This window comes from Oncorhynchus gorbuscha, linkage group LG11 (genome assembly GCF_021184085.1).
Source record: "Oncorhynchus gorbuscha isolate QuinsamMale2020 ecotype Even-year linkage group LG11, OgorEven_v1.0, whole genome shotgun sequence".
NCBI classification, from domain to species: domain Eukaryota; kingdom Metazoa; phylum Chordata; class Actinopteri; order Salmoniformes; family Salmonidae; genus Oncorhynchus; species Oncorhynchus gorbuscha.
Window position 1 is genome coordinate 53,049,896 of NC_060183.1, and position 144,179 is coordinate 53,194,074.

Sequence of the window (144,179 nt, forward strand, 5' to 3'; positions counted from 1 at the left end):
TCTGCCTGCCTTGACCTCGAGCCTGCCTTCCACTCTGTACCTCCTGGATTCTGAACTGGTTTTGACCTTTTGTCTGTCCATGACCATTCTCTTGCCTACCCCTTTTTGGATCAATAAACATCTAAGACTCCAACCATCTGCCTCCTGTCTCTGCATCTGGCCATGACAGACTGGCCATGACAGACCCAGCAGACTTGGACTAGCTCCACCACGCTGTCTCCCTGCAGGGAGCCACTATTGGCAGGCATGAGGAGCTACTACAGGGCCTGTTGGAAGGGCTTAATTCCCTGACGGAACGCCACGACCAAGGGTTTAAGGGTACCATGGAGCTAATTAAGGAGTTAACTCATAGGCTGTCTGCCATCCCTGAGAATCCCCAATCTCCCTTTCCTTTTAGTGGTGAGTTGGTACAGCCTACACCGGTTCCCCAAGAACCCTGCTTACCTCCTCCGGAGAGACATTCTGGGAATTTTGGTACCTGTCAGGGTTTTCTTTCTCAGTGCTCTCTTATTTTTGAGTTACAGCTATCTTCATTCCCTTCGGACCGATTGAAGATTGCATATATTATTACGCTAATGTCGGGAAGGGTGCTCTCCTGGGCCATGGCTGTTTGGGAGCAATAATCCACCCTTTGTCGTCATCTGGAGGAATTCATGGCAGAGGTGAGAAAGGTATTCGATTCTCCGGTATCCGGAAAGGAGGTTGCCAGTAAGCTTCTTGAATTACGTCAAAACTCCCATAGTGTGGCAGACTACATGGTTGATTTTCGTATGTTGGCCGCCAAGAGTGCCTGGAACCCGGAGTCTCTTTCGATACCTTTCTTCACAAACTATCTGAGGTGGTTAAAGATGAGTTAGCTGCTCGGGAATTACCGGTGGACCTCGACTCCCTCATCGCTCTCACCATTAGAATTGATGGATGTCTAAGGGAACGCTGGAGTGAGAAGAAGTCTGGCCTCGGGGACACTCGTTCATTCGCTAGGGCTGGCTCACCTTCGAAGGAATCCAGAAGTTTCCAAAGGCAGTTTTTCTGAGAGGATCCGACGACACCTGAGTCCCCTCGTGAATCATCATCGACGGGTGAGTTGGATACTCCTGAGTCAATGCAACTGGGAAGAGCTTGGGTATCGGATAGGGAACGCTCACGAAGGTTGAGTTCTAACTGTTGTCTGTACTGTGGTGAGGCAGACATTATATAGCTAACTGCCCTATTAGTAAACCTCTGTATCTGGTCGGTACAAGTACTCTGGTTAGCCAGACTGGGAATTCCTTAATTCCCATCACCCACACACCTTTATTTGTGCTTTTGCTGTGAGGAGACCAATCTAAGTCTCTCTGAGTGCTCATTAACTCTGGGGCTGATTAATGTTTTATGGATGCTACCATGGTTTCTGAATTGGGTACTCCCACTCAACCTCTCTCTGTCCCCATGAATGCAAGGGCACTGGATGGTCGTTCTATTGGAAGAGTCACCCATAGCACTGTGCCCGTTCATATTTGGGTATCAAGAAACCATAGTGAGACTATACAGCTCCTCCTCATCGATTTACCCTATGTTCCTGTGGTTTTGGGATTTTCTTGGCTCCAGAAACAATCCAATTATTGACTGGACCACGGGCTCCATCCAGGGTTGGAGTCTGTTTCGTTATTCTCATTGCCTTAAAACGGCACACAGTTGTCCTTGAGATGTTCCCCTCAGGACCTGAGCAAAGCCAGTACCATGACCTCCTGGAGGCACGGCCTACTTCTTTTCCTCTGCACCGTCCTTATGATTGTGCCATTGATCTTATCCCAGGCACCACACCACCTCGTTGTCGTCTATATTCTCTCTCCGGCCCAGAGACCAAGGCCATGGAGGAGTATGTTGAGGAATCTCTGGCTACTGGAGGCATCCGTCCGTCTGCATCTCCTGCCAGTGCATGGTTTTTCTTTGTGGAGAAGAAGTACAAGACCCTGCGTCCGTGCATTGACTACAGGGGTCTAAATGATATAAAGATCAAGAATCCTTATCCCCTACCACTCCTCGGCCTTCGAACATCTCCAGGGAGCCACCAATTTTTTCCAAAATGGACCTTCGGAATGCCTACCACTTGGTTTGGATACGCAAACGAGATGAGTGGAAAACAGCCTTTAATACAGCCAGTGGACATTATGAGTACCAGGTCATGCCGTTTGGACTCACCAACGCCCCCGCTGTTTTTCAGGCTCTGGTAAACAATGTGCTCCGGGACATGCAAAACCGTTTCGTGGTCATTTACCTGGTCAACATCCAGTTTTTTTCCCAGTCTGCCCAAGATCACATTCTTCATGTCAGAAAAGTCCTTCAGTGTCTCCTGGAGAACCAATTGTTTGTGAAGGACGAGAAATGTGAATTTCACCTCTCAACAATCTCCTTTCTGGGATATGTCATCGCGGATGGGATTGTCCAAATGGATCAGGATAATATGAAAGCGGTGGTGGGGTGGCCTCAGCCTACGTCCAGGGTGCAGTTGCAACATATCCTGGAGTTCGCTCATTTCTACCGCCGTTTCATTCGGGACGATAGCCCTCTGGCGGCCCCCTCCCAAACTCACCTCTCCCAAAGTTCCGTTCACATGGTCTCCAGCGGTTGATAAAACCTTCGTGGTCCTGAAACATTGGTTCACCACAGCACCCATCTTTGTCCATCCGGATCCATCTCGTCAATTTGTGGTAGAGGTTGATGCTTCTGATGTTGAAGTGGGGGCCATCCTGTCCCAGTGATCTGCACAGGACCAGAAGCTCCATCCTTGTGCCTTCCTGTCTCATCGTCTCAGTCCGGCAGAGAGGAACTATGACGTTGACAACAGAACTCCTGGCTGTCAAGTTGGCACTGGAGGAGTGGAGGCATTCGCTAGAAGTCGCAAAACAGCCCTTCGTGGTCTGGACCGACCATAAAACTTTGGAATATCTCCGTTCCACCAAGCGCCTTAACTCCAGGCAGGCCCGGTGGGCTTTGTTTTTCACCAGATTCAACTTCACCATTTCCTACCACCCAGGATCCAAAAACGTGAAGCCGGATGCCCTCTCCCGCATATACAGTTCCTCTGCCACACCCTCTGTCTCCGAAACCATTCTCCTACCTCACGCCTTGCTGCTTCAGTGGATTGGGTCATTGAAACCTTGGTTCGCAAGGCCCAACGTTCCCAGCTTGAATCTGAAGGGGGCCCAGCTAAACGGTTATTTGTTCCTAACTCAGTCCGGGTCCTGGAATGGGCTCATTCCTCAAGGCTGACCTGTCATCCAGGTTCCCGTCGTACCTAGCCTTCATCCGACAACGTTTCTGGTGGACCACAATGGTTCCTGATGTATCTGCCTTCGTCACCGCATGCACAGAGTGTGTGCTCAGAACAAGACTCCACGGCAAGCTCCTTCTGGCCTCCTTCAGCCACTACCTGGTCCCATATTTCTCTGGACTTTGACACTGGGCTCCCTCTGTCTGATGACAACACTGTCATTCTGACGGTAGTGGATCAATTCTCTAAGGTCACTCACTTCATCCCTCTCCCCAAACTACCCTCTGCCAAGGAGACGGCCTAGCTTATGGTGCAGCATGTCTTCCTGATCCATGGACATGGTCCCGACCGGGGGCCTTAGTTCTGGAAGGCATTCCGGATTTCATCTCCAATCCAACGGCCAGGCAGAGCGAGCCAACCAGGACCTAGAAACCACCCTGAGATGCCTGGTCTCAACCAACCTCACTACCTGGTCTGGATGGAGTAAGGCCGGAACACTCTTCCCTGTTCGGTCACAGGACTCTCTCCTTTTGAGTGCTTTTTGGGGTATCAACCTCCACTCTTCCCGGAACAGGAGTAGGAGGTCAGCGTACCCTCGGCCCAGATGTTTGTCCGCCGCTGTCGACGTACCTGGAGAAGAGCTCGGGCGGCAATTCTCAAGACCAACTCCAGGTATCGTCGACAAGCGGACCGTCATCGGACCCCAGCTCCCCGCTACCCTATTGGGCAGAGGGTGTGGCTTTCCACTCGGGACCTGCCCCTTCGGGTGGAGTCCCGCAAACTGTCCCCCTGTTTCATTGGTCCTTTTCCCATCATTAGAGTCCTTAGTTCCACTGCTGTCTGTCTTGTGTTAACCCGTACCCTCCGTATTCATCCTACCTTCCATGCGTCTAGGATTAAGCCCGTGTCTCACAGTCCTTTGTCTTCTGTTTGTAGGCCCCTCCCTCCCCCAGGGTCATTGATGGCCAGTCAGCATATACGGTGAGACGCCTCCTGAGTGTTCGACCACGGGGCAGGGGTTTCCAGTACCTGGTTGACTGGGAGGGTTATGGCCCGGAGGAGAGGTGCTGGGTCCCTGCTAAAGACATCCTGGACCCGGCCCTCATTGTTGATTTTCACTGTCGACACTCCGGTCAGCCAAGTATGCGCCCGGGTAGGAAGCCAGGTGGCGCCTCTAGGGGGGTACTGTCACACCCTGATCTGTTTCACCTGTCCTTGTGACTGTCTCCACCCCCTTCAGGTGTCGTTTTTTTCTTCTTCCCCCGTGTATTTATCCCTGTGTTTCCTGTCTCTCTGTGCCAGTTCGTCTTGTATGTCCAAGTCAACCAGCATGTTTTCCCCGTGCTCATGCCTTTTCTATTCCCTTTTTGACCCTTGCCTGTTTCGGGACTCTGTACTCGCCTGCCTGCCTTGACCTCGAGCTTGCCTGCCACTCTGTACCTCCTGGACTCTGAACTAGTTTTGACCTTTTGCCTGTCCACGACCATTCTCTTGCATACCCCTTTTTGGTTCAATACACATCTAAGACTCCAACCATCTGCCTCCTGTCTCTGCATCTGGGTCTGGCCTTGTGCCCTGATAGTTAGACATTTTATTTAACAACAGAATCATCAAAATGGTTGGAGACCCAGTAAGCTACTGTAGCTAGCTAAGTCATGCCAGTCTACAGTAATCACACATTGAACTGAATGAAGTAACGCACTTGTGAAGAAGGCACGACAACACCTATTTTCAGGAGACTGAAAAGATTTGTCATGGGTTCTCAAAGTTTTACAGCTGCACCATTGAGAGCATCCTGGCTGGTTGCATCACCGGCCTTGGATGGCAACTGCTCGGCATCCGACCGCAAGGCGCTACAGAGGGAAGTGCGTACAGCCCAGTACATTACTGGGGCCAAGCTTCCTACCATCCAGGACCTCAGAGGAAGGACATAAAAATAGCCAAAGACTCCAACCACACTTTTCATAGACTGTTTTCCCTGCTATCACACAGCAAGTGGTACCGGAGCGCCAAGTCTAAGTCCAAAAGGCTCATTAAAAGCTTCTACCCCCAAGCCATAAGATTGCTGAACAGCTAAACAAATGGCTACCTGGACTATTGGCATTGACATCCCCCCCGTTTTTTTATGCTGCTGCTACTGTTTATTATCTATGCATAGTCACTTTACCTCTACCTACATGTATATATTACCTTGAATAACCTGTACCCCCACACATTGACTCGGTACCAGCACCCCCTGTGTATAGCCTCACTATAGTTATTTTATTGCGTAACTTTTTAAAAACTTTAGTTTATTTAGTAAATATAAAACCATTTTTGCATTGTTGGTTAAGGGCTTGTAAGTAAGCATTTCACGGTAAGGTGTTATATTTGGCGAGAAATATTTGTGAGAAATACCATTTTATGTTATTTGAGACTGAAAGGATTTGTCATGGGCCCTCAGATCCTCAAAGTTATTCAACTGCACCATGACTGGCTGCATCACCGCTTGGTATGGCAACTGCTTGGCATTCGACGCTACAAGGCGCTACAGAGGGTAGTGCGTACGGCCCAGTATATCACTGGGGCTGAGCTCCGTGCCATCCAGGACCTCTATACCAGGTGGTGTCAGAGGAAGGCCCAACATTCATCAAAGACTCCAGCCACCCAGAGCCACTTTCACCACATACGCTGCTGCCACTGTCTATTATCTATCATATTTCCTAGTCACTTTACCCCTACCTACTGTATATGTACAGTTCATAGTTACCTTAATTACCTCGTACCACTGCACATCGACTCGGTACTAGTACTCCCTGTATTTAGCCATGTTTTTCCACTCCCTATAGACAGCACCTTCAGAAAGTATTCATACCCCATATTTCACATATTGTTGTGTTACAACCTGAAATCAAAATGAATTCAATTTATATTTTTCTCCCCCATCTACACACAATACTACAGATTTGTTTTTTTAAACAACTGTCGTCTTGGTAAGCAGCGTCGGTGTAGATTTGGCCTTGTGTTTTAGGTTATTGTCTTGCTGAAAGGTGAATTCATCTCCCAGTGTCTGGTGGAAAGCAGACTGAATCAAGTTTTCCTCTAGTGTTCTGCCTGTGCTTAGCTCCATTCCGTTAATTTTTTATCCTTAAACTCCCCTAGTCCTTAACGATTACAAGCATACTCATAACATGATGCAGCCACCACTATGCTTGAATATATGGAGATATGTTTGTGGCAAATCCAATAAAACATAACACTTTGTATTAGGACAAAAAGTGAATTGCTTGGCCAAGTCCTTTGTAATATTACTTTAGTGCCTTGTTGCAAACAGGATGCATGTTTTGGAATATTTTTATTCTGTGCAAACTTCCTTATTTTCACTCTATCGATTAGGTTAGTATTATGGAGTGATTACAATGTTGTTGATTTACCCTCAGTTTTCTCCTATTACAGCCATTAAACTCTAAATGTTTTAACATCACTATTGGCCTCATGGTAAAATCACTGAGCGGTTTCCTTCCTCTCTGGCAACCCTCCCCTAACCCGGACAATGCTGGGCCAATGTGCACCACCCTATGGGACTCCCGATAACTGCCGGTTGTGGCACAGCCAGGGAATGAACCAGTGTCTGTAGTGACGCTTCTAGCGCGGCTATGCTGTGCCTTAAACGGCTGCGCCACTCGGGAGGCCAGGACTTCTGTATCTTTGTAGTGACTGACTCTATTGATACACCATCAAAAGTGTAATTAATAACGTCACTATGCTCAAAGGGTTATTCAATGTTTGCTTTTAATTTTTTTTTATCCATCTATCAATAGTTGCATTTCTTTGTGAGACGTTGGAAAACCTCCTTGGTCTTTGTGGTTGAACCTGTGTTTGAAATTCACTGCTCAACTAAGGGACCTTACAGATAATTGTATGTGTGCAGTACAGAGATGAGGTAGTCATCTCGTGCTTTTACTCCTGAACTTATTTAGGCTTGCCATAACGACGTGGTTGAATACTTATTGACTCAAGACATTCCAGCTTTTCATTTTTAATTAATTTGTTTAAAAAAATGCAAACTTGTTACGAACCTTGCCGAAGATGGTGCCTCTTCCTGTTCGGGCGGTGGTCGTCGTCGCCGGCCTATTAGCTACCATCGATTCCCTTTCCGTTTGTTTTGGGTTATTGGGTAATTGGGTACACCTGTTTTGTATTAGGGTTTGTTTATAGGGTGTCACGTCTAATCAAGGTGGGTGGAATCAGGCGCAGAGAGCAAATAGCGATAATAAGTTTATTCTCCGGTGAACAAAATAAACAAGGTCAACCCAAATACAAACAGGGTAAAATGATCAAAAACAGGATAACAGACTAACCGGAGAATAATAAACACAAAAACACCGACAGACGAAACGAATGACAAAATAAACAATCCCGCACAAAACAAGGGCGGGACAACCTACATTATATACAGACACTAATTAACTAAACAACACACAGGTGAAAACAATCAGACAAAACCAACAGATACACGAAAAGAGATCGGTAGAGGCTAGTAGGATGGTAACGACAACTGCCGAGCACCGCCTGAACGGGCAGGAGAGCCAACCTCGGCGGAAGTCGTGACAGTACCCTCCCCCCCCCCCCCCCGACGTGCGGCTCCCACAGCGCGCCGCCACCGTCCTCGAGGACGACCCGGAGGACGAGGTGCTGGGCGACCCAGGTGGAGGCGGTGGAATTCTATCAGGAGAGAAGGGTCCAAAATGTCCCTCACTGGTACCCAGCATCTCTCCTCTGGGCCATACCCCTCCCAGTCCACGAGGTACTGTAGGCCCCCCACCCGGCGTCTAGAATCCAGAATGCCTCAAACTGTATACGCCGGGGGGCCCATCGATGTCCAGAGAGGGCAAAGGGACCTCAGACACCTCACCTTCTTGCAGGGGACCAGCCACCACCGGCCTGAGGAGAGACACATGAAACGAGGGGTTAATACGGTAATACCTAGGAAGTTGTAACCTATAACACACCTCGTTTATTCTCCTCAGGACTTTGAACGGCCCCACACACTGCGGCCCCAGCTTCCGACAGGGCAGGCAGAGGGGCAGGTTTCGGGTCGAGAGCCAGACCCTGTCCCCCGGTGCAAACACGGGGGTCTCACTGCAGTGCTGGTCAGCGCTCCTCTTCTGCCGTTCTCCCGCTAACTGTAATGAGTCCTGAACGGCTTTCCAGGTGTCCTTGGAGCGCTGTACCCATTCCTCCACCGCAGGAGCCTCGGTCTGACTCTGATGCCATGGAGCCAGGACCGGCTGGTAACCTAACACACACTCAAAAGGAGACAAGTTAGTAGAGGAGTGGCGTAAGGAGTTCTGGGCTAGTTCGGCCCATGGAACATACCTTGCCCACTCACCAGGCCGGTCCCGACAATAGGACCGCAGAAACCTGCCCACATCCTGGTTAACGCGCTCCACCTGCCCATTACTCTCGGGGTGAAAACCTGAGGTTAAGCTAACCGAGACCCCCAGTCTCTCCATAAACGCCCTCCACACTCTGGCCGTGAATTGGGGACCCCGATCAGAAACGATGTCCTCAGCCACCCCATAGTGCCGGAAGACATGGGTAAACAAAGCCTCAGCAGTCTGCAGGGCCGTAGGAAGACTGGGCAACGGAATAAGACGACAGGACTTAGAAAACCGATCCACAACGACCAGGATCGTAGTACTTCCCTGGGACGGGGGAAGGTCGGTAAGAAAATCAACCGATAAATGTGTCCACGGCCGTTGTGGAACGGGGAGGGGTTGTAATTTCCCTCTAGGTAGGTGCAGAGGAGCCTTGCTCTGAGCACACACACAGGAGGAGACATAAAATCTCACATCTTTAGCCAGTGTGGGCCACCAGTATCTCCCTCTCAGACTCTGCACTGTCCTCTTGATACCAGGATGACCCGAGGAGGGAAGAGTATGAGCCCACCTAATCAGCTTGTCCCGGACCACCCTCTGCACGTACTTGGTCCCTACTGGACAGTTAGGAGGAGCCGGCTCTGACCGTGAGGCCCTCTCTATCTCAGCATCTACCTCCCATACCACCGGTGCCACGAGACATGACGGGTGGAATGATGGGAGTTGGCTCTGCTGACCGTTCCTCGGTATCATAGAGGCGAGACAGTGCGTCAGCTTTGGTGTTTTGGGAGCCTGGCCGATATGTGAGGGTAAACTGGAACCTAGTAAAAAACATGGCCCATCGAGCCTGACGTGGATTTAGTCTCTTAGCTGCCCGGATGTACTCGAGATTACCATGGTCAGTCCAGATGAGAAAAGGGTATTTAGCCCCCTCAAGCCAATGTCTCCACACCTTCAGAGCCTTGACTACAGCTAACAACTCCTGGTCCCCCACATCATAGTTTCGCTCCGCTGGGCTGAGCTTGCTCGAAAAGAAAGCACAAGGGCGGAGTTTGGATGGCACGCCCGAGCGTTGGGACAGCACGGCTCCAACCCCAGCCTCGGACGCATCCACCTCCACTATGAACGCTAAAGAGGGGTCCGGATGCGCCAACACGGGCGCATTGGTGAACAGCTCCTTCAGACGACTGAAAGCTCTGCCCGCCTCTGCTGACCAGCGCAAGTGCACCTGTCCTCCCTTCAGCAGTGAGGTGATGGGAGCAGCCACCTGACCAAAACCCCAATTGGCAAACCCTAAAAACCACTGCACTTCTTTCACCGTGGTCGGAGTCGGCCAATTACGCACGGCTGTAACGCGATCATCCTCCATCACCACCCCGGAGGTGGAAATACGATACCCCAGGAAGGAAACGGACTGTTTGAAAAACTCACATTTCTCCGCCTTGCAATACAGGTCATGCTCCAGTAGTCGCCCAAGTACCTTACGCACCAGAGACACATGCTCCGCACATGTGGCAGAATAGATCAAGATGTCATCGATGTACACTACCACTCCCTGCCCGAGCAGGTCTCGGAGAATCTCATCTACGAAAGATTGGAAAACAGCTGGAGCATTCTTCAACCCGTATGGCATGACGCAGTACTCATAATGACCAGAAGTAGTACTAAATGCGGTTTTCCACTCATCTCCTCCCCGGATACGTACCAGATTATACGTGCTCCTCAGGTCCAGTTTTGTGAAGAATCGCGCCCCGTGAAATGATTCCATTGCCGTAGCGATGAGAGGTAGTGGGTAACTAAACCCCACTGTAATGGAATTTAGACCTCTATAATCAATACACGGATGCAGATGATGGAGGACCCTCTCTTCCATCGATGGGAGAGGAGACGCTGCTGCTCCTGCTGATTCCATGGTGTTGCGGGATTCTGTCACGTCTAATCAAGGTGGGTGGAATCAGGCTCAGAGAGCAAATAGCGATAATAAGTTTATTCTCCGGTGAACAAAATAAACACGGTCAACCCATCGAGCGGGCGTTGAGGGTTGAACCTGTGCCTACACAGTGTCCAACTGGTAGAAGTTACGTACCGCTTGGTGTCCGTGATAAGTTGATTCGGTGGGCCCACACACTACCGTCTGCGGGTCATCCGGGGATTGATAGGACAGTGCGGGGTCTTAGGGGGAAATACTGCTGGCCCACCTTAGAGCCCCACATCCCTAGCTATGTCTCTTCCTGTTCGGTATGCGCCCAGAGTAAGGCTCCTAGGCACCTTCCTAGAGGGAAGTTACAGCCCCTCCCGGTTCCACAACAGCCATGGTCCCATCTCTCGGTAGATTTCCTTACTGATCTTCCCCCATCTCGGGAACACTACCGTTCTGGTCGTTGTGGATTGGTTCTCTAAGTCCTGCCGTCTCCTCCCATTGCCTGGTCTCCCTACGGCCCTACAGACTGCAGAGGCTCTATTTACCCACGTCTTCCGGCACTATGGGGTTCCAGAGGATATCGTCTCCGATCGGGGTCCCCAGTTCATGTCTCGGGTTTGGAAGGCGTTTATGGAGCGTCTGGGGATCTCGGTCAGCCTTACCTCTGGTTATCACCCGAAAGTAATGGGCAGGTGGAGAGAGTAAACCAGGAAGTGGGCAGGTTTCTGAGGTCGTATTGCCAGGACCGGCCAGGAGAATGGGCGAGGTACGTCCCGTGGGCAGAGTTAGCCCAGAACTCTCTTCGGCATTCGTCCACGAATATGTCGCCATTCGAATGCGTACTGGGCTACCAGCTACTCCTCTACTAACTTGTCTCCTTTTGAGTGTGTGTTAGGTTACCAGCCGGTCCTGGCTCCAGTGGCATCAGAGTCAGACCGAGGCTCCAGCGGTGGAGGAGTGGGTACAGCGCTCTAGAGAGACCTGGCAGGCAGTCCAGGATTCTCTCAGGCAGGCCAGTGAACGGCAGAAGAGAGACGCTGACCGCCACCGCAGCGAGGCCCCGGTGTTCGCACCAGGGGACAGGGTCTGGCTCTCGACCCAAAACCTGCCCCTCCGCCTGCCCTGCCGGAAGCTGGGGCCGCAGTGTGTGGGGACATTTAAAGTCCTGAGGAGGATAAACGAGGTGTGTTATAGATTACAACTTCCCTCTTATTATCGTATTAACCCCTCGTTTCATGTGTCTCCCCTCAGGCCGGTGGTAGCTGGTCCCCTACAAGACAGTGAGGTACCGGAGGTCCCTCCACCCCCTCTGGACATCGAGGGGTCCCCGGCGTACACAGTACGAGCTATTCTGGACTCGAGACGCCGGGTGAGGGGCCTGCAGTACCTCGTGGACTGGGAGGGGTACGGTCCGGAGGAGAGGTGCTGGGTACCGGGGAGGGACATTTTAGATCCTTCCCTCTTGAGGGATTTCCATCGCCTCCACCCGGATCGCCCTGCGCCTCGTCCTCCGGGTCGTCCTCGAGGCCGGGGTCGGCACGCTGCGGGAGCCGCGCGTCAGTGGGGGGGGTACTGTCACGAACCTTGCCGAAGATGGTGCCTCTTCCTGTTCGGGCGGCGTTCGGCGGTCGTCGTCGCCGGCCTATTAGCTACCATCGATTCCCTTTCCGTTTGTTTTGGGTTATTGGGTAATTGGGTACACCTGTTTTGTATTAGGGTTTGTTTGTAGGGTATGTAAGGGCACTAGGCCCACTGGGTATTTGTGCGGGCTTGCTTGTGTTACTCTGTGTTTGATGGTGTGAGTTATTAGTGTATTTAATCTCCGGACTATTTTGTCCTGTTGTTTGGACTGGCAACTTATATACGCCCTGTGTGTTGGCGTGACTGTTTTGTTGCGCTGGGGAATAAATTTGAAAGAAAGACTGAACCCTGCTCTCTGCGCCTGATTCCACCCACCACTCCTAGTTGATAGTAACAAAACTATTCCACTTTGGCACACTTTGTGTGTAGGACCAACAAATCTCAATTGAATCCATTTTAAATTCAGGCTGTAACACAACAAAATGTGGAGAAAGGGTTGTGAATACTTTCTGAAGGCACTGTATAGCCATGTGATTTTTATTTGTTATTTTTATTTGCTATTCACTTTGTATTTATTCCTATATATATATATATATATATGTGTGTATCTTATCTTTAACTCTGCATTGGAAAAGGACACCTAAGTAAACATTTCACTGTTAGTCTACAGCTGTTGTCTACGAAGCATGTGACAATTTTTATTTTTATTTATTCCACGTTGTTTCAATGTCATAACAACATTGAATCAACAAAGTGTATGCCCAGTGGGGAATTTTGCTATTTTAGAGCAAATTTCTTGTAATTTAATTTTACCAATATCTTATCTTATTTTTTGGTTTGGGTGATCGAACCTATCATGTCCCCCATTGGCCTTGGCTTTGTCCCAATAGCTTTTTATTTTCCATACTGTTGTGTGACTAAAAGTGATACACCTGAGCAGGGGTATTCCTATCTTACCCTATAATCGAGGTGGGGAGTACTGCTGGTGCTGTTCTACCTGATAATGAATTGCACCTTCCTGGTGTCCCAGGTCTAAATCAGACCTTGATTAGAGGGAAGGAATAAGAATAATAAAAGAAGCAGTGAAGCCGCTTCGAGGTCTAGATTATAATTTGAGGGACCTAGAGTAACTACTAATAATTTGGAGAAACCTTTTCTATTTGTTTCCTGAGTTTTCTGAACACTGTATTGGACTACCATGCCAATTGCTCTATTCATGTTGATATCAGTTCAACAAGGACTGGTACATGTTGAAGTGGCCAGTTTCAAGAAGAACAATAACGACAAACAGGGAATATAAAACAAGAAGACTGGAATATATGTTGAAGTAAGGAGTTTTATTAGAAGGCAGACTTCAAAGTATTGCATTTGAAAGAAATCAATTTACTCGTGAACTACACAATGTCAACCTCAACTAAAACTGGCGGTGGAAGGAAAAAACATATTTGGAATGGAGATTTGTTTGTTCTTTATGCAACATCAAAAGTAGCATCTTGTGTTTCCTCGTGTATATATTATTGATGCTTGAGTCAGAAGGCGCATATACATTTTAATCATTATCTTTTCAAATATAAAGCGGTCACAGAGTTCCACCCCCATTAAAACCAACCCCATTCTCCTGTCCCATTTTGGCCAGGTTCCAGCTTAATGGAACTCAATCTCTCAGACATCGACAAATGTCAAAAGTCACTTCCCACTGGGGACAAGCATCAATTTAACGTCTATTCCAAATTGGTTCAATGTCATTTCATTGAAATGATGTGGAAACAACGTTGATTCAAGCAGTGTATGCCCTGTGGGTTGTCATAAAGGCCTAGATTTGTCAAGTAAGCTAAGTTACCCCAAAGTGCTGCTCTAGGATCAATTTAAATGATCCTCATCCTGACCGTGACATTTAGAAGTAAAAAACACAGCAGGTCCTAGATCAATCAGGTTCTCAGTCAAATCTAGAGTAGCTAAGAGAGGTGCACAGAGAACATGCAGTTGCCTAGGCAACCCTGAGGGCCAGAGTTGGCACTGCCACAGGCCTCCGTTCTGGAGTAGGTAGCTCACATGGACCAATAGCAAAGCTGGAAGCAACAAGGCAGGAATTAGCAGGAGCCCAGCTATTGATGACACATCTCCCATAGTGCAGGTGGGTCTTCCCTGTTCTGATTGTCAGCGCTCTAAGAACATGGCTTTAAAGGTTGCTCCCAGAGACTTAAGACTGTCCTCCAACCTTCACTCTTACATTTTGAAATAATTTTTTACTTTATTATTTCTAAAGTGCTGGCATTATGTTCAAAGACAAACAAACAAACTTAGTGCAGTTATTTTCCGAGTCGGTCTATAGGTTCACATGCACATCCATTACAGTAGTCAGTTTTACGATACCTCAAGCCTTACTGTAGTTATTACAATTTCTGTAAGCTGGGTGGGTTTATGCAAACGGTCAATAGGAGGTTTTGTATCGGTAGACAAAATGCACTCAAATAGGATCTTTTTCTTTGTCCTAGGCTCAGAGCTGACTACAGCAAAGAGCCTGATATACCTTTGAAATTAATTGCATGGTGTGTCTAGATCATGGACTCAGTTACGTAGGACTAATTTAATGGGCGTCTCAATGTTTCAGCATGCATTATATTACAGTCATTGAACAAAGACCTGTTGTTATTTCGGCACTGATCCTAAGAAGAAACACACAGGGATTTCATGACGGATTTCGTCATATCGGCAATCCATACGAAAGGACCTGTAGTTAGTGTAGAACCTCTCCTTCCATGACCACCACACTAGAGGAATGAGCACTGTATAAGTGGGTTCTGTAGGAATTGGGTAACCAAATGGCACACAGAGCAGTTGGTACGGGGAACACTTAACAGCTCAGTGTAGGCTACTGTGTGTAGACCTTCCATAGCGCGTTGCCAAATTGGTGGACCTCAGCACCCACTCGCTACAATCCCACAATCTTTCCTGCTCATTGTGTTCATACAGTTTTGTTGGACAAGTTGGACTAAAATGCTGTTTCAGATTAGGCCTCTATTTGAAGAAATAGCTACACTAAGTAAACATTGTAAACTAGAACATTATATTACATACATATGGGACAGCATTCTTTTCAGCAACCACAAACAGAGCTCACTCTCTTTAGGTTAGCCACAACATTCTCTGAGTTTCACTCAGTTTTCTAGCGCAGCATAATTTCATTTATAACTTCGACCCCATTTTTTGTTGTGTGGCTTGGAAAGATTTAGGTACAACAGATGCAGTAAGGCAGGCTGGAAGTGAATCAGATATAAACGGGTTGAAGCATTAAACAAAGACAATGTATAAAAACAAGGGTTCATATGGGTAAAGTTTGTACTACTGTAGCCTACTCCATGGCTCATTTAAAGCCTTTCCAGTCTGTGATCATTCAGGGTGATAACTGTTGAGTGTGTGATATATATTTCAGATTGATCAAGTCTACATGTTATTCAGGTGGTTTTGAAATAACAAATAACATCAATAACTAAATATTCTGCTCCTCAGGCAGTATAGATCACTACTGACAAGAAGTGGAGTAAACTTAGTCATTATTTGATCAAGTAGCATGAAACTAACAAAGGTTTCTAATCTACTGTGTATGTGATAATATGCCACTATTCTAGCCTGTCAGAATTGCTAGACCTATAGAAGCATGCCCATGCAAAACGTCACAGTATAGTGTTTCTCGTGTTGACACATACTGTGCTGCAATTCAAGAAGGCAAATGGATTGGAGCGTCCAGAATACGGAGCGATTTCAGTGTCAACAGAAATTGAGTGTGAATTCCATACTTTTGTATTTGTATTAGGATATTTTAATTTAATATTTTTGAATTTGTAATGCACAAATGTAATCATTGAATTCATAAATTGAACTTGTATTTCAAGATTTGAAACTAAATTGAATGAATATTGCATTCCGTTTTAAATTCTATTTCAATTGAATTGAATATTAGAATTCAACATTTATACATTCAGTTTCAATATGGTAGATATTGCATTAATTGTATGTGTATCAATTTGACAAAGTAGCATTTCAAGGGTATCAAAGTTTCATATATTCAAATGATCAGATCCATTCAGATTTAGTTTTCAAATTCCTTTTTTCACATTTTAGTTTACTTTTGTTTAACTAGGCAAGTCAGTTAAGAACACATTCTTATTTTCAATGACGGCCCGAGGAACAGTGAGTTTACTGCCTTGTTCAGGGGCAGAAGTTCTCTAAATTCAGATTCAAAACCAGAGACAACATTCTGGTACTTTCCCAGTCAGGAAAGGTAGAGGAGAACAGATAGAATCAAACACTCCCTGTGGTAAACGGAAGCTTCTAGAGCCAATGTGACATGTTGAATTGATTTTCTTTCTATGAATTTGGCTCTAGCGTTTGAATAATTTTTGGTTATAAGCTATTATGACCCGGTTCCTAAAAGCTAAGACAGTCTGGAACATGGACGTGCCTTCTGTTCACCTCTATAATGATCACAGGCTGCGCAGGACACGTAAGAAGGGAGTGTCACAAAAAACACAATTTGGCCCCCATAAGAATGTATAGTTTAATAGCCCCGGTCATAGCCCTTCGAAGGATAGCCTTTCCGCTCCCTATTTAATATTTCTCTTGTGAGTGAAAAGGTTTGAAACAGATCTCCTGCATGTCACAAGACTGTGTTAGCCCATTTAGCTAAAGCCTAGAAATTTGAATAGATTTTGATTTGATTATAGGTAAAAATTCAAGAAGTTCATGTAAAGGACGACCGAGATTTGCTGGCTGCTGGCTGCTGGCTTATTAAAAGGAAAACTCCACCCAAAATATTGATTTTTTTCTTAAAGTCCACTGTTGATACAATCCCAAAATGTTTTGCATGTCAGCAGTCAGGTTTACAAGATATAGGATTTTCAAAAAGCAAAGTGTCACGTCATATGTCTTTTGCGTCATATGATGCATTTTGCATCATCATGATGATGATGTGGCAAGTGACACTTTACTTCTTGAAAGTCCAATATCTTGAAAGAAAAGTTAACAGCTGACATGCAAAATATTTTGCGACTGTATTATTGAAAAAAATACCAAAATATCATTTTTAGGTGGATTTTTCCTTTAACGTTACTGCTTCCCAATGATTCAGCTCATACTGAGACTCGGACTCATGAAAAGAGCGTGTTTGGTGGTTCATGCTCATTTGATGAGCCACCTTGCCTGAGACCTAAAGATGTGTTAGTTTGACATGTCTGAGTTTGTGTTAGACGTGTTAGTTTCAAGTCTCTGGCAAGGATAGTCATTACAAGAGTAACGTGATTTACTGGGTTGACTGTGTTAGCCTGCTGAGCTAAAGCCTAGACATTGGTTCTGTGACTAGGAAGGGTCTCTTCAAGGAGGAGGTCAAAGGGTGGTGAAGCGTAAGACAGGTGGTTCGGTGACCACGCTCGCATAATGAGTAACTTGTCTGAGACCTAAAAAATTGCATTGTCTGGCGCACAGGAGCCCTGGGTTAGAACCCCATCAGTCAAACAAACACGTCTTCAGGTCTCAGGCAAGGTTGCTCATCACATGCATGGATCACCAAACCAACTCTGCTGCACTCTCATTAAATGGGGTGGACAGATCCTTCTGCTTCTGTTTGCCACAGAATGTTTTGTTCAGTAGGCCTGATTTCGAACCCAGTTAGCTATATTGGTGCCGTGATCTCTGAGTATGAGGTCAAAGGGGGGTGAAATGTAACTGAGATGGTTTGAAGAACCACGCTCTTTTGATGAGTAACCTTGCTGAACACATTAAGACTTGTGTTAGCTTCCTGAACTCATCCCTTTGAGCTTCAGCTTAGAGGGCTAACACAGTCTTGTGACATGCAAGAGACCTGGTTCTAACCCAGTCAGTCACAAGAACAATAAGAAATAGGGAGTGGAAAGGCTATCCTTAGAATAGCTATGACAGGGCTATTCTACTATATTCTTATGGGGACCAAATAGCATTTTTTGTGTGACACTCGCTTTTAACGTGTCCTGTGCACCTGTGATTCATCATAGACGGGAACAGAAGGCATGTCCATGTTCCAGAGAGTCTTAGCTTCCTGGAATGGGGTTATAATAGCTTATAGCCAAAACAGCTGAGACAAATTCATAGGAAGAAAATTGGCTTTAGAAACCGCCAGAAGCTTTGGTTTACCACAGAGAGCATCTGTTCTCCTCTACCTCTCATGGCTGGCAAAGTACAAGGATGTTGTCTGTAGTTTTGAATCTACATTTAGAGAATTTAATTTGAAAACTAAATCTGAATTCATCTGAGAAATTGAATATATGAAACTTTGATGAATTTGAAATTATAGTTTGTAAACTTCATAAACAGACAATGAATGCAATATCTACCATATTGAAACTGAATGAATTGAAATATAATTTTAAAACTGAATGCAATATTCATTCAATCCAGTTTCAAATCATGAAATACATGTTCAATTCATGCATTTGTGCATTACAAATTCAAAAATATTAAATTCAAATGTAATATCCTAATACGAATAAAAAATTATGGAATTCAAATACAATTTCTGTTGAAACTGAAATCGCTCCATACCAGAGTCTTAATATTTGTATTATTTGCTTACAGGAGCACACAGTAAAGGGCTACTTTTCTAAGCCCCCTCCAACATTCCAACATTCTAACCTCGCCTGCCAATGTATTCTGGGAAAACAAAGCCTATTTATTGTCAGCACTTATTTTACCTTAGCATTCAGAGCTGTACATAAAAAAACAATACCTGGCTCTCCATTCTGTCATCATGACTCTAATAAAGCTAGTTTAATTATTTGTCGAAGTCCCAAAACAAACAGATTAAGCACAATACACTCTTCCCCTGCAGTCTCGATTAAGGCACTGATCCCCGCACCTTCTTCAGAACAGGACACGTATCAACATTTCCCATCACAGGGAAACTCCCTACCTGATGACAGTATTGCACTGGAAAGCATTTCACTTCCCCTTAGAGCCAGTAGTGGTTGCACATGCAAATCGACAAAAGGAGAAAGCAGTTATTACTTATATTACAGGCTTGGTATTCAGACCGTCTATCTGTCCTATCTTATTAATGAGTTGCAACAAGCAGGTTTAATTATAGATGAGATAAAGAACAAGGAACATAATTGGTTTCTTGTTGGGGATGTAGATAGAATAAGTGAACAACCTATCAATAGGCCAACAAACATGGCAAGTTTGACTGTATATTTGGGTATTCACCGACATCGGCAGACATCTTCACCATCCTTCTTTATTGAAATCACACAGCAGCTCCAGTGCCCTTAAGACGGAACGTCGGTCACCTTTCTTTCAAATAATTGTTAATGTTATTCCATTCTCCGGCCCACTTTATATGAGCAGATGCAACACTGTACAAGCTGCTAGAAAATAATTGTATCTTGTGGCACCAAGATCCTGTACTTTAATGTACAGTACTGTTCCTATGCTCTACCAGGGCTAGAAACCAGCTGACATTCACCCACAGTCTCAAACAACCAGTCACTCATCTCCCTTCCATGCAGGTCACATTTCTCCAAAAATACTCTTGTAAACGTATTTGTTTTCTCATTTCCTAGCTAGTGCAATTATACATCTGGGCTCCTAATTACAGAAACAGGATCATACCCAAAAGAACCATACGACAGGATCATATATATATATATATATTAAACACAACACAACTGGCCCAATCTTGAAAATGGCACATATAATAAAGCATTGGAAAGAGGAAATGTGATCTTGTTTGTTCTCTCTTGTTTCATTGTTATGTTATCCCAGGCATGCCAGCGTTTTGAAAGTTGGCCCAGTGTAAAGCTGTAGTCGAATGACATTGGGGACAAAAATAGATTTGTTTCTGAAACCAGATCAATCTTGTTTTTTTTTAGTAAATATAGATGTTTCCAGAACAATAATATCTAACAAACATGATGTGCTTTCCCATCATGCAATTATAAAACAACAAAAAAAGGCTGTCCATTCAAATGACTGTTTTGGGAGTTGATTAAACCTCATGTTTTTAACCAGGTGTTAGATTAAGTACACATTCATAAACTATAACATACATACCGCGTGGGTGTCTGATAGGCCTATCAATATGTTACCCCAAGCAACCCTTCCATTTAGACTCCCTACTTGTGGCAAAAATGAACAGCTAGAACAGAAAAAGTGCGACAAAACTAGTAAAAAAGTGCAACATTTTGTCTCCCTAACTGTCGTCGTCAGCATGACCGCCCGTCCAAGTCCACTAACCTCAAACCTTCCAAGATAAGGGGACAAATGTCAGTTACTTCTTTAGAACAGTCATATCTCAGCAGCTCCATAAGTTTACCATCAATCCCTCCCTATAACCTCTTCAAATAAGCCAGAAGAAATTTCTCATATTAGTTTCATTCAATAATTTACAACAACAAAAATGGTTGGAGGATGAAAGGAAGCTGTAGGCTGGGTGCTGCAGTCGGTGTCAATCCTTTCTTCTCAGCAAGTCTCTAGCATGCCTCCACCCCAGGCCACTAATCTGGGTCAAACGTAGGCCAAACGTAGGCCAAACGCATGACTCCGAAGAGAAACACATACCAGTCTCTCCTCCTTGGAGTATTAATGATCTATCTTCAGGCAACTGCTGATTGTTTTCTGTATGCAGATTCATAAATGGCTCTGTTGTTGTTGTTGATTCTCTGTACTCATTTTGCATGCAAGCGTTGTGTTAGTGCATGTTTGTGTCTCTGGCATTGTGATACTGTGTGTTTTTTTTGTAAAGGTATGCTAAATGATGCAAACACTGTTAAGCCGGTTGGTCAGTGTCTCAGATGCATCAGAGGTTAAAATCACAAGGTGTGTGGGAACAGTGTGTGTATATACGTGAGCCTATCCGCCAAAAGACACAGGCATTGCATTGACTGGCTAATAGAAGAAATCATCTTGTATAAGGATGATCCATAGACAAAAAAGCCCTTCATATTTCCAGATCAAGTGTTCAATCAGTTAGAAAACCACAACCCTTAAGCAGCAGGGTAAGAGGTTAAAAGTGTCTCTTCTCTTTCACAAAATCACATGCTTGGTTTTTCCCCCACATGCAATTGTTCAACTGATTTGTTGCTCTGTATGTTGAGATGAGATCATGTGATATCTTCCAAGAATTTGTGTGGCACTTAAAGAAGGAACATGGTCATTTGTGTTAAATACACTGATCCATGTTGTTCCTGTAGAGAACTGTATGTTCAGTCTCTCACACAGCCAGTGCAGTGTGTGCTGCTTCAGCGTTACTGAGGTTATTTTCAGAACCCATTCTGCTTTCCTTTGAAAAGCGCAATACAGGTTAAACAATAATGTATGAATTATTATTATATCTGTAACCCAAGTATGCCTGATAGTTTAGGTCAACTGTGTACCCTAGGATTACTATGTTTATGTTTTAACCATTTATTTAAGCGGATCACAATGGAGATATGTTTTCAAACTTTTTTTGTGTCAAACTTAATGATTTTAAATGCATTATACACATGTGTGGTTGTTTTGTGTTTTAAATGATCATATACATATATCTATCTATTCCAAGAAGAGGGCTATCATTTTACAGTCTTATCTGATCTATTCATAGATGAAACTGTTATGTAGCAAGTTCTACTACTCTGCGGGAATGATAACACAACAGTGTTACTTTGTTCAGTTTTCTACAATTGGGTCTTGAAGATGAACCAGAAGACAAAAAATAATCTGGAGAAATAGTAAAGTAATGTTTTTCCATTTTTAAATGAGAGATTTCTTATATTCGCTGAGTCATTTAGCTTGTTCCCCAGCAATGCCTGTGTCTGTTCAGCATAAAAAATCTTGTACTTCTTGTACTCCCTGTCCTGCTAAAAAATACACTGCAGTGTGTGTGTTTTTATGTGTGTGTTTGTTCATTGCACAGTACTGTAAGTTCTGCAAGCGTGGCTTCTCGTGCTGAGAGGTTCCCTTTGGAGAGCCTGGAGGAGGACAAGAGATGGAGGAGAAAAGAAATAGCAAGCGATAGACAAAGTGTGGCGGTGGATGGATCGGAGACAGTAGTCAGGGGATATTCACTGCCCGTTCACTATCAGGCCGTCTCAAAACTCCTCCCCTTCCTGTCCCGGGGCCATGTTACTCCGCTCTCCAGCCTCGCCTCCCGGGATCATCGTTCCCTCCACACCATCCAAACCCATCTCCTCTTCCTCCTCCTGCTGCTCATCCCCCCCTGCTTGGGAACCAACGATCTCCGCATCCACGTCCTCCCCTACAGCCACCCCCGATCCCGGGCTGCCCATGTCCAACAGGGCGTGAGTCCTGAGTGGGTCCTTGAGTTCCGGGTACAGCCTCTGGTCCAGGGAAAGGCTAGAGGGGGTCAGGGATTTGAAGTCGGTTTCGAAGGGGAGCACCACCCCGGGTCCGGCGGCTCCCAGGGCCAGGCCCAGGCCCACACCAGCGGCCACCCCCACACCGGCCCGGTAGACCTCCATGCCATCGGGTAGCATGGACTTGATCTTGGGCAGCCAGCGTTTGCGGACGCGCCGCGCGTTGGTGCACATGTCAGCGGCGATCACGTTCATCTCACTCTCCTTGAAGTTGGGCGCAAAGTTCTGACAGTAGACTAGAGAGAGGGGGGGGGGGTTGAAAGACATTCAGCTTTGTAAATCAGTAGCCATTTTGCCTGTGGATCAGTCAACAGTACCAGTCAAAAGTTTGTACACACCTCCTCATTCAAGGGTTTTTCTTTATTTTTAATACTTTAGAATACTTTTTAATACTTTAGAATAATAGTGGACATCAAAACTATGAAATAACACATGGAAATGATGTAGTAACCAAAAACTTTTAAACAAATCCAAATTTATGCTATAATTTAGATTCTTCAAAGAAGCCACCCTTTGCCTTGATTACAGCTTTGCACACTCTTGATATTCTCTCAGCCGGCTTCATGAGGAATGCTTTTCCAAAAGTCTTGAAGGAGTTCCCACATATGCTGAGCACTTCACTCTGCGGTCCAACTAATCCCAAACCTTCTGAATTGGGTTGAGGTTGGGTGATTGTGGAGGCCAGGTCATCTGATGCAGCAGTCCATCACTCTCCTTGGTCAAATAGCCCTTACACAGCCTGGAGGTGTGTTTTGGGTCATTGTCCTGTTGAAAAACAAATTATAGTCTCACTAAATGCAAACCAGATGGGATGGCGTATTGCTGCAGAATGCTGTGGTAGACAGTGTCACCAGCAAAAGACACAGACAGTGTCACCAGCAAAAGACCCCACACCATCACATCTCCTCCTCCATGCTTCATGATGGGAACCACACATGCGGAGATCATCCGTTCACTTACTCTGCATCTCACAAAGACATGGCGGTTGGAACTAAAAATTTCACACTTGGACTTATCAGACCGAAAGACAGATTGCCACCTTTCTAATGTCCATTGCTCGTGTTTCTTGGCCCAAGCAAGTCTCATCTTCTATTGGTGTCCTTTAGTAGTGGTTTCTTTGCAGCAATTCGACCATGAAGGCTTGATTCACACAGTCTCCTCTGAACAGTTGATGTTGAGATGTGTCAAGGTGCAGTTAACTCTAATGAACTTATCCTCTGCAGCAGAGGTAACTCTAGGTCTTCCTTTCCTGTGTAGGTCCTCATGAAAGCCAGTTTCATCACAGTGCTTGATGGTTTTTGTGACTGCACTTGAAGAAACTTTCAAAGTTCTTGAAATGTCCTAAACGCATTAAGAAGGAAAGAAATTCCACAAATGAACTTTTAACAAGGCACACTTGTTAATTGAATTGCATTCCAGGTGACTATCTCATGAAACTGGTTGAGAGAATGCCAAGAGTGTGCAAAGATGTCATCAAGGCAAAGGATGGCTACTTTGAAGAATCTAAATTATAGCATGACTACATGATTCCATGTGTTATTTCATAGTTTTGATGTCTTCACTATTATTCTAGAATTATATATATTTTTTTAAACCTTCAATGAGCAGTTGTGCCCAATTTTTTGACTGGAACTGTATATGCATAGTTGATCGTTGTTTAAAAAAAATATAAAACAAATATTACACTTAAACAAGTGATGTTAAAATGTACTTGAACTTCCATGAATTCACACCTCTTCAGTCATAATCTCACAAATCATCTACAATAGTTTGACTCTTAAACAATAATCATTCAACAGAGGCTGCCATCCCCATGAACCATTATCCTCCATATTTCACAATGTAAGATCAACATTTGACCAGCGCCAGACTCACGTTTGACAGCATTGAGCACACGGCTGTCCAGAGGTTTCCTACTGGGGTCACTGGTAGAGGAACGGATGCCAGTTCCACAGCTGTTAGCCAGGGTGTTCCTGCAGAAACACAGAGCCAACACCAGAGGGCAGCGGTAACACCAAACCCATAGGATTACATGTCTCAACACGACTGACTGTGCTGCACTCCAAACCATAGATTTATGCTGACTTGAGAATATACATTCACACATATATATTACACTTAGAAAGCAAGGAATGTAAATGTAAGTTGGATATGTGGAAGGATTTTGAGTATGAATATGACCCCACATGAAACAGATCATTATAAATCTATACTGACAAGGTTAACATCTTCTGAATCTGAGTCACACCTAAAACATGTAAATAATGTCATTATTAACCAATACCTTTAGACTAGCTTTGACTTACCTGTCGAAGAACGTGGCGAGCAGGCGACGCAGTAGGACTTTGTGTTTGATGCCAGCACACAGGTGACAGTTCATCAGCTGGCCCCGTGTCATAAACACAGATGTACCTTGGGTGGTATGATAGAGAGCTCCCTGAGTGAAATAGGTTTCCCTATCACTAATCCATTACCCTGTGTTTCTATCACTAATCCATTACCCTGTTTCTATCACTACTCCATTACACTGTGTTTCTATCGCTACTCCATTAACCTGTGTTTCTATCACTACTCCATTACCCTGTGTTTCTATCACTACTCCATTACCCTGTGTATCTTTCACTACTCCATTACCCTGTGTTTCTATCACTAATCCATTATCCTGTGTTTCTGTCACTACTCCATTACCCTGTGTTTCTATCACTACTCCATTACCCTGTGTTTCTTTCACTACTCCATTACCCTGTTTCTATCACTACTCCATTACACTGTGTTTCTATCGCTACTCCATTACCCTGTGTTTCTGTCACTACTCCATTGCCCTGTGTTTCTGTCACTACTCCATTACCCTGTGTTTCTATCACTAATCCATTACCCTGTTTCTATCACTACTCCATTACACTGTGTTTCTATCGCTACTCCATTACCCTGTGTTTCTATCACTACTCCATTATCCTGTGTTTCTATCACTACTCCATTACCCTGTGTATCTTTCACTACTCCATTACCCTGTGTTTCTATCACTAATCCATTATCCTGTGTTTCTGTCACTACTCCATTACCCTGTGTTTCTTTCACTACTCCATTACCCTGTGTTTCTATCACTACTCCATTACCCTGTGTTTCTTTCACTACTCCATTACCCTGTTTCTATCACTACTCCATTACACTGTGTTTCTATATCGCTACTCCATTACCCTGTGTTTTCTATCACTACTCCATTACCCTGTGTTTCTACCACTAATCCATTACCCTGTTTCTATCACTACTCCATTACACTGTGTTTCTATCACTACTCCATTACACTGTGTTTCTATCACTACTCCATTATCCTGTGTTTCTGTCACTACTCCATTACCCTGTGTTTCTATCACTAATCCATTACCCTGTTTCTATCAATACTCCATTACACTGTGTTTCTATCATTACTCCATTACCCTGTGTTTCTATCACTACTCCATTACCCTGTGTTTCTTTCACTACTCCATTACCCTGTGTTTCTATCACTAATCCATTACCCTGTTTCTATCACTACTCCATTACACTGTGTTTTTATTGTTACTCCATTACCCTGTGTTTCTATCACTACTCCATTACCCTGTGTTTCTTTCACTACTCCATTACCCTGTTTCTATCACTACTCCATTACACTGTGTTTCTATCGCTACTCCATTACCCTGTGTTTTCTATCACTACTCCATTACCCTGTTTCTATCACTACTCCATTACACTGTGTTTCTATCGCTACTCCATTACCCTGTGTTTCTGTCACTACTCCATTGCCCTGTGTTTCTGTCACTACTACATTATCCTGTGTTTCTATCACTAATCCATTACCCTGTTTCTATCACTACTCCATTACCCGGTGTTTCTGTCACTACTCCATTACCCTGTGTCTATCACTACTCCATTACACTGTGTTTCTATCACTACTCCATTATCCTGTGTTTCTGTCACTACTCCATTACCCTGTGTTTCTTTCACTACTCCATTACCCTGTGTTTCTATCACTAATCCATTACCCTGTTTCTATCACTACTCCATTACACTGTGTTTCTATCGTTACTCCATTACCCTGTGTTTCTATCACTACTCCATTACCCTGTGTTTCTTTCACTACTCCATTACCCTGTTTCTATCACTACTCCATTACACTGTGTTTCTATCGCTACTCCATTACCCTGTGTTTTCTATCACTACTCCATTACCATGTGTTTCTATCACTACTCCATTAACCTGTGTTTCTATCACTACTCCATTATCATGTGTTTCTGTCATTACTCCATTACCCTGTGTTTCTTTCACTACTCCATTATCCTGTGTTTCTATCACTAATCCATTACCCTGTTTCTATCACTACTCCATTACACTGTGTTTCTATCGTTACTCCATTACCCTGTGTTTCTATCACTACTCCATTACCCTGTGTTTCTTTCATTACTCCATTACCCTGTGTTTCTATCACTAATCCATTACCATTTCTATCACTACTCCATTACACTGTATTTCTATCGCTACTCCATTACCCTGTGTTTCTATCACTACTCCATTGCCCTGTGTTTCTATCACTACTTTACAACCCAACTCTGCCAGCCTCTCATTTCTTTCATTCAACATTTATGCTGTAAAAGTACTCTATCACCCTGACAGTGCTATTTCACTCCATCACTTATTTTGTATCCCTTTATTCCCATCACTTATGGGACAACTCTTATGAATACAATTTCCAAAGTATTTATAACAAATGGCAAATCAACTTGAACTTGAACATTTCATACAGCATTTGATCTAATCTCAACCTGACTAGGTATCCCCCTTTCCATTCCTTTTACCTCAACCCTTTTACCAAAGACCAACAGAGACCTTGCACTATTCATCAATCTCCCCTGCAGCATACCTCCCACCAGCTCCAGTTTCTCCCCCGGGTCTCCTTCGGTGTAGAGCTTGGGGTGGCAGCGGTATCCGATCTGGCTGATGAGGCTGGCGGGCAGGGCCACCAGGTCCCTACGGACCAGCACACAGGAGCGGTTCTCCAGGGACAGGGGCATGGCTGCCATCTCTGGCTTGTCCTGGACTGGAGAGGGATAGGTGAGGAGAGGGGGAGGGTTAACTCTGTAGTGTAGGAATTCATAGGGAAGAGTTATGGATAGAACTATAAACCCTTTCTATAGAGAGGGAGGCGTTCACCCTACGTGAAATACAGAGAGACAGAATGACAAAGAGAATGAGAGTCACACACATAGACACACTACTATCTAGTCATGAGGGTGTTTAATCAATTCTAAGTTCCAGATAAGCAATGTGCTGTATCATCACCTTGAGGGACACAGGAGAGAGAGTTACTGGTTTCAAACTTTGGATTCCCTCCCAAAAACATCCCATTAACCTCAAGATACTGTACAGACAAACACTTACACCAGACACGTCCACACACACCAGATGTGCTCTCTCACACACACACACACACACACACACACACACACACACACACACACACACACACACACACACACACACACACACACACACACACACACACACACACACACACACACACACACACACACACACACACACACCCGTTTCTTCTTCTATCCTTGTGGGGACCAAACAATTGATTCCAGTTCAAAATCCTATTTTCCCTTAACCCTAACCCCAAGCCTAATTCTAACCCTAACCCTAATTGTAACTCGAATCCTAAACCTAAGCCTAAAATAGCAATTTTCCTTGTGGGGGCCAGCAAAATGTCACCACCTGCTAAATGACTTAAATGTAAATGTAAATGGTCTCCACAAGGATAGTAAAAACACACATGCTCATGCACGCACGCACGCACGCAACGCACGCACGCACGCACGCACGAAATGCACACACACACACACACACACACACACACACACACACACACACACACACACACACACACACACACACACACACACACACACACACACACACACACACACACACACACACACACACACACACACACACACACACACACACACACACACACCACTCTCAAATATCCCACAATGTCACCCTGGGGTGCTCTGACTGATTGCAGATAGAATGCTGAAACTCTAGACTTTGACAAACCTGTCCAATAACAATGCCTTGAGCAGCAAAAAATATGAAGCACCGCAGTAGGGAGAGTGAAGTGTGTGTGTGCATTAGAGTTGTGATAAAGGAGCTGTTGTTGGTCACGATGTACAGTAAAATGTATAACTTCATACAGCTTTCCCAAATGCCTATATAAAGTCCCATAAGCAGTGGCAACCTGTCATTCAGTGCCTGTTTTGAGCCCCACAGCAACAACATTTTTCCATTAATACGTGTCACATATCAGTTTGCAATCAATGTAAAAGAAAAGTCAAATACATTTCATTGAGTTAATAAACCCTCCATATAAACATGGTCTATTTTATGCTTTCTTGAGTAAGGCAGCTCCAAAATGCAGGGGTTTCAGCCTAGCTCAGTGCTTTCTGTGGTGGTGAGGCAGCCAGCGGAAAATATGGAGCGTAGGGGTTGGTAATGTTCTCTAGTTGTGCCGTGATTGGCTCAGTGTTCTGTCACTCATGGTGACACTGTTTCACTGCCAAATCTAAGGGTAGTCCCTTGGGTGCTGCCATAGAGTTACATTAGAAGTGCCCATCCAAGAAGGCTCAAGATCATTGGCCACAGATAAAATCAAGTTATATCTACAGTAGCTTTGTTGGGACTGATCATGTCAACATCATACTTTGATATTCTTAGCTAGCAGTCATCATCATGAATCAAGTCAAATCTACTGGTAAATATTTTTTAATCCTTGTCTTATGAAGATAAATAATGGAAAGAAATTCTAGATAAAACAATGCTCTTCGGCCTTTGGACATAAACATTACACAACCAGTTCTAAATCGCAAATTCAACTATGAGTGGTTTGGAAGGAATCAGTGGCTAACTGTAAGCATTGCAAAGCAATCACTGGTCTGCAATTCAGTGGAGTGGATGTGTGGTACCAATTCTGGGTTTAAGGGTCTCTTTTTTCCAAGCTTAAAATGATAAATATTCAACATTAGCCATACCCTCAATCCAGCACGATTTCTGCCTCTCTCAAAAGAACTGTTTACTCGGAACTGGGAAATCAGACCTAAGTGAGTTCAAGACAACTGGGAACTCGGGGAAAAAACGAGCTCCGACTGGGAAAATAAGTTTGGAATGGTCATCCAACTCGGAATTGTAAGTCGGGAACTCAGGCCTCTTTCTAGAGCTACGACCTGAAGATCACTGACATCATCATGATTATATCACCCCCCCAGAGTTCCCAGTTGTCCTGAAAGCACCATAAATCCAGAGAATGCCAGACTTTGATGACAAAGTTTGATGACAAAATTAGTCCAACGAAGGACCGCCGCACCACCTTCCTGTTCCAAGTAAGCACAGCACAATAAGGTAAGTCCAGAAATGTCTTGTATGCTGCTGCATAAGTGATGTAATATGCCAGGGAGATATGTACACTGTAGATAAGAAAGTAATACCAAGTGTATGTAGTGTAGTAAGCTGTCAGTAGTCCATGTGCCTCACCCTAATAATTTGGTCTATTTTCCCCTCTTAATTTTGCCTACTGTTCTGATTTGGTGGTGCACATGTAGCCTGTAACCTGTTTTAGAGAAATATAATCATTGATTTTTGTAAGAGCTTTCATTGTCTGCTTATATGTCCCCTATATTTATTCTATGGTTCTGACTTGGTGTAAAGGGAGAACACTGTAAGAACGGCCCATGTTCTGAATTCTGTCGCTGTACATTCAAAAGTGCAGAACAAATACTGTAGTTATATTGACTATGTTCGTCCTAACTCGCTCATTAATGTATTAATCGAAATTACAGATTGCATCTTATCTGCTTGTTGTCCCCTTATGACATAGTTTGTACATCTCAATTGTCAGTAGAAACCATATTTGTTTAAGCAAGTCAGCCATATCAGCTATGCTTTTTTTTTAAAGGCAGTAAATGTGGTTGAACTGTTTCACCGCCAGACAAGGCTCAGCTGATAGCCAGGTGAAACAGTGGTAAGGTGTTGGGACTGCTGTTGGGACTCTGGGCCTAGCAGTTTGTGGGTACCGTTTGTCACCGTTATAGTGCAATTAATCTATTGTTTAGTGTTGTGTAGTGGTTTTGCTGGCATGCATCCCCCAACATTGCTTTGGGTTTTCCCCACCAAGATTTACATACTAAAATCACCACTGACTATAAACATGACATGACGCAATGCTAATGTTAAGCAGGCCTAAATTGTCTATATCATTTATGACATGCTATGAGATCCATTATATGAAACCCATTTTATGAAGTCACATGTGACATTATTTATGACACATCCATTCATGATTTTGTAAGAACAATGTATAGGACAGCCTACTAAACTGGCACGCTTGGATATCAAATGTGTTACCTGATACAAGAGTACTAACCTGATCCATTCTCCAGCTCAACATTTAGTAATACGTTTCTTAAATATTGCCCCCTAAAACCATTTTTCTACATGGCTGTTTTTGTCTGTATAATATGCAACATATTCTTTGATTATTACATTTCAAAATGAAAGGAATATTGCTTCATTTGACTCATGAAGTGAGATATTGCAAGAGAACCTTTGCTTTGACATCAAAGGATATTCTCATGCTAAGAGGTTATCAGAGAATTGGGCAGCACTTTATGTGACACAGTCCTGGAATGTATTTTCTAGAAAACTACAATTGCTAGCATGTAGTTCTAAGGTAAATACCAGGTAAAAGATATACAGTAACAGCATTATCCAGCAACAGTTGATACTTACTTCCATATGGGTTGGCTGAGCGCCCATAGATCTGACTGTAGGCCTCTTCCGTGATCCCGTCGTACGGTTCTTCTTCAAACTCCTCATCCTCGTTCTGGTAGGAGGTAGGGCTGTCTGTGGTGGGCAGGCTGGAGGCCCCAGGACTGGACCTCTCTCCCCCGGCCACTGGGTAGGGCTGCATCCCCGGGAAGATGGTGGTCCCGACCGAACCTGTGTAAAACAATGAGCTTCCCCTGGAGAGCCGTCCCCCCAGGTCAGATGAAGAGGACCCTCTCTTATGATGACCCAGGCTGGGCAACCCCAGTGGGGTCGGATCGCATCCCTCCAGTTTGATCTTCCGTGTGGGCAGCACCAGGGAGGGGGACCAGCCCTGCGGCCCCAGGATGGAGGTCCCTGCCCCAGCCAGGGTGTTGTTGCTGGGACTCTGTGGCTCTGAGCCTGATTGCTGCTCCTCCATAGCAGCCGTTTGGGAGTCGCAGTGGGGCGAGTTGGCCTTGAACATCAGGTCCATGCCCCTCTCCACAATATGCTGGATCTGAAGATACCCGGCGGTGTACATCACCACCAGCTGCTCGCTGGCTGCCATGGTCAGCTTGCCCGTGTAGCAGAAGGATAATATAAGCTGGAAGCAGGCGGGAGTCACCGATGAGGGCAGCTCGAACTGGCTCTTGGATGAGCCACTGAACAGGTCTCTGAAGTAGAGGCTGCTGGCGGCTAGTACAGCCCGGTGGGCCTTAAAGGGCTGGCCTTTAACCAGGATGGAGACATCACAATACTGGCCCAGCAGGCGCTGCTCGTTGAGGGAGCCCAGCACGGTGCTGCCGAAGCTGGGGATCTCCACGTGGAGCAGCTGGGACATGGTGGTGGAGGAAGAGGAGGAGGAGGAAGAGGGGCTTTAAAGAGTCACCACAGACAAGATCAGTGAGAGGGACATCTGTAGAAGGAAAGGGATGGATTAGACAAATTGGAAAAGTTGAGAAGAAATGAGGATACAGTTCAGTGTGTTAGAGACAGACAGCAAAAAGAGAGGTGAAAGACAAGTGAAAGAGATGTGTGACAGAGAGGCTAGAGTGGACTGGGGTGAGAGAAAGAAAGAGTGAAGTGTGAGAGAGTTCAGAAAAAGAAAGGTGAGAGAAGAGTGTGTGAACAAAGGGAGAGAGAAAAGAGGGTGGGAAATAGACAGAAAGAGAAAAAGGAAGAGGAAACTATTTAAACACATGAACATCAATTCCTTTGAATGAGGGAATTGTAAAACGCCAATTTTGGTTAAGATGGCTTGATTTCACAGAACTATAAAAAGCTGAAATTTTTAAAATAATATTTTAAAAAATCACATTTTCTGTAAAGTATGAAATAATTAAATGATGTCATCATTTTGGCAGACCTCACTGAAAACTGCAGAAATGTGGTATAAAAACATGAATGAATAATGTTCCGTTAATATGCAAAGTAAGAATTCAAAGTAGTAGAATTCAGTGATAAAAGGAAGTCAATATAACCAGTGTAATTATATAATTGACACATATTATTCACACTCGTAAGTGTGATCCCTTCACTTTGACTATATAAACTAAACTGTAGCCAGCAAGGAAACACATGCATTATCCCTGGAAACACATCACTTCGGAGACACAAATATATTTAACTTTGATAGCTCCCTTTACAATAACAACCAGTTACAGGTTGACAAGCTCCCCAGATGTATTTGCATATGCTCCTTCATTCCATGAACCTTATCTTTGTGTTTTGCTTCCCCACTCACTCGCCAGTTTCATTATTGAGCAATGCTGCAGAAAGGTTTCCAGGAATACAAACTGAAAAGTGTCAACCCCTCTCCCTCCTCCATAGACACACACACATCCCCTTCTCCCGCCTCCACAGACACACACACATCCCTCTCTTCTCCTCTTTCTCGCACACACATGGATGTACACACACAGACACCACACACACACGCACGCACACACACGCTCACGCGCGCACGCACGCACGCACGCACACACACACACACACACACACACACACACACACACACACACACACACACACACACACACACACACACACACACACACACACACACACACACACACACACACACACACACACACACACACACACACACACACACACACATCCCTCTCTTCTCTTCTCCTCTTTCTCGCACACATATGGATGGACACACACAGACACCACACGCACACACGCACACACACATCCCATCCATCGCAGACAGCTCTGACCTGTACAACCCAATCCTCAGGAAAGGAGAGTGGACACACCATGAAGCTTTCACGCGCCAACACCAGAAAAGAAAGCAGGCGAGAAAAAAGCACTCTGTTGCTCTCACTTATTCTCAAAGCCTCACTCTCTGACTCTATCTTGCTCTCTGTCTCACTTAGAGCTCGGAGCTTTTCTCCCTCCCTCTGTTTTCATTCCCTCTCGCAAAGCTTTTCTCCGTACCTCCGTTTTCTCTCCCTGTCTAAGCTTTTCTCCCTCGCTCTTTTCTCTCTCACTCTCCTTTTACTCTCCCTCTCCCTCACCTTCTCCCTCTCCCAGGGCTGAATTCAACAAGTGCTGCTGCAGCTGGAGAGAGCGCATCAATGATGAAAGGAGTGGGAGGCTCTCTGTGTGCAATCAATGCAGCATCTATACGTATGTCACAGGGAGAGGGAGGGATGGAGCGAAAAAAACAGGGTAGAGTTACAGACAAACAGAGACGGAGACTGGGGGGGTGGGGGGGAGTTGAGACAGAGGGAACGTCGCTAAGAAAGGCAATAGCGTTGTAGAAACTTCAGCTCCTATCTGAACCTAAGCAACGGCCAATAAATAGAAAATGTCATAAAAATAGCAAGTTAATAAAATAAGAGTTGAATGAGAAAAACGTAAGGAGAGAAAAGGAGTTAATTATACTGTCTAAAATGTGCAGTTGAAAGTAGCCCTGTCATTCACCCTGAAATCTCCAGTTTGATGCAAGAACATATTGAGATTGTGACTCATACTTAAACAGCTCATACCACTACCACTACTGATTCTGAATGCCGGAAAAGATTAAACTTGCTAGCGTTTGTGCAAGTATCACATTGGGAGTGTCTGTTAAAACGCTGTGACTGTCTCTTGGGGGATTTTAAACATGAGTGAGTGAGTTCTCCAAGTGAGATGTCACTGGGTTCACTATGTTAGCTTGTTCAGGTAGACAGCTCCCTCTGTTGTCTGGTTGCATTTTTGGACAGGCACTGAGCAGGTCTCCCGGACTGCTGTTTGTCGGTGGATTAGAGCGGGAAAAAGGACCCCAGACGTCATTGAGTGTGACAGAGGAAAGCCCAGGGAAACGTTAGACAGCAGCTTACTGTACAGAGAGTGTCTCTGCTAAGGACTGTGAAGGAAGCTGTGAACATAAAACAACCATGACACAGATTGACACACGTAAGAGAGAGAGAGACAGAGAGGGAGAGATGAACGGGAACAACTGAGTGAGAGGGATAGAGAGAGGGAAAGAGGGAGTGTCTAGTGTGTGGGCAACATGATGTGTGTATGTGTGTGTGTGCCAATCCTTTTTTCACTCTTAACATTTGGCATATTAAGAAAACTTGTAGATTCACTGGTAATTTACTCACTGCTTAGCAATGTAAACAACACCAGCTAGAATATACACTGTAGGCGCAATGATGGCACAAATACATGAAATTACAGATAATCGGAAATTAGATAAAAGTATCTTGTTATTCTTGTCATGTGGTATTTTCCCTCCCTCCCTCCCTCCCTCCCTCCCTCCCTCCCTCCCTCCCTCCCTCCCTCCCTCCCTCCCTCCCTCCCTCCCTCCCTCCCTCCCTCCCTCCCTCCCTCCAGCCAGACAACAACCCAGCCTGCCAAATGTAATGCAAATAGAGATATCCAAACTGGGAAACTTCTCACTTCACATCCCCACAGGGAAAGACATCACCCCCTTTCTCTTCCCATCTTCCTCTCTTCATATCATGGCACTTTCCCTCTGAGCTGCTGTCTTTCTGCCAATTAATGCACACAGGGCTGCAATGCAGTGAGTCCCACGCGCGCCACAGCACAGAGAGAAGTGAAGCATGCTGGGTATAGAGTCTACAGACATGCATGTACGTGCCAGCCTGGGCAGAGAGGGGGAGGGGGATCCAGAAATATGTTGAGTCAGGCAGACGGGAGGACACAGCACTGCGCACAGCACATCAGCTCTGAAACAGCCCACTAAATTTAGACTTTGTACATCTCTGATAACAAACATAAAGAAATGAACTCCATCAACCGGCTGTCTATTTCTGGCTAATCTTGGTTGAATCAACCGGCTGTCTATGTCTGGCTAATCTTGGATAAATCAACCGGCTGTCTATGTCTGGCTAATCTTGGTTAAATCAACCGGCTGTCCATTTCTGGCTAATCTTGGTTAAATCAACCGGCTGTCCATTGCTGGCTAATCTTGGTTAAATCAACCGGCTGTCGATTTCTGGCTAATCTTGGTTAAATCAACCGGCTGTCAATTTCTGGCTAATCTTGGTTAAATCAACCGGCTGTCGATGTCTGGCTAATCTTGGTTAAATCAACTGGCTGTCAATTTCTGGCTAATCTTGGTTAAATCAACCAGCTGTCTATGTCTGGCTAATCTTGGTTAAATCAACCGACTGTCGATTTCTGGCTAATCTTGGTTAAATGAACCGGCTGTCTATGTCTGGCTAATCTTGGTTAAATCAACCGGCTGTCAATTTCTGGCTAATCTTGGTTAAATCAACCGGCTGTCTATGTCTGGCTAATCTTGGTTAAATCAACCTGCTGTCTATTTCTGGCTAATCTTGGTTAAATCAACTGGCTATCAATTTCTGGCTAATCTTGGTTAAATCAACCGGCTGCCTATTTCTGTCTAATCTTGGTTAAATCAACCGGCTGTCAATTTCTGGCTAATCTTGGTTAAATCAACCGGCTGTCTATGTCTGGCTAATCTTGGTTAAATCAACCGGCTGTCTATTTCTGGCTAATCTTGGTTAAATCAACTGGCTATCAATTTCTGGCTAATCTTGGTTAAATCAACCGGCTATCTATTTCTGGCTAATCTTGGTTAAATCAACCGGCTGTTTATGTCTGGCTAATCTTGGTTAAATCAACCGGCTGTCTATGTCTGGCTAATATTGGTTAAATCAACCAGCTGTCAGTCTGGCTAATCTTGGTTAACCCAGAACTAAAATCTCATGTAATTTAGTCAGATTTATGTCTACGTGGTCTGTCCACGAGAGATTAATGTTTGGCTGTCGTGTGCTCTGTGTGTATCTGTTTGTGTCTCTGAAGTTGAGAGAGGGAGCGGGATAGAGCGAAATATATATATATATTTGAATATATATATATATATTTGAGAGAGAGAGAGAGAAACAAATAGAGTGCCCTGTGTCAGAGTGTGTGTGTGTTTGTGTGTGTTTGTGTGTGTGTGTGTGTTTGTGTGTGTGTCCATGCCCGCACGCTGCTGTATGTCAAAGCCTCATTGACAGCGCCCTCTCTTGTTTTTACTAGGTGTGTTTTTATAATCATGTCTTTATGTGGCACTGTGAGTTATGAGTGTGTAGGTGTAGTTTATGGAACGGGAGATTTGAATGCTGTTACTGCTCCTACCAACTGTATTGGAATGTGTTAGTCAGGGCTGCACTCTGGTTGCTGGTGCTGATTATTTGTAATAGCAGGCTGGAGTATTTGAATATGCAATGCAGGCTTATAGACCAGATGGTATAGGTCAACCCTACTCCCTACTCTCCACACACAACACTGAAATTATACAATTTTAGAGAATATGCACAAAGGAGTACAATATAACACAAGACATGTTTTAAAGCACAGCAGCACTTTTTAATGTTTGTAATGGGAGCTATTGTTTAAACCTGTGATGATTCTATGTCCCTTTGATGAGTCCATTCAAATTCTTTGCAATATTAAACTGAGGCAATATATGCTAAAAGCTTTCCAGTGTAAAGTCTATAGCCACTGCTATAACGGTGAGGCTATACAATCTCAATATGAACAATCCATCTCTATAAATATTCAGATACTGCAGTTGTTCTCATGTCTAAAGTGTAACAGACAACAGATTCTATCCACGTTGTTGAGACGGCCGACTCCCTGGCAACAGTTCTACCAATCGGGACGTACTGACGGAGCGTCTGCCACGGCTCTCGTTGATGCATTGAGAGAAGAGAGAGATTGAGGAGAGGGTGAGAGAAGAGAGAAGAGAGATGTCTGACTGCTTATAGCTGCTTATAACGCAACATCAGGCTTTGCTTGACCTCGCCTGGGATAAGTTGTCTATACAAAGTCAATGTCAGATAATTTTTGTTTGTCGTTGGAATCGGCTGAATCACCGGCTTATATAATATGGATATAGTGTTTTTTGTTGGTGATATGATATTGTCTAGATTTTCTTTCTAATCTGAAGCAGTGCACTTAGACTAAAACTTTGGGTGGAAGGTTTTGTCTAACATTGGATGGAAACAGCCAAGTTCCAAGTTTTTAAGCTGTCTCCAAGCTCTCGTTGTCATCACAATGGGAACACATACAGCACAACATACAGTGTAAACATATAGTGCATAATACATATTTATCATACAACGCATCATCCACATATTTATTACCTATTCTGGTGCATATGCTTATTGCAGTAATTCCCTCAACCTAAACACTAACATTTCAACCACCCTCCACTTGAGTCCCTCTACACAGGTTTCTGACAGTGTACTCCTGTAGTGGTACCTGTCTCTATCCCTCAGTAGCAGAGATGAGGGGGTAGACTCAGAAGAGGGACTGCCAGTGAGTTCTAGGCAGGCAGACTGGTGTTAAACTAATGGACTCCAAGTGGGCGTAGGAGGTAAACAAACAAACAGTCACAGCAGCTGCATCAGCCCCACTGACAATGACAGCAGGACATCAGGGCTTTTAGAAATACAGCATGAGAAAGAGGGAGAGAGAGAGAGAGAGAGAGAGAGAGAGAGAGAGCGAGGCACAGTGAGGAATGTAAAAGATAGAGATATAAACTGTAGTAGGCTATACGCATATTGAAATTGGAAAGTGAGCGAGAGAGTGAGAAAAATGTATTATACAATAAACACATACAAATTCCAATTGGCTACACTTAAACTATTTAACACCATCCTCAGCTCTGGCATCTTCCCCAATATTTGGAGCCAAGGACTGATCACCCCAATCCAAAAATGGAGACAAATTTGATCCCAATAACTACTGTGGGATCTGCTTCAACAGCAACCTCAAGTAAATCCTCTGCATTATCATTAACAGCAGAGTCCTATATTTCCTCAGTGACAACAACATCCTGAGCAAATGACAAATGGGATTTTTACCAAATTACCATATGACAAACCACGTATTCACCCCGTACACCATACCTGACAAACAAACAAACCAAACCAACAACTATTCTCATGCTTTGTTGATTTCAAAAAAGCTTTTGACTCAATTTGGCATGAGGGTCTGCTATATTAATTGATGGAAAGTGGAGTTGGGGGCAAAACATACGACATTATAAAATCCATGTACACAAACAACAAGGGTTTCTGTTCAAATGTTTTTAAAAACACACACATATTTCATTCCTCAGGGGTGAGACAGGGATGCAGCTTGAGCCCCACCCTTTTCAACATATACATCAATGAATTGGCGAGGGCACTAGAACAGTCTGGTGCATCTGTCCACAACCAAGGATGGTATACAGCAGCACCTAGCTTTTCTGCACAGATTCTGTTAGACCTGGGCCCTGACAGTGAATCTCATTAAGACAAAAACAACTGTGTTCCAAAGAAAGGTCTATTTGCCAGGACCACAAATACAAATTCCATCTAGATACCGTTGCCCTAGAGCACACAAAAAACGATACCTACCTCTGCCTAAACATCAGCACCGCAGGTAACTTTCACAGCTGTGAACTGAGTGACAAGGTCAGAAGGGCCTTCTACGCCATCAAAAGAAACATACATTTAAACATCTCATTTAGGATCTGGCTAAAAAAATACTTGAATCAGTTATAGAACCCATTGCCCTCTACGGTTCTGAGGTCTGGGGTCCACTCACCAACTAAGAATTCACAAAATGGAACAAACATCAAATTAAGACTCTGCATGCAGAATTCTGCAAAAACACCCTCCATGTACAACGTAAAACACCAAATAATGCATGCAGAGCAGAATTAGGATGATACCCACAAATAATCAAAATGCAGAAAATAGCTGTTACATGCTACAACCTCCCAAAAGGAAGTGATTCCCAAACCTTCAATAAAAAAGCCAATCACCTACAGAGAGATTAACCCACAGAAAAGTCGGCACAGCAATCTGGTCCTGGAGCTCTGTTCACAAACACAAACAGGACAGCAACACAATTAGACCCAACCAAATCATGAGAAAACAGAAAAAATATTACTTGACACATAGGAAAGAAATAACCAAAAAACAAATCAAACTGGAATCCTATTTGGCCCTTAACAGAGACTAACCAGTGGCAGAGTATCTGACCACTCTTGACTGACCTAAATTTAAGGAAAGCTTTGACTATGTGCAGACTCAGTGAGCATAACCTTGCTATTGAATGAGGCTGCCGTAGGCAGACCTGGCTCTCGAGAGAAGACAGGCTGTTTGCCCACTGCCCACAAAATGAGGTGGAAACTGAGCTGCACCTCCTAACCTCCTGCCAAATGTATGAGCATATTAAAGACAAACAGACCCACATACTATTTGAAAACCAATCCAATTCTGATAAAACTCCCATATCTATTAGGTGAAATACAACAGTGTGCCATCACAGCAGCAAGATGTGTGACCTATTGCCACAAGGGCAACCAGTGAAGCACAAACACCATTGTAAATACAAACTATATTTATCTGTCTATTTATTTTCCTTTTTGTACTTCAACTATTTGCACATTTTCACAACACTGTACATAGCCAGTAATATAACATTTGAAATGTCTCTATTCTTTTGAATATTTTACTGTTGTGTATAATGTTTACAGTTAATTTCTGATTAATCTATTTATTTCACTTTTGTTAATTATCTATTCCACTTGCTTTGGCAATGTAAACATGTTCCCATGCCAATAAATTCCTTTGAATAAAGCCCTTTTAGCGAGAGAGACCGAGAGAGAGAAAGAAAAGGCATTAGTGTGGGCTATGCCACTGCTTATAACTAACTATAAGTTAAGTATAACTACAAGAAATCTGAGACATGTCAAATAAATTATATCCCGCTATGCATTTTGTTTGCTAACTTGCTAGCTAAGTGGTTAGATGTCAAGATCAAGCTTCTTGGTTACAGCACAGACATTATATCCCCTTCCGGTAATACTGTATACCTCGGTATGAAATGGTATGACGGTATGAAAATCTGGATACCTCCCAACCCTAGTGTGTGTGCATGTGTGTGCATGTGTGTGTTGTGTGTGTGTGTGTAGAGTCACTGTGATGTAAGTGTGCACTTAATACTTGTGTGTGTGTTAGAGAAAGATGCAAGTCAGCATTTCACGATACCGTTTTGACCCTGTATTCTGTATATGTGACCAATAAACTACCATCTAGAAGGCGGAGACAGTAGAGATGCATCAAAGCTGGTACCGAGAGACTGAAAAACAGCTTCTATCTCCAGGCCATCAGACTGTTAAATAATCACTACTAGCTGTCCTCCTGTACCCTGCCCTGAACTTAGTCACTGTTACTAGCTGGCTACCACTGGTACTCTACCAAACCTTAGAGACTGCTGTCCTATGTACATAGTAATTGAACATTGGTCACTTTAATAATATTTACATACTGTTTTATTCACTTTATATGTACAGTGGGGAGAACAAGTATTTGATACACTGCCGATTTTGCAAGTTTTTCTACTTACAACGCATGTAGAGGTCTGTAATTTTGATCTCGCGATACATGGCCCCATCCAACCTCCCCTCAATATGGTGCAGTCGTCCTGTCCCCTTTGCAGAAAAGCATCCTCAAAGAATGATGTTTCCACCTCCATGCTTCATGGTTGGGATGGTGTTCTTGGGGTTGTACTCATCCTTCTTCTTCCTCCAAACACGGCGAGTGGAGTTTAGACCAAAAAGCTCTATTTTTGTCTCATCAGACCACATGACCCATTCCTCCTCTGGATCATCCAGATGGTCATTGGCAAACTTTAGACAGGCCTGGACATGCGCTGGCTTGAGCAGGGGGACCTTGCGTGCCTTGCAGGATTTTAATCCATGACGGCGTAGTGTGTTACTAATGGTTTTCTCTGTCTGCCTGATTTATATAGAAAGCCACGGCCACGTGACTCACTGTCTGTTGTAGTGATCAATTTTCATGAATGGGGTGGTGTACCTAATAAAATGACCACTGAGTGCATATATATATATATATATATATATATATATATATATATATATATATATATTATTGCTGATCGCAATTGTAAATGGAACTTGTTCTCAACTTGCCTACCTGGGCCTCCCGGGTGGCGCAGTGGTTAAGTACAGCACCAGCTGTGCCATCAGAGGTCTGTGGGGCGACGCACAATTGGCCTAGCATCGTCCGGGTTAGGGAGGGCTTGGTCGGTAGGGATGTCCTTGTCTCATCGCGCACCAGTGACTCCTGTGGCGGGCCGGGCGCAGTGAGTGCTAACCAAGGTTGCCAGGTGCACGGTGTACCCTCCGACACATTGGTGCGGCTGGCTTCTGGGTTGGATGCGCGCAGTAGGGCTGGTTGGGTTGTGTATCGGAGGACGCATGACTTTCAACCTTCGTCTCTCCCGAGCCCGTACGAGAGTTGTAGCGATGAGACAAGATAGTAGCTACTACAACAATTGGATACCACGAAACTGGGGAGAAAAAAAAGGGGTACATTTAAAAAAAAAATTTTTTAAACTTGCCTACCTGGTTAAATAAAGGTGAAATAAAAAATAAAAAATTGCGGAATATCCGTGTTCTAGCTTGATTTAAATTTAAAGGCAAAGTTCACGCGTTCGAGGAGACTGCATTCATGGTAAACGCTGCATACAGTATGTCGGCTCAATTGTAAATGACCATTAAAATGTAATGAGGAACGTCTGCGATATGGATTGAATCCAGCCCTTAGTGATCATAAAACTGCTGTAACAATATGATGTAGCAACAGTATCCCCTAATAGCAATCTAGCCAGGGACACAAAGTTTGCTGTAAGCATTGGATCAATCACAGCAATCAAAGGAGTAGTGCTGTAACATGGCTCCCTTCACTGCTTGCTCTCCTGGCTCGTCCTCTAGACATATTCCATGCAAATGTGTCATTGTCATTTACATGCATACTGCCAATGGTGTGACCTTGTGATTCAGGACAGCAGGGTCATCAACAGACTCAGGCAGGCAGAATGTCACTGTCTCATACAGGGACGTAGTTTCCGCTCAGTCTGAGGTAATGTGAGGTGTGTGTATGCATGTGTGTGTGTGTGTGCGTGAGTGTGTGTATGTGTGTGAGAGAGGTGGTGAGAAAGTGTAGCATGTGCATGAGAGTGAGTGTGTGTGAGTTTGAAAGAGAGGGGGGGAGAGTGTTGGCTTGTGTGTGTAATATATGACACACAGAGAGCGACAAGGGTAGACGTGTGTGTGTGTGTGTGTGTGTGTGTGTGTGTGTGTGTGTGTGTGTGTGTGTGTGTGTGTGTGTGTGTGTGTGTGTGTGTGTGTGTGTGTGTGTGTGTGTGTGTGTGTGTGTGTGTGTGTGTGTGTGTGTGTGTGTGTGTGTGTGTGTGTGTGTGTGTGTGTGTGTGTGTGTGTGTGGAGGACAGAGCTCGGTACACTATCCTCTGCAGTGTTCCTGTGCCATTGAGTCACCTGTTTTTAAGAGCGGACCTCCCTGTTTCTATATGAGTCAGCAGAAGAGAGGGGAGAGAGAAAGGGAAAGAGTGGGAAACGAGATTTGAAACACAGAGCTACAGTACATGTTATGTGCAGGGAAAGTGAGTGAGCCAGAGAAAGAGAGAGAGAGAGAGAGAGAGAGAGAGAGAGAGAGAGAGAGAGAGAGAGAGAGAGAGAGAGAGAGAGAGAGAGAGAGAGAGAGAGGGAGGGAGGGAGGCACAGTGAGGAATGTGAAAGTCAGAAACTGTAGTAGGCTATATGCATATCAAGATTTGAAAATAAAAGAGTTTAAAAAATGCTAGTCAGTGAATTATAACTGACATCAGAGTGGGGCAACATGGCTGCTGAAAGGAGGACATCATTCAGCATCACCGGTCACTGTCAGTGCACTCCAGTCACACCAAAACTTGCACAACACCCTCAGTATACTTCTGAACTGGGGCACAGAGAAATGGTTACAGGGAAACGACTATATTGAATTCCACATCCAGCTAGGTTTATCAAATAACCTACAGAACTTCCATGATAAGGACTTGACATGCTTCTGCTGTACTTTGCTGTGGGTCCGTCCATCTAAAAATTGTTTTATTGCTTCCACTAGCTTTCCACGGACACACACATACACACACAGGCACGCCGCTTTCCACGAGCACATAGATCGATATGTAGGCACTATTGCATATTTTCCAGAACATGTATGGCTATTATACATTTCAGAGGAGCCAGCAAGAATAACGCACTGTACGTGTGCTCTGGGTCATTAGACACCATTAGACATGCACCTGTCTGGGGAGTGGACATGACTGTTTATTTCTGTACTAGTGCTATAGCCTAATATTGACTGTTGCTCTGGTTACGCCTATTGGAACTTTTCCAGAACATGTGTGTTCATTTCTGAGGAGTTAGCAGGATGACATTGTCTTTTTATTTTTGTACCATTGCCACGGCCTAATGTTTACGGTTGCTATGGTTACGTCTGTGTCCTACATTCATGCACCCGTCTTAGGCGAGAACATGGCTCTGTTTCCATGCCCTTAATATGAAACCAAACTAAAATTAGTGCAAGGAAAAAAGGATAACGGTGGCCAAATGCCAGAGGGGATGAATCATAAAGAGGAGTTACTATGTGTGTGACGTAAGGATTTAACCTGTATAAAGAGTGTGCGCCAAGACTGGAAAGGGAGTTGTTTTAATGAAACAGCTCAGCTTTTATTATATTGTAATAAAAATCTATTTGAACTCACATGCTCCGGTATTTGAGAAATATTATTGACTGAATATTTCCACGACAGCACACAAGCGCATGCACACACACACAGAATTTCACGTCAGCGGACTACCAGACTTGGCTCGGTACTGTAGCAGTTACACCCCTCCATACTCCACATATACGTGTACTCAAATTACATGTCCCCTTAAATAACCTGTATTACTGGACACCCCTGGCCAGTCCAATCATAGGAGCTGTCTTTTCCTATAGACTTGGAGAAGGTTGCCTAAACACTATGCAAATAAACAGCATAGACAAACAATGAGCTGGACATGTTTTTACATTAGATTTCCTTATATTTACATGGGATCGACCTCGAGTGAGCTTAGTTAAGTTGAGGAGGGAGATTCACAGGTTTTGCGTAATTTGGCCAGATGCTTGATGCTTATGCTGTCTGTCCAAGAGAGATTAGTCTCCATGTTACATGGTAGGATTCATATTAAGATTTTTGATTGTGGCAGCACTTTTAAATCTCTCAAAAGGTGTAGAATCACTGTTGTAACTAAAAAATAATGTAGCAATAGCATATTATAGTAATAAATACACTGAACAAAAATATAAACACGCAACAATTTTGAAGATTGACTTCCTTCAATGAACTCAGTACAGTCAAATTAAATAAATGAATTAGGCCCTAATCTATGGATTTCACATGACTGGGAATACAGATATACATCTGTTGGTCACAGATGCTTTCAAATAAAAGGTAGGGCATGGATCAGAAAACCAGTCAGTATCTGGTGTGACCACCATTTGCCTCATGCAGCACGACACATCTCCTTCTCATAGAGTTGATTAGGCTGTTGATTGTGGCCTGTGGAATGTTGTCCCACTCCTCTTCAATGGCTGTGTGAAGTTGCAGGATATTGGCGGGAACTGGAACTTGATGTTGTACACGTCGATCCAGAGTATCCAAAACATGCTCAATGGGTCTGGTGAGTATGCAGGCCATGGAAGAACTGGGACATTTTCAGCTTCCAGGAATTGTACAGTGTACAGATCCTTGCAACATGGGGCCGTGCATTATCATGCTGAAATGTGAGGTGATGGCAGTGAATGAATGGCACAACAATGGGCCTCGGGATCTTGTCACGTTATCTCTGTGCATTCAAATTGCCATCGATAAAATGCAATTGTGTTTGTTGTCCGTAGCTTATGCCTGCCTATACCATAACCCCACCACCACCATGGGGCACTCTACTCACAATGTTGACATTAGCAAACCGTTTACCCACACAATGCCATACACGCTGTCTGCCATCTGCCCTGTACAGTTGAAACCGGGATTCATCCGTGAAGAGCACACTTCACCAGCATGCCAGTGGCCATCGAAGGTGTATATTTGCACACTGAAGTCTGTTACGACGCGAACTGCAGTCAGGTCAAAGGTGAGGATGACAAGCACGCAGATGAGCTTCACTGAGATGGTTTCTGACAGTTTGTGCAGAAATTAGTCGGTTGCTCAAACCTACAGTTTCATCAGCTGTCTGGGTGGCTGGGATCTCAGACGATCCCGCAGGTGAAGAAGCCGGATGTGGAGGTCCTAGGCTGGCTTGGATACATGTGGTCTGCGATTGTGAGGCCGGTTGGACTTAATTCTCTAAAATGACTTTGGTAGAGAAATTAACATTCAATTCTCTGGCAACTGCTCAGGTGGTCATTCCTGCAGTCAACATTCCAATTGCGCCCTCTCACAAAATTTGAGACATCTGTGGCATTGTGTTGTGTGACAAAACAACACATTTTAGAGTGGCCTTTTATTGTCTCCAGCACAAGGTGCACCTGTGTAATGATCATGCTGTTAAATCAGCTTTTTGATATGCCATCCCTGTCAGGTGGATGGATTATGTAAGCAAAGGAGAGACGCTCACTAACAGGGATGTAAACAAAATTGTGCACCAAATTTTAGCAAAACAAGTTTTTTGTGCATCTGGAAAATTATATTTTATTTCAGCTCATGAAACATGGGATCAACACTTTACATGTTGCGTTTATATTTTTGTTCAGTGTATACTACTTCTAAAGTGTTACTGCACATTTAATGTATATTTCTATAACATGTTTCCTATCCTAATGACGCTACTCACAAACTGTAAAAAGCCAACCAATTGCTTAATCAGTGTTATTCTGTGAGTTGACCGGACTTATGAATTTGAACTAATGTGTTCAAGTTTGTTTACTCAACAAACTCTGCTCGAAGTGAGCTGAATTTGAACAAGCTTGTTGAGTAATATTGTTGAGTATTACAAATTAATTCTGAAAACCACACCATCCATATCATATTTCCCAGCATGCTATATTACAGGTTGATTTTCAGAAGTGTATATTTCAATACTTGTGTTTTTGCATGTATATTCATTAGTTGATTAATCCTATGCTACACAAACAAAAATAATCAGCATTTCCCGAAACTAATCCAGCACAGTTAACAGTCAAGACATCATTTTTAAAAATCCAGCAACACAATGACCATGACAGGATCATTCGGGGCATCAGATAATGCTATGCTAATTTGCAGTGGTATAAGGGGGCTATGTAGCAGAGACTGTGGCTGACTCAGATTCCAGGCTTTTCCACTGCCCTGCACTGGCAGTCCACCAAGCTCTCTGGCACAGATTGAACATACAGAGTACATACAGGGCAGGACTCCAGAGAGAGGGTTACTGGTGCTAACTCCTGCTGAGGTCTGACTTCTCACAGAGGTTTGATTGAGGTTAAGCATTCGCTCTTCAGAGAAATGCGTTTGTTACAATGTCATAATAATATCATGACTGTGAGGGTCCAACTGCAAAAATAACTTCTACATATAAAGGCTTTATACACTGTATCATACTTGAAGTCTTTATAAGAATGACATAGATGCTTCACAAATCATCTATAAGGTTATATCATACTTTACAAAGTGTATGACGGGTGACATAACAGCTCCCTATGTCGGGTGCATTGCCTAATGTGACATAACCCACTATATCAATTTCCTCCAGGGCTCAAAACTGCGACCAAAACACTCGCATTTGCGACCCTTTGACTTGGCAGTGCGACACTAATTTGTTGATGATCGCGAGGGTGTCAGTAAACAAAAATATAGCTGGTCACGTCATGGATATGGTTTTGTTCCACCTGCAGAGCGGAGCACGCCATTTGCGGTGAATAGTCCTACATCAAGTAGCCTATATAGGCCTAGGCTTGGAAAGGATTTGTAGGACATTGCATTTAATGAAAGATTAATCAATTACCCTACATGGCTATCTAGCAACATGATCATATTTAGAGTTAGCAATCTAGTGTTTTGAGTTCCCACTTCCTCAGGTGGTGAATAATATAGCCTAGTGCCCTAGGTCAAAATGCAAAGATATACAGAGTAAGCATACACGACTCCAACGCATTTACAAACTGCCAGTGAGAAAAAGAGTTACCTTTGAACCCTGTGTAAATCTATCCAAATCAATGTAAGAACAAAAGGGCATTCTGTATAGAATGCAGGTACATTATGGGACCCAGGTCAGGCCATTATCGTTGCGCAGTGGCGAATAATTGGTGCGACCAAATCATGTACTGGGGCTATCAACTGAAAAAGTTAGTCTAGAGCTCTGTTAAGATGCAATTGCTGATATTACATGTGAGATTACACATGACATTATGTGCCCTATAAACTTGGTGCTTACCTCGTGCTCTGGCCTGGAGCAGGGCAGGTGTAACAGTCATGTGAGGCCTACAGTGTGCTTTATGCTAAACTAAGGCTATAACAGCTAACAGTAAACTGGACAAGTAAAATAAAGGCCTAGACCAGGGATCCCCAATTACATTCAGCCGTGGGCCGATACTCCTTGAGCGAATGGTCGGGGGGCCGATTACTCCTTGAGCGAATGGTCGGGGGCCGGAATATAGTTCTAAATCATTTGTACACTAAAAAATGACTGCAAGAATCCCAAACAGATAATAGTTTTTGACAAAAACAGAATAATTTCAAACCTTGATTACATTGGGATACGATCACATATGCCTCTCTATTTATGCGTGGAAATACTTGGGAACAGATTGGGACATCCCTACCCTAACCCCTACCCTAACCATAACCATAACCCTTACTTAACCTTAACCCTTACCTTAACCATTTTAAATGTCAACTTCAATGGGGGTAAGGATATCCCATGGATTCCAGATAGCAAGGACCATACAGCCATTGGCCTAGACATGTCACGACTGAGAGCGCAAGAGCAAAGAATCAGTGGCAATAGCGAGCAGTAGTTTCCCCATGCTAGTAACGTTAGATAGCTTGTGCTGTAGTAGAGTGACAATGGCGAAGGCGGCTGCAGCAGTTGTTAGATATCACCTGAAAGGTGGACGTTGTTGCTCATTTGTTAGCGTCACCCTTTTCTAGATACATTTTCAAACTTAGTTAAATGATCCTCATCTGGTGAGTGGCACTGTTTTTTTATTGCAGCTAACTTGCTAACAAACCATCTCTTTGAAAATAATGACAGTGAAACATTGTTGCATTTAAACTTTAGCTCACCAGTTAGTGTGAGGAACGTGATAAAATATGTTTGCAATGGGAAGTAATAGCTGGTTTATTCATTTCATTTTCAAAATGAAATTGTTATCTTTTTGCATTGTTATGATTGCATGGGTCTACTGGAGTGAATGGGCTGCTTATTCTTTAACATTATGTGATGCTGTGTGTGACTGCTGTCGCCTGTCTGTCAGCCGTGTCTATGGCCAAAACTGGCTCTTCTTCAGCGCCATGGAGTGGACAGGTATTATGATCGCTGTCCTTTCAGCCCCATGAACCTGACACCTTTGATGTGTCACTTGTTGTCGCTATTGGTGACAGTGTGACTGTGGTGTTAGGCTACCATAGGTTGTTTAAAAAGTGTGTTTTCTGTTTTGCTGGTCGCATTATTTTATGCTGTGCGTCAAATGTTTTGTTGGTGCCAGTTCTGTCTCTGTGTGATTCATTCATAATGTATTCAAAAAGCATTGCTCTTCCTTCATGGGGAATATAGGATGGTCCATCTACAGTAGATAAAATGTTGGGCGCATAAACTGATGTTATGTTTTCTGTTCTTTTCTAGATTTCTTTGTTTGACACAACATATTGTAAAATGTTTGGTCCCTCTGAAGGGGGTCCTATAGTCATAGTTCCCCACTGGCGTATACTATATAAAGCATTTATAAGTTGTACTTCATTTTAAGAGGGACTACGATACTGTGCAGAGTGAATAACTTGGTAATTGAGATATCTTAGCATGCAATTGAGCCATCAGAAAAAGACAAGGTACATTCAAATGCTGTCAAGACCACACAACCTCAAGACCCATTTAGTGATCGCTGGAGAGACGACTCCCATTGTCTTGTGTTCCGCCTTAGAACAAATGAATGTACATTTCACCTCAAGGTCTATGGACAGATAGGCTACACAAAAGTAATACCATTGACAGAGTGCTTCTGTATAACCAAGTCTTATAGGTACTGTAGGGAACACTTCATTTCGAAGGTCTGCTATACGTTTTTTACACATTACTATAATTTGTTCAAAACCTATGTAATTTAATTTACTATTATGATGACAAGTCCTCATAATAAATTATGAATATGTAGTGTATTGTATGTATTCACAAATGATAATGATACCGTACATGAACAATGACTTAATGATTACACAACTATTCATGGTCCACAAAGTATTTACTGATGGTTTTATAAGTGGAAACCGTTAGGAAAAGTGCAAATAGATTCTACTGATTTCTTTTCAGCCACACCAAGACATATCTACTCTTGAGTTTTAGTATACATTGTAAAGGGAAACTGGACTCGTGATGCTATCAAAGTGTCATTCGAATTTCATAATCATCCCACCCCTCAGTACTTCTCTTCATTTGCTGTAATGTCTATGTGCTGTCATTCATAGTGAAACACTTGGAACAGTAAAAGGCACACATGCTCTCTGCCGCTCTCTCATTCTCCTCCTCTAACACACACGCACACACAAACTGGCGTGACATCCATGCCATGTGATCTTGCCAGGCGTTATGCCAAAGGCCAACCATGTCACTTACCAGAAACCTCACACAGAGAGAAAGAGAGGGAGAGAGAGTAAGAGAGAGAGAGAGAGTGTGTGAGTGAAAAGAGAGAGAGGGAGAGAAAATGGCTTTTAGTTTTGCAAGAGCTACTTGTCAAACCTCTCCACATGGAACACTGAAAAAGCATATGAAGCATTATGACAATTCTCTGTTATCGTCAATGTTCTTGAGGCATTAGGTTCCAGGTAAAAAGGAGCACATTAGTTAGTCCTTATGTTAAATTAATATGGAGAGCATGTTTACTGCCCATTGTCTCAGTTCTTGGAAGACTTCCTCTAAAGCACAGAATGAGCCAAAGTAATCAAATCAGTTACCTTTCAAGAATCTTAATAGCTCTCTCTCTCTCCCTCGCTTTCAGTGAATGTGTAGGTTAATAGTTTGTCAATTTGTATGTGTGTGTGCATGAGTTTATGTACACTGTTTTAGTAGGTGAACAGTTAACAAAACACACTTATCTTCTCCACTTTTCTTTTAAACCTTCCTGGTACAAGAAGTTACACTGCTCGAGCTTCCTGAGGAAAACTGAAGAAAGAAATATATAAATATTAAGCACACCTTCCTAATATTGAGATGTACACCCTTTGGCCTTCATAACAGCTTCAATTGGTCGGGGCATGGACTCTACAGGGTGTTGAAAGCGTTCCACAGGTATGCTGGCCCGTGTTGACTCCAATGCTTCTCACAGTTGTGTCAAGTTGGCTGGATCTCCTTCGGGTGGTGGACCATTGTTGTTACACACGGGAAATTGTTGAGCGTGAAAAACCTAGCAGTGTTGCAGTTCTTGACACAAATTGGTGCGCCTGGCACCTACTACCATACCCCGTTCAAAGGCACCTAAATCTTTAGTCTTGCCATTTCACCATCTGAATGGGACACAATCCATGTCTCAGTTGTCTCATGGCTTAAAAATCCTTCTTTAATCTGTCAACCTCCCCTTCACCTACACTGATTGAAGTGGATTTAACATGTGACATCAATAAGGGATCACTGATTTCACCTGGATTCACCTGGTCAGGCTATGTCATAGAAAGACAACGTGTTCCTAATGTTTTATACACTCTTCTGTTTACCACCCCTACCTTGTCACAACTCAACTGATTGGCTAATTAAGAAGGAAAGAAATTCCACAAATGTACTTTTTACAAGTCACGCCTGTTAATTGAAATTCATTCCAGGTGACTACCTCGTGAAGCTGGTTGAGAGAATGCTAAGAGTGTGCAAAGCTTATTTGTACTATTTTCTATACTGTAGAATAATAGTGAGGACATAAAAACTATGAAATATGACAGCTTTACACATGCTTGGCATTCTCTCAACCAGCTTCATGAGGTAGTCACCTGGAATGCATTTCAATTAACAGGTGTGCCTTGTTAAAAGTTCATTTGTGGAATTTCTTTCCTTCTTAATGTGTTTGAGTCAATCAGTTGCATTGTGACAAGGTAGGGGTGATAAACAGAAGATAGCCCTATTTGGTAAAAGACCAAGTCCATATTATGGCAAGAACAGCTGAAATAAGCAAAGAGAAACGACAGTCCATCGTCACTTTAAGACATGAAGGTCAGTCAATCTGGAAAGTTTAAACAAGTCCAGTAACAAAAACCATCAAGCACTATGATGAAACTGGCTCTCATGAGGACGGCCAAAGGAAAGAAATACCCAAAATTACCTCTGCTGCAGTGGATAAGTTCATTAGAGTTAACTGCACCTCAGAAATTGCATCCCAAATAAATGATTAACAGAGCTCAAGTAACAGACACATCTCAACATCAACTGTTCAGAGGAGATTGTGTGAATCAGGCCTTCATGGTTGAATTGCTGCAAAGAAACCACTACTAAAGGACACCAATAAGAAGAAAAGACATACTTCTTGGGGAAAGAAACACGAGCAATTGATATTAGACCTATGGAAATATTCCCTTTGGTCTGATGAGCCCAAATTTTGACCGCCGTGTCTTTGGGAGATGCAGAATAGGTGAATGGATGATCTCTGCATGTCTGGTTCCCACCGTGAAGCATGGAGGAGGTGTGATGGTGCTTTGCTGTTGACACTGTCTGTGATTTATTTAGAATTCAAGGCACACTTAAACAGCATGGCCACCATAGTATTCTGCAGCGATACACCATCCCATCTGGTTTGCACTTAGTCAGACCATCATTTGTTTTTTTCAACAAGACAATGACCCAAAACACACCTCCAGGCTGTGTAAGGGCTATTTGACCAACAAGGAGAGTGATGGAGTGCTGCATCAGGTGACCTGGCCTCCACAATCAGCTGACCTCAACCCAATTAATATGGTTTGGGATGAGTTGGACCGCAGAGTGAAGGAAAAGCAGCCAACAAGTGCTCAGCATATGTGGGAACTCCTTCAAGACTGTTGGAAAAGCATTCCAGGTGAAGCTGGTTGAGAGAATGCCAAGTGTGCAAAGCTGTCATCAAGGCAAAGGGTGGCCACTTTGAAGACTTTTTAAAAACACTTATGTAGTTTCTACATGATTCCATATGTGTTATGTCATAGTTTTGATGTCTTCACTATTATTCTACAATGTAGAAAATAGTAAAAAATAAAGAAAAACCTTGAATGAGTGGGTGTGTCCAAACTTTTGACTGGTGCTGTATATATCTGACAAACAATCCACTGTTTACCAAACAAGAACCAATGCCATGCTACACCATCTACAGTTTAATTTAATCTTCCATCCAATATGCCAACATTAGTTCATATAATGCAACATACAACTTCGCTAGTTAGGCTCTATTGATAGGACAACCCACACTGTAGCTAAGGCCAGACACAATCTGAGAAGGCAGAATTTCCTTAAGCCCTCAGAAATGATTTGAAATGAACAATATAATCAACATATCAAACACTGCTACTACAAATGCACTGTAATGGTAACAGAATAACTACAAATGAATTGACTAGATATTCTCAGAATTCTTGAAAGATGGTGAAAAACATCTCTACAGATTGTGTCTCACCATACCAGATAAACATCTATCAAACTTTATTTTCAGTCCATTTCAGACAATAATCCCAAGACACATATTATATGGGGGAAAAGATTTGAAAATGGAAAGAAAAAAAGTTTTGAAAACATACCAATAACTAAACACACACACACGTCAAACAGAATCAGGCAGCACAGTATGACAGAACCCACTTCACATCTAAATGACAGGAACTGTGTACTGGACTCAGTTGACGACATGATGGGATCTGTGACAACACTGCTGGCCCAGAGCAACCATACATACATACAGTAAAGATGATGAGGAAATAATGTATGTCTGCCCTGTATCACCTACCATGCACACTGCCATCCCATTGCCTCATTATCATCTCTAGATGGCCTCACAGAAAGAAGCCAGATGGGTAGGGCCTTTTTACACAGAGCATTCGTAGTGTGGTCCCTCCCTCCCTCCCTCCCTCTCGTCAAGTGCACTAGTTAAACCAAGGAGCCAAAGAGACAGAAATCAAGGCGTTATTTTTCAGCTAGCACTGTAAACAAAGAATTAGAATCTCATCTCAAATATTGGTTGTCAAATGAATAACATTTATCCCCAAATACTATAAGTGAAATATTTTCTCGCACTCCAAGCACCAAGTACAGTAGCAACAGTAGTACAAAAATATGTACTGGTAAAGCAACATAGTGAGTGGGTCCTACAATACTGGATAATAAACACAGAGGTGGAAGGTGACAGGAAACCTAAACATTTCCTTTACAGTTGATTGCCCCGATGTTAAAGAGTCCATACTGTTCAGCCAAGCGTCTGATGAAGGGTAAAGCCAGTTGAGCGAACCCTACAACCTCTCTCTCCCTCTTTCCCTACCCTTTCTCCCCATGTACGTGTCTCTAACTGTGTGTGTGTCTCTCTCTCTCTCTCTTCTCACCGCCCCCCTTTGCCCCCCGTGGAATGTTTCGTAGTGTGGAGCCTATGGAGGAAGGGCATCCCAGGACACAGCATACAAAAATACAGCTGTTGGGCGCCATCACAGAGTTTGGCAGCCGTCCAACTCAAAGATGGGCGACGGTAAAGGCCTCGGGTTGAGAAAAAAAAGAACACTCTTTCCATGTATGTCGTTGTTAAACATTAAAGATAAGAACTTGGCAGTACACCTCGTGGCCCTCACTGACTTCCCAGCAATAAAGCAAAGAACTATGAAAGAGGTGTCATCGTGTGGAGTCTATAGACAGGCAGGCACGTACAGACCTACACACAAACATACACTGAGCCTTTAGGTTTAGATTGAGATCATAAGCAGAGTGTTGGGAGTCTCTCTGTCTGTATATTCTTCTCTTGTTTGGTATGACAGCTGAGATGGATTTCACAGTGTTGAGAGCTGTGTGTGAAAGGCAAACCTGTAGGCTTGGAGTGCTGGATGTCAGCCATGTTAGTTAAAGCTACACACACACACAAGAAGCAAATGAGGCCAACCTCTAACCTGACACCGCCCATTCCACCTCATATTGATGAAAACATCTTGGAAAGATAAAATAGAGGGGCCATCTTGCAATGTACTGGTATATGAATCATGAATCATCTCTAAACAAGAAACACTAAACAACAGAAAGTGTGTGTGTGTGTGTGTGTGTGTGTGTGTGTGTGTGTGTGTGTGTGTGTGTGTGTGTGTGTGTGTGTGTGTGTGTGTGTGTGTGTGTGTGTGTGTGTGTGTGTGTGTGTGTGTGTGTGTGTGTGTGTGTGAGAGAGAGAGAGAGAGAGACAAAAATAGAGAAAGACAGCAGAGAGAGAGAGAGAGAGAGAGAGAGAGAGAGAGCAAGAGTAAGAGGGAGAGCAGGAAATGAAGAAATTGCCACGAGCTACATGCAAGGCCCAAACAATACAGTAGGCATTGTGTGTAGTCACATGTCAGGGGTTTCATGGGATGCAGACAGTAACACAGAAGTCAGACCCCAGGTCATAGAGAGTAAATGGTTGTAAATCAGGGACTCTGTCAAAATTCTGCAATTTTTAGCCAACAAACAGCAAGGATGTAGCCTATTGATTCCATCGAATCAATAATGGACTATATAAACTGTACTATGCATTTATTCACAAACAACATCATTTATAAGTATCCTATGGAGACACGTGAATAAGGCAGGCACATTCAAACGAGTACAGACCCATAATACAGTATCAGATAGAATTACAAGAAAACATCTTGGATACATTTATAAGCACTTCTCTAAACTGAAACCTTTATAGTCTACTCCTAATGCTTTGACAGGTATAGATTGATTTTCTGTACACTATGACTTAACATGTTAAGTTAGCACTGAGGACATAAAAGTACTAATATATATAAGGTGGTTGAAGCCTATATTAATAGCACACAATATGCCGGTCTGATTGCAGTGAGTTACTGTAGCCTCTCTCATTTGGATACCATAACTTTAAGATCCACAAGCTATGAATAGGCTACATGGTATGCAACATATGTGTGGGTCTATGGTTAGGCGGCTACATGTGTTGTATAATGCCTATAGCCTACAGGGGTGCGTTTTTGGTTGAACTTGATAATGACGCAATGACCGATATGATTCCACTTTCGCCACTCATCCTATTTGAAACATTGCAGGATATCTTGTTGACTAATAAAAAGTGTTACATTTCATACAGTTAATTGGCAAAATATCATAACATTTCAAAACATCTGCACAAATTCCTGTAGTCTATTTGAGGGTTATATTTTTCGGAAATTCAGTTGCATTAAATTAACATCATGGTTCTAACAAAACCTCAAAATCTACGAAATTGTTATTCTACAAAACTATTAAAGTGAAATATCTGTTTAGTCTATGTCAATGTCGCTATGTCATCCGATAATTGATGTAGGCTATCAAGCGATGGATATGAAAGATGGGTAGATTAACTCTACATTACGAGGAAATAAAACATGGCAAAAACATATGCGTTAAATAAACACTATAGGCGTGTATATCAAACCAAGTTGAAGGCGAATGTTTACCCGGTATGTTGGTCCTCCATAAAAGGGTAGTCACTCGTCGGCACTCCGCACAGCGTTATTTCTTCAGATGTAAAGTTTGCAGGGTCCGTGGCCGTCTGTAGCACAGGCAGGCCCCGAGTGCACCTCGATTGCTAGCTCCAAGGACTGTATCGCTCGCTCTCCTATCTTGAACGATCGCCCCCCATCTCTCTCCTTCTTTGCGTGTCTCCTTGTGCGGGGTGTGAATTCCGATCACATGGACGCTATATGAATTGTGCGCAGACTGACATTATTATACATGTGATATACTTTCATCAAGACAGCCTAGGCGTCTAGAGGCTACTGTATAGCCTTTCAGATGTTACTGTACTTTATTGTAAATACAATAAACAGTTGCCATAAAGGGCATGTGGTAGGCGTACTCACCTTTACACGAACTCGATACACTGATGAGTCTTAAATGCGTATTTCCAAACCAAATTGTATTCATATGACAGAATTAAGGACAAAGGAAGCAGCTATACTTGACCAAGTGAATTGTTTCACTCTATGAGGGGTGCGCTCTGGAGTGCATTTACATGCACGGTTAACTCACGTGGCCTATGCGACGACTGTTGCATGACGTGCATGTCTGTAGTTTATAACTTTGGGGACCGACTGCGGGCTACATAACATAACATGACCTCAAGTCAACTGTCCCCTAACTACTGTATCCGTTTTACTGTAGTGAATCCACATACCACCCCCTAATGTCAGAAAACAAAATTGATTTACATTCACTGACATGCCTCAGTGTATCCATGACTACAGTATATACTGTATTTCCATAAAAGCTGATATATTTCATGTTTGTAAGCCATGCCCTTAAGCCTTAACTAACTGTGCTTTTCAAAACCTAAAGCAGTTGATCTTAACTATGTAAAATGAGGCAGAAAATAGTCCCACAAATCATTAAACATATTTGAATGTGTGCATATCAACACAGTGTATACTATGCCCACTGGTTATATAAAGTCATTGGTAATGGTTCAAATCACACTGTCATTATTACTGTATACCTTTTAGAATGTATCCTAATGTACAGTATATCCTTATACAAGTCAATATTGTAAAATAACTATTACATCACAATAGGGAAATGTGTCTATACAGTACCAGTCAAAAGTTTGGACACACCTACTCATTCAAGGGTTTTTCTTTATTTTTTACTATTTTCTACATTGTAGAATAATAGTGAATACATCAATACTATGAAATAACACTTATTGAATCAAAGTGGCCACCCTTTAACAAGAGTATGCAAAGCTGTCATGAATGTATCCTCTGCAGCAAAGGTAACACTGGGTATTCCTTTCCTGTGGTGGTCCTCACGAGAGCCCGTTTCATCATAGCGCTTGATGGTTTTTGCGACTGCACTTGAAGAAACTTCAAAAGTTCTTGAAATTTTCCAGATTGACTGACCTTCATGGCTTAAAGTAATGATGGACTGTATTTTCTCTTTGCTTATTTGAGCTTTTCCTGACATAAAATGGGCTTTGTCTTTGACCAAATAGGGCTATCTTCTGTATACCCCCCTATCTTGTCACAACACAACTGATTGGCTCAAATGCATTATGATGGAAAGAAATTCCACAAATGAACTTAACAAGGCACACCTGTTAATTGAAATGCATTCCGGGTGACTACCTCATGAAAGCTGGTTGAGAAAAGCTAAGAGTGTGCAAAGCTGTCGTCAAGGCAAAAGGTTGCTACTTTGAAGAATCTCAAATATAAAATAGATTTAGATTTGTTTTAACACTTTTTTTATTCCATGTGTCATTTCATAGTTTTGATGTCTTCACTATTATTCTACAATGTAGAAAAGAGTCAAAATAAAGAAAAACCCTTGAATGAGTTGGTGTGGAGCTGGGTTCATCCAAAGTCTTGGGTATGTCCCAAATCATTCAAATGGTTTTCTTAACTCCTTTCCTTAATATTGAGCGCTGATCTGAAACAGACTGACTAGAGAAAGCAGTATGGTGGAAACTCAGCTCTCTTACCGTTTAAGTACTGAAACAGAAGCTGTGACGAACTAACTAGTGCTCCATTTGTAACCAAGTGGGAAGTGGGAATTTACCACACACTACTGGAGAAATATCCACTTGAATGGCCTCTAACTGATAATTACTAGTGTGAAACTCGTCCATCATCCTGAGCTCCCACATGCTGACCTCTGACGTCACTTACCTCGGAAATGACCTGGATAACAGAATTGTCTGCAGTTAAATGCAACAAAAACATTGCTTTTTATAAATTATCTGTTAATATGGTTTTTGAACACTATAATTTGTTAACAAGCATGATAACTGCACTTTTAGTTTATTGTTTACACAGTTTGTTGGCCATTAGCCAATCGCGTTTCTGAACAAGTTCAAAGCATGTGAATGCATCCAACTGGTATTCACGACTTCACAACTGGTTGATTCACACCTCCCACTTGGTTACGAATGCAGCATTGGGCACGGACCTTCTGGACAGGCCCTAGGGTTGCAGGAAAGGGAAAGAGGAAAGGAGAAATTAAGCAGGATCTTGGTATGATGCCACAGTTATAATCACTGATAGATACAGTGCCTTGAGAAAGTATTCGGCCCCCTTGAACTTTGTGACCTTTTGCCACATTTCAGGCTTCAGACATAAAGATATAAAACTGTATTTTTTGTGAAGAATCAACAACAAGTGGGACACAATCATGAAGTGGAACGACATTTATTGGATATTTCAAACTTTTTCAACAAATCAAAAACTGAAAAATTGGGCATGCAAAATTATTCAGCCCCCTTAAGTTAATACTTTGTAGCGCCACCTTTTGCTGCGATTACAGTAAGTCACTTGGGGTATGTCTCTATCAGTTTTGCACATCGAGAGACTGATTTTTTTTCCCATTCCTCCTTGCAAAACAGCTCGAGCTCAGTGAGGTTGGATGGAGAGCATTTGTGAACAGAAGTTTTCAGTTCTTTCCGCAGATTCTCGATTGGATTCAGGTCTGGACTTTGACTTGGCCATTCTAACACCTGGATATGTTTATTTTTGAACCATTCCATTGTAGATTTTGCTTTATGTTTTTGATCATTGTCTTGTTGGAAGACAAATCTCCGTCCCAGTCTCAGGTCTTTTGCAGACTCCATCAGGTTTTCTTCCAGAATGGTCCTGTATTTGGCTCCATCCATCTTCCCATCAATTTTAACCATCTTCCCTGTCCCTGCTGAAGAAAAGCAGGCCCAAACCATGATGCTGCCACCACCATATTTGACAGTGGGGATGGTGTGTTTAGGGTGATGAGCTGTGTTGCTTTTTCGCCAAACATAACGTTTTGCATTGTTGCCAAAAAGTTCAATTTTGGTTTCATCTGACCAGAGCACCTTCTTCCACATGTTTGGTGTGTCTCCCAGGTGGCTTGTGGCAAACTTTAAACAACACTTTTTATGGATATCTTTAAGAAATGGCTTTCCTCTTGCCACTCTTCCATAAAGGCCAGATTTGTGCAATATACGACTGATTGTTGTCCTATGGACAGTGTCCCACCTCAGCTGTAGATCTCTGCAGTTCATCCAGAGTGATCATAGGCCTCTTGGCTGCATCTCTGATCAGTCTTCTCCTTGTATGAGCTGAAGGTTTAGAGGGACGGCCAGGTCCTGGTAGATTTGCAGTGGTTTGATACTCCTTCCATTTCAATATTATCGCTTGCACAGTGCTCCTTGGGATGTTTAAAGCTTGGGAAATCTTTTTGTATCCAAATCCGGCTTTAAACTTCTTCACAACAGTATCTCGGACCTGCCTGGTGTGTTCCTTGTTCTTCGTGATGCTCTCTGCGCTTTTAACGGACCTCAGACTATCACAGTGCAGGTGCATTTATACGGAGACTTGATTACACACAGGTGGATTGTATTTATCATCATTAGTCATTTAGGTCAACATTGGATCATTCAGAGATCCTCACTGAAATTCTGGAGAGAGTTTGCTGCACTGAAAGTAAAGGGGCTGAATAATTTTGCACGCCCAATTAATCAGTTTTTGATTTGTTCAAAAAGTTTGAAATATCCAATAAATGTTGTTCCACTTCATGATTGTGTCCCACTTGTTGTTGATTCTTCACAAAACAAATACAGTTTTATATCTTTATGTTTGAAGCCTGAAATGTGGCAAATGGTCGCAAAGTTCAAGGGGGCCGAATACTTTCGCAAGGCACTGTACATGTTATGAATAGGTTTTCATTCAAAAATTTCAGCCTGTCCTTATCAGATCAGTCCTAGTGTAGGAAAGAAGATGAGGAAAGGAGGCTATATAAGGCCATTGGGACACAGCCATGGCCATTGTTATGGTTGGCAGAGACCGAAGGTGTCTGGTTGTGATTGGCTACTGTGTTCTCAGGGAGGCAGAACAGAGCGTTGTCTCTGTGAGAGCGATTCTGGGACCATGTGAGGAACTACATTTTGATATTATGAGCGCTTCACCCAAAGCCACTCACAATAACTCACTTGCATTGTTACAGACTCGATGACACAGCCCCAGCAACAGGCCATGTCCATGGCAGATATTATTGGTATCAATAAGACAATATGTACACAGGCTTATCCATATATTTTACAGCACGATACATTAGCTTTTTTTCTCAACAGAGGATGTATAAAATAATAATGTTAGCTACAAATATAATGTCTGTCACCTGGGGAGTCAATTAAACACCCATACTGAATATATCCTTTATTTTTAGAATAAACATTGTCACTTGTTTTCCTCAAATTCATACAAGACAGCATGTTTTTTTCCTTCTAGAGTGTTGAGGGGCATACTATCCCTCATACGCCGAACTAAAGTAAGATTTATTATTACAGAAGTCTTAGTGATATGGTATATATGCACCCACATTTTGCAGGCAAATAGCACCAAGGCGTGTCACTCAGGGATTTTTGAAAGTCAGGACAGTCCTTGCCGGCAGGGAAACTTTATTTTTTTATACAGTGGGGCCAAAAAGTATTTAGTCAGCCACCAATTGTGCAAGTTCTCCCACTTAAAAAGATGAGAGAGGCCTGTAATTTTCATCATAGGTACACTTCAACTATGACAGACAAAACGAGAAAAAAAATCCAGACAATCACATTGTAGGATTTTTAATGAATTTATTAGCAAAATATGGTGGAAAATAAGTATTTGGTCAATAACAAAAGTTTATCTCAATACTTTGTTATATACCCTTTGTTGGCAATGACAGAGGTCAAACATTTTCTGTAAGTCTTCACAAGGTTTTCACACACTGTTGCTGGTATTTTGGCCCATTCCTCCATGCAGATCTCCTCTAGAGCAGTGAGGTTTTGTGGCTGTTGCTGGGCAACACAGACGTTCAACTTCCTCCAAAGATTTTCTATGAGGTTGAGATCTGGAGACTGGCTAGGCCACTCCAGGACCTTGAAATGCTTCTTACGAAGCCACTCCTTCATTGCCCGGGCGGTGTGTTTGGGATCATTGTCATGCTGAAAGACCCAGCCACATTTCATCTTCAATGCCCTTGCTGATGGAAGGAGGTTTTCACTCAAAATCTCACGATACATGGCCCCATTCATTCTTTCCTTTACACGGATCAGTCGTCCTGGTCCCTTTGCAGAAAAACAGCCCCAAAGCATGATGTTTCCATCCCCACGCTTCACAGTAGGTATGGTGTTCTTTGGATGCAACCCAGCATTCTTTGTCCTCCAAACACGAAAAGTTCTATTTTGTTTCATCTGACCATATGACATTCTCCCAATCTTCTTCTGCAGGATTTGTGTCCCTGGCGCCGTAGTGTGTTACTGATGGTAGGCTTTGCTACTTTGGTCCGAGCTCTCTGCAGGTCATTCACTAGGTGCCCCCGTGTGGTTCTGGGATTTTTGCTCACCATTCTTGTGATCATTTTGACCCCACGGGGTGAGATCTTGCATGGAGCCCCAGATCGAGGGAGATTATCAGTGGTCTAGTATATCTTCCATTTCCTAATAATTGCTCCCACAGTTGATTTCTTCAAACCAAGCTGCTTACCTATTGCAGATTCAGTTTTCCCAGCCTGGTGAAGGTCTACAATTTTGTTTCTGGTGTCCTTTGACAGCTCTTTGGTCTTGGGCATAGTGGAGTTTGGAGTGTGACTGTTTGAGGTTGTAGACAGGTGTCTTTTATACTGATAACAAGTTCAAACAGGTAACGAGTAGAGGACAGAGGAGTCTCTTAAAGAAGTTGTTACAGGTCTGTTACAGGTCTGTGAGAGCCAGAAAACTTGCTTGTTTGTAGGTGACCAAATACTTATTTTCCACCATAATTTGCAAATAAATTCATTAAAAATCCTTTTTTCTTTTTCATTTTGTCTGTCATAGTTGAAGTGTACCTATGATGAAAATTACAGGCCTCTCTCATCTTTTTAAGTGGGAGAACTTGCACAATTGGTGGCTGACTAAATACTTTTTTGCCCCACTGTAGTTTTATACTTTATAAAGGGGAATTTAAAATAATATATTTTCAATATTACACATTTCCATATCGGCTCTGTAACTTGAAATTCCATTGTCCTGAGCAAAGGATCCCAATTTGAAACTCTCTCTCAAAAAAAAACTGCCAATAGTTAATGTAAACTGAAAAATGACCTTATGTAGTTTCTTGCAATAGCCCCTTGAGTTTAAAGAGTATTTCTCTCAAAAACTGTAATTCCTAAAAAAATGTGTCCGGTGATGTTGTGAACTCCGTCACATGTTTAAAATCCTAAATTAATCAGGATTGAGCATGGTCAGCTCCACCATTCATGTCCCCATTATACATGTATGTATAATGGCCACACATGGTCTGTCATTTAAAAAAAAACTTTTGATAGATTTAAACAAAACATTGAAATCACCACGGTGACAAGTTCACAACCATAGACTCCATCTGCATGATAGGATATTAATTTTGGAACAAATATATTTTTAAATTTTATTTAACTAGGCAAGTCAGTTAAGAACAAATTCTGCTTTAAAATGACGGCCTACACCGGCCAAACTTGAACGACACTGGGCCAATTGTGCGCCGCCCAATACGATCCCAATCACGTCCGGTTGTGATACAGCCTGGATATGTTAGAATAAATTTGATTTTAGAGTCATACAGCAACTTCAGAAGAACACATTTGCTACTTTGTATAGCACTTTAATGAAGATGAAAAAATAGTTTTTTTGTCAACTCCGTAAAACATCAACTCTGTCAGATTTTTGTCTAACATCAACTCCGTCAGAGTGCTGAAAGATCTGATAGAATGGTTATATTTCTATTGGGGGTTTTCAAATAAAACATTTTTGTACATTTGACAAATGTTTCTATTGAAGCAAAAATGTATGTTTTGAGTATTTGTTGTCAACTCCGTCAGTGGCTTGTCAACTCCGTCAATGATGGCCAGCCCTGTGTAAATATTCCAAAAAATATATTTTAAATCACTGTTCTGCAACACATGCTTCAACTATTGACACATTTGCTGTGCTAGACCGAAGGGATTATGTTTGCTTAATAAATGTCGTTTTATGTTTTAAATCAGGAAAAACATGCCAAAATGCTAACAAAATTAGTCCGGAAGCATTATATAGCGCTATAAAACAAAACAAAAAGAAGTTTGGAGATGAGATTATTCAAATATGTAATTATAGCAGTGTTAGAATGAAACAAGCAAGGCCTTTAAACACTTGTTGGACAATACATGTAAAAAATGAAATGCCTTTTATGGTGTCTGACAGAGTTTACATAAATCCAATTAGTTGCATTTAAAAAAATAAATATACAGAATTAGGTTGTTCCTTTACATGGTTTGATAGCTAATACTAATATACACTACATGACCAAAAGTATGTGGATACCTGCTCAATGAAAATCTCATTCCAAAATCATGGGCATTCATATGGAGTGGTTTTCCCTTTGCTGCTATAACAGCCTCCACTCTTCAGGGAAGGCTTTCCACTAGATGTTGGAACATTGCTGTGGCGACTTGCTTTCAGTCAGACACAAGAGCATTATGAGGCCTGACACTGATGTTTGGCGATTGGGCATGGCTCGCAGTCGGCGTTCCAATTCATCCCAAAGGTGTTTTATAGGGTTGAGGTCAGGGCTCTGTGCAGGCCAGTCAAGTTCTTCTACACCAATCTCAACAAACCATTTCTGTATGAACCTCGCTTTGTGCATGGGGGCATTGTCATGCTGAAACAGGAAAGGACCTTCCCCAAACTGTTGCCACAAAGTTAGAAGCACAGAATAGTCTAGAATGTTATTGTATGCTGTAGTGTTAAGATTTCCCTTTACTGGAACTAAGGGGCCTAGCCCAAACCATGAAAAACAGCCCCAGGACATCCTTCCTCCTCCAACAAACTTTACAGTTGGCACTATTGGAACAAGTAGCGTTCTATTTGCATCCGACAAATCCAGATTCGTCCGTTGGACTACCAGATGGTGAAGCGTGATTCTTCACTCCAGAGAACGCATTTCCACTTCTCCAGAGTCCAATGGCGGTGAGCTTTACACCATTCCAGCCGACGCTTGTCATTGCACATGGTGTTCTTAGGCTTGTGTGTGGCTGCTCGGCAATGGAAACCCATTTCACGAAGCTCCCAACTAACAGTTTTTGTGCTGAAGTTGCTTCCAGATGCAGTTTGGAACTCGGTAGTGAGTGATACAATTGAGTATAGATGATTTTTACGCGCTTCAGAGATCCCGTTCTGTGAGCTTGTGTGGCCTACCATTTCGAGGCTAAGTCCTAGACGTTTCCACTTCACAATAACAGCACTTACAGTTGACCGGGGCAGCTCCAGCACGGCAATTTTTTTACGAATTGACTTGTTGGAAATGTGGCATCCTATGATGGTGCCACGTTGAATGTAACTGAGCTCTTCAGTAAGGCCACTCTACTGCCAATGTTTGTGTATGGAGATTGCATGGCTGTGTGCTTGATTTTATACAACTGTCAGTGAAGGGTGATCCTGAAATGGCCAAATCCACTCATTTGAAGGGCTGTCCACATACTTTTCTGTGTGTGTATGTGTGTGTGTGAAAAAAAGTATGATTGTCTGGTCTTTCATGAATCCCTGCACTATATAATCTGTCCACCTTTTATTCCTGGTCATCCTCACGCCTTCATCACAACTGCTGCTGTGTGTAGCGTTTTGGTACAAAATGGCTGCCGTGCATCACTCAGGTGAATGTCTGACATTGGCATAAAACAGTGATCCATGGTCTGTTGTAACCAGACACTACATGTCCACAAACACCAAGAAGCACCAGCCCAGGCCTCCCACCAGGAACATTGTGACCTGCATACTGTAGATGAACAGGTTGTTGAGCACCCCAAAGTCAAAGCGCCGGTGTCCTAGCAACAGCAGGATCACGGACAGCTTGTACTGCAGCCGCAGGAAAAGGCGCGCGCTCACGTACTGCAGGCAGAAGAGAGCAGACAGCGACACCCAGAGGAGGGAGGTCAGAAGGCTGCAGCCAAAGTAGAGCAGGAAGCGCAGGAAGCCGTACATGCAGCGCGAGCGCAGGTACAGGTCAAAGTTGTTGTACTTGGTGCGCACAAGCTGGGTGGTGCGCGCCGGCCCGCAGGCCGAGTGCATGCAGGTGGTGTGGGGGCCATGGAAGCTGCGCACTCGCCGAGGGATAGGGATCACAGGCATGAGTGGGTGAATTGAGGTCTAGGTTTCTGCGGGGAGTCCCGGCAACAGGCTTCGTCCTCTGCTTCAGGGGTGGTGAAGGTTAGCATCATTGGCTGGCTTTTAGTGCTTAGCACGGGACCACAGGCAGGGAATGTAGGTCTCTGATTAGGCCTGTTTGGTGTATGTTGCTACGTGCATCCAAAAGGCAACAGGGCTCTGTAAAGAGGGAACAACATATTTACAAATACACATGGACAAGGAGCTCTTCATCTCTCTCTCTCTCTCACACACACACACACACACACACACACACACACACACACACACACACACACACACACACACACACACACACACACACACACACACACACACACACACACACACACACACACACACACACACACACACACACCTATGGATGTAACCTAGACGTGGTCACTAGGCCTAATGTGCTCAAATTGTACACACCGTTCGTTTAGAAAATGGACATAGAATTTTCTTGAAAGATGTCGTGAACACTGAATTCTCAGCAATCGATTCGATGCTGCATGACTTTCTCAAACGTCTTCCTATTCACCACAATGGTGGTGAAACGACTGATGCAAGTCAACATGTTATAACTCGTTGCACAAAGATATATACCCAAAGTAACAAACTGAGTAGTTGCAGCAATTCCCTCGGATACCACGTTCCTTTGATATAAATGGCTATACTTGCTAATGTAACTCAACAGCGGCGGTAGGGTGTTGCTCTGACAACCGGTGAATACGTCCTGTCGTAAAATATTTGTCATTCTTCTCAAGACAAAATCCGAAATTTAAAGGAGAAGAGCTCTTATTATTTGGGATTTTACTCTAGCAGCAGTCAAATAGGTAAATGGTTCCAATCGTTTTTCCATAGGGAATTTAAGAAACACTTAACATATGGTCTGTGTTTCGTGTAGGCGTACCCTGGTGAGACCTTTTGATAACCGTGTAAATCTTTCTAGGACAAGGTGACTTTTATCAATATATTTACCTGCAAAAAAATAAATGTTAATTAGCTGCTAATGGGGCTATCATAAAGAACTGCAAATACCATGTGATCTGGACAAGACTGCCAAATCGAGGCAATGATATGTATCTCTGGATTAACTATCTAATGTTAGGTAAATGTAGTAATGAATAACTTGGGGAAATTTCATTAAATTGACAAATTAGTTAGCAACAGCTAGCTAAATGTCCATAAATGTTTAATGCTTTTCGACCTGTCCCCAAATTAATATAGTTGGTTCAGAGTTTGTTTTGATATTTCAACCTACATGTCCTGATCGCGTCTGGTCTGGGTGGACAAAATCAACATGCATGTGATGGCACACGCGGTCGAACGCACGCAAGTGGTCTGGTCAGCATGCAAGTCTACACGAAACACAGCATTTATTTTAAGTGTTTCTAAAATCCGCTATGGGAAAAAAAGTTATGGTGTAAAAACGGTTGGAACCATTTCTCTGTTTGACCGCTATGTTATATGGGTATTATGACACCTCCACTGTGGGTCTCTATTACATTTTTTATTGGTTTCTTACCTGTATTTGCAACGAATTCTACAACACCAAACAACTGTAAATTATGAATAGGAAAAAAAAAACATTGTGATGAATAAACATGTTATTGTGAGAAATGGACACGCCAGGCTACCTCCTCAAAGTTAAATTTGTTTTAAACTTGACAGGCTAATAATTTTCATGAATGTGTGAAAACTAAAGAAATCAAGCCAAACTGTAATAGTATTTGAAATTAGTATTTGAGAGAGATTGGAGGTAAAATACATGGCCACCTCATGTGATAGCCTCACAGACAAAGATTACCCCCAATCTGTCATTGGAATAGTGGGAGAGTGAACTGATAGTGTCACTCAAACATAAAAGGCCTAAACTCTAGGTTTGGTCATAGCCAGCGCATTGCAGTCATTCCTAAAACATGTAGGCCTAGTAAGTGTGTTTTGAAACCTGAAAATGTATCACATTGATATCTAAATATGTTTCATAGATGATAGCCTACATCATGCTGTCAAACACATTCCATGTAGGGCCTAGTGTATGCTGGTTTTTCCTTTCAATTAAGACCTAGACCACCAGGTGAGGAGGGTTTCTTACTAATTAGTGACCTTAATTCATCAATCAAGTAGAATGGAGGAGCTAAAGACTGCAGACACTTGGCCCTCCATGGAATGAATTTGACACATATGGCCTACTTTAAAGTTTATCTAAAAAATAACTTATGGCTTACGATCAGTAACCATAAATTCTTCATAACCATAAGATCCTCAAAGACAATACAGTATTTCAATGCACTGAGACACATTTAGGAAGCATTGCAGCTTCTGATGTCACTAGGTCCTGGAGGGGGGTACGTGTCACCCCGGTAAACTTGCTCTAACCTCTCTATAACTTTTCCAGCAGATCAAGCAACCTTCATTGGGCAGATTTACGAGGTGGTCGAATGATTACATCCTGGCCATTTGTCAACCGGCCAGACGGCCAGGGGAGAGACAAGGCAGCCGCAGATAAATCATAAACAGAAGCGTTTTTAAAGAGTTTATTACAGTCGTTAATGGTGCGCTGGATCACTTTGTGCAGGATTTAAAGGTATATTATGCAAAATCAGAAACACTAACCTTATAATACTTGATCAAACATGCATAAAGCTGTCGCCGAGGCTGAATAAATTCTCCCAATTAACTTGCTTCCAGATTGTGATTGCTTTTACTAATTAAATCAACAGTGTAATAATTTGAGTGTGGCTGATCTGATGTCTGATTTGGGAAAACAGAGATAAGGACTTCTGCTGAGACCTCTGGTGAGGATGATTAAAAACAGGAGGGCATCTATTCCATCCATAACAAAATGCTTTATTTCCCTACATGTCCCATTGTCACCCAACTGAGCTGCTTTGTAGGGAGGTATCTACGAATCTTATTAGGTTATCACCACATTGTCACGTGGTCACATCACAACCAACCTTCTTACAGCTTATTTGCAATGTTGTGACAATGTCATGCAGCCTATTAGTAACAAAACCATGTCAACTGTACAAATGAGGAGAAGTGCCATGAAGGATTGTAAGAAAGATACCTAGAGCCTCAGATTTATAGGCTAGGCCTAATGGATGGCACTGGCGACTAGAGGGTATCTGTAGCCCAGCTCAGTTGGTAGAGCATAATGCTTGCAACGTCAATATAATAATATAATAATAATAATATATGCCAGTTAGCAGACGCTTTTATCCAAAGCGACTTACAGTCATGTGTGCATACATTCTACATATGGGTGGTCCCGGGAATTGAACCCACTACCCTGGCGTTACAAGCGCCATGCTCTACCAACTGAGCTACAGAAGGACCACCCATATGTACACACATGACTGTAAGTCACTTTGGATAAAAGCAGCTGCATTTATATAATATATTTGAATATATTAAATTGTTAGTGGAGTGGAAGGAGGGAGTCGCGGCACCAGGAATCCAAGTTTTTTTCTTTTTTTCTTGTACGACTCCAAAAAGAAAAAGGCAAAAGTCTTGCAGGAACTTTGGTCAATGAATACAGTATTGGCACAAAAAGAAAATCTAAGTAAACGGCTGGTTTAAATAATGACAATTATAACCTTGCAGTAGGCCTATAATAAGCCTGCATTCACTTGGACACATTCACATGCTTTGAACTCATTCAGAAATGTTGATTGGTTAATGGCAAACAAGCTGCATCAGCCATAAACTAAAAGTACAGCTATCATGCTCGCAAACAAATTATAGTGTTCAAAAACCATATTAATAAATAGCTTTTTATAAATAATGTTTTGTTGTTGCATTTAACTGCCGAAAATGCGGTTATCCTTTAGTAGGTGACGTAAGAGGTCAGCATGTGGAAGAAATCGGAGCTCATGGATAATAGACAAGTTGCCCACTAGTTCGAGGGGCGTTCAAGTGGATTTTTCCCAGTCATATGTGGTAAATACCACCTTCTCACTTGGCTACTAACACAGGGGAACACTGGCCTGTTGGCTCCGTAGTCAAACTACTTCAACAATAATCAGATTCTGAATCTGTCTTCTTCTATGTTATTATGGCGGTCCGCAAGCAGGCGTCAATAATAATTTCTAATATTTCTATAGTGTTTTTCATAGAATCTCAAAGCGTTTCAAGGGTAAAAAAAACGAACAAACAAGCAATATATCATGACAGGTCAACCAATAGATGCCAAATCTTTTAAAGCTGCATCCTCAGAAGATAGAGAGGGTCATTGCTTGAGTTTGTCATCTTCACTAGGAACACTCTGTCTCAGCACTGCTGTATTCCTCTCTCTCCTATTCCTCTCTCTCCCATTCCTCTCACGCATCAGGCAACTCCTCGAATTATGTTCTTACAAGATCAGGAATTGGCAGACAGGTGAAACAGAAAAGCTGGTACTGTGTCCAGATTCATTTTTCAAACAAAAACATTAGCCAGCTAGCTAGCTAGCCAATCCAAAAAGTGTTAACCTGTCAGTCGATCTGTTAGAGGTGCACGTCACCACCTATTGTACGTACGGGTGGTAAAACTATAGAAAAAATATCGATTGTAGGAAAAAATGGGGAAAGACCAACATAATCCAAAAGACAAAAATAGACGTGTAAAAAAATGAATCCCACTCCTTCAGTCACATTCCAATGTAAGTCACATCCCTACACAGGCTCAGGGGCCTGTGATGCCAGAACATCCTTTGACAGGATTTCTTGCAATGCCTTGGCTGTAAACTCAGTCCCAAAAAGCGTTCTGCGGCACTCACAATAATGAACATTTTCTCAGATTTCCTCTTTGTTTGTGCTGTGCATTTTATGATCCTTGCATTTAATGTTACAAAGCCCATATTTTTCACATGTAACATATCAGGTTCCCTTGATTGCCAAGCAACATTCCCTGGTGCAGTCTTGTTTACCATGGCGTCTTCAACGCCACTCGCTCCTTCCACTCTTCTCACCGCCTCCAGGTAGGAGGCACGCTGGACAGCCCTTATTTTTGCTACCTCGGCCTTCGTCCTAACAGAGCAATCAAGGTGCTCAAGTGCATGTTCGCCACCACATTTGCAGCATATAACTTCAGCTGGCATACAATAGGGGCTTGTGCACAAAAGCTCTTACAAGGTACAGTGTCTCATAAAGCCTAGCTTTACATGAGAAAGGAGAGACTCATCAAAAAACAACAATATGGATGAAGTGGATTTCCTTACTCAATCCACCATACAGGTCAGTTGACTTGCACCAATCACTTCACCTACTTCCTCAGGTATATAATCTGCATCCACATCATGCGCAACCCCAGAAATAACCCCCTTGACATGCAGCCTGCTTCGGAAATCCATACACAACATTACATCAAATATTATTGGGCTCCCGAGTGGCGCAGTTGTCTAAGGCACTGCATCTCAGTGCTTGAGGCGTCATTATAGACCCTGGTTTGATTCCAGGCTGTATCACAACCGCCTGTGATTGGGAGTCCCACATAGGGCGGCGCACAATTGGCCCAGCGTCGTCCGTGTTAGGGTTTGGCTGGGGTAGGCCATCATTGTAAATAAGAATGTATTCTTAACTGACTTGCCTAGTTAAATAAAATAAATAAAAAGCACGCTTCTTCTGTTCCGCAGACATATCAAAAGATCTAAATACGACCAGCTCTTGTGACTCTCACTGACGCCATCTCTCTCCTCGTGACTTCAAACGGAACTCCCGGGTAACATTGATCCAAAACCCTTACTCCGACTATAATCTAATCTAGGGATTTCTTATTTTCATCACAACTTTACTGATTTTGTTTCCTTTATTTTTCATGACTGCAGCTGGCTCATTCTCACTCTCTGTACTCTCATCTTAACCCGACCACCATCAGTTTCAAACAGAACATGTGTTTTCCGCCATCTTCCTCTCCACCTCTCGTCTTCTTCTGCCACAATGAATCTGTGTCCATGCCAGATAGTTGCTTAAGTATCCCAGTCGATACCTGGAAGTTACCAAAGCAGTGTTGGAAAAAGTACCTCATTGTTATACTTGAATAAAAATAAAGGTACCTTTTAATAGAAAATGACTGAAGTAAAAGTGAAAGTCACACAGTAAAATTCTACTTGAGTAAAAGTGTAAAAGTATTTGGTTTCAAATATGCTTAAGTATCAAAAGTAAAAGTATAAATGATTTCACGTTTCTTGCATTAAATAAATCAGACAAAAACCTTTTTTACGGATAGCCAGGGGCACACTCCAACACAATCATTTACAAACTAAGCATTTGTGTTTAGGTAGTCCGCCACATCAGAGGCAGTATGGATGAACAGGGGAGGGATGTTCTCTTGATAAGTGTGTGAATTGGACCATTTTCCTGTCCTGCTAAATGTAGGGATTATTTGAAAGGAAATGTAATGTAAGGAGTACTTTTGTGTGTCAGAGAAAATGTATGGAGTAAAAAGTACATTATTTTATTTAGGAATGTAGTGGAGTAAAATTAAAAATTGCCAAAAATATAAATAGTAAACTAAAGTACAGATACCCAAAAAGATACCATTCCGTCTCCAAGGACAGAGTAGCAGCTGCGCAGAAAAAAATACTTGTTGCAACGTTTTGCAAATGTTTGCAACTATTTGCTATGGTTTTGATCTAAACTAATACACCCCAGATTTAGGCCTTAGAGAGCGACAAAGGCATGCTGTAAAATCAATGTGGCTGCTCTCCTACTGAAACTATATGTAAGCAACATTGGGTCATCGAAAAGCCATGGCCAACTAGGTTCATACAGATCATTTAGCAAGTGTTGTGGTCACATGTTGGCATTTACACAGGCTATGAAGATAATCTTATGTGGAGAGTATAGGTCGAGGAATGGAATAGTTCACCCCCACACACCACCTACAAACCTCAGAGCCTGTAGGCCTGCTGCATTTGCTTAGTCTGACATTGCCCTGTAGCTGTGCCTACAGTATACCAGTTTAGCCTGCCTGAATGCCTTTAACATGTTCATTCTAAGGCCTTGTGTGATACATCTACATCGTAGGTTGTGTATTGTGCAGTATGTTGATTTTCTGCTCTTTTCCCCACAGGAGGAGCACACACCTGGAAAAGGAGAAATAACACCCTGTCTGTGTGTACTTTCACCACCAGAGAGAGCTATTTGTCCAGGTTTTCTGTCCACTGATCTCTTTCAGTGAGTAGAATGTGACGTTGATTTGCAGTGAGAGACTTATGGTGAGCTCCACTTTCTTATTTTGACACGAATGGACATTATAACTCACTGCTTCTATGTGTAGCATATTTCACATTTTGCTTTCTGGTCTGTTTTTGGAATAACATAACTTGTTTAATTAGCCTACAATTAAAACATTGCTATCACACACTAACTCACGCACACACACTCATTCACGTACAAACGAATGCACCCACACATACTTGGGTCAATGGTAAAGAGTTCTTCTAAGGTCATGGCAGCAAACTGCCTTCGTTCATGTTAGAGGGCAAATTTGAACATTGTCCAGTTTATACATTAGTAACAACAACTCCTTTGATTATTGATCAGATTCAGCAACCATTAGAGTTTCTACCTCTTTAAGGCAAACAGTACTAAAATGGTGCCAAGAGTTGATGTCCTCTCCTTCTACAGCATCTTCTTAATAAATGCATTTAGCTGTGGAAGTCCAGTGCCCACACTGTTATCAAGAAAAACGACTCCCATAAACCAGTGTTGGTGATTTGGGTTTCCCAAGCCCCTCATAAAGGAGGTATTCTGGTCCTAGACATTAATTATGGAAATATTAGAGCGTCACATTTTGTTCCCTGTTCTCTGCTGGCTACTGCCTCTTTCCAAAGTTATAGGGCTACAAATAGTGTATGCGTTTTTCTTTGGGATTTAAGTTGTTCACATTCACAACACTGTTCACAACACTCCGATTTCAACCCCGAATCCCATACAAATACGTTTATATTTATATTGCTGATATCTTTACTTTTCCTGACGCGAAGTTTGCAGTTGTGTGAAAGGCCAGGCCTGTGAATATGGCCTTGTACGTTGAGCACTGTTGGCCTAAATCTGCAGCAAAATCCCAGCGGAATTTCCCAATACATCTCTGTCCAGCCCCCGAGTGACCACATGCATAAGATTAAAGGGTTAAGATGTCAGAATCCTCTTAGAAAGCCCAAATACACTTGGGGTAAATCAATTAATTAATTAACTAAGTAGAGGTCAAAGCCAATAGTTGAGGAAAGACAAATTAAATCAATTAGGATGGCCTAATAAGAAGAGAGACTTTAATTAGAGGAAGTTTAATTAAACGTGTGTTTGGGGATGTGGTGCTATGAGCAAGTTCAATGCATCTCCCTCTAAAGAACCATGAGGCCATCTACTGTTCTGTGTATAGGTGTATTGGCTGTCTACTTAGAAACCTGGGTGTGGTCTTAAGTGGAATTTATATTTGGGTTTTCAGTTTTTGTCAAATTGTTTTGAATTTTGTGTTGAGTTTGCTTTGTTAGTTTGTTATAGTGTAAAGATGTGAAGAGAGTGTGTGTGTGTCAGGGGTTGGAACTGAAATATTTTTTTCTAAACAGAACCACTATTTGTTTAGAAAATAAAGTTCTGACCAGTTCGAACTAAAAAATAAAGTACTGGTTTTATATTGTTCCTTTCTGTTCGTTTTTGAACCTGTGAAATCAGCCGTTTTTCCATTTAGCTCATTCAATGACTTCACCAATCAGTGTGGGTAGAGCAAGCTACACTACACAAAAATACAAACAATTTATAACATTTTACTGAGTTATAGTTCATATAAGCAAATCAGTCAATTTAAAGAAATAAATTATTTAGGCCCTAATCTATGGATTTCACATGACTGGGAATAAAAATATGTATCTGTTGGTCACAGATACATTTTTAAAAAATGTAGGGGCGTGGATCAGATAACCAGTCAGTATCTGGTGTGACCACCATTTGCCTCATGCAGCACGACACATCTAATTTGCATAGAGTTGATCGGGGTGTTGATTGTGGCCTGTGGAATGATGTCCCACTCCTCTTCCATGGCTGTGTGAAGTTGCAGGATATTGGAGGGAACTGGAACATGCTATTGTATATGTCGATCCAGAGCATCCCAAACATGCTCAATGGGTGACGTCTGGTGAGTATGTAGGCCGTGGAAGAACTGGGACATTTTCAGCTTCCAGGAATTGTGTACAGACCCTTGCGAAATGGGGCCATGCATTATCATGATGAAACATGAGGTGATGGCGGTGGATGAATGGCATGACATTGTATCATTGTGCATTCAAATTGCCATCGATAAAATGCAATTGTGTTTGTTATCCGTAGTTTATGCCTGCCCATACCATAATCCCACTGCCACTATGGGGCGCTCTGTTCACAATGTTGACATCAGCAAATCTCTTGCCCACATGACGCCCTACATGCTGTCTGCCATCTGCCCGGTACAGTTGAAACTGGGATTCATCCGTGAAGAGCACACTTCTCCAGCATGCCAGTGGCCATTGAAGGTGAGCATTTGCCCACTGAAGTTGGTTATGACGAGAAACTGCAGTCAGGTCAATGGTGAGGAAATCGAGCACGCAGATGAGCTTCCCTGTGATGGTTTCTGACAGTTTGTGCAAAGATTCTTTGGTAGTACAAACCCACAGTTTCACCAGCTGTCCGGGTGGCTGGTCTCAGTTGATCCCGCAGGTGAAGACGCCAGATGTGGAGGTCCTTGGTTGACTTGGTTACACGTGGTCTGCGGTTGTGAGGCCGGTTGGACTTACTAACAAATTCTCTAAAACGAGAATTGAGGCGGCTTATGGTAGAAATATGAACATTCAATTCTCTGGCAATAGCTCTGGTGGACATTCCTGCAGTCAGCATGCCAATTGCATGCCGACTGCACTTGACTGACATTTGTGGCATTGTGTTGTGTGACAAAACTGCACATTTTAGAGTGGCCTTTTGTATCCAGCTCAAAGTGCACCTGTGTAATGATCATGCTGTGTAAATCAGCTTCTTGACATGCTACTCCTGTCAGGTTGAAGGATTATCTTGGCAAAGGATAAATTCTCACTAACATGGTTGTAAACTAACATTTTTGAGAAATAAGCTTTTTGTGCGTATGGAACATTTCTGGGATCTTTTATTTCAGCTCATGAAACATTGAACCAACACATTAGATGTTGCTTTTATATTTTTGTTCAATATAGTTGTTCACATGCGTGATGGACAGACAAGTATAGCCTATGGCGCAAGATGTGACTGAAATGTTGTATTTGGGGAGAGAGCAAAAGAAGGTTGGAGAGGAAGCTTGAAGCACTGTGCATCTTGTTATGACATGCATTATCTGAATTAGGTCCACAGAATTATACCTAGGGGGAACGGCTTCTATGAAGGATCTTTGAATGTCCTTTGAGCTAGCTAGCTAACAAGCTTGTGTGTGCAGAGTGGCACCAAAATAAAAAAAACACGTCTAACCGTTTTGTAGTTAATAAATCCATAGTGAGGGCTTTGCAGAGTGATGTGTGTGTGTGTGTGTGTGTCTGGGAACAATTAGTTTGGGCAAAAAACAAATTAATTTACAATTTTTTAACAAAAAAAACATAACTTCCATTTGAAAGATTTAATGTTTCCACCTTTCCTCTTACTATCCCACAATCTTGGCTGGTGGTTGTCCATGGAATTAGGAGCTGGAAATAGGTTAAAAACACACTGATCTTTTTTTTTGCAGGAATTTGAATTGCTCTTCCGTGTGTAGCTCTGCCTACCCATGACATATTGGATTTTTGGGGGACACAATCAGTAATATCTTGATATTATAGAGCACTGAGTCCTAAATCCAGCATGCCTGTCCCTCACCAATTATTACGCTCTCACTCACTCACTCAATCACTCACGCACTCACCACACCATCTGTTATCATTAAAACCTGCATGGCACTACTGGAAATAAGACTCTCTGTTCTCATCTCCAGATGTTATTCATTGCTATTATATCAGCCAATCTTTTTAAATGCTGTATGTTTTTTTTAGCATATAATGGAGCTGTGTAGCTTAAATGAAAAATGTACACTATGTGAAATTGTTTTCATGTGTGATCAAATTCAAATTTTGGCAATGTTAAGAACAGTGTTATAAGCACCAAAAAAGTTATGCAATAAGTCATATGTGTTTACATTATTAATGATTGAATTAATTGCAAAGTCCTTTTTCCTGCAAATATCCTGTGTAATTGATTAATGAGAAATAATAGATTGTAGGCCTACTTGCTTTATTTGTCTAACCACTTTGATTTGAGTAGAAAACAAGATAGATGTCAAGATTTTAAAAGAAAATCTATATTTTCTTTGTTTTTTTGGACATGAACAGCCTTGGTTTGGGGCGAACGGGTGCAGAGACACAACCCCTCACCTCCTCTCCTCTTTGACTCCTCTCTCCATTTCTGTCCCCTTGGATCAACCAGATTGGGCCTGGTGTTAATCCCTGGCATAAGGGGGCTTGGCTGGATTAGAAGCTGATGTGGTAACATCTGTATGGCGGCTGGATTAGCACGGAGAGGGCCTGGGGGGAGCAGGGGTGTGTCTGTGTGGATGTTGGGGCTATGATGTGACAGGAAGGGGGGAGGGTTCGAGCCCAAGATATCCTGGATTTCCTAGGATGTCAATTATATTGGGGATGTCTATATGGTCAGGAATTACAGCCTGGATCTATTTCTGTATTCATTCAACAACCTGCTTGGCAGTTCACATGGTCAAAGTGTGTGTGTGTGTGTGTGTGTGTGTGTGTGTGTGTGTGTGTGTGTGTGTGTGTAGATAGGGGTGGGGAGCAGCTGGATATCTTTGACATTTGACCCTGTTGAGCTTGACATGTCAATATTTGTTATAATACTTTCAGTATTTTAATGCAATAATAAATAAATATATTTATGCATATTTAAAATGGGGGTGCAATGTATTGTATTTTGCAGGTTTGGTTTTTGTATGAAAATAGTAATGAAAGTGGCATGAAAGTGACACTGTAAATGACTGCCCCTGCATGCTACATTTTTTTATTCATAAATCTTTATTTGGGCTCTTAAATAATCATAGTTTTACTATATTGAATCTGAAGAAAAACAAAATACACAAAACATATTTATAAGCTATGATGGAGAGTCTTTGTTTATTAAGAGAAAGATCTCTGTACAGTCTATAGATTGTTATTGAGGTGTACCTTCAGAATGTCATTGTTAGTTATTTAAAAAACTGTTTTACCTTAATTTCACCTGGTATGGTACCCTGTATTCACCTACATTAGTAGGTAACAGAGAACATTTAAAACATATTTTCCTTAAAAATATTAGTTCAAAAGATGATCAATGTGTACCACATCCAGACTTTTTGTTTGCTTAATCCAGTCCCACAATAATAGTCTGGACATAATCACTAGCCCCCACTCTCAAAACACAATCCAATTTACATACAAAATACACCATTTGAAGTAGGACCATTTGCTAAGAACACAATATCCACAACTGATTAATTAGAAACTGCTGGTTTATACTGAGACCACACCGCAGGCGCTAGTGTAGCATTTAGCATATATTCATATTTTCTAGATAATATACAGAGCCATTCATATCTCAGGATGATTTAGAAGCCAGGGGGGACATGGGGATTAGACTTTTGGCTGCCGTTGTAGGTTTGCATCCGAAGGAGTAGGTTTGCATCCACAAGACCTGATTTACGCCGCGGGGCAGATGGCAGAGAAATTGCTCTGTTTGGAAAAGATGTGCAATTTATTCCTGTTGACATAGTCTGTATAGCCGGAGAAGGCCCTCTTGGCATGCAGCAACACAGAAACACAGTTGGTGGAGAGAGAGAAAGGTTTTTTGTCTTGGTGCGTGTGATGATGAGTAAAGCCAGCTCTGGGACCATTAGGTGGATGTCAGGGAAGAAGGATGGGGGGGACGAGGGAAGAGACATTCGTGAGAGAGTGGTGAGGAGGCTGTGGGTGGGTGGTGCGTTGCAGTTGTGTGTGAGTGTCTGCAGTGGGGCTGATGCACCACACACGCATATTCACATACATGTGGGAACACGCATTCACGCACGCACACACACTCACGCACACACACACACACACACACACACACACACACACACACACACACACACACACACACACACACACACACACACACACACACACACACACACACACACACACACACACACACACACACACACACACACACACACACACACACACACACACACACACACACACACACACACACATAACCTGCGCAGCTGTCCCACACTGGACAGCTTAAGTCCCTCTGACACGTCGCCTGCCAGGCTGGAGGGCTCAGGGAGAGAAGACAGATCAGTAAACTTAGTGTGCAGCTTACAGTGGCTAATCCTCCTCCCAAGCCTCCAGCCTGCAGCCACACAGCTCCTCCTCCACCACCACCTCCCCTAACCCAAATCACTGGGATTTACAGTACACCCTACCAGCCTTATTCCACCACTCTCCAACTAATGCTCCCTCCACATCCCGCAGGCAGGAGATGACCTGTGGAGTGGATGCTTTTCAAGTCCTGGTGTCAACTTCATGCTGGTCCTGTGGGTCCTTGTTTTCCTCATATAAAGGGATGGAATCCAACCAAACCTGCACTGCAGATATGATTGTTTTTGCATTGTGTTGTTAGTTTTTTAGACAATGCTCTGTATCTGTGCCGATCATGAAACTGCACAGTTTCCATATAGGGCTCTATGTTCGGCTGCCGCTATAGAGGCACAAATGTCCAACGCACGTTAGTTTGCAACTTTGTCATGTAAAAACTGTCACACTGGCATTTTCCCAGCCCTAATGCCAGATTCTGCAATTTACCTGTCAAAATCATCTCACATGCGCTGAGGTGGGAGGGGTGGCTCTATTTGAGGTCTGTCCATTTTGCACTTGCTTTTAAGGACAATTTCATGCAGCACTAATAGGATATTTTAAGACTCTCAAAATGACATGGATTTTCAGAGCGGAAGCGCAGCCTAACCATCCATGGCACACAGTGCCCATGGAGGTTTTTGCCCTCGTGCGTTTTCATTATTCACAATTCACATACCTGCATTTTGCTTGTTCAAGCAAGCTATCCATCCCCATTTTCAAACAGTGCCCTTCATCTGATTACCAAAGACCTGCTCATCCAAACTATAATAAAATATAAATATAAACTACAGTCCTCCTTATAATGCCGTATCAACATCAGATTATTATGAGAATCTGCCTTGCATACAGGCAACAATACAATTGACAGGAGCCTAGTATTTTGTATAGATGTGCGAATGTTATGTTTAAAGACATTTAGGCCATGGAACGAGAGGTGATTTATGATTCTACTTAGAAATATTGTTGTTAGTTTAAAAAACAGTAACTGTTTTTCATTTAATTTGATTAAAAAAGCCAACGTATTACAAAGATTCACCATCCATGGGTTTATGGTAAGAACGTACATGGCTCGAATGTAATTACATTTTGTCTGTTATTTCTGGAGAAGGGAAAATATGATCTGTAAGACGGTTCCGTGATGTTTGTGAAACATTATATTTGCAAGCAGTATCATGGTGAGTGAACATTCCCCCCTTTTCTTTATATTGGATCTTTATCCAGTTCCTGTGAGAAGTTTGGACGTACGTAAAACCCTCCATAGTCTACAGTTGAAGTCGGAAGTTTATATACACCTTAGCCAAATACATTTAAACTCAGTTTTTCACAATTCCTGACATTTCATCCAAGTAAAAATTCCCTGTCTTGGGTCAGTTAGGATCACCACTTTATTTTAAGAATGTGAAATGTCAGAATGATAGTAGGGAGAACAATTTATTTCAGCTTTTATTTCTTTCATCACATTCCCAGTGGATCAGAAGTTTACATACACTCAATCAGTATTTGGTAGCCATACCTTTACATTTTTTAACTTGGGTCTAACATTTCGGGTAGCCTTCCACAAGCTTCCCACAATAGGTTGTGTGAATTTTGGCCCATTCCTCCTGACAGAGCTGGTGTAACTGAGTCAGGTTTGTAGGTCTCCTTGCGCGCACACACTTTTTCAGTTCTGCCCACAAATGTTCTATGGTCAGGGCTTTGTGATGGCCACTCCAATACTTTGACCTCGTTGTCCTTAAGCCATTTTGGCACAACTGTGGAAGCATGCTTGGGATCATTGTCCATTTGGAAGACCCATTTGTGACCAAGCTTTAACTTCCTGACTGATGTCTTGAGATGTTGCTTCAATATATTCACGTAATTTTCCTGCCATGATGCCATCAATTTTGTGAAGTGCACCAGTCCCCCCTGCAGCAAAGCACCCCGAAAGCATGATGCTGCCATCCCAGTGCTTCACGGTTGGGATGGTGTTCTTTGGCATTTTCTTCCCCATTTTTCCTCCAAACATAACGATGGTCATTACGGCCAAACAATTCTATTTTTGTTTCATCAGACCAGAGGACATTTCTCCAAAAGTACGATCTTTGTCCCCATGTGCAGTTGCAAACCGTAGTCTGTCTTTTTTATGGCGGTTTTGGAGCAGTGGCTTCTTCCTTGCTGCGCGGCTTTTCAGGGTATGTCAATGTAGGACTCGTTTTACTGTGGATATAGATACTTTTGTACCTGTTTCCTCCAGCATCTTCACAAGGTCCTTTGCTGTTGTTCTGGGATTGATTTGTACTTTTCGCACCAAAGTATGATCATCTTTTGGAGTCGGAATGCGTCTCCTTCCTGAGCGGTATGATGTATGCGAAGTCCCATGGTGTTTATGCATGTGTACTATTGTTTGTACAGATGAACGTGGTACCTTCAGGCGTTTGGAAATTGTTCCCAAGGATGAACCAGACTTGTGGAGGTCTACAATTTTTTGGCTGATTTCTTTTGATTTTCCCATGATCTCAAGCCAAGAGGCACTGAGTTTGAAAGTAGGCCTTGAAAAACATCCACAGGTACACCTCCAATTGACTCAAATGATGTCAATTAGCCTATCAGAAGCTTTTAAAGCCATGACATCATTTTCTGGAATTTTCATACTGTTTAATGGCACAGTCAACTTAGTGTATGTAAACTTCTGACCCACTGGAATTGTGATACAGTGAGTTGTAAGTGAAATAATCTGTCTGTAAACAATTGTTGGAAAAATTACTTGTGTCATGCATAAAGTAGATGTCCTAACCGACTTGCCAAAACTATAGTTTGTTAACAAGAATTGTGGAGTGGTTGAAAAACAAGTTTTAATGAGTCCAACCTAAGTGTATGTAAACTTCTGACTTCAACTGTATGTTGCCCTACTTGTATTATACGCCCACTGGGAGCAATTATGGTGTCTGTCTGTAACTGTATTTAGATATAGCCTATTTAAATCAAGTTGTTGTTTAGAACTAGGCTATAACGGACTAGCAATCAAAATGGAGTTGATGACAACGGTATGCATAAAAGACCATAAATACACAACTTGAAGCAACCACATATTTAGCAATGTTCTGATCGGCCAGTGAGGGGCTAAGTCTCAACACACCTACAACTTGTTTATAATTCCACATGCTGCTCCTACCAGGTGACAAGGATCTGTGTCTGCACCACGTACCTTCACTACTGGTGTCCCCCAGTGCTCAGCTCTAGGCTCTCTCCTCTTCTCTCTATACACCAAGTCACTCGACTCCGTCATATCCTCACATGGTCTCTCCTTGGTATGCGGATGACACTCAACTACTTTTCTCTTTCCCCCTTCTGACACCCAGATGGTGACACACATCTCTGCGTGCCTGACTTGGATGTCGGCCCACTACCTCAAGCTCACCTTCGACAAGACAGAGCTGCTCTTCCTCCTGGGAAAGGCCTGCCCGCTCAAAGACGTCTCCATCACGGCTGACAACTCCACAGTGTTGCCCTCCCAGAGTGCAAATTAATCTTGGGGTGACCCTGGACAACACGCTGTCATTCTCTGAAAACAACAAAGCAATGACTAGCTCCTGCAGGTGCTGACCTTAATCCAGGCACTTGTTGTCTCCCATCTGGACTACTGCAACTCGCTGCAACCCGCTTGTGTCATCAAACCCCTGCAACTTATCTAGAATACTGCAGCCTGCCTGGTTTCAACCTTACCAAGTTCTGCCATGTCACCTCGCTCCTCTGCACACTCCACTGGCTTCGGGTCGAAGCTTGCATCCACTACAAGACCATGGTGATTTTTCATTATGCCCGCCCACCTTCTGGCTTATGCTCAAACCCTACACCTCAACCCGGGCACTCCGCTTTGTCACTTCTTGTCTTTTGTCCCTCCCACCCCTACGGGAGGGCAGCTCCCACTCATCCCAGTCCAAGCTCTTCTTTGTCCTGGCACTTCAATGGTGGAACCAGCTTCCCCCTGAAGCTAGGACAGCAGAGTCCCTGCCTGTCTTCCGAAAGCACCTGAAACCCTACCTCTTCAAAGAGTATCTTTAAAATTTAAATCAATAAATTAGCATAAGGGGGTGGAACAGGGCTGCAACCACCAAAAACTTGGTCTGTCTACCCTACCTGCACTCACCTGCACTTCTACCCTATCTGCACTCACCTGCACTGTCTACTCTACCTGTACTCACCTGCACTGTCTAACCTACCTGTACTCACCTGCACTGTCTACCCTACCTGTACTCACCTGCACTGTCTACCCTACCTGTACTCACCTGCACTGTCTACCCTACCTGTACTCACCTGCACTTCTACCCTACCTGTACTCACCTGCACTTCTACCCTACCCGTACTCACCAGCTCTGTCTACCCTACCTGTACTCACCTGCACTTCTACCCTACCTGTACTCACCTGCACTTCTACCCTACCTGTACTCACCAGCTCTGTCTACCCTACCTGTACTCACCTGCACTTCTGCCCTACCTGTACTCACCTGCATTGTCTACCCTACCTGTACTCACCTGCACTGTCTACCCTACCTGTACTCACCTGCACTGTCTAACCTACCTGTACTCACCTGCACTGTCTACCCTACCTGTACTCACCTGCACTTCTACCCTACCTGCACTCACTTGCACTGTCTACCCTACCTGCACTCACTTGCACTGTCTACCCTACCTGCACTCACCTGCACTGTCTACCCTACCTGTACTCACCTGCACTTCTACCCTACCTGTAATCACCTGCATTGTCTACCCTACCCGTACTCACCTGCACTGTCTACCCTACCCGTACTCACCTGCACTGTCTAACCTACCTGTACTCACCTGCACTGTCTACCCTACCTGTACTCACCTGCACTTCTACCCTACCTGCACTCACTTGCACTGTCTACCCTACCTGCACTCACCTGCACTGTCTACCCTACCTGTACTCACCTGCACTGTCTACCCTACCTGCACTCATCTGTACTGTCTACCCTACCTGTACTCACCTGCACTTCTACCCTACCTGCACTCACCTGCACTGTCTACCCTACCTGTACTCACCTGCACTGTGTACCCTACCTGTACTCACCTGCACAGTGTACCCTACCTGTACTCACCTGCACTGTGTACCCTACCTGTACTCACCTGCACTGTGTACCCTACCTGTACTCACCTGCACTGTCTACCCTACCTGAACTCACCTGCACTTCTACCCTACCTGTACTCACCTGCACTGTCTACCCTACCTGTACTCACCTGCACTTCTACCCTACCTGTACTCACCTGCACTTCTACCCAACCTGTACTCACCTGCACTTCTACCCAACCTGTACTCACCTGCACTTCTACCCTACCTGTACTCACCTGCACTGTCTACCCTACCTGTACTCGCCTGCACTGTCTACCCGACCTGTACTCGCCTGCACTGTCTCCCCGACCTGTACTCGCCTGCACTGTCTACCCTACCTGTACTCACCTGCACTTCTACCCTACCTGTACTCACCTGCACTGTCTACCCTACCTGTACTCGCCTGCACTGTCTACCCGACCTGTACTCACCTGCACTGTCTCCCCGACCTGTACTCACCTGCACTGTCTACCCTACCTGTACTCACCTGCACTGTCTACCCGACCTGTACTCACCTGCACTGTCTCCCCGACCTGTACTCACCTACACTGTCTCCCCTACCTGTACTCACCTGCACTGTCTACCCTACCTGTACTCACCTGCACTGTCTACCCTACCTGTACTCACCTGCACTGTCTACCCTACCTGTACTCGCCTGCACTGTCTACCCGACCTGTACTCACCTGCACTGTCTCCCCGACCTGTACTCACCTGCACTGTCTACCCTACCTGTACTCACCTGCACTGTCTACCCTACCTGTACTCACCTGCACTGTCTACCCTACCTGTACTCACCGCACTGTCTACCCTACCTGTACTCACCTGCACTGTGTACCCTACCTGTACTCACCTGCACTGTCTACCCTACCTCTACTCACCTGCACTGTCTACCCTACCTGTACTCACCGCACTGTCTACCCTACCTGTACTCACCTGCACTGTGTACCCTACCTGTACTCACCTGAACTGTCTAGACTGCCTCATTAATTACTGTTGTTGTCATGTTCTGTTGCATAATTCAACAAGTGTGTCAATAGCAGTATACCCCTGGATAAAAAATCAACACGTTTATCTACAGTAGATTACTCCTATCTATACATACTTTACATTGTTTGCGAGGTCAGACATAATACCACCATAATCTGAATGTTAAGTTTCAGGATGTTGCTTTTAGTCAGCGCATCTAATTTGTAAACATTTCAAACTGTATTACATTTCAACTGTATGAAAGACAATGTATTCGACTGAGTCCATTTCAGCCATTACCGGGGTGTGTTTGACATGTCATTACAAACATTTCCACGGTCGTAACGTCAACCCGGAAAAAACATTAGCCACAAGCAAGAGTATGAAAGAGTCGCAGGTAAAATGAAAGCAATCAATCCAGCGAGATTTAAACAGAGGAAGAGGAAGGCCTAACTCTGGAAAATCTGTCTCCAGCAGGTGGCTTTTCTTCTCTGTTTCGCCCACCAGCAGGGAGTTTTTGTCAAATTTGTCAAATAAAAACATTTATGGCATATTTATTTGATCAAATATAAGTTTCGTAATGCTTAAGATGTTACGAGTGTACTGATATATGTAGGACGTGACATCACGGCAACTTTGAGAAAAAAACACTATATATCGGAGTTGTCTCAAGATGGCTATGCATATTCATGGAATGAGGCTAGTAGCGTAGCATCTCCCTCCATTGAATACAGGCGGTTGACGTCAACAACCCTCATCGAATATTCTGAAAAGGATTACAATAATGTGATGTATCCACCAATCCAAAGAAAGGATACGAGGGAGCTAGACAGCCTGCCGTGCCGCTTTGTGGACAACAACTCCCATTGTTAGGGCGAAGAGACATATATCTTGTCAATATATCCATAATATTTTTTTTATTTTTTAAATATTTTTTTTACCTTTATTTAACTAGGCAAGTCAGTTAAGAACAAATTCTTATTTTCAATGACGGCCTAGGAACAGTGGGTTAACAGCATGTTCAGGGGCATAACGACAGATTTGTACCTTGTCAGCTCGGGGGTTTGAACTTGCAACCTTCCGGTTACTAGTCCAACGCTCTAACCACTGCCGATTTTGCACCCCTTAAACACAGGAAATAGATGTCTGTAAAAGTCAGATCCTCATGTGGGCGGGGCATGCACATTGCTAGTGAAAATAACGAACTGCCGCTACTGTTCTACTATCTGTCACTTTATTCCTAGTTATATGTACATGCCTACCTCAATTACCTCGTACCCCTGCACATTGACTTGGTGCTGGTACCCCCTGTATATATAAGTTATCATTACTCATTACTCATTACTACTTTTATTATTACGTGTTTTACTTTTCTATTATTTCTCTATTTTCTTTCTCTCTGCATTGTTGGGACGGGCTCGTAAGTAAGCACTTCACTGTTAGTCCACACCTGTTGTTTACGAAGCATGTGACAAATAAAATTTGATTTGATTTGAATAGCAAACATATTTCTGACACACCCCCGAACCTATAATGATACTGACAGCACTAAGATTTACCATTGCGTTAGGTTTGTTCAAATTACAGCTTATAGTGTCTAATCAATGTGCTGTAATACTAGCTGCCTTGCCACAGTCCCAAGTCCTCACATGTCCATTCTCCAGCCCGTCCAATTCCCTTCATTTTATGGTAATTTATTTATGCAGAAATCTATTGATCCATATGAGATGGTCTGGATGGAATATGGTTATTTCAAGGTTTTATGGCACACCTTATGATACACAAGTGGTTATTGGGATTCACCCTCAGATCTCACTGTCTTGGCCTAGAAGTTTGCTTTGAGCTGACACTTCTCCTTCCTTTGCAGTGCAGACACTAGTGAAAGTCCATATTGTTTAACTAGTCTTTGGCTGCATTATTATACAGTGATCGACGGCAGGAGCAGTTAATTTGAACTGCCATGCATAGAGGGAGAGAGGTCAGCACTAATGAGACTGCCTCAATGAAGCAAAGCGACAAACCAGGCAGTTAAAGTGGAGATGGGTTAGAGACCCAGGATGTGAGATCACAGGGTAGGGTGAGAGGTGTGTGTGTGTGTGTGTGTGTGTGTGTGTGTGTGTGTGTGTGTGTGTGTGTGTGTGTGTGTGTGTGTGTGTGTGTGTGTGTGTGTGTGTGTGTGTGTGTGTGTGTGTGTGTGTGTGTGTGTGTGTGTGTGTGTGTGTGTGTGTGTGTGTGTGTGTGGTAAGGGAGGGTCACTGAGGTCTAGCCCGGACCTTCACACCACCATTAGCCTGATTGGCCAAAGAGGTCAACAGGGGTCAATCAAGGGGTCAACCACATTGTTGATTGGGTGATCCGCCCCATTGCAGTAGTGCACGGAAGGTCGGTCCTTTAGTTCCTTTAGCTCCCTTAGCCTGAGTTATTTGCCAAGACCGGGCTACATTAACACAGAAAAATCTATCAGGTCACTTATTGTGATTTACGCCTGGGCTACTGAGCCCCACAAGCCTCTTGACCAGCTCAAGTGAACATTTTAAATGGATGCAGATTTATGTCTTAGTTACTTGACTGTAGTTAGACATAGGGGAGTGTTTTGATATCTGAACAATGCATGTTTTTGATGATAGTTGACTGCCTCTAAAAAGAAGACTGAATGAAATGGTTGTGGCAAGTAACAACTTATAACCTCTAGCTTTGTCAAATCTGTCATTAGTTTTCTAAAACCTGCATAATGTTAGATTCTAATAGAATAAACCCAGTGAATGCTGTTTTGAATCTTCCTTACACCCTAACCAAGCTCAGAAGTTCACCCATGAATAATAAACTAATCAAACCCACATGAGATATGAACCTAAACATGACCTGGCTAGATATTGAAAGCATCGGTTTTCGAACATAGCAACGAAACCCATCGCCCATGCTATGGGATCAATTTTCATCAGGGTCCATTAAAGTTACAGCAGGTACAAAAGTATCGCGGCTCAGATACCACTCTTCCTTTAAACCATTCAAACCAGATCTCCTACAGCCACCGGAAAAAAATTAACTCCACACTCCTCTATGACTAAGGGACATGAAGTCAGAGGTCAGCAGGTTAAGGGTGGGGAAATGGCCTAACGTGTGACCTAACCCTGTGGTTACATCATCCTGAATGGAAGGATGAAGGGATGAGGGGACAAATGAGTGGAAGTTGAGAGGAATGGGGACTGGTCTTTCTCTATTCCTTTCTTTCTCTCATTCTGTCTCATTCTCATTTCATGCTTTACTCATCTCTTTCTCCTTCACTCCTTATAACACTTATCACTCTGCCTACAGTATAACTCCTTTCCCTCCGTCTTCTCCCTTCCTCCCTTACTATCTTGCTCCCTTTCCAGCACCTGACTGAGATTTTACCACCTCTCCCACCTCCTCCTCTCCTCCTCCCCCCTCCCTCGTTTCAGACGTCAGCGCGGGGCTCTAAGTATCTGATTGATCACTCTCTGTGGTCATATTTCTCCACTCCGTGGCAGGAGATTACCGACGGCAATTTGTGTTTATGGGATTCCCGAAATTCGCTTAACAACTGGCCTCTTATTAAAAGGTCAGGCTGCGAGGTGGGAGGGAGATGTTTTCCCCTCCTGTTTTCTCTCTGTTTCTCTATGTCTCTGTCTGTCATTCCAGTCTGCAGATAGATATGGCTCATAAATGGGAGGATTGGTTTCGGTCTGACCTCCAGAGTTGGGGCAGGGAAGATACCAACCACAGGGGCAGTCTGTGAGTATAGGTCCTTCTGCAGGTGAACCACCTGTGAGTGTGTCTCATCACTGGCTTATTGGAGACATTTTCTCAAGTCATAAATTCTTTAGGACTTTGACTGGAGCTAGCTGAAAAACTATAACCTCCAGAACCTGTAAATTGTACGCTGAAGCTATGCATGCTTCATGTTAATGTGCAGTAGCATCTGGAACACCTGTCTTGTGGTACAGTAATGCCACTCTGTATTAATACAGTAATCTAATCCCAGTAATTGGAGGAACTATTTCTAATGCATTCAGGTATATGAGAAAACAAATATTGTAAGTGTATACAAATAAAACCAAAATCAGGTCAAAGATATTATTCCTGTTTTTCGCTGTGTTTAAAATGGCTGCAGGTCTGGTTTCAGGCTTCACACGTGGTGCCCCCAGGTTGGCAGGTTTGCGGTTACCTCAGCTCTTCTAATATTAATCACCCCCTTATTATCTCCTTCTCGGCTCCCTTTACACAGGCAGGGGCGAGGTACTCTTTCACACACAAACACACACACACACACACTGTCCAGCCCCACAAGTGTGTGTGAACCGAGGAAGATGGACAGGCCGAAGATGAAATATTTATAAAAGCACAGATAAAGAAGAGTGAGTGGAGTTATACCCCGACATGCACAGTGAAACCCCTTGATGTGTGCGCTCAGTGTCAGTGTCGCCGATGCATAGCTGTACAGTGTTCAAATAAGCATTTCCTTGGTTTCTCCAATGTACAGTAGAGCTAAAACAGCATCTCCACGGTATGGCTGTGGGCTTGCAGCTGAGCTCCTGTGGCTTAGTGGGCCGTCAGCTAGTTTTGTCCCAGTCAGCTTGATACAAAGAGCATTTAGCCGTTTCTGAATAATCCAGACGGCCAGAGTGATCCTGCCGGCCGGCAGATGGGGATCTGGGATTGTTTGAAACAGGAGAGCAGAGGGACACCTGAGGAGGGACACAGGAGAGACTGGCTGGTCCTTGGGTGTGGTTTGCCCAGCGTGTCACCTGATCCCATGCATCCCCCTTCTGCTTCCCCTGCCTTCCTCTCTTCCTCTCCCAGGACCACTGTAAGGAAGTGAGAGACAGAGGATCGTGACTGGGTTAAATGCACCCATCCACCTGGCTATGTGAACAGTGTCTGATTGCAGTTGGTCGTCTTGGGATGCTTGTTGTGCCAACTGTGTGGTGGTGGTCTTTTACATGTGTATATGTGTTGAAGGCTTGGTGGTGTTTTTTGTTTTATTAAAATAGCAAAAGGGTACTCAACATGTCTCAGGATATTGTGTATTATGGTTTGTAACTTATTCTGAGGTGCATTACTTCCCATTTTTGGAGGAAAACTATTTTTGAGGACTATTGATGAAAATGCAAGGTTGTTCTCTGCATCTTTTAAGCGTGTTTCCCACCAAACGGACCATGTGTTCTAAGCTGTCAAGCCATCACATTTACTGTATCCGCTATAGCCTGACTGCAACGACCCACCCGCCCTGAAGGCACAGCCCAGCTCAGTAACTTATCCCCATGTCCCTAACCTTTCTGTGCAGGAGAGGTATCCATCATCTTAAAGTGCGATCCATTCGAGCCCAACTTCAGCCGGTGGAAAGGCCTTAGCCAGCGTGTGTGTGGGTACAACTTATGAGCTGTCACTGCAAAGTGCAGAGCCTTGCTGGAAAATGACGACCAGCGAATGACTGACACTGACATTGCAGCTAGAATAAGTGTGTGCGTTTGTGCGTGCATGTGTGAAGGCCACGTGCTCGCTTTTCTCTCTTTCTCCTCTTTTACATTTCCCCCCTCTTCCCCCTCCCCTCCTCTCTCATCCCTCCTTGCAATGCTGTGCACAAAAGTCCCACTTATCACAGAGACTGCTTAATCAGTGTCACCTCCTGAACTCCCACTGAACTGGGGCTAGGGAGGGCAGCAACACACCCACTTCTACCAGCTCTCACGGTCTCACGTCAGAATTAGACTTTCATCCATGTTTCTCAAACGTCAAATTTCTAAGTTGTTCCAAATGTCAAGTGTTTAAGGGTAAGTTTAGACATTCTCAAAATGCTTAAGGTTAGGCATTAATTGCAAATGGTTAAGGTTTGGGAAAGTATAACAAAACTATAAAAACAACTTTATATCACTGGATTTTGCAACCTTTCAAATCAGAGGCAGATGCACATCTCCCATCCCCCATCCACAACACCAGCAAACTGAATCCTACTTGAGGGTAACAGCTCTCACTGTTACCGCTAGTGGCTGTTTTCCACGTCTTCTCCCGACGTCCTCAGACATGGATGGATGTTGAAAAATGACTTGTATCACTGGTGATACTGGGGTTAGGAAGGGCAGCAACGTTCACACTGAACTGTGGCTAGTGAGGGCAGCAACGTTCACACTGAACTGGGGCTAGTGAGGGCAGCAACGTTCACACTGAACTGGGGCTAGTGAGGGCAGCAACGTTCAATCTGAACTGGGGCTAGTGAGGGCAGCAACATTCACACTGAACTGGGGCTAGTGAGGGCAGCAACACTCCCACTGAACTAGGGCTAGTGAGGGCAGCAACACTCCCACTGAACTGGGGCTAGTGAGGGCAGCAACATTCACACTGAACTGGGGCTAGTGAGGGCAGCAACACTCCCACTGAACTAGGGCTAGTGAGGGCAGCAACACTCCCACTGAACTAGGGCTAGTGAGGGCAGCAACACTCCCACTGAACTAGGGCTAGTGAGGGCAGCAACACTCCCACTGAACTAGGGCTAGTGAGGGCAGCAACATTCCCACTGAACTAGGGCTAGTGAGGGCAGCAACACTCCCACTGAACTAGGGCTAGTGAGGGCAGCAACACTCCCACTGAACTAGGGCTAGTGAGGGCAGCAACACTCCCACTGAACTAGGGCTAGTGAGGGCAGCAACACTCCCACTGAACTAGGGCTAGGGCTCAAACTCCTCAACATTCATGTACCAGATAATGCGTGCGCTCCAAGAAACTATGTTGTTACCTTTCTTTTGTTTAGTTTCAGATACGGCAACTGCTCCGCCCTCAACCGTAAGGCTCTCCAGAGGGTAGTGAGGTCTGCACAATGCATCACCGGGGGCAAACTACCTGCCCTCCAGGACACCTACACCACCCGATGTTACAGGAAGGCCATAAAGATCATCAAGGACATCAACCACCCGAACCACTGCCTGTTCACCCCGCTATCATCCAGAAGGCGAGGTCAGTACAGGTGCATCAAAGCTGGGACCGAGAGACTGAAAAACAGCTTCTATCTCAAGGCCATCAGACTGTTAAACAGCCACCACTAACATTGAGTGGCTGCTGCCAACGCACTGTCAGTGACACTGACCCAACTCCAGCCACTTTAATAATGGGAATTGATGGGAAATGATGTAAATATATCACTAGCCACTTTAAACAATGCTACCTTCTATAATGTACTTACCCTACATTATTCATCTCATATGCATACGTATATACTGTACTCTACATCATCGACTGCATTCTTATGTAATACATGTATCACTAGCCACTTTAACTATGCCACTTTGTTTACTTTGTCTACATACTCATCTCATATGTATATACTGTACTCGATACCATCTACTGTATGCTGCTCTGTACCATCACTCATTCATATATCCTTATGTACATATTCTTTATCCCCTTACACTGTGTATAAGACAGTAGTTTTGGAATTGTTAGTTAGATTACTTGTTGGTTATCACTGCATTGTCGGAACTAGAAGCACAAGCATTTCGCTACACTCGCATTACCATCTGCTAACCATGTGTATGTGACAAATAAAATTTGATTTGATTTGATTTGAAGATAAATTAACAAATATACAGTTGACGTCGGAAGTTTACATACACTTGTTGGAGTCATTAAAACTAGTTTTTCAACCACTCCACAAATTTCTTGTTAACAAACTCTAGTTTTGTCGGTTAGGACATCTACTTTGTGCATGACACAAGTATTTTTTCCAACAATTGTTTACAGACAGATTATTTCACTTATAATTCACAGTATCACAATTCCAGTGGGTCAGAAGATTAAATACACTAAGTTGACTGTGCCAGCTTGGAGAATTCCAGAAAACTATGTCATTGCTTTAGATGCTTCTGATAGGCTAATTGACACCATTTGAGTCATTTGGAGGTGTACCTGTGGATGTATTTCAAGGCCTACCTTCAAACTCAGTGCCTCTTCCCTTGACATCATTGTGCCAAAATGGCTTAAGGACAACACAGTCAAGGTATTGGAATGGCCATCACAAAGCCCTGACCTTGTGGGCAGAAATTTGTGTGCAGAACTGAAAAATTGTGTGCAAGCAAGGAGGCCCGCAAACCTGACTCAGTTACACCAGCTCTGTCAAAAGGAATGGGCCAAAATTCACTTGAAGCTTGTGGGAGGCTACCCGAAACGTTTGACCCAAGTTAAACAATTTAAAGGCAATGCTACCAAATACCAATTGAGTGTATGTAAACTTGTCACCCAATGGGAATGTGATGAAAGAAATAAAAGCTGAAATCAATCATTCTCTGTACTTTTACTCTTGAGATTTCACATTCTTAAAATAAAGTGGCGATCCTAACTGACCTAAAACAGGGAATTTTTACTAGGATTAAATGTCAGGAATTGTGAAAAACTGAGTCTAAATGTAGTTGGCTAAGGTGTATGTAAACTTCCGACTTCAACTGTAATTCCTATCTTGACTAACGTTTATCCTGCCATCACCTGTGGAAAGAGACCTCTTTAAGCTACTGATGCGTCTATCTTTGCTTCTTAGTGCCTTCTGGTTCCGCCCTTTTCCTTTCTGCTTTTCTCTATTTTCTGCCTTTTCCCTGTTATTCCCCTGTTCATGATTCCGCCCGACTCAGCCCCCTCAGAATCACCCCCCCAAACCACGTGATCTCCCCCACTCCTCCTCTCCCCCTTCACCCCCTCCCCTTCACCCATCCCTCTTCCCATCAGCACCAGGGGCTGATGAATGCATGGCCTCCTATTGATCGCGATGGGTGATGGATGATGGGCCTGAGATGAGTGATGGGGTGCAGTGGAAGGTGCCGATAAGGGAGCTGTGAGGGGGCAGGGCCTCCCCCGCCGAGCTTAATGCCACGAGACTGGGGGCCACGACCGCTGTGGAAACCGCTCTGCCCCACCCCTTAACCCCCCACCCTCACACACCCTCACACTCATCCGTTTGCGTTTCTTCCCACACATCAACCCTCATTTCTTCCTCCACTCTTTCCCTTTCAGCTCTGTGCTATCGGGATCTATTGGGGAGGGAAGGGTGCGAGGGGGAGGTGGGGAGAGGTGGAACATGGTGTGGGTGAGGGGGATGAAGAGTAGGGGGGGAGTAGTGGAGTGGTGGGCTCACGAAAAGATGATGGATGATGGGGCAGGGGGGGAAGACTGCTTCTCCGCTCCAAATTGATATCCAAGCAAATGTTTTTGTCTGCTGTGAAAAATGGTGCCGCAACTCTCATCTCTACTACCCCCTCCTCCTCCCTCTCTTCCCTCCTCTTACTCCTCTCTCTTCCCCCTCTCCTCACCTCCCTGCTCCCCCTTCCCTCTTTAGCCTTCCCTGACTGCAGTGAATCAAATGCAGCAATCCATTCCCGGCCTCTTGCGTTCCGATAGTGCCAGATCATTGCTCTGGCCTCCAGACTTTCTGCAGCCATTCCTCACCTGCTTTTATTTCCTCGTCGTCATGGAAACCTACCCAGATTATTGCCCAGCGCTCTTCGTTCCTCATCCTCTCCCCATGTAGCTGTCTTGATGTATCATTTACAGACAAATACCTTGCAAAGCATGCTATCAATTGTGGGCAGAGAGGTGGCTTTTGAGGGCCAGACCAGAGTAATGCTAAAAGGCCACTTTGGGATAGAGTTGTTAATTTGCAATGTTTTCTATTTCCCTACTAATAGTGTTAGATGAACGGAAAGTTTGGTTAAACTTTTGAAAGCTTTATAAAGGTACATATTTAGAATACAGCTTTTTAGGTGATCAATATTTATTGTGGTTTGAAGGTTGCCTCATTAAAATCATCACTAAGCTAAGGACCCTGGGACTAAACACCTCCCTCTGCAACTTGATCCTGGACTTCCTGACGGGCTGCCCCCAGGTGGTAAGTGTAGGCAATAACACATCTCCCACGCTGATCCTCAATGCTGGGGCCTCTCAGGGTTGTGTACATAGTCCTCTCCTGTACTCCCTGTTCATCCACGACTGCGTGGCAAACACGACTCCAACATCATCATTACGTTTGCTGATGACCCAACAGTGGCCGACCTGATTATCGACAATGATGAGACAGCCTATAGGAGGAGGTCTGAGACCTGGCAGTGTGGTGCCAGGACAACTACCTCTCCCTCAATGTGAGCAAGACAAAGGATATGATTGTGGACTACAGGAAAAGGCGGAACAGGCCCCCATTAACATCGACGGGGCTGTAGTGGAGTGGGTCGAGAGCTTCAAGTTCCTTGGTTTCCACATCAGCAACGAACTATTATGGTCCAAACACACCAAGACAGTCGTGAAGAGGGCACGACAAAACCTTTTCCCTCTCAGGAGACTGAAAAGATTTAGCATGAGTCCCCAGGTCCTCAAAAAGTTCTATAGCTGCACCATTGAGAGCATCCTGACCGGTTGCATCACAGCCTGGTATGGCAACTGCTTGGCATCTGACTATAAGGTGCTACAGAGGGTAGTGCGTACAGCGCAGTACATCACTGGGGCCAAGCTTCCTGCCATCCAGAACCTATATAACAGGCGGTGTCAGAGGAAAGCCCACAAAATTGTCAGAGACTCCAGTCACTCCAGTCACCCATGTCTTGGACCAAAAGGCACCTTAGCTGCTTCTACCCCCAAGTGACAAGACTGCTGAACAATTAATCAAATGGACACTGGACTATTTACATTGACCACCCTCACCCTCCATTTTGTTTTGTAAACTGTTGCTACTTGCTGTTTATTATCTATGCATCGTCACGTCACCCCGACCTACATGTACAAATTACCTCGACTAACCTGTACCCCCGCACACTGACTCGGCACCGGTACCCCCTGAATATAGCCTCGTTATTATTATTTTATTGTGTAACTTTTTATTATTTTTTACTTGGTTTATTTGGTAAATATTTTATTAACTCTTCTTTAACTGCACTGTTGGTTATGGGCTTGTAAGTAAGCATTTCACGGTATACACCTGTTGTATACGGCTCATGTGACAAATAAAGTTTGATTCGAATAATAATGAGAGAGATTGTATTACAATAACAGGGGAGGTTAGCATTTGTTTGGGGGGGGGGGGTATTTATGCCTCTGCAACTTTCTGACTCATCATTATATATATTATTAACAATACAACATACATTATTTACCATTCATTTCTATTAGGCACAAAATGATCTAAAACACAACCAAAACAAACAGCAAATGCACCCAACAAATTTGTAGTCACAAGCTTGATGTATTCATTGCATGCTATGAATATGAGACCAAATACAAAACTTTTGACTACTTTAATACTCATATAAGTGAATTTGTCCCTATAATTTTGGGACTTTGTACAATAAGTGCTGTAATTTCTAAACGGTTCACCCGATATGGATGAAAATACCCTAAAATTAAAGGTTAGAGTCTGCACATTAACCCCATAGTCATTGTATAATTTCAAATCAAAACATTTGTCACTGTCCCAACACTTTTGGAGCTCACTGTAGAGCGAGAGAGAGGGATGAGCTCAGTGCAGTGCTTCAGGAGGGAACCATCTGCAGGAGAAATTCAGGGTTAGATTAGGAGAGAGGCTCCAGCGCCAGGATTACGGGTGCGAGACAGCAACAACACGATTAGGAGACAATCCAGCTGCCTGGAACAAGCTCTGCCACCCATCCACCCGGGAACACGCACACACACACACAGGCACACACACACACACACACACACACACACACACACACACACACACACACACACACACACACACACACACACACACACACACACACACACACACACACACACACACACACACACACACACACACACACACACACACACACACACACACACACACACACACACACACACACAGACAGACTGGCTTCAATGGATTTGGCCAGCGGTGTGTGTGTCTGTGGCATCAGCAGCAGTGTGGCCATGGTCTAGGGGTCACATCTGGGTGATAAATATTTATTAATAAGCAGAGACGTCATAAAACAACCTCATAATGCCTCACCTTCATTATTATAAAACTGAGATGACGTGCTAATTGTTATTTATATCTTGGACTTTGTCCTTATAATAGGATTATCGAACGTTCATTGTTCTACATTATATATTAGTGTAAAGACTATCAGAGAGGGTCAAATGAATGAACGTAGTAAAATCCACATTTATAATAATATTAAACAACTTGCAAATACAAATTGGTCGCCTTGTCAAATATGTCAAGTGTAAACAGTATAGTTTTATGCATCTTAATGCATGATCAGATATAGAGGCAGGGTACCAGTTGTGCCAGGGCACCATATGTACTGTAACCATAATCCCAGTTCACCCACTGGGCAGCCCACTGAAGTAAGGGACCATACAGGAACAGGATTCCACCATGCTACTCCCATAAAACAAATCTTCCTGACATCTGGGCCTCAGCCTTTCTCCTGACTTCAGACAGATGTTAGCCTCTGATGCTGCATCCTTTTTAAGCTCAGCCTCTTAGGGTGCATAAAGACTTTACTGTTCTTTACCATTAGGTTTACCATGATGTTTACCATGCTTTAAACTCCAGCAACCTATAGGGTCAAGGTCAAAAGGGTACAGGAGGGATTTAAAATAAACGGTGACATTTGGTGTCAGCGGTTGATCCCTTTTTACTGCTTCCAGAAGGTTCCTTAAAGACATGGGTGGATGCAAAGTACAGTAGGTGGATGTGTTCTAGGTCTTTGTGTTTTCTCTGCTGTAGTTTAGTGTTTATATGCTGTGTGTATTATGTACAGGTATTATAGAGAATTAGGGCAGATGTAGCAGAGGTCGGATAGTCGTAGCTAGCTTAGCTTGGTGCAGTGACGTCACCGTCCCTAAGTAACGGTTGCCCCGAAGTGAATAGTTTTCACGGTTTAAACTTTAGGGGTACTGTTGATTGACTTTGGAATATGCAGTGCTTGTATTGAATATAAGAAGGTTTGGTACATACATAGTACACAAAGTTGATTGTTTTAACCTATCACATATAAAATACCATAATGAAAACAGAATGACCTTCCCCAAAATATTTTTTTTTAACATTGGTAAAAAAAAAAGTATTAGATCCATATCCCTCCCGTCAGCAACTATTTCAGCCCCAAGCCAGATTTACAGTTGGGGGTCAAATCCCTTGTTATACCCAGTCTCAGTGGATTTATAGAGTTTTGTCCAGTCTGTTTGGTTGGCCACCACAGTAAAAATTAAAGGGATGATTTGTTGAGCTGAACTTAGGGGTCAATTATCACCATAAATCTTGCTTATGTAATTAATAATGAATGCAACCATCCAGGACACACACACACACATTCAGATGCAGCTTTTATCAATTTTGGCCATGCTGTGGTGCTCATTTGTCACGCCCTGGTCGAAGTATTTTGTGTTTATCTTCATTTATTTGGTCAGGCCAGGGTGTGACATGGGTTTTTGTATGTGGTGTGTATGTAGTGGGATTGTAGCTTAGTGGGGTGTTCTAGGTAAGCCTATGGCTGTCTGAAGTGGTTCTCAATCAGAGGCAGGTGTTTATCGTTGTCTCTGATTGGGAACCATATTTAGGCAGCCATATTCTTTGGTTGTGTTGTGGGTGATTGTCCTTAGTGTCCTGATGTCCTTGTTCGGTGTTAGTTTACACAAAATATAGGCTGTTTTGGTTTTCGTTACGTTTATTGTTTTGTAGTGTTTGTGTTTTTTCGTGTCTACGTTGTTTATTAAACATGGATCGCAATCTACACGCTGCAGTTTGGTCCGACTCTCCTTCACCACATGAACACCGTTACATCATTGCTATGAATTGCGGCAATGTGGGTGGAACTATCAATATATGTTACGGTTTTCTAATGGTGAAGGAGAGTCGGACCAAACTGCAGCGTGTCGATTTCGATCCATGTTTATTTAAACAAACGTAAAACACGACTAAACACGAACACTAAAATACTACAAAACAATAAACGAAACGAAAACCGAAACAGCCTATACATGTGTCAACTAACATCTAACAAGGACATCAAGACAATCACCCACAATACAACCAAAGAATATGGCTGCCTAAATATGGTTCCCAATCAGAGACAACGATAACCACCTGCCTCTGATTGAGAACCACTTCAGACAGCCATAGACTTTCCTAGAACACCCCACTAAGCTACAACCCCACTAAGCTACACACCACATACAAAAACCCATGTCACACCCTGGCCTGACCAAATACATGAAGAAAAACACAAAATATTTTGACTAGGGCGTGACAATATATTTGTTTTGTGTGTGAAATAGTTAATTAAAGGGATACTTCAGGATACTTCGGGATTTTTAAAAACTCCTTCCCCAGAGTCCGATGAACTCATGCATTCAGTATGAAGGAAGTTAGAGGTAGTTTCGGGAGCCAATGATAACTAACATTAGTGTGATGACTGGAAGTCTATGGTATAGATTATAATGCTAACAGTTACCATAGACTTCCAGTCTTTGTGCTAACGCTAGTTAGCAATTGAGCTACTGCTACTATAGTTAACAACTTCCTTCAAACTGCACACAGAGATATACAGCAGTGGAGGCTCCTCAGAGGAGGAAGGGGAGGACCATCCTTCTCAGATAATTTCATAAAAATATATATTTTTATTAATTTCAAAAGTTATCATTTTTAGATAAAACTGTACTGAATATATTCATTTCACCAAATAATTTATTAAAACACACTGTTCTGCAATAAAGGTCTTCAGTAGCCTCAACAGCACTCTGTAGGGTAGCACAAAGGTGTATCTGGAGGACAGCAAGCTTCCGTCCTCCTCCGCGCAAATTGACTTCAATATAAAACACAGGAGGCTCATGATTCTCGCCCCATTCCATAGACTTACACAGTAATTATAACAACTTCCGGAGGATGTCCTCCAACATATCAGGGCTCTTGCAACATGAACTGACATGTTGCCCACCCAATCAAAGGATCAGATAATGGATCTAGTACTGAAAGCTTAAGCTACAGATAGCTAGCACTGCAGTGCATACAATGTGGTGAGTAGTTGACTCACAGAAAGACAATAGTTAAACCGTTTTGAACAAATTAATTTCTTCCAAAAACGAAGGAGAGAGAGAGAGAGAGAGATTGTCATTTGTTTCAGTTACTTAGCTTGCAAACGCAGCCAGCTAGTTTAGCCTACACAAAAAGAGGGATGCTATGTTAGCTTGCTGGCTATGACTATCCAACACAACACTGGGGCTCTTCCAAGTCAAGGTACACATTTGGATTTACTAATTTATTGCCACCGGGGCCTGTCGGTAAGTGCTAAACTGCTTACACTGTACACTGTACCGTTACTGCATGATTGTTGCTGGTTTACTAAAGCAGTAGTTCTATTAGCTATGATGTTACTTTAGCTAATATGGTGACAACGATGTAGGCTGTGTGTAGCGGTTATGATATGGTTTGGTTTGGAAAGGTTTAGCCGCCTGGTCACATACAGCTGATGTGTTGTGCATGGAAGTACACAAGTGAAGGGAAAAGCCGAGAGGTGGAGAGCACATAGATTCGAGAAGGAATACAACGTGGCTGTTTTTGCAGTGCATGTGATCAGGGATGTATTCCTTCCTCCAATTCTGTTAAAAACATGTCTTAAACGGAAGAAAATTAAACGAAACAGTGATAAACATACCTGAATTTGTCCAATAGAAACTCTTGTTTGCAAGTGTTGGACTAATGATTGCACACTAGATCAGCTAGATGGAGGCAAGAGTGTGCAAAGCAGTATTGAAAGTGTCACTGCCTCTCCATCTGTCACTGTATGTCACCTCAAGTCTTTCTCTCGACTTGTGCACAAACGTTCTAAACTTGAATTCATTGGCTAGGTTGTAGAAACTTCAAGATGTGTATGAGGAAAATCTGAGTATCATGTAGTAGCTTTAATCTATCGCTGTTACATTGAACTGGGTGAATGGAATATGAATGACAGTCATCCAATATGCTGTGATAAAGGCCAAACTCATTAAAAAAATTAAAAAACATCCTCCCTCATCTTAAATGGCACAGACCGCCACTGATATACTGTAAAAATGGTATCCACAAGTTCATCTGCCTCCGCGGAAGTAAATAAAGTGCTGAATTTCCACATTATGAGGTTGGAATAATACTGTGAAATTGTGAAAATTATGATAATGCCCTTTCCAACAAGCTCCCACAGTCCCATGTCAGAATTAATGTTCATCCATGTTTTTAAAATGTCAAATTTTAAATTTGTTCCAAATGTCAAATTTCTAAGTGTTTACAGTTAAGTTTAGGCATTAACCCTGAATGGTTAAGGTAAGGGTTAAGATTTGGGATAGGCTTAAAACTAAAATATCAAAAAACAACTTTCTATGGCTGGATTTGAACATACAACCTGACTCTTTGCCCCTTTGGAACCAGAGGCAAATGCTCACACTCATCCATCATCCCCACCACAATGCTTCAGTAAAATCTAAGCCTACTTGAAATGTCTGCCTGTTTTGGTGGGATGGAGTTCAAATCAAATCGAATTTTATTGGTCACATACACATATCTAGTAAATGTTGTTGCGGGTGTAGCGAAATGCTTGTGTTCTAAACGCCAACAGAGCAGTGGTATCTAACAATTCACAACAATACACACATCTAAAAGTAAAAGAATGGAATGAAGAAATATATAAAAATTAGGGCGAACAATGTCGGAGTGGCATTGACGAAATACAGTATATACATATGAGATGAGTAAAGCAGTATGTAAACATGATTAAAGTGACTAGTGCTCCATTGTTAAAGTGGCCAGAGTTTTGGCCAAATTGGTTAATTGGTGAATAGAGTTCCAAACCTCTCTGCCAATAACAGCTAGTTTTCCATTTCCCCCTCCACATTCAGACCACTCCCAGACAGTCTCATCAAAATTCTTGCTTGTGAAATTGCTGTTAACTAAGAAGCTATTTTTGTTTCTTTTTGAACAGTTTAATTGAAAACGATTTTAATGGTTTCCAATAAATTATTTGATATTGAGATTTTGCTGCATGGGACCTTTAAAGCCAGACTCAGTAAGTCCCAAATAAAATATATATATTTTTATTGTTTAATATATCTCAAAATGGATATATGAAAGCTTCACTCGTGAAAACGTATTTTGTATCACTTTGAAGTGACGCAAAATACGTTTTCACGAGTTATAAGTACAGCAGCTTTATTTACAAATTGCAGGTCCGATTTTTTTTAGATAATTCTGACGCATTTTGTTGCTCTGATGCATCCACTACTAAAGCAACACATCAACAATACAAATAGGCCTCTCTATATCCCTCTCATTATAAACAAGACTCGTTATAAATGATAGTTGAGTGGTACAGAATAAAAGTGTCATTTCGCTGACAAATTTAGCTAACGGTTTATATATGGGCTCCTGGTTGTCAGTCCGTCTGTCTACACCTTTTTAGGATGTAGTCTGCCATAAAACACACAGAAGAAGAAGTCCGATGATGCATAGCAGAGGTTTTTTGAAAACACCGACCGGCGGATCTGTAACAAAGTGTCTCTGATGTTGCTAGTTTGATTTTCTGAATAAAACTGGAAACTGGAATTGTGAGCGATTTACATTCAATAAGACAGGGATTCCTCACTCACGACTAGTGCCAGGGTCATGCTGCTGTGGACACTGCCAATAATAATCACGAATGCCTGAGCTAGCTGGTAAGTGAAACTACAGTACAGTAGTTACACAGCAAATTAGCGAGATAATTTAGCTGGCTAGCAAACAGCTGTCGACATATTAAAGCATTGCTAAATGTGCAAATTGGTGGTGTAGCCTATAATAGTAAAACCAAACGTTTGTGCACTTACTTGCAAACTTTGCTGGAGTTGTTAGCTGGCTAATTGTTTTCCTCTTGGGTGTTTTGTTTACTATTGCAACCTTTTGATGGCTTATTTTATAATTCAACATAGGCTACCTAGTTGCTAAGGGTCGACTTTTCCACACAAGTGTTTGCACTGCAAGACTGAGATTGAGCAGATAACGGCACTACTGCATTATATTGTTGTCTAGCTATGTACATTTTACTTTCATTTGACTGCTATTACGTTCGTGGCTGACTTGTTATTTTATAATACAGCAGCCTTATGCTTGTTGTAACTTGAAGAGGCCCGGTTGATATGGATCAAAGGGTGGCTGGCCCAGCAGCTGCTTAAAATAACTCTCAGGTAGCCTAGACTCTAGAGCATGTTATGACGTCTTGCCTGGGTTTGTTTTATTGACCCGACAAAACAAAATATAAAATGTATGAGGAAACTGACTTACCAATTCTGGCTTTAAGTGTTCCATACACACAGTAGACAAACACAGGTCAATTTTAGATACCTCACATCACACCAAAACATTTAGTCACTGAATACAAAGAGTACCTATTTTCAGCACTGGACAGCTCCTGTTGAAGTACAGCCTGATACAAAAACAGCATGCCTGGTGAAGTCATATTATAATGTGGAGTGGGTCATGTTATGAGAGTGAGATAATGGAGGCTACTGTAGATGAAATGGAAATGGATAGGTGTTATGCAATAAGAAAGGAGACACCATCAACCGGTGGTAAAATAATAGCTGGAAGGGGTACTGCTTATCGTTACTCAAATCCTCCCTGACACACACTCCCGCGCACAGTCTCTCTCTCTCTCTCTCTCTCTCTCTCTCTCTCTCTCTCTCTCTCTCTCTCTCTCTCTCTCTCTCTCTCTCTCTCACTCACTCACTCACTCACTCACTCACTCACTCACTCACTCACTCACTCACTCACTCACTCACTCACTCACTCACTCACTCACTCACACACACACCACACACAAATGTAGTGATCCACTCATTTCCCCTATTGTACATCTGAAATCTACCACCAGCCTGGCAGACATTGCCTGCAGGGCATATCTCTCTTCACAATGGCCAATCTCTGCCTGTAGCTAAAGAAAACCAGTTGATCTATCCATCCCCAGGGTCATCTAGGGTAGTCCCAGCCTCAGACACAATCTCCAAATCATCCGCTGCTGAAATCTATGCTGCTGTAAAGTAAGGGATTACACTGGTACTGGTTATAGGAGATCCCTCAGTACTTACTCCCTGCTCTTATATTCAGAGATGGAACAGAAATCTTTGGGAGGAGAAGATTCTTCAAAACACATGTTCATAGATGGGATTATGTGGCTAAGTTCTGTCATGTGTAGTTCTTTAAGTTTTCTTCTTACACTGATCTCTGTATTGCTTTTCTGAACGTCATATCTTATCCTGGGCATATCTTCTTTGTAGACATAGGTACAATATAAATATGCCATTTAGCAGACGCTTTTATCAAAATTGACTTACAGTCATTCGTGTATACATTTTACATATGGTGGTCCCAGGAATTGAACCCACTATCCTGCTGTTGCAAGCACCATGCTCTACAAACTGAGCCAAATAGGACTACATGAGTACTCAAAAGTCAACTTCAGACTTGTCACTCACAGGAACCTATTGTGCCAACCCTTCTACAGATAATACAGATGATACAGTTTGATTGGCGAATTAAATGACAACTCCTCCTTCAAGTCCGCCTCATCGATTCCCTCCCACCGCCTCCCTGACCCCCTTTTTAAAGGTGAGGTAGAAGCTCACTCTGATAAATGGCCTAGGATTGATTTGTATTTAATTAACAATTTGCCCGAGACGTTTGAAAACTCTCCCTCTCTCTCTGTGTTATTGGCCTGGTCTCTGAGGGTTGGCGAGGCACGGACAGGGAGGAGAGGGGATGCATGGGTAATTTATGGTGTGATCGATAAGTCCTGGTCTAACATCCAAGGGCTGGGATAAGAGGGCCGGGAGGACTGTCAGGGTCTACACACTGAAGGGAGTGTGAATGGAGAGATGAGAGAGGGAGAGGAAAAGGGATGGAGGGCATGTATATTTGGGATGAAGAAAGTGCACATTAAAATGGAACAGGAAGAGAGACAAAGGAAGTTTCACTAGGGGAAAGAGGAGAGTTGGGAGAAAGAATGAATTGTGTGAATGGAGGATCGGCAGAGTTTGTGGAAGGTAAAGGGGGATGGAGAAAGTGAGGAATGAAGAAAAGAGCCATTCTGATGATGTGAGAGGCAGGGAGAGGGATGAGTGGGAGACTTACATCAGAGGAAGCGGGAGAGACCAGATGAGGATGGTGGGAGAGGAAACGAGAAGAGAAGAATAAATGATGAATGGGACTGGGAGAAAAAGAGAGTTGAGAGAATAATACTGTTGTAATCTAGGAAACCATATGCTTACCAAATATCATGCTTATCAGCATACACAGCACAAGAGAGCCTCACTCACACTGCCATTGAAGACAAGTCAGGTGACTGCAAAGCATATAGACCTGGCTATCTGGTAACACTCTCAAATCAATGACTACTTGTGTATCCAGTCTAGCAAGTTAATCTCTGAGAGACTGAGAACCATTTGTGTTCAATCCCAATACAATGATGTCAACAAGCTAGCGTAGTTGAAGCATGCATACATATTTATCTACTATATGATTTACCTGCCATCATCCCTCCTGTTATACAGTGTTATTCTGTGACGTCCCCAATAGGGGGCAATAGTGGGTTTGGGTACTAGTATCCCCATCCCCATTACTGCACTCCTCCAGAGAGCATCCTCTGTGCAAAGATGGATGGCACAACCTTCTCTCTCCAAATGGACAAACTAAACACCTTTAGGGGCCAACCTGTACAAACCTATATATCGCCTTCTGCGCGCTGTAAAATGAACGTCTCATTATGGTAAAATCTCCTTAAGAGAGAAGAGACGCCTGTAAAATTAATGCACTTCAAGACACAGACACACAGTGACATATCCTCCATCGAAGAGGCCCATAACAGGTTTACGCACACGCCGAGTAATAAGGCGAACCGTTTATGCGACAGAACTTGGGCCAAGGTGAGAACAAAAACATTAGTCATAGGCAGCACTCACCCCGTAGATCGCCGGTCGCTGGTTCCTGACCCATTTTGGGGATGCGGGCTTCAAAGGGGGCCCTGAGCAGGCACGGTTTGGGACGACACCGCATCCTTTTACTACCAGCCCATAAAAGTGTTTTATATCATACCTTGTAATGTAGCACATTAAGGTTGCTGTTGTTCTTGCAAGGTCATTTTTCCTCCCTTCCTCCCTCCCTCGAACAAACCCCCCTCTCATCTTGCTGGATGGGACATACTTAGAATGCTGTGACACTGTGATGTTATTACTTATAAAGAGATGAGCATGGAGAAAATATACACACGTATGAATAACTATGAGGACTATCTATAGTATCAGACGCAGATGTCCTGTGTTGAACAGCCACATAGTAGCCATTGGTTAGTGGATCTGTGTGTGTGTGCTTATGTCTTTGGTTTTACTTCTAGCTAACCTCCACCATTCGAGTTTAGCTAAGGATTAGCACTCTATCTACAGTAGACCAAGTTCTCCTACCTTTTTTAATTCATAGCTTTTCATAATTCATATTTCTGCTTTTCTCGTCTTCATACTTTTTTTTTTTAATTATTCCTCTCTTCAATATTAAGTCCCAGGGTTTTTCTCCTAATCCCGTCAGTCAATCCAGCCCCCCACCCTTCCGTTCTGTCGAGCAGTAATAAAAGAAATACATAATCCAGTGTTGAAAAATATGAGATTTGCTTGTTGGAATGCAGCGGCGCAGATTGGATTACGGGTGGCCTTGGCCTGGTCTGGTTTGTCTGGTGAGGCGGTGGGCAGGGGATTTACCGTTATTTATGACTGCCCGGATCTGAGATGATGGGACTGGAAAACCTGACGTTTTTTTCTCTCTCTTTTTTCCCTCCTTTTTATTTTTACTGCACCACACTCATTTCTTTAATACCTTCTAAAATGTAAATCCGTAGCAGACACATACATCCCGGACAATGCGCCCGATATGAATTTTATGTAAAACGTACCCATAACTCTAGCCCATGATGGAACATATGACTCCTTGAAATTTCATTAAGTAAAAGGGTTGCGTGTTTGTGGGAGAGAGTGGGAGTGGGGTGGGGGTTGTTGGGAAGACATAGGGAGGTCTTATTAGCAAAGGTTTGTGTATGCATGCGTGTTTGTGGGGGGGATGTCTGCATGCGACTGTGCATGTGCGTGTGTGTCTGTGTGTCAAGAATGAAGTAAGGAGGGGGATAGCATCAAGATCAGTGAAATACAAAGAGGACCATCATATTAACTAAAGGGGAGAGCCTTTTACCAACATTAGAATAATCCAAGCAAGGGTAGTAGCCTAGCATAGGGGTCTCGGCTTAGATTTAACATGCACTAATGCAGGTGGCCAATCTGAATACAGGACTGAATAAATAAGGACAATCTCCATAATTATAATATTTTAAGAAAAGCAGAAAGGGGACTGAGTGACCTTGGTCTGATCCTCGATCAACCTTAATAATAAAACACACAGAGAGTGGATGGGTGGAAGGTATACTCCTGTGTGTTAGGCTGTGGGCTGTACTGTACCAGCTGTATCTAATGTTAAATTGTGACAATCCGTGCATCTACTGTATCTGTTCTTCTATGCTGAAAATGTCCATGTCTGCAAACATTTGTTGTTCATGTTCAGTGTCTTATTGATACCCACTACCCAGTCATGTGAATTCCCCATGTAAGGTTGAAAGCCATATGTTCCTCCATTAAGGTGTGTGTGCATATGTGTGTATAGCACTGTGCGTGTGTGTATCAATGTGAGAGAGTGTATACTGTGTGTTTTATACAGTATGTGTGTTGCTGTGAGCATGTGAACATGTGTGTATGTCTCTGTGTGTGTCTGACACCATGTTGGGGTGGTTGCCTCTCATTCTATTAGTAGACGAGTGGGACTGTGCCTCTCTGTCTCCCCCTCTCCCTCCAAGGCCCTGCATGCATTTGACTTAAAGCTGCTGTTTGATGATGTCCACTGAGCCGTCCATTGGGCCATCTGCCCATTGAACTTGGAAGTGGCCCAGAAGAATTAGTCTTTGAAAGGCTGCTTGGATTGGAAGATCAAATAGCCTCTTCAGTCCAGTGACAGACAGGTCCACTGTCACCACACAGAGTAGAACAAACACATATAAGTCCTAAAATAGTTTCGTTTGGTTTTCTGGCCAATACTATTTATATGTAGATTTCTGAACTGAGCATGAAACTTTTTTAATTACCTTTTGAAATGATCCCAATCCTTTTGGAATTCACATTTTTGCTACATGTTATATGAATATTAGTGAGAGGTGTATTCAAGGATTTGTCTTGAATAAATACTGTAAATGTTGGAATGTGCACAGGATAATGGGCATAATTGAATGCAGAATATGAAGTAAAGATATGGACACACACACACCTATTCTATTAATAAGGAGGCTGCCAATCCATAATGTGGAAATCATGCTCCAGTGGGCGAGGAGGGAGTGTGTATGTGTGACGGTGGTGGGGGGGAGGCAAGGGGCCCAGACACTCCAGTCTATTGGATTGAGATTCATTCGCTATTTAAGGGTCAGAGATCGGGCCATGGGCGCTGTGGAGCCTCTCTGATCAATACCAACGCCACACACCCTGCCTGATCTGGGCATTTCGTCACCGTAAATCCACTGCTTGCTTTTTCTCCTCCTCCTCCGCCTGCTCTTTTTTTCTCTAAACTCAGTCATTTATAAGAAGAGATGGAGTCAACCGGGACCATTTTGGAAGATCTCAATACATTAAAAAAAAAACAAATCAAATCAAATTGTATTAGTCACATGCTCCGAATACAACAGGTGTAGACTTTAGAGTGAATACTTACTTACGAGCCCCTAACCAACAATGCAGTTTTAAAAAATACGGATAAGAATAGGAAATAAAAGTAACAAGTAATTAAAGAGCAGCAGTAAAATAACAATAGCGAGACTATATACAGGGGGGGGGGGTACCAGTACAGGATCAATGTGCGGGGGCACCGGTTAGTTGAGGTAATATGTACATGTGGGTAGAGTTATTAAAGTGACAATGCATAGATGATAACAACAGAGAGTAGCAGCAGTGTAAAAGAGGGGAAGGAGGTGCAATGCAAATAGTCTGGGTAGTCATTTGATTAGGTTTTCATGAGTCTTATGGCTTGGGGGTAGAAGCTGTTTAGAAGCTGCAGGGGCAGTATTGAGTAGCTTAGATGAAAGGTGCCCAGAGGTGCCCAGAGTAAACGGCCTGCTCCTCAGTCCCAGTTGCTAATATATGCATATTATTATTATTGGATAGAAAACACTGAAGTTTCTAAAACTGTTTGAATGATGTATGTGAGTATAACAGAACTCATATGGCAGGCAAAAACCTGAGAAGAAATCCAAACAGGAAGTGGGAAATCTGAGGTTGGTCGATTTTCAACCCAGCCCCTATTGAATACACAGTGGGAAATTGGTTATGCTGCACTTCCTGCACTTTACACTAGATGTCAACCGTCTTTAGAAACTTATTTCAGGCTTCTACTCTGACGTGGGACCGGATGAGAGAAGAATAAGTCAGGTGTCTGGCAGAGTGCCACGGGCTCTGAGGCGCGGTCACGAGAGAGTTAGCTCTCGTTCCATTGCTGTTCTACAGACATAGGAATTCTCCGGTTGGAACATTATTGACGTTTTATGTTAAAAACATCTTAAAGATTGATTCCATACATCATTTGACATGTTTCTACGGACAGGAACGGAACTTTTTGACATTTCGTCTGCAACTAGGGAACGCGCTTCATGACTTTGGATTTGTTTACCAAACACCTAACAAAAGTAGCTCTTTGGACATAAATGATGGACATTATCGAACTAAATCAAACATTTAATGTGAACTGGGATTCCTGGGAGTGCATTCTGATGAAGATCATCAATGGTAAGTGAATATTTATAATGCTAATTCTGACTTCTGTTGACTACCCAATATGGCAGATATCTTTTTGGCTGCTTTGTTGTCTGAAAGCTATACTCAGATTATTGCATGGTTTGCTTTTTCCGTAATTTAAAAAAAATCTGACACAGCGGTTGCATTCAGGAGAAGTGTATCTATATTTCCATGTCTAACAATTGTATTTTCATCGACATTTATAATGAGTATTTCTGTAAATTGTTGTGGCTCTCTGCAATATCGCTGAATGTTGTTGGAACTAGTGAACGTAACGTGCCAATGTATACTGAGATTGTTTTATATAAATATGCACTTTATTGAACAAAACATATATGTATTGTGTAACATGAAGTCATATGAGTGTCATCTGATGAAGATCATCAAAGGTTAGTGATTCATTTTTATCTCTATTTGTGTTTTTCGTGACTCCTCTCTTTGGCTGGAAAAATGGCTGAATTTTTCTGTGACTTGGTGGTGACCTAACATAATCGTTTGTGGTGCTTTCGCTGTAAAGCCTATTTGAAATCGGACATTTTGGTGGGATTAACAACAAGATTACCTTTAAAATCGTTTGACATGTATGTTTGAGGAATTGTAATTATGAGATTTCTGTTGTTTGAATTTGGCGCTCTGCACTTTCACTGGCTGTTGTCATATCAATCCCGTTAACGGCCTCTGACTGTGGTGGTATGTAAAAAGTTAAGAAAAATACAGATGAAAACTCTCTAGGTAGATAATGTGGTCTACAGCTTATAATCAGATACTCCTCCTCAGGCGAGCAATAATTCGAGACTTCCTTAGATATCGTGCACTAGCTGTTATTTACAAAAATACTTACCAGACGCCGTTGTTCTATCCTGCCTGTACAGTCTATAACCAGCCAGCTGTATGTTGATAGTGTCGTCATTCAGCCACGACTCCGTGAAGCATAAGATATTGCAGTTTTGAATGTCCCGTTGGTAGTTTAATCTTGCTTCATCTATTTTCTTCTCCAAAGATTGCACGTTTGCTAGAAGAATGGAAAAAAGTGGGGGTTTATTCGATTGCCTACGAATTCTCAGAAGGCAACCCGCCTGTTGGCCCCTTTTTCTCTGCCTCCTCTTCATGTAAATCACGGGGATCTGGGCCTGTTCCCGAGAAAGTAGTATATCGTTCGCATCGGGGTTGTCAGACTCGTTAAAGGTGAAAAAGTTTTCTGCCAGTCCGTGGTGAGTAATCGCAGTCCTTATGTCCAGAGGTTCTTTTCGGTCATAAGAGACGATAGCTGCAACATTATGTACAAAAATAAATCACAAAGAACGCAAATAAACGAACAAAAAAACACAATCCGTTGGGGACCGTAAAATATCTGCCTTCTTCCCCTGGCGTCATCTTTCACCCATTTAATATATCTGAGGACAGCGGTTGAATGTTGGATGGCCAGTGCTGGGCTTATCTTGGAGCAACAAGATCTCATAGTTTCCCTTCGAAATTTGAAGTATTAAGGATGAACATTCTATTTTCTGCACATTCATTCTGCGTGGTTACAGGGTTAAAACAGAAATCATACCAGACCTCATACCATCAAGTATCATCAAGAATTCTCCCGGCTTGCTAGAGCATTGTGAACTGCCGTAGTGCAGTGTTTTGAGCAGCATTTTTCCATTTTTGTGTCGGCACCGAGGAAGGCCTTCAGAAAGTATTCATACCCCTTGACTTATTCCACATTGTATTAAGATACAGCCTGACTAAAAAATGTATTAAATTGTTTTGTTTTTCTCTCACCCATCTCCACCCAATACCCCATAATGACAAAGTGAAAACATGTCTTAAAAAATCTTTCCAAATCATGGCCACACAGAAACATTCACTGTCTTCTTTGTAAGGAACTCCTGTGTAGATTTGGCATTGTGTTTTAGGTTATTTTCCTGCTGAAAGGTGAATTCATCTCCCAGTGTCTGGTGGAAAGCTGACAGAACCAGGTTTTCCTCTAGGATTTTGTCTGTGCTTTGCTCCACTCCGTTTATTATTTTATCCTGGAAAACTCTCCAGTCCTTTTTTACCCATCCACCAATAGGTTCCTTTCTTTGCGAGGCATTGGAAAACTTCCCTGGTCTTTGTGGTTGAATCTGGGTTTGAAATTCAATACTCGACTGAGGGAGCTCACAGATAATTGTATGTGTGGGGTACAGAGATGAGGTAGTCATTAAAAAATCATTTAAAACCCTATTATTGCACACAGAGTGAGTCCCTGGAACTTGTTAAAGGGAAATGTCCAAATGTTCGACTTCATAGTCATCATCTCCAGAAACCACCTCAACATCAATTTATGTAAAAATTTCACGTTTCTATGTTTTGTAGTAAAACATATTGAGGAATATGAGTGCTTCCAATGACGACATCGGATTGCATGTGTAATTTTAAACCATTATGAGTTGGCATGCTAATTGCCTACAAATTGATTGATGATGTCATTGGAAACACTTATCTTACTCTATCTATATTATTTACTACAATACATAGCAACGTGCCATTTTCGCATATGTCGATGTTGGGGTGGTGCGGTGCGGGAGATGATGAATTGGAAGTTGAACATTTGATACATTTGAAAAAGTTTTTACTCCTGAAGTTATTTAGGCTTGCCGTAAAAAAGGAGTTGAATACTTATTGACTCGAGACATTTCAGCTTTTCATTTTTTATTCATTAGAAAAAAAATAAGAAAAACACAATACCCCATATTGTCAAAGGGGAATTATGTGTGTAGGTCAGTGACAAAAAAAATCTCAATTTAATCCGTTTAAAATTCAGGCTGTATCACAATAACATTTTGAAAAAGTCAACATGTGAGAATACTTTCTGACGGCACTGTACTGTATAAAACTTAATTAGGACATTTTCACAAGTCTATTTCTTGTGATCAGGCTGCTTGGAGACCTTGCCTTGGAACGTTTGAGCTTGAAGGAAACCTGTAATTTTATTCCTATTACATGTATTTATTTTTTATTCTTGACACCAGATATCATTGTATATTTTTTGAAATGTGGATACATATGGTATCCTCAAACATATCTGACTGTGTGTTTTGAATTAGAAGATGTTGCTTGCTTCTCTCAAACCCTTCTCTTACTCTTAGGATCAGAGGTGTGTTTTTGTCCCCTTCACATGAATATATATCTCTATCTCTGTAGTGGCCTCCCTCTCACCCTATCTTTGGCACGCACGCACACACACACACACACACACACACACACACACACACACACACACACACACACACACACACACACACACACACACACACACACACACACACACACACACACACACACACACACACACACACACACACACACACACACACACACACACACACACACACACACCTTCCTCATTGTCCTTCACATACCCTTCATCTCCTCCTCATTTCCATACGGAATACAAACAGGGTGTCCTCGCCACCACGCTCCCCCCTACCTTTCCTCCTCTACATGCTCCCTCCATCCCTCCTTCCCTCCCTCCTTCCTTCCCTTCATCCCCCCATCTTCAGCTTGACAGTGGCAGGCATCAGACAGCACAGGTTTCTTCTGACTGCTTGCCTGTCTGCCTGCCTGACCTGATATATTGTAGTAGGATGAGATTTCGATGAACACCAAGGTCTGGGACGACGCATTTATTCAATCCACTCACTTATTATGGATATAAATTATTTGGATTGGGACTGAACCTTGAACCCTTACCCTGAAAGCGAATGTATATGTTTTCAATTTTTTTTCTCTACTACCCCTCTATCTTCATCCCTTGCTCCCTGGCCTGGCGTGCATGCCGCTGGTCCATTAGGCGGATGAGATGGACACCGTTACTCTGCATATGCAATATTCACAGACAAAATTCAATATGGCGAGAAAATAAAATATTTTCTTCTCCATGCACCGTTCCTGGACAAGTGGGTTAATATGGGACTATTTATGTTGCTGTGTTTATGGGGTGAATGACCTTTTCTAGAAGTCCCAAATATAGGAGAAGAGGGGATGGGGGGGGGGATTTAAGTAACGTAACACCTCTAAGGGGAACATTTATGGTCTGTGACAGGATGAACACAAACAATGGTGTCCCACTGCTCCCTATGTGTTAAGTTTCAAAGTGTCAAGTGCGAAGTTTTACTTGGGACTTGGGGCTTTACAGATATTAATTTCACCACGAGGATAACGGCCTGTTGAAATATGTCCTTAGAGATATAACATCCTATTGTTATCAAAGGTCAGGCTCGTTTTTTACTTTCAGTATGTTGTATTATCAGAGAGGGGGGGATGATAGTCATAGTTACACGTCATGTCCCGTAAGGCCACATAAACCTCTTTCTGTACCTTTTCAGATATTAATTTTGTTCCCTAAAGCTGAAAATCTTCCTCTTTGCCCCCTGATCCTCCACGGAACAAAATGATAAAATCATAGAGAGCATGATGAGATTGCTGCTCTATTATTAATCTTCAATAAATACATCTTGACCCAGGGATTAACTCCGCCCCCTCCTCCTCCATCCTCCCCCCATTCCTCTAGAGACAACGCAATCTGATCATGCTGACATGAATTATGAAAAAACAATGGATTGGGGGAACAAATGTTCCAACCTGGATTGAGTGTTGGGACTAGTGGTGTCTTTGAAGCCTTGGTGTGTCTGTAATACTTCTGCTATGGAAAAAAAATAATCAAGAGAATACTAGTACTTTGGCGTCTTTCCCTTGTGTGGGTGTTGATATAGTATTAATAGCACTTTTATTGCATACATTTTTTTTCCGCCAAAACCCCAAATATAAACAACAGTCAAGGATGCTAGTGAAATGGAATAAGACAACATTTTGCATGATGTAATTAACTCCAAGGTAAAAAAAAAAGAAAGGAAAAGGGTTTACCAGATACGTTGTAGATACAGGTAGTTACAAAATCTACCAAACGTTTATTCTGGTTTCTTACAGTTCATACAGTATTACTCCTCCAGAAACGATTCAAATCTCAATTAATTCAAATAGCATTCGGAAATGATCAGTCACCTCGCCATGTCACCTATGTATCCATCTAGCATGTTAATGATGTCCCCCTGTCTCCTCTAGCCTAATGAGAGAAGACCTGGGTCCTGCCTGCTGCCGCTGGCCTCATCGATTACCTGTCCCCCCGCCACAACATGCTACTAATGAATATGCTGCAAGTTGGAAACACAGACAATGGCTTTGCTAAAAAACTGTTTGCTTATGTTCACTAGGCAAGCTCTGATGACTGTGATGGAATATACTGTCAATGGATTATGAACATGTATTTTGTTGCTCGGCTTGAATATCTATACAAATGAAAGGACTTCCATAGTTTGGTCGGAGTGTTCAGTGGTGTTGTATTGCACTTACATTCCACCCTAGCCAAGATATGTGGTTATAACTGCCAAAACTCATTGAATGGAAACTTGAAAATTAGATATAAAACATATATTCCTGTTTCTAGAACAAGCTGTTAGCTGTATAAATGAGGTTTTAGGAATATCTTAGCCAAACATTAGGTGGAGAAACCAAGACTAATTCCAGGTTTGGAGTAAGGTTTTTTGTAATTTCATGGATCAAATTGATTGAATATGTTTTTGAAATAAACTGTAAACTCATTGTAAAATGTACAGAAGGCCTGGTGATGTTATGCTCAGAAATATTATTTGAACTATTTAACTTCTAAAAAAAAATATATATATGTGAAAAATTACAAAAATTGGATCACACAAAAGAGGCCTGGGTGGTAGAGACCTAATCCTTCACAATGCATAAGGGATGGACAATAACCATTCTCAGAAAAACAGATTCACGTAATCTTGTTTTCATTTCAATGCTGGCACCTATCCTCACTGTCTTCCAGGATAACACTGTGTTTATCCCCTTCAACAGCCTGCGGTCAACAAGAAACTGGCCTCTTAGGAGAGGGAGGGTCGGGTTATGGTGGAATGGGGGGCTGAAAAATAAGAGTCTTAAACTGCTTTAACACTCCAAAGCCCTGTAAAGCCATATTTAAATTAAATACTAACGAGCGTACACAGGGGTGTCAGCTGAGCCCATGCCCCTTGGGCCCCACCCCGGCACCCCAACTTGCTTTCTCTGCCTCGGAGGACACATGCGTGGGCAGGAGTTCTCAGACCTCCCCTTCCCTTCTCCCCTCCTCTTCTCCGGAGCAACAATCCCACTAAGTGATTTATTACCTCCTTCAGTCAGATATCAGGCTGATACTAGGCTTGGAAAGCCTCTTTTGTTCCTGGACTGAGACACTCTACCACCCACCAAAGACGTGCTGCTGCTCACTTATACCAAACAATGTGATTCCCCTGTTGTCAACATGTCGCTGCTTCAGTCCCTCTGCTACAGGAGGAATGTGTAATCTATGCAGATCAATATACTGTCAGCTGTGTGCTGGGCGACGTGCTCTCTTTTTCTCTTTCTCTTGTTCTCTCTTTTTCTCCCTCACCTCCTTTTTTTCTGCATATACTGTATCTCCCTTTTTCCTGCCCCCATTTTCCTCTCTCGTCTCTCTTCAACCATTCCTCTCCCTCCCCTCCCCTCCCTCCCCTCCCCTCCCCTCCCCTCCCCTCCCCTCCCCTCCCCTCCCCTCCCCTCCCCTCCCCTCCCCTCCCCTCTCCTTCCCTGTACTGTCACAGAGTGGTGTCTGGTGAGGAATAGCCTCTGCCGGGGGGTGGTAATTGAAAAGTGTGGTGGATGGAGGGCGGCTGTTGGGCCCATCTGTGTCTGAGCTGTGGGGTCTGGGCCAGACAAGGCCCCCCTGGGAGCTGTTAACACCTCATAGATGCCAGGGGCCCCCAGGGACCCAAAGAGCAGCACTGGGGCCTTAATGAGAAAGCCGTTCTGGTGGCATGCATTGAAACACATCCCCTTATCTTGGCTCTCTTTTGAAAATTACTATGGATTAACAGACTTGTTTCTAAAACCTGTCAATACTAAATGTCATATTAAGGTGCAGGGCATTATTAATTGTGTGACAAGAAATAACTAACAGGTCTATTTTGCTTCAGTGGCCAGAATTTGTCCGTTCACAATTCAACTGTGGGAACATGGCGGCTCTCAACACTAGACAACAGAAAGAGCTGGCCAGTACTATATGAGAGGTTGTTCGTAAGATTGATTTTTGTACATATTTTTGGGGCAAATTACCCTAAACATTGCACACCACACAGGTCAACTCCGCAACGGATCTCGCTGTATGATTGTAAGGATCCACAGCTTTGAAGTCAAGCTTGCAGTGAAATCCGGGGGTCAGACCTGCGTGCCGAACTGCTGAAGCAGGGAGACCTACAATGAGGTGAGACCCAGCTAGTCAAGCTAAACCTGAGATGCAGCTTCATCCACCTGGCAAAATTCATCTTGATCTTCCAGAATACAACACACACGTTTTCCACTACCAGGGAGGCTCAAGGCTTCCTGGAGAAGCACATCAAACCCAACACACAAGGGGACAAGCCGACAGATGGAACCCCATGACTAGCTCATTATTCAGGTATGCTATCCATGCACAATTTAACAGCCTAGCCTATGGCTATGATGTTACCCTCAGTATAAGACAATAAGAACAAATTCTTATTTTCAATGACAGCCTAGGAACAGTGGGTTAACTGCCTGTTCAGGGGCAGAACGACAGATTTGTCAGCTCGGGGATTCGAACTTGCAACCTTTCGGTTACTAGTCCAACGCTCTAACCACTAGGCTACCCTGTCGCCCCAATGGACAATATATGTAGGTTTCATAAATACTGAGACTGCTTTCTAGTGTGGCTACAGCGCATTGAATCCATTTGGGCTAAATATGGTTGGTGGTGGTGGTGGGGGGGACCAATGGGTGGGTTTCCCTCCAGGTCCTGCTTCTTATTTTACATACATGGGCTAATCAACATTAATAATCAACATTAAAGTCAACAATTACATTAAAGTCAACAATTACATTTTAGAAAAACAATGACAGCACAAGCTATTCTCTCATGGATTTGAAAGGCCTTAATAGTCCTATCAAATGTTCCAGCTATCTTGATATTCTAGCAAGAAACCATATTGATATAGCAATGCTATATCAATATGAAACACACCTCCAAAAGAAACACACCTCCAAAACTACGTACATAAAATAGAAAAACATTTGTACCAACTGACTGCTTGTTCATCAGCCCCAAACAAAACTAAGGGTGCAATCATAATGATACATAATAAACCAAAACAATCACCATCCTTGGTAAAAGTAAAGGTGAAGACCAAGAAGGCAGAACCACTTTCCTTAAATGTATCCATAATGGAAAAGAAATTGCCTTTGTTAATGTGTATACTTCAAATTCATATGATCCTAAGTTTTTAATTCTCTGAACAGCATATTGTTAGAATTAACTGAATTCCATCTGGTTATTGGGACAGACATGAAGCCATTCTGGACAAATCTAATTACACCAACTACTATCCATAGGCAACTAAGGCTCTCCAACATATACTCTCTGATTACAACCATATTGATGCCTGGCGAGCTCATAACCCTAAAGCAAAAGAGTACACTTTCTATTTAAAGATGCACAAACATTCTTCCGAATCGATTTCCTACTATTCTCTACTCCTCTATTTTCTTGATTAAAGAACGAGAGGATAATAGGAGGAAATTGATTTGACATGTGTGACATCTGATCATCATGCTTACTACTGCCAGTTAAACATTCCATAATTTTCTAAAAGAGACATAAGATGGAGCTTTAATATTTTCTTACTATAAAATCCTATTTTCTGTGAACAATTTTAAACTGAATTGAATGCATTCATAGGGATGAACAAACATTCAGTTGATGACCGCCGGATTTTATGGGACAAAAAAATTGCAACTGCATTTGCATGGAAGAAGACATCAGAATTGGAAATGTTAACTGTGTTAGAGCATTCTCAACAAATACTCTTTCAGACCAGGTATATTCAGACCGGGTAGCTATTACTCTTTCCAAAGTCAACACATAATTTATTGATAAGACAGAGAGCAGAATTTGCCATCCATCAAGTTAGACTCAACAATTACTTATTTGGCAATCGTCTTAGTTGGCCAACAAGCTATGCAGTAATGATCAATTAGCTGATATAACAATTATTGAATCTGAAACAAGGGAATTACTATCACAACCAACAATAATCAAACAAAGGTTCTTTGCTGGCCACCTCGCTGGCTTCCTTGTTGAAAGACACAGTTAACATTTCCAAGCTTACAAGAAATCCTACTATGCCCTGTGACGAACCATCAAACAGGCAAAGCATCAATACAGGACTAAGATTGAATCATACTACACTGGCTCCGACGCTCGTCGGATGTGGCAGGGCTTGCAAACGAATACAGACAACGTGCCTAAATGACTACAGACCCGTAGCACTCGTGTCCGTAGCTATGAAGTGCTTTGAAAGGCTGGTAATGGCTCACATTAACACCATTATCCCAGAAACTCTAGACCCACTCCAATTTGCATACCGCCCAAACAGATCCACAGATGAGGCTATCGCTATTGCACTCCACACTGCCCTTTCCCACCTGGACAAAAGGAAGACCTATGTGAGAATGCATTGACTACAGCTCAGCGTTCAACACTATAGTACCCTCAAAGCTCATCAATAAGCTAAGGACCCTGGGACTAAACACCTCCCTCTGCAACTGGATCCTGGACTTCCTGACAGGCCGCCCCCAGGTGGTGAGGGTAGGTAGCAACACATCTGCCACGCTGATCCCCAACACTGGAGCTCCCCAGGGGTGCGTGCTCAGTCCTCTCCTGTACTCCATGTTCACCCACGACTGCATGTCCAGGTACGATTCCAACACCATCATTAAGTTTGCTGACGACACAACAGTGGTAGGCTTGATCACCGACAACGATGAGACAGCCTATAGGGAGGAGGTCAGAGACCTGGCCGGGAGGTGCCAGAATAACAACCTATCCCTCAACGTAACCAAGTCTAAGGAGATGATTGTGGACTACAGGAAAAGGAGCACTGAGCACATCCCCATTCTCATCGACGGGGCTGTAGTGGAGCAGGTTGAGAGCTTCAAATTCCTTGGTGTCCACATCAACAACAAACTAGATTGGTCCAAACACACCAAGACAGTCGTGAAGAGGGCACGACAAAGCCTATTCCCCCTCAGGAAAATAAAAAGATTTGGCATGGGTCCTGAGATCCTCAAAAGGTTCTACAACTGCAACATCGAGAGCATCCTGATCGGTAGCATCACTGCCTGGTACAGCAATGGCTGGGCCTCCGATCGCAAGGCACTTCAGAGGTTAGTGCGTATGGCCCAGTACATCACTAAGGCAAAGCTGCCTGCCATCCAGGACCTCTACACCAGGCGGTGTCAGAGGAAGGCCCTAAAAATTGTCAAAGAGCCCAGCCACCCCAGTCATAGACGGTTCTCTCTACTACCGCATGACAAGCGATACCGGAGTGCCAAGTCCAGTACAAAAGGGATTCTCAACTGTTTTTATCCCCTAGCCATAAGACTCCTGAACAGGTAACCAAATGGTTACCCAGACTATTTGCATTGTGTGTCCCCCCCCTACCCCTCTTTTACGCTGCTGCTACTCTCTGTTTATCTTATATGCATAGTCACTTTAACTATACATTCATGTACATACTACCTAAATTGGCCCGACCAACCAGTGCTCCCACACATTGGCTAACCAGGCTATCTTCATTGTGTTCCACCACCCACCAACCCCTCTTTTTACATTTCTGCTACTTTCTGTTCACTTCAACGATACATACATGTACATACTACTTCAATAAGCCTAACTAACAGGTGTCTGTATATAACCTTTTCAAATGTCTTTTTACTGTTGTTTTATTTCTTTACTTACCCACACACATACCTTTTTTTCTCGCACCATTGGTTAGAGCCTGTAAATAAGCATTTCACTGTAAGGTCTACACGTGACAAATAAACTTTGATTTGATTTGAGCCCACATCTCTCTCAAAAACTCAAAAAGGCATTGGCTAGCATTAATAAAGGCAAATCACCTAGATGGGATGGTATTCCTCCTGGTATTCCTCCTATTTAAAATATTGAATCCAATTAGGTCCACTATTGCTGAAAATGATTAACACAGCTGTTCACAATTGTTCATTTGGGAGAGATGTGAATACAGCATTAATTTAGCTTTTATAGAAAAAAGGTTAGGATGACACCCAGTGTTCTCACTATTAAACTGTTTTCCAAAATGTTGTCATACCGTCTCGAGACTTGCACCAATTGGTCCATACAGACCAAAGCAGGTTTGTTAAAAACCATTTATCATCGGATAACCTCTGTCGACTACTGCATCTGCTTCAACAGAAACAACAGTTACTTGGGCTGTATTATCTCTCGATGCATAAAAAGCTTTTGATAGACTAGAATGGTCATATGTCTGGTCTGTCTTGGAACATATAGGAATTGGCTCCAATTTCATTAATATGAATAAAATGCTATATGCCAATCCCTCAGTCATAGTTTATAAGAGGCAATATATGCTCTATTCAGAATTTTTGTAACCTTTTTTTTTAGCTAGGCAAGTCAGTTAAGAACAAATTCTTATTTACAATGACAGCCTAGGAACAGTGGGTTAACTGCCTTGTTCAGGGGCAGAATGACAGATTTTTAATGTCAGCCCGGGGATTCGATCTAGCATTTGATTACTGGCCCAATGCTCTAACCACAAGGCGGTATACCTGTCGCCCCTTCTAGAATCACGAGAAGAAGCAGGAAAGGCGATCCAATTTTGACTTAGCTATTTTTATTGTCTATGGAACCCCTGGCCCAGGCAATTCATCAATAGAAGGAAATAACACAAATATTCCTCAAATCTACTGAGCATTTTATCTCATTATAAGTAGACAATATTTTACTATATCTAGACAATATCTCAATTTCTCTCAAATGTATTGAAGATCATACTGTAGATAAATTCAGCTTCATCTCAAGTTATAAAATGTATCTAACCAAATCAGCCCTACTGCCTCTCAAGACCCTAATAGAGGACTCCATCTCTACTCATGAAATGTGAAATATCAGAATAACAGTAAAGAGAATTGTTTATTTCAGATTTTTTTTAAATTTCATCACATTCCCTGTGGGTCAGAAGTTTACATTCACTCAGTTAGTATTTGGTTGCATTGCCTTTAAATTGTTCATCTTGGGTCAAACGTTTCAGGTAGCCTTCCACAAGCTTCCCACTGTCATGCCTTGGTCTTAGTATTTTGTGTTTTCTTTATTTGTTTGGTCAGGCCAGGGTGTGACATGGGTTACTGTGGTGTGTTTTTTTGTCTTGGGGTGTTGTGGGGTGACTAATTAGTCTATGGCTGCCTGAGGCGGTTCTCAATCAGAGTCAGGAGATTTTTCGTTGTCTCTGATTGGGAACCATATTTAGGCAGTCATATTCTGTGAGTGTTTTCGTGGGTGATTGTTCCTGTCTCTGTGTAGTTGTTCACCAGACAGGCTGTATAGGTTTTCTCGTTCCGTTTGTTGTTTTGTGATATTATAAGTTATTTCATGTATCGTCTATTGTTCATTAAAGAACATGAGTAACCACCACGCTGCATTTTGGTCCGACTCTCTTTCGACAGACGAACTCCGATACAGAATCACCCACCACACCCGGACCGAGCGGCGTGGTAACAGGCAACAGGGGGCTTAGAGAGACCGGGCAGGCACTGTGTTATGCTATGGAGCGCACGGTGTCTCCAGTGCGGGTGCATAGCCCGGTGCGGTACATACCAGCTCTTCGTATTGGCCGGGCTAGAGTGGGCATCGAGCCAGGTAAGGTTGGGCAGGCTCGGTGCTCAAGAGCTCCAGTGCGCCTGCACGGTCCGGTCTATCCAGTGCCACCTCCACACACCAGTCCTCCGGTGGCAGCTCCCCGCACCAGGCTTCCTGTGCGTGTTCTCTATCCAGTTCCACCAGTTCCAGCACCACGCATCAGGCCTACAGTGCGCCTCGCCTCTCCAGCGCTGCCGGAGTCTCCCGCCTGTTCAGCGCTTCCAGAGCCTTCCTCTACAGCGCTGCTGGAGTCTCCCGCCTGTTCAGCGCTGTCGGAGCCTTTCTCCTCTCCTGCGCTGCCGGAGTCTCCCGCCTGTTTAGCGCAGCCAGAACCTTCCTCCTCTACAGCGCTGCCGGAGCCTCCTGCCTGTTCAGCGCAGCCTGAGCTGTCAGCCTGCATGGAGCAGCCTGAGCTGTCAGCCTGCATATAGCAGCCAGAGCTGTCAGTCTGCATGGAGCAGCCAGAGCTGTCAGTCTGCATGGAGCAGCCAGAGCTGCCAGTCTGTATGGAGCAGCCAGAGCTGCCAGTCTGCATGGAGCTGCCAGTCTGCATGGAGCAGCCAGAGCTGCCAATCTGCATGGAGCAGCCAGAGCTGCCAGTCTACATGGAGCAGCCAGAGCTGCCAGTCTGCATGGAGCAGCCAGAGCTGCCAATCTGCATGGGACAGCCAGAGCTGCCAGTCTGCATGGAGCAGCCAGAGCAGCTAGATCCGCCAGTCAGCCATGATTTTCCAGACCTGCCAGTCAACCAGATTCTTCCAGATCTGCCAGTCAACCAGACTCTTCCAGATCTGCCAGTCAACCAGACTCTTCCAGATCTGCCAGTCAATCAGACTCTTCCAGATCTGTCAGTCAACCAGACTCTTCCAGATCTGCCAGTCAACCAGACTCTTCCAGATCCACCAGCCAGCCAGGATCTGCCGGAGCCAACTACCTGCCTGAGCTTCCTCTCAGTGCTGAGCTTCCTCTCAGTGCTGAGCTTCCTCTCCGTGCTGGGCTTTCCCTCAGTGCTGGGCTTTCCCTCAATGCTGGGCTTTCCCTCAGTGCTGGACTTCCCCTCAGTGCTGAGCTGCCCCTCAGTGCTGAGCTACCCCTCAGTGCTGAGCTTCCCCTCAGTCCCGAGCTGCCCCTCAGTCCCGAGCTGCCCCTCAGTCCCGAGCTGCCCCTCAGTCCCGAGCTGCCCCTCAGTCACGAGCTGCCCCTCAGTCCAGTGGGGTTCTGGGTGAGGACTACTAGGCCATGGTCGGCGGCGAGGGTGGACTATCCCAGGACGCGAAGGGGAGTAACTAAGACATTTATGGAGTGGGGTCCACGTCCCGAGCCGGAGCCGCACCATGGACATACGCCCACCCGGACCCTCCCTATGGTTTTGAGGTGCGTCCGGGAGTCCGCACCTTAGGGGGGGTTCTGTCACGCCTTGGTCTTAGTATTTTGTGTTTTCTTTATTTGTTTGGTCAGGCCAGGGTGTGACATGGGTTATTGTGGTGTGTCTTTTTGTCTTGGGGTGTTGTGGGGTGACTAATTAGTCTATGGCTGCCTGAGGCGGTTCTCAATCAGAGTCAGGTGATTTTTCGTTGTCTCTGATTGGGAACCATATTTAGGCAGCCATTTTCTGTGAGTGTTTTCATGGGTGATTGTTCCTGTCTCTGTGTAGTTGTTCACCAGACAGGCTGTATAGGTTTTCTCATTCCGTTTGTTGTTTTGTAATATTATAAGTTATTTCATGTATCGTCTATTCTTCATTAAAGAACATGAGTAACCACCACGCTGCATTTTGGTCCGACTCTCTTTCGACAGACGAACGCCGTTACACCCACAATAATTTTGGTGAATTGTGGCCCATTCCTCCTGACAGAGGTTGTGTAACTGATTCAGGTTTGTAGGCCTCCTTGCTCGCACACGCTTTTTCAGTAGTGCCCACAATTTTTCTGTAGGATTGAGGTCAAGACTTTGTGATTGCCACTCCAATACCTTGACTTTGTTGTCCTTAAGCCATTTTGGCACAACTTTGGAAGTATGCTTGGGGTCATTGTCCATTTGGAAGACCCATTTGCAACTAAGCTTTAACTTCCTGACTGATGTCTTCAGATGTTGCTTCAATATTTCCACAGCATTTTCCCTTCTCATGAGCCATCTATTTTGTGAAGTGCACCAGTCCTTCCTGCAGCAAAGAACCTGCACAACATGATGCTGCCACCTCTGTGCTTCACGGTTGTGATGGGGTTCTTCGGCTTGCAAGCCTCCCCCTTTTCCCTCCAAACATAACAATGGTCAATATGGCCAAACAGTTTTATTTTTGTTTCATCAGACCAAAGGATACTTCTCCAAAAAGTACGATCTTTGTCCCCATGTACAGTTGCAAACCGTAGCCTGGCTTTTTTTATGGCAGTTTTGGAGCAGTTGCTTCTTCCTTGCTGAGCAGCCTTTCAGGTTATGTCAATATAGAACTCATTTTACTGTGGATATAGATACTTTTGTACAGCAAAGAACCCCCACAACATGATACTGCCACCCTCGTGCTTCACAGTTGAGATTGTGTTCTTCGGCTTGCAAGCCTTCCCCTTTTTCCTCCAAACATAACGATGGTCATTATGGCCAAACAGTTCTATTTTTGTTTCATCAGACCAGTGGACATTTCTCCAAATAGTACAATCTTTGCCCCCATGTGCAGTTTGGAGCAATGGATTCTTTCTTGCTGAGCGGCCTTTCAGGCTATGTCGATATAGGATTCGTTTTACTGTGGATATAGATACTTTTGTACCTGTTTCCTCCAGCATCTTCACAAGGTCCTTTGCTGTTGTTCTGGGATTGATTTGCACTTTTTGCACCGAAGTACGTTCATCTCGAGGAGACAGAACGCGTTTCCTTCCTGAGTGGTATGATGGCTGCGTGGTCCCATGGTGTTTATACTTGCATGCTATTGTTTGTACAGATGAACGTGGTACCTTCAGGTGTTTGGAAATTGCTCCCAAGGATGAACCAGACTTGTGGAGGTCTAAAAAAAAATTCTGAGGTCTTGGCTGATTTATTTTGATTTTCCCATTATGTCAAGCATTGAGGCACTGAGTTTGAAGGTAGGCCTTGAAATACAGACTGACGAGCAATCCTCTTTGAATGGAGACATGTTGACTGGCTGGGAATGGGTTGGGAGGTTGAGGGTGGAGGCCCACTTCTTCTTTGTTTTCTTTTCCTGTTTATACTGAATGTATTATTACTTCAACGCTGTATGTATTCCTTACAGTTTGAGTGGCAGCCTACAGGTACATGTTATGTAAACTTATAATTTGAAATCTATATACCTGTAAATCCGCACCCCCCCCCCAAACAAGAAATAACAAAACACATTTTTTTTAAAGAAAGCAGATGATTATCCCACCTTGGAAACTAAACATATGCCATTATAAATTGTGATGACAACTCTGAGGAGCTACTCTGTCAACTGCAGCATGCAGCCACATGGTTATGAGCTGTGTGTAGTGGCAATAGGACCCGTGTTGTAATGAGTCCACCAGTACGATACAAGTTCACTCCTGATAGATAGTTAGTAAATCTCAGTCAAATAATGATCAAGTAAAAACATTATATTAACAGTTTACATTACACAAGCCTTATACCAGACAAGTCAATTAAGAACACATTTACAGTGACAGCATATCCTGGGCGAATTTGGCGCTGCGCTATTGGACTCCCAATCACAGTCAGATGTGCTTCAGCCTGGATTTGAATCAAGGACTTTAGTGACATCTCTTGCACTGAGATGCAGTGCCTTAGACCTCTGCGCCACTTGGGAGCCCAAGTGTTACATACACGCATTCACTAACATACTTGTTGCATGTTAATTATTTACGTTGTTCACTTATAGTTGCCCTGGTATTATCCTGTGTAATATATGATGTGCTTCCCAGTGATCTGACATCAATGAAAAATTGTGCCAGCTTGAGGACAAGGGATCAGATGATACATAGATTACACATTTGCAATATGACTGGTCCTGAATGTATTTCAGTCAACCATTCTAGACAGATTAACAAATATTGCATTCCAGTAAAAGTATGAAATGAAGAGATAATTATGCTGAGAGCGGATGATTGAGAGGCACGCCTGTAATGGATTTGATTAAAGTCGTCAGTAAAAACATGCTAATGGTGGTGTTGATTAGTTGGATCACTCTAACGATGCTGTGAACATTAATCTGTAGTATAAACAAAAGTGTTGATGTTATATTCACAGTTTTTACACATTTGTGTGTGCACGTGTCTGTGTGTGTACGTGTGTATTTGGCATGAATGTTAGAGCGTGCATGAAAGATACTGTGCATGTATGTAAGATACAAGATACTGTGCAAATTATTTAAATTTGCAATCATTTGATCATCATGATGAGGAACAAAACTTCATCCAAACATCCAAACTTGGCAAAACGGTATTTTCTAAAACTACAATATGCTTTAAAATGCGTGCCTCTATCCCTTGCGCTCTTACGAGCTGGGAAATGTGGTGATACATCTCACTCATATTATCACAGAACTGGGGTTTACGAAAGTAAGTAACTTGTGCTTAGCCGTGAGGCTTTTGTATTCGCTAGCTAGTGTTCACCCACAGGGCTTATAGCTTTGCTAGTGTTCACCCAGAGGGCTTATAGCCAAAGGGCTTATAGCCTTGGCCAGCAAACTAGCCAAGTTAGCTTAAGTCTGGCAGCGTGAGCTAACCAAGTCTTGATAGTTAGCCATAAGCAAGCTAGTGTTCACCTCATGGGCTAATAGCATAGCTGGTAAGCACAAATCTAGCCGGAGAAAGAGCGTGCTTTCTTGGTCTCTCAACTAACAAAATTGTTTCTTTTGACCGTCGAGCTGTGAAGCTAGGGCAGTCGGTCAGTCTAGTCAACACAACACGAGAGAACGTGTGCTGATCTAAATGAGAGAGGAGAGCTTGCAAATCTACCTTTCCAGGTAGAACATTTAGCTAGTACAGTGCTAGCCAAAGGGAACCGTGTGGGGGCAGGGTTCGACTTCTGGTTAGTACCTCCCACAACTGTGGAGCCGTGAGGCTATACCAGTATATCTAGTTAACACAAACGAGTGAACGCAAGTTAAACTAAACACGAAAAGCTAGGAATGTGGTTTGCTTGCTTTCCAGCGAGCTAGCCAAGTTAGCTTAAGCCTTGCAGCGTGGGCTAACAGAGTCTCGATAGGTAGCCATGTGAAGCTAGCTACCACAGGAGACTGAGAGGTAGAAAACAACTTCTACTCTAAGCAAAACCTTCCTTTTGGTCAGTACTCAACATTATTGTCAGGAGCAGAGGTCCTACGTTCGGCAGCTTCAGGAGCCGTAGTGATTCTTCTGCAAGGAAGAGAAGCGAGAATGATCAGATGACGGGCGAGTTGCGCACCTCATTAGCCACACGACCTGTCTGTCTCTGATAGACGTTTTGTGATTGGTTCTTTGTTAGTGATCCGCCTGGAGCGAATCCCCCATACAGTATGTGATACATTGAAACTAGTATTTGAAAGAGATACTCAGTATATCCTTGAAGCCTGTGATTACACCTCTACCATATGCCGGCACAGCACCATAATCTATCTCAGCAGTCTCCCCCCTTCTCAACCAACCACTAAACCACTGCATCTGTGCTGCATCTGCATTCCAGGTCGCAATTGTAAATGAGAACTTGTTCTCAACTTGCCTACCTGGTTAAATAAAGGTGAAAGAAATAAAAAATAAATAAATCTGTACAGGACCATAAGAGACACCACCACCACACCACAGGATCCTATTTTGGGTTAATTGATTGTTTAGTTATATCAGCGCCTGGGGTAATCCTCTGAGCCCCTCATCAACTCCTCCCTTTCCCCCCTCCCCCCCTCCCTCCAACCTTCCTCCTCCCTACCCAATGCAACATCACTGGCTGGTGGCCCTCCCCCCTTACGGTGCACACCCCCACCCACCCCAGAGCTGCTCCATTAGGCCTGAATTGTTGTTGTGACGTGTGGGGCCCAGGGGAGGTGTTACTGTCAGGCCTGATTTACTTCCAGCCATCTGACATGAGGTGGCCGCTCGCTGGGGGCGTGGAGGGAAGGAGAGAGAGGAGAAAGCCAGCAGCCGGGCCTCAAGCTGCCTATGGCAGGGATAGCTCAATGCAACAGCCTGAATCAACAGTACAATGCAACAACCTATTATAGCAACACCAAAATGCAAGAGCCTAAAGCAACAGTCCAATATAATAGTAGGCTAAAGTGCAACAGCCTATAGCAAGAACCTCATGCAAAAAAAACAATGTAACAGTCAACTAATGTAACAGACAAGAAACAGCTGACATCAAAGTCAAACTGACATTATATCCTATAACCACTGACTGTGACTGCCATTTTTGCTACTGATTATCTTGTCCAAAATGTTTTGGGGTGAAATTAAGAATTACTATATAAGTGTGTGGATGTCAGTTGTATTTAATTCAGGTTTTTTACATTGTTAGTTTTTATTTATTTGTGCATATCTGCATTGTGGATTATATATCTTTACTCTACTTTATTACGTTTATTTTTATAGTGTCACGCCTTGGTCATAGTGTTTTGTGTTTTCGTTATATATTTGGTCAGGCCAGGGTGTGACATGGGTTTTAAATGTTGTGTTTCGTATTGGGGTTTTGTAGGCATTGGGATTGCGGTTGAGTAGGGGTGTAGCATAGGTTTGGCTGCCTGCGGCGGTTCTCAATCAGAGTCAGGTGATTCTCGTTGTCTCTGATTGGGAACCATATTTAGGTAGCCGGGGTTTCACTGTGTATTTCGTGAGTGATTGTTCCTGTCTCTGTGTAGTGTTCACCAGATAGGCTGTAATTAGGTTTCACGTTCCGTTTAGGGTATAGTGGACCCTATTCCAACTAAACTACTGAAAGAGCTGCTTCCTGTGCTTGGCCCTCCTATGTTGAACATAATAAACGGCTCTCTATCCACTGGATGTGTACCAAACTCACTAAAAGTGGCAGTAATAAAGCCTCTCTTGAAAAAGCCAAACCTTGACCCAGAAAATATAAAAAACTATCGGCCTATATCGAATCTTCCATTCCTCTCAAAGATTTTAGAGAAGGCTGTTGCGCAGCAACTCACTGCCTTCCTGAAGACAAACAATGTATACGAAATGCTTCAGTCTGGTTTTAGACCCCATCATAGCACTGAGACGGCACTTGTGAAGGTGGTAAATGACATTTTGATGGCATCGGACCGAGGCTCTGCATCTGTCCTCGTGCTCCTAGACCTTAGTGCTGCTTTTGATACCATCGATCACCACATTCTTTTGGAGAGATTGGAAACCCAAATTGGTCTACACGGACATGTTCTGGCCTGGTTTAGGTCTTATCTGTCGGAAAGATATCAGTTTGTCTCTGTGAATGGTTTGTCCTCTGACAAATCAACTGTACATTTCGGTGTTCCTCAAGGTTCTGTTTTAGGACCACTATTGTTTTCACTATATATTTTACCTCTTGGGGATGTTATTCGAAAACATAATGTAAACTTTCACTGCTATGCGGATGACACACAGCTGTACATTTCAATGAAACATGGTGAAGCACCAAAATTGCCCTCGCTAGAAGCATGTGTTTCAGACATAAGGAAGTGGATGGCTGCAAACTTTCTACTATTAAACTCGGACAAAACAGAGATGCTTGTTCTAGGTCCCAAGAAACAAAGAGATCTTCTGTTGAATCTGACAATTAATCTTAATGGTTGTACAGTCGTCTCAAATAAAACTGTGAAGGACCTCGGCGTTACTCTGGACCCTGATCTCTCTTTTGAAGAACATATCAAGACCATTTCGAGGACAGCTTTTTTCCATCTACGTAACATTGCAAAAATCAGAAACTTTCTGTCCAAAAATGATGCAGAAAAATTAATCCATGCTTTTGTCACTTCTAGGTTAGACTACTGCAATGCTCTATTTTCCGGCTACCCGGATAAAGCACTAAATAAACTTCAGTTAGTGCTAAATACGGCTGCTAGAATCCTGACTAGAACCAAAAAATTTGATCATATTACTCCAGTGCTAGCCTCTCTACACTGGCTTCCTGTCAAAGCAAGGGCTGATTTCAAGGTTTTACTGCTAACCTACAAAGCATTACATGGGCTTGCTCCTACCTACCTCTCTGATTTGGTCCTGCCGTACATACCTATACGTACGCTACGGTCACAAGACGCAGGCCTCCTAATTGTCCCTAGAATTTCTAAGCAAACAGCTGGAGGCAGGGCTTTCTCCTATAGAGCTCCATTTTTATGGAACGGTCTGCCTACCCATGTCAGAGACGCAAACTCGGTCTCAACCTTTAAGTCTTTACTGAAGACTCATCTCTTCAGTGGGTCATATGATTGAGTGTAGTCTGGCCCAGGAGTGGGAAGGTGAACGGAAAGGCTCTGGAGCAACGAACCGCCCTTGCTGTCTCTGCCTGGCCGGTTCCCCTTTTTCCACTGGGATTCTCTGCCTCTAACCCTGTTACGGGGGCTGAGTCACTGGCTTGCTGGGGCTCTCTCGTGCCGTCCCTGGGGGGGATGCGTCACCTGGGTGGGTTGATTCACTGTTGTGGTCGGCCTGTCTGGGTTCCCCCCACCCCTTGGGTTGTACCGTGTCGGAGATCTTTGTGGGCTATACTCGGCCTTGTCTCAGGATGGTAAGTTGGTGGTTGAAGATTTCCCTCTAGTGGTGTGGGGGCTGTGCTTTGGCAAAGTGGGTGGGGTTATATCCTTCCTGTTTGGCCCTGTCCGGGGGTGTCCTCGGATGGGGCCACAGTGTCTCCTGACCCCTCCTGTCTCAGCCTCCAGTATTTATGCTGCAGTAGTTTATGTGTCGGGGCTAGGGTCAGTTTGTTTATCTGGAGTACTTCTCCTGTCCTATTCGGTGTCCTGTGTAAATCTAAGTGTGCGTTCTCTAATTCTCTCCTTCTCTCTTTCTTTCTCTCTCTCGGAGGACCTGAGCCCTAGAACCATGCCCCAGGACTACCTGACATGATGACTCCTTGCTGTCCCCAGTCCACCTGGCCATGCTGCTGCTCCAGTTTCAACTGGCCTGGGCCCTAGGACCATGTCCCAGGACTACCTGACATGAGGACTCCTTGCTGTCCCCAGTCCACCTGGCCATGCTCCTGCTCCAGTTTCAACTGTTCTGCCTTACTATTATTCAACCATGCTGGTCATTTATGAACATTTGAACATCTTGGCCACGTTCTGTTATAATCTCCACCTGGCACAGCCAGAAGAGGACTGGCCACCCCACATATGCTCTCTCTAATTCTCTCTTTCTTTCTCTCTCTCGGAGGACCTGAGCCCTAGGACCGTGCCCCAGGACTACCTGACATGATGGCTCCTTGCTGTCCCCAGTCCATCTGACTGTGCTGCTGCTCCAGTTTCAACTGTTCTGCCTTATTATTATTTGACCATGCTGGTCATTTATGAACATTTGAACATCTTGGTCATGTTCTGTTATAATCTCTACCCGGCACAGCCAGAAGAGGACTGGCCACCCCACATAGCCCGGTTCCTCTCTAGGTTTCTTCCTAGGTTTTGGCCTTTCTAGGGAGTTTTTCCTAGCCACCGTGCTTTTACACCTGCATTGTTTGCTGTTTGGGGTTTTAGGCTGGGTTTCTGTACAGCACTTTGAGATATCAGCTGATGTACGAAGGGCTATATAAATAAATTTGATTTGATTTGATTTGATTTGTTGTTTTTGTATTTATTAAGTTATTTCATGTATCGTCATTTGTTTCATTAAAGACATGAGTAACCACGCTGCATTTCGGTCCGACTCTCTTTCGACGAACGAACGCCGTTACAGAATCACCCACCACACACGGACCGAGTGGCGTGGTTACAGGCAGCGACTGCAGGAGCAGCGAAGGGAGGACGTTATGGACAGCAGAAGTATTGAGTATACGACGTGGGATGAAATAGACAGGTGGGCGGTCGACCCAGAGAGAGTGCAGGAGCCTGCCTGGGATTCGCTGGAGCAGTGCGAAGAGGGCTATAGGAGAATGGAGTTGGAGAGGCAATCACGACGGCGCAGAGGAAAGCCCATGAGTCAGCCCCAAAAATGTATTGGGGGGAGAGTGGCTGAGTCAGGAGATAGACCTGAGCCAACTCTCCTTGTTAATCGTGAGGAGCCAAGGAGGAGACCAGAACCAGAGCCGGTGTTAGAGGTGAGCGAAGCAGAGACTGTGAAGGAGTTAATGGGGAAGGTGGAGTGGAGAGTAATGAGGGAGTTGCTCGCTTGGTGCTTTAGGTACAAGATTCGTCCGACGGAGCGTGTCGGGGATTTGATGGCACCTGGGTCAGCGCTCCATACTCGTCCTGAGGTGCGTGTTTGTCGGCTGGTGAAAAATGTGTCAGCCTCACGCACTAGGCCTCCTGTGTACCTACCTAGCCTTGCACGTCCTGTGCCAGTCCTGCTCTCAGGCTCTCCAGTACACCTTCACGGTCCAGTCCATCCTGTGCCACCTTCTAATACCAGTCCTCCGGTAGCAGCTCCCCGCACCAGGCTTCCTGTGCGTGTCCTCGGCCCAGTACCACCAGTGCCAGCACCACGCATCAGGCCTACAGTGCGCCTCGCCTCTCCTGCGCTGCTGGAGCCTCCCGCCTGTTCAGCGCTATCAGAGCCTTCCTCCTCTACAGCGCTGCTGGAGTCTCCTGTCTGTTCAGAGCTATCAGAGCCTTTCTCATCTCCGGCGCTACCGGAGTCTCCCGCCTGTTCAGCGCTTCTAGAGCCTTCCTCCTCTACAGCGCTGCCGGAGCCTCCTGCCTGTTCGGAGCAGCCTGAGCTGCCAGTCTGCATGAAGCAGCCAGAGCTGCCAGTCTGCAAGGAGCTGCCAGTCTGCAAGGAGCTGCCAGTCTGCAAGGAGCTGTCAGTCTACAAGGAGCTGTCAGCCTGCATGGAGCAGCCAGAGCTGTCAGTCTGCAAGATGCAGCCAGAGCTGTCAGTCTGCATGGAGCAGCCAGAGCTGTCAGTCTGCATGGAGCAGCCTGAGCTGTCAGTCTGCATGGAGCAGCCTGAGCTGTCAGTCTGCATGGAGCAACCTGAGCTGTCAATCTGCATGGAACAGCCAGAGCTGCCAGTCTGCATGGAGCAGCCAGAGCTCTCAGTCTGCATAGAGCAGCTAGATCCGCCAGTCAGCCATGATCTTCTAGATCTGCCAGTCAACCAGATTCTTCCAGATCTGCCAGTCAACCAGAATCTTCCAGATCCGCCAGCCAGCCAGGATCTACCGGAGCCTACTACCTGCCTGAGCTTCATCTCAGTACTGGGTTTCCTCTCAGTACGGGGCTTCCTCTCAGTACTGGGCTTTCTCTCAGTACTGGGCTTTCCCTCAGTCCCGAGCTCCCCCTCAGTCCCGAGCTGCCTCTCAGTCCCGAGCTGCCTCTCAGTCCCGAGCTGCCCCTCAGTCACGAGCTGCCCCTTAGTTCAGTGGGGTTCTGGGTGAGGACTATTAGGCCATGGTCGGCGGCGAGGGTGGATTATACCAGGACGCGAAGGGGAGGAACTATGACATTAATGGAGTGAGGTCCACATCCCGAGCCGGAACCGCCACCATGGACAGACGCCCACCCGGACCCTCCCTATGGTTTTGAGGTGCGTCCGGGAGTCCGCACCTTAGGGGGGGGGGGTTCTGTCACGCCTTGGTCATAGTGTTTTGTGTTTTCGTTATATATTTGGTCAGGCCAGGGTGTGACATGGGTTTATATGTTGTGTTTCGTATTGGTGTTTTGTAGGCATTGGGATTGCGGCTGAGTAGGGGTGTAGCATAGGTTTCGCTGCCTGAGGCGGTTCTCAATCAGAGTCAGGTGATTCTCGTTGTCTCTGATTGGGAACCATATTTAGGTAGCCGGGGTTTCACTGTGTATTTCATGGGTGATTGTTCCTGTCTCTGTGTAGTGTTCACCAGATAGGCTGTAATTAGGTTTCACGTTCCGTTTGTTGTTTTTGTATTTATTAAGTTGTTTCATGTATCGTCATTTGTTTCATTAAAGACATGAGTAACCACCACGCTGCATTTCGGTCCGACTCTCTTTCGACGAACGAACGCCGTTACATATATGGACAGTGCACATTAGTCAGCATTTCTGTTGCCGATTTTAGCCAGCCGACACGACAAATTTTCGTCCGCGGTCCTTGGGCAGGTTATTGAAAACACTTAAAATGACATACAGTTAGACAATAAGCACATAAAGAACAACACATGACAAGTAACACTAATCAGTGCAGACAGACAGAGCAATAACACAAAAAGCAAGAAAAAACATTTTGTTTTTAAATAAAATAGAAAAAAAACTAAATGTCTGACAGGCAACATGGAAAACGGCTATACACAGCTAGAGAATGTGTTCACACACCTGATTTTTCTTATCTGTCGCATATCTGGTTGAGTCACAGGCCTTCAATCACAGGCTCCTACTGCCAACAGCAATTTAGACCTCCTGGGAAGTGGTCTAAAGGATCCAGCTATTGTCTGCTGAAGAATATGTGCCAGTCATCTGTCATGTCAAACATGGAACACAGGCACATACACATTGAGACCTTGAACCATACAATTAATGATTATACCCTAAATACTTACAACGTACACCTGATACACATTCACTGTCCTCAAAAGATAACACACATTTGTATAAATTCCTTTCTCACCATTTCCTCCATCCACTTAAAACTACCCAGCTACATTCAAACCCCCACAATCACTTATACACACAAAGCCACTGGGGAAACTCAAGTTAATCTGAAAGAGTGGAGGGGATCATCTCACTTGTTTACATTAAGAGTTCATCCCGAGGTCATCCTGATCGCACCTTTTGTTCTCTTAGGGTTCCTCACACCTGTCGAGGGAGGGGAGGGAAGGGAAGGGGCTGCGACATGTTAAACCAGGAAGCTGGTAGGATTTAGCGAGTCTGTTGTGGAGGCTTCAGACTTCCTGATGTGTTGTGTTCCTCTGTCTCATTGACAAATCCTCCTGGCTCAGCCCAAATGGAAACTGCCCAGTAAACTGACCATGGCAGGGATCGAGGGAGATTAGTGAGGCCTTTGACACTTCACTCTCACCCGCACTGACTTTGCAGGGCAACCTGGGATAGGGTTACGCACCTGTCGCCTTAGTACAGCAATACTGACAGCCGCCACTCAGGTGGAAGGATTCGATTTTAAGTCGAAGTGTTTTGTCCTTGTTCTGGCAACCTGAGAACAAGAGCCAGCAGTCTAACCCTAAAATGAAGAAGTAAAGAACCTGTATCAAAAATCTAAAATACCTGTGTGAAAAAATGATATTATAAAGCCATTTTTATTTTCGAACTTATTGTATGTGTCTGTCAAAAAACATACAATTCACAGTCTGAGAAACTTTCTTCAGCCAGTGTTTCTAAAAGCACCAATCTTCCCACCCCTGGATTTGTTTTTGTTGTTGGAGTAATTATAGTAAGTGCTTGGGTTAAATCTAACAATCCACAGTTATTCAAACCCAGCGCCTATTGTTAATCAGTGGTCTTGGTATTCTACTCTCATATCAGGGTGAGGGTGGGGTGGATCCTCCTGTTGCTTTGTTGCCATAGGCAGATCATTTTTACAAGACTAGTTGGTGTCTTTTAGACAAAAGTTAGATTTTTTTATTTTAAATTTCACACATTTTTTAGGATTTTGTAGGTTATAAAGCTATAGTTAACTAGAGTCCAGAGTTGTTCATAGTCAGGTCTCCTGGTTCTATAGAATCCAGATTTATCCAATTATGCCTGTTTATTTGCATTGTCAGTACTGTAGTTCCTGTTGGAACTGCATATTGCTGGAAGATGGTGAAAGGATCCATCTATAAAGAACGTGCAGATTGATGGTCTTTGTCAGAGTGAGGATTGTTTTAAATGTACTGTCTGTGATGCTATTCCCAGATGAAACTGCAATGCAAGTCTTTCTGTCACTGGTAGAGAAAAATGAAAGACATTGACGGTCACTTACACAGTCCGAGCACACACACACACATGCGCGCACCAAGCACACACCAACGCACACACGCATGCACACACTACACACTGTTTAATCTATTTAATTGAACCTGACTTTGAATAAGTAAACAAATTAGGAAATTCACAAGAGGCATTCGATCCCTCATAAGCTAATGGATTGAAGATTTCTATCCCGTAGGGGCATTTGGGCAAACAAGGCACAGTTATCTCCAAATCGACATGTTGACTCTCAGTCTGCATCAAATTTCTGCGCTAAAGAGCCGTTGAACTCTTGATACAGTTTTGGTAATTAGCCAGACAGCCAATCTGCAGATTCAGCCATGTCTCTGGATCGCTCCGGTTCCCCTACATTATCTGTAAGATCAATGTGATTAATACTTCAGGGAAATAAGGGATGATATCGAAGATTAGCCGCCACCCCAATTACCCTAGCTTCTGTCTGTGTTTTGAGAAATTAAGATGTGTATATACTGTATAGAAAAACTACATTTTCTGTTATGTCTAACGTAGATAGTGTCCCACCCTGATCTGTTTCACCTGTCGTGTGCTTGTCTCCATCCCCCACCAGGTGTCTCCCATTTTGTCCCCGTTATCTCCTGTGTATTTATACCTGCGTTTTCTGTTTGTCTGTTGCTAGTTCATCAAATCCTACCAGCATGTTCCCGTGTTTCCTGTGCTCTTGTTTGAGTTTTTCCTAGTCTTCCCAGTTTTGACCTTTCTGCCTGCCCAGACCCTGATCCTGCCTGCCGTCCTGCACCTGCCTGACTCTGATTTGTATTACAACTCTTTGCCTGCCTTGACTTACCTTTTGCCTGCCCCTTGTACTGTTTTTAACTCTGAGACTCGTACTATCTGCCTTCTGTGTCTGCATCTGGGTTTTAGCCTGAGCCTTGATAAATAGAAGAGAACCCAAGACAACGTCTATAGTCAACATAATAAAGATCTGATACAAGAGTCAGTGGTCAGTTTGGAATTTAGCTGACAAATTTATTAAAGACCTGTATCACTTAATCATAATCATCATCAGAGAGAATAAATAAGACATAAAACATCTTCCACATAAACAAACACGTACACCAGCCTGGGTTTCAGCATGCCCAGGTAATTTCAATAGAATGAAACAAACAAGATACATCTGAGAACACACAAATGCATAGAAGTAACTGGACCTCTACTTATCGGTGGGAGGCGACATCGACAACCTGTCTAGATCCCTAGCCGTCAATGTACAAAGTCCTAATATCTGTGGTATTCATGTTGTCGTAGGGGTTGTATAAAAATAAATTCTCCACAATGATAAACCTTAATATACACAGACATTTGGCAACAACCAGACACATAAAAACTCTGACTTGAACCAAAACCTGCATCAGTACACTTTCTTTTTTTTTCTTTTTTAAACAGAGAGAAGAATAAGGTGGAAAGGATTGGAGTCTATTAAAATCCAATTGGGCAAAAGTCTGAATTTGCTAAGTTGTCACAACGATATCACAGCTGGAAATGGTGTGTATCTGTGAGCTTCCTCTGGTGTAATATTGATGACACCATAGGGATCAAAAGCATGATGGTGGAAAGTCGCTGTACACATAGTTCAATGGTGGAGGGCTGTTTGATGAGTGCTGTGAAGACTTCAGGCTGAGAGAGGGAGTATGTCTGTCTGACTGTTACAAGTTCAGATTGTAGAAGTGAGATTGCTTTCCTTTCAGACCCTACTCTTGACGATATTTGAGCAACATATCAACACTTCGTCAGTAGCTAAATGATCATTCAGAACAGGCCAGCACTCCATTCTTCTCAGTCTTGTTATCTTTAAGGAATAGTGTGTGAGTTCCAAGTGCTACCGTTCATATTTTTTGAGGCCCAATCCTTCCTTTCAGTTCACTCAGATCAGGAGAAATGAAAAATATTATTTGACAGTTCATTGACAGAGAGAGAGTGATCCAAGGAGGGTGAAAGACAGCAACAGTCTGACCCGGTCTCTCTGTTTCACAGGTCTTGCGTGACTGTCTCTTTCCAGTTTTTGACACCCGCAGGAGAAGACACAGAAAAAACACCTTTGAGTCCTTAGATAACGTTGACCAATCAACCCAGCTCATCAAAACTGTCCGTGGTCCACTTCATCCAACCAGGAAGCTGGACTCGCTGGGAAGTCTGGATAGCCCCCACTGCTGCCAGTGGACAGATCTGAGCTAGGGCCGTTAGTGCCCCCCAACACTCCTCTCATGCCTGGGTTTAGCCCCGGGGCCCCACCTTGGGTCATGATTGACAGGCCGGAGTCAGGGTAGACCAGGCTGGAGATGAGGGGCTGGTGCCTGGGCAGTGCCTGAAGCGAACCTGGGGACTGGGGTAGGCCGTAGGGGCTGCTGGAGCGGATGTCACGATACTGGTCCTGAGAGGGGAGGACTCCATGCTCCAGGGGGAAGGGGCCGTGGCTGCCCCCCATGGCTGGAGATGACTCGCTCAGGCCGCTGTAGATGCCATTGGAGTGACTGAGCTCCGACATGGGTGGCTCGTCTGGAACAAAAGGGAGGACACTTGGTCAGGGTGTGGCATTATAGAAGCCTTATGGAATATAGTGCTGATATTATTAGTTTGATTCTGGTCATTCATATAACATTTGATTTATAAGATTTTCGCTCGTTGGAATTATTTGGGATTCATTCACATTTGAGTGGGTATAAACCAAAATGTGTGGTTTACAAATGTGCTATGTCCATTTCCACTATGCACTTCATGTGCTAATAAATCATATAAAAAGAGTTGGTATTATAATTGTGATACTAACTCATTTTTTATCATCTCTCATAATTCCTCAAACAGGAACTTAAAGGCGCCCTCTGTATCCCATTCCCTTTCATTTAGTTATTGTGAATACATCATCTCAGATATGTCTGTCTGTTTGTTTGTTTTCTCATCCTACCTGTAAAGGAGACCTCAGCGTCACTGTCCATGCCCTCCTCCTGGATGCTGTCCTTGTCTGATTTGGAACTACCTCGCGACCTCTTCATGTTGCGGAAGTACTGTCCCCACCTCTGTCTGCCTGCATCCTTCTTTAGCCTCTTCTCTTTTGCTCGCCTGTTCTGAAACCAAACCTGGAGGACAGAGGTGTTGTATGGTTAGGTACATATGTTTTGTTCTATTTATTTTAGGTATACAATTGGAGAGTTGGGAATTTCCTGTTGAAGGCAGCTCCTCCAATAAATATCATATTTTTCTAAGTAGAAGCCTTTTTCTACAATCAAATCAAATGTATTTATATAGCCCTTCATACATCAGCTGATATCTCAAAGCGCAGTACAGAAACCCAGCCTAAAACCCCAAACAGCAAGCAATGCAGGTGTAGAAGCACGGTGGAATTATGAGGAAAGTGAAACAGATTTCTTCTAATGAGAAATCTATACTGTACTGTTACATTTGCAGAGGACACAAGTAGTCCGTTTTATAACATTATCAAATGTTTTATCTTTTGACCTGGATGTTTCATTCATAGCCTATTGTCGGACATGCAAAATGGCTTTCCTAACCACTCCAGACATCATTTTTCTCTACTCTTTCTTCAGTGCCCCTGCTATACTTTTAAGTGGTCAGGTACATTAAAATGAAAACAAAATCATTTTCAAGGACTGTCTGGGGACTGGGCCATGTCTTCTTTAACGCAAGTGGGAGATTGAAACAGTGGGACAGAACACTAATCTCGGGACCACCATGGCCTGTACAAGATTTATCACGCGCTTAATTAACTTCATGACAGCTATAAGTTGTCCTTAACCCTGAGAGCAGACAAGTTACCATGCATGTTACCCTCTCACTGGGATTTAATACCTGGAGTTGATGTTAATTATTTAAATCTCACTTTGTCCACGTTCTAAATTGTAGCTGTAAATTTGGTGATAAAATTGGAAACATTTTTTTTTAAGAGACAGTTATGATTGACAAACCATTCAATGTAAGCACATATTTGTTTAAATTTACACAATGCAAAGCATACTTGAATTAAAACAGGTAAAAATGTTCTCCTTTCTAACCCATATTTAGGAAAGGTCTACATTCATTAATGATATGGAGCCAAAGTGAACCCTCTTCACCCCCATTTCCCCTTCAGTGAATAATGAAGGATAGTGGCTTCCTGCCTACTTTAAGTGTCCTTGCAAATAAAACGATATATACAGAATGACTAATTGACCATAGTCATCCACAGTAGGGCTCTTTCACAAGACAATATGCGAGGCTCGTAGACTTTTTTTTTTTTACTCCATCTCACTGTAAATTCTAACCATCAAACCCCAACTCTTCTGTACCTGGGAAGCCATTTCAAGCACTATTTCAAAAGGAAACCCATGCATGACCTTAGATAATAATACAATAAGGACGCTAATGAAATGGTCTATAATGGAGGGGAATGGATAGTTACCTGAACAACCCGCATATCTAGGCCAGTTTCTGACGATAGCTGTTCTCGTACGTGTCGGGCCGGTTTGGGAGAGTTGTTGTAAGCGTTTTTCAGGGTCTCGAGCTGTTTCGCGGTGATGGTCGTTCGTGGCCTTTTCGCTGTTGAGTCAGCTTCTAAAAAGAAAATACAAGACACACAATGTAAGCCATAACGTAAACAAAAATGCACCCCAATACTTTATGCTCATAGGCCTAATATTCGATTCAAAGTTGTATTCAAATATTGATAGATATTCAGTTAGATCCACCTAAATTGTAAGCCTGTTAAAAAATAGCTTTTTGCTTGCCCAAAAAATGTATCTATAAAGAAATATATATCTGGAAATATAATTTGCAGTGCAATGCTTATTAAACAAATTATTAAATTATATTAATTATATTATTCAGCATCCTTTGCGAGTTAGAGGTTGTAATTAAACTATTAATGAGTCGGATTACTCGTACATTTGATGATTTGTTATTATGTGCGTAATTGATCCCAAATATATGCTAACTCGAAGCAAATAAAATGTATACAGACAAAAAAAATGCGAGACCATCCTCCAATGCCCAAGTAATGGCGCCCTTTCATTAACAAATAACGTGTGTTTGTCTATGAAAACTCACGTTAACTCAATATGTAAATCAGCAGTAGATACAGGCAGTAAATTCCGACAAACAGATGGGGCAGATAACACTTGAGTAATGTATTAACTATTCACAAAGAAAATACCCTGCGTGGATATCGTTTTGTTTATACAGAGCTTCTGTGAGTGGTCAGTTGTAATTCACTTTTCATGCAATAAATATGCATTTACATAAAATAAGTTATTTTAATCCGAGGCTTTAGGGTAGCCTATGAGTTACTTTAGCATAACATGGTAACCAGCGCTTTTAACACCCTTGAAACAAAAGTAACATGTTGTGCAGATGAGGCTGAATTGAATCTTCTTAGTCACTGTCGGTCTGCTAATAAAATAAAATAAACTACGTTTTCTCTCTTCAATGCAATTGGACAGGATTTAGGCCTATCTATAGATAGGCTATTGCTATCAATTGGGACGCGGGCTACGACGCAACTAGGGCAGATGGGTCAAGTGTTTATGGGTAACCTCATAGTCTTGGAGATCAAGTTCACAGCTCCAAACAATACATAACGTATTGGGTGATGCTGTGATATTATAGGCATACTCCTTTTTTTACGTTGTAGTTTAGCAGACAGAATGAAATGAAGATATGGGCCTTGTAGGATTTCCATATTCTTGGATATCGCTGAAATATAAACGACTGTGGATGCATCCGTAATTAGGCGTTAGAATTTAGGAACTCTGATCTTGGGGACCCTAAATCGGTGTGATAAGGTATTTTTTAAATTTTAATTTAACCTTGATTTAACTAGGCAAGTCAGTTAAGAACAAATTATTATTTACAATGACGGCCTACCCCGGTCAAACCTGGACGACGATGGGCCAATTGTGCGCCACCAATCACGGCCGGATGTGATACAGCCTGAATTCGAACCAGGGGCTGTAGTGACGCCTCTTGCACTGAGATACAGTGCCTTAGATCACTGCGCCATACAGTGATCTCTCACCTCGCTGTTTGGCGGTCTCGTAGTCAGCCTTGCACACGAGCCTGCTGTCCTCCATCAGGTAGTACTCGTCACCTGTCGCGAGCTGCCTCTTGCACACGATGCACGCGAAGCAGTGCAGGTGGTATACGAAATCCTGTGCCCTTCTCACCACCTGCGTTGGAGGAATACCTTGCTGACACGCGGCGCATTTGGTCCCAAATCTCCTTTTTGGAAATAAGAAGGTTATCATCAATAAATTGACAAGAGTTTAATCACGTTCACAACCTGTGATTCTATAAAATATGTTCAATAATTTGTCGTTCATGAAATAATATGTATTTCATGAGACGGCCTATTTCTTGCACTCACTTAAAAAAATCTTCTTTGCAGTAAACGCTATCTCCCCGGCTGAAGCACTTGTCTGCTAGTTGGGATTGGCAGTCGCTGCATTTCAGGCACTTGCTATGCCAATGGCGGTCCAGCACTTTGAGGATGAAGCGGTCCACAATGTGTTGATTACAGCCAGCGCATACAGGAATTTCTGTAGAAGACAGGATAACCATGAAGCAATCTTGAATTGAAACACTGCTTAATTAAGAAATCATGTTGCACCGAGACAAATTATACTGTGATCAAATTGTTTTACGACACAAAATAACATTTCATACAATTGTAAAATGTAGACATTTGTTAATAATGCATTTGATTTAGAATAGGCTTATTTGGGATAATATCTAAATAAGGACACTAATTCGATACACATTATCAAAAAAATGTAATCACATATGTATGCCACTTGTTATTAGGTTGATACCACTAAAACCTCAGACATATAAATTCGCATCGAAAGTGATGAGTAAAT

At 43.2% G+C, this 144,179-nt stretch overlaps 3 protein-coding genes and 1 long non-coding RNA gene across 12 annotated transcripts in view; 1 reads left to right on the forward strand and 3 right to left on the reverse strand.

The window, feature by feature from the left end:
- Positions 1-13,433: 13,433 nt before the first annotated feature.
- Positions 13,434-57,171, reverse strand: LOC124048932 (nucleus accumbens-associated protein 2-like). Of its 5 annotated transcripts, XM_046370115.1 has the most exons (7): positions 56,926-57,171; positions 56,521-56,762; positions 31,321-32,254; positions 27,395-27,571; positions 24,804-24,909; positions 24,373-24,470; positions 13,434-22,733 (listed from the first exon to the last, which is right to left on the reverse strand). In XM_046370115.1, the coding sequence occupies exons 3-7, from the start codon at positions 32,177-32,179 to the stop codon at positions 22,213-22,215; spliced, it is 1,761 nt and encodes a 586-aa protein (XP_046226071.1). In that variant the 5' UTR covers positions 32,180-32,254; positions 56,521-56,762; positions 56,926-57,171; the 3' UTR covers positions 13,434-22,212. The 5 variants fall into 5 exon arrangements, with proteins under 5 accessions (XP_046226071.1, XP_046226074.1, XP_046226073.1 ...); XM_046370118.1 differs by lacking the exons at positions 56,521-56,762; positions 56,926-57,171 and adding an exon at positions 39,216-39,273; XM_046370117.1 differs by lacking the exons at positions 56,521-56,762; positions 56,926-57,171 and adding an exon at positions 33,864-35,029.
- An 8,183-nt stretch (positions 57,172-65,354) lies between these two features.
- Positions 65,355-104,030, reverse strand: LOC124048935 (transmembrane protein 250). 2 transcript variants are annotated; one of them, XM_046370125.1, is made up of 2 exons: positions 103,953-104,030; positions 65,355-66,377 (listed from the first exon to the last, which is right to left on the reverse strand). In XM_046370125.1, the coding sequence occupies exon 2, from the start codon at positions 66,180-66,182 to the stop codon at positions 65,763-65,765; it is 420 nt and encodes a 139-aa protein (XP_046226081.1). In that variant the 5' UTR covers positions 66,183-66,377; positions 103,953-104,030; the 3' UTR covers positions 65,355-65,762. The 2 variants fall into 2 exon arrangements, with proteins under 2 accessions (XP_046226081.1, XP_046226080.1); XM_046370124.1 differs by lacking the exon at positions 103,953-104,030 and adding an exon at positions 66,633-66,907.
- Positions 71,732-92,493, forward strand: LOC124048937. Its single transcript, XR_006841327.1, has 3 exons — positions 71,732-71,906; positions 73,260-73,404; positions 92,439-92,493. It is a non-coding gene; the product is annotated as an uncharacterized LOC124048937 (long non-coding RNA).
- A 34,240-nt stretch (positions 104,031-138,270) lies between the features above and the next one.
- The window catches only part of LOC124048934 (LIM/homeobox protein Lhx3), a 13,012-nt gene continuing 7,103 nt past the window's right edge, over positions 138,271-144,179 (reverse strand). For 3 of the 4 annotated variants that reach the window (XM_046370123.1, XM_046370120.1, XM_046370121.1), the window contains exons 2-6: positions 143,687-143,858; positions 143,339-143,541; positions 141,728-141,879; positions 140,237-140,408; positions 138,271-139,830 (exon numbers count right to left, since the gene is read on the reverse strand). In XM_046370123.1, the coding sequence (XP_046226079.1) occupies positions 139,412-139,830; positions 140,237-140,408; positions 141,728-141,879; positions 143,339-143,541; positions 143,687-143,858 (1,118 nt within the window). In that variant the 3' untranslated portion in view covers positions 138,271-139,411. The remainder of the gene's footprint in view (positions 139,831-140,236; positions 140,409-141,727; positions 141,880-143,338; positions 143,542-143,686; positions 143,859-144,179) is intronic. The other variant, XM_046370122.1, reaches the window with a different exon arrangement.

Coding starts and splice junctions, on each gene's coding strand:
- LOC124048935 (XM_046370125.1), bottom strand. CDS start 66,182: ATGCCTGTGATCCCTATCCCTCGGCGAGTGCGCAGCTTCCATGGCCCC.
- LOC124048932 (XM_046370115.1), bottom strand. CDS start 32,179: ATGTCCCAGCTGCTCCACGTGGAGATCCCCAGCTTCGGCAGCACCGTG. Junction 24,471..24,803: donor CTCGCCACGTTCTTCGACAG/GTAAGTCAAAGC, acceptor GTGTTTCTGCAG/GAACACCCTGGCTAACAGCT. Junction 22,734..24,372: donor TGTGCTCAATGCTGTCAAAC/GTGAGTCTGGCG, acceptor CCCTCTCTCTAG/TCTACTGTCAGAACTTTGCG.